The sequence below is a fragment of the Anser anser genome (assembly GCF_964211835.1).
Source record: "Anser anser genome assembly, chromosome: 3".
Lineage (NCBI taxonomy): Eukaryota > Metazoa > Chordata > Aves > Anseriformes > Anatidae > Anser > Anser anser.
In genome coordinates, this window is record NC_139722.1 from 62018650 (window position 1) to 62162828 (window position 144179).

Genomic DNA, 144179 nt, shown 5'->3' on the forward strand with positions numbered 1-144179 from the left:
TGGACATAATATGAGGCATAGCAATAGCATTGTAACTGCTTTATGTAATTCCCCAAACAAAAGAGATATAATGAGTCATTTATCTAAATGGCATCAGTATTCTGCCAAACATAAGATAACACTGAAGAGTGTGGATAGAAAGTTCGGAAACCCATTCAGATACGATGCAACATAGGATCATGTAAGCGCTCATCAGCTATCATGAAATGTGACTCATTTACAGCACAGTAAGACAAGGTTTATAGGGAGAGCAATATTTTTTATTAGACTACTTGATACAGCTTCTTAGACCAATAGTTGAACCAATGCAAATATACCACAGACTTTGTTTTTCTCTGTAGCAGATAGCAGAATCTCATCCATGTCCTTAAACAACCACAGCTACAAAAGCATTCATAAAGTACATGAGACACACGGGACAAAGTGGTGTCCCATGACTACATGTGAAACTAGCATTGCGAACTGAGTATTGACCAGACCCTCCTACACAAAGTTAAATGTGTCCTTAACACCACAGGTGAGAAAGTCCAAATATCATAGAACACATAGGAGCACACTGCCTAATAAACCTGATAAGATCCTTGGTTCAACTATTATTACCTCTTGCCTTGCACAGCAGATGGTGGTGCCTGCTGTGGTACAGACAGGTGAGATGGTGAGATCCATCTACAAACCAGCTCAGTACGCAGGGTACTGCAGGTCTTGACATGTGAGATTTTCTTAATCTTTCTTAATACCAAATGTTATTCTGTAGCCACCTACCCATGCTATGTACATAAACATACACTGCTTACAGGAAGATGAGCATGAGAAGGTCATTGTCAGCTCAAAATAAAATTAATATAAAAATAACATCAAGCCAACTACCTACTCTAGAGCCCTCACATATTTCATTGCAATATGCATGTGCGTTATTTTCAGCTGCTGTAACTTGCTGATCTCCATTTAGCAACTTCTGTATTTTTTTCCTCTTTATAAGGCACTTTGAAGGCGTGGGGCTATACAGCAGTGATGTAAAACAACTATCTTAGAAAACAACCTACATTAAACATCTGTTTGTATCATTAAATAAAAAGGGCAAAAAATCAGATGGCTTTTGTTTTTAATAGTATTTCCTAAGCCCACACAAACATTACATAGCTCTCTTACTTTTCCACTGGATATCTTTCTTCCCCCTGCTAAAGGTCCTTTCATAGAAGCTGTTATCCTAGCAAGTCTTACGCTTTCCTCACATAAATACCTCCACTCTTACTATGGCTGTTAAATTGTTGCTTATTGTTACCACAAGAGCAATTAAAATATCACGGAGAGACTTATTGTATGACACAATGTAACACAACCCCAGAAAATTCCCATTGTGCCAAGAAAATTTGCTGTTACCAGATTTATTTAAGAGTACTGTATTGTCAGGAGAATAGATCCAGCATCTATAAAGGGTCTCTGTGTTGTCCGCTGCTCTACTACTGGCGATGAAGGTGCCTTCAAGGGCAGATGAAACCATTTATTTTCATCCTACACCAGCACATTATGACATAAACCTATAGGGTCTCTGTGAGAACTTCTTTTCTGAGCACACATCAAGCCATACATTTAGTTCCCCCATGCAATCCTTTGCCTTGTATTGGATTATTGGAATAAATACAACAGCACTTGTGTCAAGGAAATGCACTAATGATATGGCATGGCATGTATTATAAAGTGGCTGCTTGTCCCTTCTGCATAATGTCGCTCAGTTTGGGATTCCTTTCGGGATTGTGTCTTCTAAAACAAAGACAGGGAAGTGAAGGGAAGGGAAGGGAAGGGAAAAATGAAAAGAAAAAGAGAAAAAGAAAAGAAAAAGAGAAAAAGGAAAAGGAAATAAAAAGTAAAAAGAAGAAGGAAAAAGAAAAGGAAAAAAAAAAGAGGGAGGAAAAATTCTCAAGCTATTTCTTCTGAGTTGAGAACTCCACACCGTGGCAAGGCACACAGAGCCTGCCGTCTGTTGTGTGCTTTGCCATGCTATGTGGCAATGCAATAACCTTGATCCCTGGGGAGGTGAAGCGGAAGTTGGTCTTCACCATTAAATTTTTTTATAGACAGCAAAGTCCATCCTTCCACCTGCATCCAAAGCACTGAGGCAGCTGGCAGAACAAAGCGCTAGAGAAAAATAGTTGACCAGAATCTATCTGAAATTGCCAGCATACAGGTGCAGTCTTGTTTTTCATCTCAGTCGCAGCAGTCCCTAGTGACTGTCAATGTTTTACTGAGACTAATTAACCCTTTTTTGCCTAGGGGGAACCAACTTAAAAACCAACACCAAAACAAAACAAAACAAAACAAAAAACACCACCCAAGCTTAAAATTATATGAGTAAAGAAAGCATATCTAGTCCAAAACAGTGCCACAAACTAAAAGGTTGCTACAAGGGTGAAAAAGAAACAGCCAATGTATGAGGAAAACTTTGCATCTTGGGATCGCCGAGGCTGTTCCAAGCCTGTTGCTTCTCACACCTGAATGAGGAGGTAAACAGAGAAATCACCCACTGCTGAAGCACAGCCAATGCTTGAGTGTAAAGGAGGAGTTGTTAGAAAGGAATAGTAAAACTAAACAATAAACTTGGATAAGTACTGTAGACAGGAAGTCAGGAAATGTAAACAACTGAGAAGATAAGAGAAAGATAAGAATTTGAGGATAGATAAGAATTCCCAAAACTCTAGCTTGGCTGAGACGTCAATATTAAACATTCCTTTGGATCTTCATGAAGAAGAAGTGGCCAAGGAGCTTTCCAATCTTTAACCTTCTTGCTCAGAGAAGCCAGGAGAAATACAAATGATCTGTGAAAAAGACAGGGCCATTCCTTGTGATGCAGTTTCTTGTGCTCCTTCTCGGCCCAGTTGTTCAGGTCCTAAACTATGGGTTTGCATTACTCCCCCAGGGAGATTATTCCACAATCCCAGTGTTAGGATTTTTCCATTTACGTGTAGTCTAAGTGATGCTTCTCATTTTCATCTTATTCCTGCTGCTTATAACTCTCCCCTGAAAACAAAATATCCATCATTACTTTTTACAAGTTTCAAATATGTACCTCATTTTCAATCACTGAAATAATTTCACTCACTTCACTCCAGCCATCCACTGCAGCCACAAGGAGGAGAGGTTCTCACCTCCTGCCACCATCACCTGCCACCACAGTGCAGTCATCTTGGCATGATGGTCTATTATTCCTCTTCTAATCACACAGTGAGCACGTCTGACTTCACTACCAGAGAACTTTTGTCCCTTGTGGAAAGTATATTTGGTCCAGGTAACTTTTTACCCCAACACGAGTTTTTCTACTTCAGCGTTATTTATGACCCGATCACACTTTTGATTTGTCACAAATAGAAATAAACTGACAGCTTCCCATCCACCGCCAAAAAAAAAAAGCTGAGCTAGACCACGACAGAAAGGCCAAACAGGTTAGCAGCCTCTGGGCTTACTTTCACCTTCTTCCTTTGGTATGACCACATTAGCAGGAGAGGCAGGCATATGCAGGAAAAATAAGGGAGACATTCACTGCCTTGCTCTGTTTTTCTGCCAAGCTTTCGTGATTTCTGTGCCTCAGTTTCCAGGGTGGAGATTACAGAAGAGTGCTCTGCAGCTGGTCTCCAGCTGTGACAAAACCCAAACTCAGACCTGCCAAAGTCTCCGTAGCCATAAATAAGGCTGTTTTGGTAAACAGAGTAATGCATAGTGCTGGGACTAAAAGGACAAAGCCTGGAAGGCAGGGCCGTGATGCGATTGCTTGACCACCTTTGGCTGGGCCACACTCAGACGTCTGCTGCTGTGCCCGTTGTACCTTCCGTACCCCTCACTTTGAAGGGTGCTATGCATGGACTCAGTTAAAGAAAAATCATTTTCCTTGCCAAAAACACTTCAACAGCAAGTGTTGAACATAGTATTGGTGACAAAAATAGAAAATACACTTGGAAGGCATCTCAAGAGGTCACTATGTTCATCCCCATGCTGATAGGCAGCGTGAAGCCTAAGAGACATTTCTACAATAGAGTTGTTTAACCTCCTCTTACATGTCTTCAGTGGGGGAGATGCCACAAGTTTCTTCAGGCCTCTTTGTTCTTAAAAAAGTGTTTTATTCTGAAAGTCTTACCTGCATCTTCATTGCTGCAGTTCAAGCCCATTCCTTCTTTTTCAATTGGCAAAACACGCAGAGAATAGTTTCTTATTTTTCTCTTTGCAGCAATGGTAACAGTTAAAATTAACAAATGATCATCCTCTAATGCAATGGAGTGCGATTTGGAAATATTAGTCTTTGGGAGCCTTCAGCTGAAATACCATGCAGCCGAGTAACGCAGTGTGACAGGATGTGTTCCCTGCCTGCAAAGGGCTCCCAAGTCCAGGGCTCAGGACCTGACTGGATTCACTGTTAGGCTGAAATTCCTCAGCAAGTGGAATTCTGAGCTCGCAGAACGACTTCCTCCCATTCATAAATCATATCACTTTGCATATATTTGAATGGTCAAGCCTCTATTTAGTCCCTGGAATGATTTGTTCTTTCATTAATGGAGACTAGATGAAAGCCGCAGATAACGGCTCATGGTGATTGAACATGAAGCACAACTCCTTTATTGTACAGGATCTGCAGCCTGAGCACCATGGCAATAATCTAATGATGCCAAAACTTGGATGCCCTTCAAATGCTTTGGAACAATAGGTGCTGTCAGCATGACCTACACGAGGTACCAGCAACTGAGCAGCTGGAGCCTGGGTTACCCGTTCCCTCTTTCCTTGTGGACGGTGGGTGAGCGCAGCACCTCCGGGGGCACCCCGAAAGCTGGCCGAGGACCAGCATCACCCAGACCCAGTGCATTTGGGCTCCTCCTTCTTACCCAGACCCCTAAAACCTGTCTGCCACTGGCACCATGGCTAAAACTCATGCAGAGGTGAATCAGGTCCTTACAGAGCAGTTGTGCCAAGCAGCTCCCACTGGCTTCACTGGGACTTGCCCGGCAATGAAGCGTGTAAATATTTACGCTTTCAGAACTTCCACGTTTTAAAGTCAACCCAAGGATCAGCCAGGGTAAGGGCTGTGGGGTGGAAGTTAATACCTAAAGCTGCTCCACTTTAAAGTAGATGGTGGAGGAACCTTTTCAGGGCCACGTGCGCCACTCGCTACAGACGGTAAGTCGATTGAGTGCGTTCAGCTGTGCATCAGGCCCTGTAGAAGAAATGTCCAGCTTCCACTGCTTGCCACCAAACCCCAAGTTATTTTAATGGCTGGTGGGATTACTCAACATAAATGCTATAAAGTCCATATGTACTCTGTTTAACATAAAATTAAATATGTTCAGCTGGAGTGAATACATTTTACTTGCAGGCAAAAAGTGATTTCTCAGCCTAATACACGGAGTAAATTTGGCGCTTTCAGGGCGTTTGTGGGAATTGGAAAGGGTGGGGAAAATAACCCAACCTAAACATGGTGTAGTTAATTTCCTGACTATTATTTCCCTCTTTTCTGCTAAATGGTTGCATTCACTGACTACATTATTTCCTGAATAGAGATGGTGTTAATTCTGAGCTGTGGAGAAAGAGTCCTCCATTGAGAAAAAATGTGAGATCATTACAAACCACTCACTGACTGAAATCACAAAAGAAGAAAAATGGACTTGAAAAAAGGCCCAGTTCTATAACAATGAAACATTTCCAGTTGGACTGTGGTATTTATTTTAGTTTAAACATATTGCTCAGTGAATTATTGAACTGGAGGTGCATAGGTCAGAACCCACGAGGAATCCCCTCCTTTCCTATCACAGTAGTAGGCTGTTTGTTTTCCAAAAGCCTAAGTGGTTGCAGCCCATATCAGTCCAGTTTCAACCTAAAGATACTTACAATCCTTAATGAGGGTGTGCTTACCATTGGGATGAACACTGGAATTGCAGCACGACCCTCTGATCTTTTGATGCTGCATTATTATTTCACATATTGTAAAACAGGCACTGTCTCCTCACTCGTTAACATATTTGTGTTTTGTTACCAAATCAGCACACCATCCTGTATGCTAGGCGTGCATTCCTGTTTGTGGGGGACAGCAACTTGTGTCCTTTCCGTGCCAGCTTATCCACCATTTATCTCCTCTGTCTGTTTTGATGGTAATTATTACTTATGAATGCAAGAAACCCGAGGGGAAAAGAACCTCTCTTTCCTTGCCATGGAACATACTTCAAGGCTTTGAGTTTTTCTGGCCAGACTCCCACCCCAGATTTTTGGAGCTCCAGTAGGGTTTGCTCTACAGTCTCTGATAGCTGCCAGGGGAGAATGTGTTGTCATAAGTAACAGTCGCCAAGTACAGCTGAACAATCCTCCCTTACAAAGACAGGCCTTTTACAGAGCTTTTTCATCTCATGTCTGCTATTGCCAGCCCCCCCCCCCAAAACAAAATCAATACAATTGCCTATCCAAGCCATAAGACTGAAAACCATCAGTTTACAAAACTATGTAAAAAAATCCTCAAAACTTAGTCCCATCGTAAGTATGGACTCTTTGCCAACTACTTACTGAGTCATACAGGTGCGTGACAGCTGAACCTTTGAGATTCTGCTAGACAAGGGCCTGAGGACTGTACATTGTCAAGGCATCCTTACACAGATTAGCTCTCCGGCTGTCTCCAGGAGAAATGTTAGTATCTTCAGCTAAAGGCAGGGAACTTGAGGTTGGGGTTCAATTTACCCAAGGCAATGCCATAAATCACTGGAACAGCACGATTAAAACTGAATAGCCATGGGCTCATGAGTTCTGTAGAGAGATTCAGGGTCAGGATTTTTGCTCCAGTTAAAGATTTATGACAGAGGAGGTAATGAATAAAACATTTTCACCGTCATTTTTTCTCACAGAGCAGTTAAGCACCAGCACTGATCTAGTGGGTCTTACAGATGATATTTTAGAGGACGAAAAAGGCAACTAATAATAGTACATGTAACACAGAGACGAAAGGAAATATATGACCATCTAATTTAAATGTTCCCAGAAATACTTCTTGCTCTGTCACACCGCTGTCAGATAAAACTAAGCTAGTCCACAAAAGAGAAAGAAATAATAATAACCATGCTATGTAAAAAAAAAAAAAATCACATAGACATAGATCATACCAAACATAGGGCTGCCTAACTTGTTGCTTTCTATAAAAACCTACACATGTTTAAGCATCGCTGTCATGCTTCCACTGCTGGGCCCGATTTGTCTACAGGTTTCAATATGTGTTGCCCCAAACTAGAGTAAAGTATTCCTGCTGATGCTTCACCAGCATAACTTGGAAAGAAAAAAGCATCTGATCTTACACATCTTAACCTTGCTAATACCAACACCCAGATGGCTTTCTTTAAAAAAAGGCATAGTGTATTGTTGATTCACTTACTTTGTTTGAGCCTACTGCCCCTAACATTTTTTTGTAATAAAACCAAAATACATTTCATATATTTACCTTTGGTTCCTTCTTCCTGTACTCTGCACAGACCTTACTGACTGTTATTTTAGTGATTTGCATCATTTGTTCCATTTTCCAAAATCATTTTTAATTATGATCACGCCCTACAGACAGCTTGCAAACTCCTGGTGTCACGCACAAGTTTTATAAATACTACTGCATCATCCAACTCATTAATGGAAATAGTGAATAGAAGTGACAGAGAACTGACCTCAGGGACCTCCCTTGCAATATCTCCCTGGTATGATAACTAAACTTGGGTAAGTCTTTTTTGAATACAGCTTTTCTTTTTTAATTAGTTATGCATCAACTCCTTATGATAGTTTCATCTAGACCATATTTCTCTTCTTTGTTTACTAAAAATATCATATGAGACAGTATCAAAAACCTTACCAAAATCAAAATTTTTCACAGTCGTATTGACTTAGATTAGTTATATTACTGAAAAAGCAAATTCATTAGAGTATTCAATGCCAGTGTTTTTCATACAAAGATTTTTCCTAAAAACAGTCTTTAAATTAGCACAGAAGTTCTCTCTAAAAAACTTTCAATACCTTCTACATTTCCTGTGACATTGTAATTACTATTTTTTAAAAATTACTGTAGAATTGCTGCTGATATTTTTATTAAATACTGATGAAACATAGGATAATAAAATAGGTCATTGAATATTTAGACAACAGTTAAAGATTAATCTGATTTAAGTTAAAAATATTATGAAAAAAGTCATGAAAACAGATGCAAATTAAATCCAACAAAATGGAAACAATCATTTCAACGTCTTCTGTGAAATCGTTTGCTTGGTTTTCAGGTAGCACTAAGATCCCAACAGCTTTAAACTCAATTTGGCCGAGTACTTTTCACCCTACAGCAGACACTTCAGCACGTTAGGACGGAGGCAGTAAAAACCAGTTCCATTCACACCTTTCCAGTCAAAGAAAATTACAAGGATAGAGGCAAACAACCAGCCAACCAACCTAAACAAGAAACCCCGAGCTTCAAAAAGGCCGGTACAAAATAAGGCAGCTCTATCAATATTTGCCCACATTTGCCCAGGAGTGAAAAAGTTCTTTGAGCTACACGAGGCACGAGCGCTTGAAGAAGTGAGTCACCCCGCGGATGGATGGCGGGGTGTCCGTCAGAGGGCTGCGTTGTGCTCCGTGCCCGGGCGGCTGGCACGCTGCCACCCCTCCCGTCTCTCCGTTTCAGCTGGAACGTTACAGAGGAGGCGGCAGGCCAGCAGGGAGCAGAGAGCGGCTGCGAGGGAGAATGGGAGCAGCACCGCCGATCCCATGTCCTGCCCGGAGCCCTTTATCTTGCGTCAAGTCACAATGGAAGCTCCAAGTCACAATGGAAGTCTGCAGGTGAGGTTAGCCACCACTCAGTGGATGTTTCGGGTAAAAATATATTCTTCAAATTTGGAACCTGTGTTAGCCTATTGTGAGGCCCTAAGAAAGGTCCTAAACTTGCCTGATTTTAGGTTTAGGAACAGATGGCAATGCTCCAGAAAAAGAACCAAGAGTTCAAACAAATTAGGAACAGGTTTCCTGGATGATACAGAGCTAAGTTTCCAATATGCGTTACCAAACATTCAAAAAAGGAACAAAAAAAGAAAAATCAAGCATTCACAGATGTTGTGGTGCTACTCTCAGCAGGGGAACCTGGCAGAGTTCAGATGACTCAGTGAAGCAACCTCAGCCTACAAAAAGACTGAATCTTGGCAGTGTCTGACCTGTGTGTCAACCCCGCTGTGCTACACCACTTACTCTTTCCTCTCCATGCAAAACTCGTTCCCGGAATTAGCAACCTGAGCTAAACATCAGGTTTATCATGTTTGGTGACAGGCCCAATCTAAATGCACTTATTGGTTAGGCTGAAAGGGATTTTAGTTTTACAGCATTTTCTTCCAAAGCTCACAGTTTTTCATAGCCTTAGGAGGAATCTTCATTGTTAGTGGTATGACCATCAGCATTACTGGTCCTGTATTGCATCCTGTTTTACTGGCATGAAAAAACACCAGTGAATGAATGCTAAGTATTGTTGTCCACCCCCTACTCCCTCCCCAAAAAAAAGCTCTCCCAATAAACCAAACTGAATCAAGCTGTTGCTTGACAGTCCGAACCAATCTGATGGGTGTTGGGAGGTGGATCTCAGTAACAGGTAGAGCAGGAGGCAGAAAACCTTAGACTATGTCTACACAGGTCTCTGCCCTTCATCACAGCATCTGACCAACAATTAGAACCCTGGCACTATCAGAATTCTTTTTCCCCCCATGAATTCAGGCTGTTCACAGACCTAATTTCGGGCACCGAGTCTGTATCTCTTGGCACACAAACCTGATGTCAAAAAACCGCCTTGAGTGATTCTCAGCAAACACCAGGTGCTCAAGTTTCCAAATGTGACCTGAAAACTTTTGGCTATTTTGTTGCCAAAGAGTACAAAGAGCTAAATTCCAGCAACGCTGAACAACTGGGGCACCTTGGGGTCCCAGGCAGGAGTTTCCTCCAGCAAATAGTGCCTGCAAGGCCGTGCCCTTCGCTGCACAGCAGGGCAGTGGAGGGCAACGTGCAGCTCCATGCCTTCTGCCAGCCTTTACAAGTCAATGCTGCGTCATCAAGGAAAGCCACCCCAAAATATTTATTGTGCCAGAGCATTCTGCCTCCATTAACTGAAAGACATTTTTAGTCACCCTCAGCTGTAACCTGGGCTCGTCAGTGCCGGCCATGCTGCTGGTTCAACAGGAGGAGTGGTGGGAGCCCTGCCGGTGCCCTTTGCCAAAATGCAGAGCGAGCACATTGACTGCCCCTTCTGCCCTCCTCCTGATGTCACTTTCTCATTATGACATTATACCAAGCCACAATAGGGATTAACCACCCCCCTATAAGCTTATTATAGGCTTATGCAGGCTGTTAAGAGCTTGGCTTTACATGGCATTTCTTTTAATGAGTCCAGGGATGATGTCACTCCTACAGCCATGACTGCATATCCCCGTTAAGCACTAAAATTAATGTAGAACGTAAAATTGAGTTGCTTTATACAGTGTCCACACAAAGGTGTCAAAAACCCTGATGAAGTGCAGAGAAAAAAAATGGCTGATGATGCAATGGCAAAATAAAAACTTCAAAGTGGAACTAAAGGAACATTTCCAGTCCATGAAAAATAACCACTGCCAAGTGAGTAACATGTGGCGATGACAACTAATTGCATTTACTACGCACCTCTCACCTGCAGCAGCGGATAAACCGACAAAGGCTTAATTTGTGCACATTAAAACAAGAAGTGCAAGCAAGGAAGCAAAACAACCTATTCTACTTACCAAAATTTAGGAAGGGAGAAAGAGGAATTTTCTTCTAGTTATACAGATGTGCAGTGCATGGAGGACCTATTCGAATCAACGTAAGAACGAAAATTTGATTTGTGAGAACTTTGTACTAATTCTCAACTCACAGAATTTCATTGCAACCTTCTCACTATTATTAAACAAAACTGAATGTCTTTAGCATGGGCAGAGAAACAACGATAAGGAGTGATCGAAAAATAGTTAAACCAGCACTGAGTGTTTCAGCTCCAACTCTGAATTTCATCACCAGAAAACATGGCTAGGGCCTGCACTGACTCACAAAGTGTATGAAAAAGAGGTTCCTTAGCTGAACATGCCCACAGAACATCATTAACTGCCTTTCTGACTCCCAGAAGAGTAGGATCTAAGCCAATATATTCTGCAATGATTTCCTTTCCAGCTAGTACCTCTGCCTGCACTGACTCTGCCACTGCCACTCCATGGTGTTAGTGAATGTGGCTCTGGGAAATATTTCTAAATTCAGAGAAATCATGGTAATATTGTGTGGCCTAATGCTTTATTATTATTATTATTATTTTTATTTTCCTTTCCAGCTATACCTGCATTTTATGTGACTACAGGGTTTTCAAACAGCTATATCATAACAGTCTGTCGCAAGCGTATTGGGTGTTTCAGTTTGCCAGACCTGTCATAATAAATTAATTACAGGATGTTGCAGAAATGGCTCGGTTCCAGCAGCATCTTGCACAGTTTAATATAGCCCTATTTCCCCATTTCGATGTATTTGTGGTTAGATAAATCCTCAGAAAATTTACAGCTGCTACACACTAGTTTATTATACTCCCTGCCTGTGCAGGCAATATAAGTGCAACAAGAATTTGATGTCTTCTCAGTGCATAGATTTTACTGATACTGCTTTACCAGTGTGGAAACATTTTTCCGCTAAAAGTGGCATCTGCAGTTTCTGAGTATTAGACCTTGTAAATTGTTTGCCACAACCAAACACAGTGCAAATTCATTGGCCTGACAAAGTCCTCACACACACACACACACACACACCCCAAAGCCATCAAACAGGTGGCTGGAGTTCTGGATGGAAACTCCACAGTAGAGCTATTTTCATTTATGAGTACAAGCTATTTTTGCAGTCATCCAAGTTAGTGCATGTTCATTGACAAACTACAGCCATGATGGGGCTACTGAAAGCCTTGCCAGCTTTGCTGAAACTTTGAGAAGAGGGGTTTATTTACCCTGAGCAGCTTGCAGGACTGGAACTCTCAACATACGTGTCACCGCTGGAGAACAGACCATCCTGAAGGGGAGGCAGCAACCAACCAGCACAGAACAGACAGCAGGAAGGATAAAACACTGTGAGTAAGGCACATCTATACATACAAAAAGGATCACATATTTAATTTTCAAACCAGCAGCTAGATGTTTGGTGTGAAAATCTCATTGCTGCTGTAGGTATTCTAAAGCGGATAAAGAGTCTGGAGGGGAATGGATCAAGGCAGAGGTGCGCACTGCAACAGACAACGACTAGAAAGGTGCCCTCTGAAGACCCGTGCCTGAAGCAGAATTAGGGAACCAAAGCCTCAGCTACCCCAGCAGCATGAGCTGGGATATAAGCCAGATACATGGAGCTTTCTGGACTGTAGCTCAGAGATAGGACAGTGCCAAGTTATGAATTGCTGTGAAGCCACAGGAGAATATTCTTCACGGGTTCTAAGAGTCCACTCAAAAAGCTCCTGTAAATAGCACAACATTTAAATGTATTAAAAGGTGAAGTGGTTAAATATCTTAACTTCTAAAGCCCAAGAAACATGACTGAAGCCACCAAAGCTCTGCTATAACACGCCTTCCCGCTATCTTCTGTTCCTTCTTCTAAAGTTCCAATTTCTAATTGCCACACTCTTGCAAGTCTCCCCCACACAGTAGTTTTCTTCTTAAGTTGGTTATTTCCCTCTCTCAGACCTCCGCTTGTTTCTATTCCTTACATGCAGCAGGTTTGCTCCTAATGCACATATTTATACTTCAAGCAGTAAAAGTCCTTGAACTGATGCAATATGTTTTTACAAGTGCAGGTGTACATCCATAAATTAGTTTGTCCAAAACATTCTGGGCAGCCATTGGACAGAATGCTAAGGAAAAACACCTCAGTACAAGCCTGTACCTGAACCTTTCCAGCCTGCCTTTACTATTCAGAAAATACTCCTATCTCCTCCCAGTTTCCACATCCACAAAATAGGCTATACTGCACACATACTAATTTCATATGTACTAGAAAAGGATCATTAAAACCCCCCACCACTCTTTGTGTTTACCAAACAAGTGTTTTTGCTTTAGTCTGCTCCCGCCTTAAATGAAGTATTTCCTATTCACCTTAGTAATTAGAGCAGAAGGATGTAGTGAATGAAGTGCCTCATTATCAAGTTTGTATCCACAGTCTCTGCAGAATGGCTACCATGCCGGCTATTTTTCATAGCTGTCTGCTTTCGCTTGTAATGGGCCATTGTTAACCCTAAATGATCCTGACATTCAATTCTCTGTCAGACAATTGGGTCCAGCCGGCAGATTTAGTTCACTAGTCAACAGAGACTTTCGGTTGTCATGTTCCTCTGTGTTCTCATTAGCCCTTGTTTGACTGCGATCCATCCCCTACTGCCTTCTGAATTAAGTGATGCTACAAATACAATTATTGTGTTTTATGATGTCTGTTCCTCAACTTATTTTAAGGAAAAAAAAAATAAATGCAATCTGATAGCTATTGGGAAACACAGGAAAAATGTGCCATCCCTTCTTTCCTATTTTCTTAATTTATACATTCATTCTTCACAGTACCTCTGACAAATTACAAAAATGTAATAGGAGCTGTATGTAGTAACCACACACACATAAAAACTAAAAACGCCAGAACAATGAAAGACCTACTGTGCTGTTATCACCAGGCAGTTATAAATATCTAATATTTACCCTTTTTTAAACCAGTTTTTATCTGTGTTGTTCTAGCAATGAATTAGTATCACCCTGTAAAAATTCCTCAAACAGATGTTTATAATTCTGGTATTTCAAGTCATGGTTTAGGGAGCAATTTTGCAGGGCACTCATGTTTTAGGGTACTTAATGTAGTTCTTCAGCTTAAAAAAAAAAAAAAAAAGAAAAATTTCAGGAGGTAATCTGAATCCTTCTTGAATTCTTTTCTTCTTCTGAATACTTGTACAGTTTTCAGAAAATGTATACAATGTTCATTTTGAAGTGATTTGAAAAATATGTAGGTTGCATTGACATAGAAACAAGAAGCATTATATGAAGTTAAATTTCAAAACTTTTTCTAAACTATTATTCTATTCCAAACTGTTTATGTTTTATTCTTTAAAAGAAAAGAAGAATGCTTTTTAGAAAGAAAAACTTTAAAATGCCAACAGCAACATCTGAAGAATGATTAAACTCTCAAGAAAAACTGTTTTTACAATGAATGCATTAGCCATATTTCTGAACAAAAGGTAAAAACTGTAATTTCTAGTGTGCCCTGTTAATAATTTGTTGAGAAGTGATAATAGTCTGAAGGTTCTAACTTAAATACTGAAAGAACACTTCAACTTTTTTTAATTGCAGGTCCTTATTTTTGTTCATTTTCTGGTAAATGAATGCAGAAACCTCCAATACCGCAGTGATTTGGTATAAAGCAATAGAAAAATCCAGCCAACCATGTGGTAGGGAGGAAAAAAAATATAAAAACAAAACAAAAGATATTGCAATTACAAGAAAACATTATGAAAAGTTTATTTTCAACTCCCTGCATTTTCATGTTTGGCTCTTATCTGATTTCTTCTGCTTAATTGTTATTTGGAACTGTGCCTTGGAAGACACTACTGCTGCCTCTCCTCTCAATTTGGAAAGTGTGGCAGAGCAGCTCTATTCAGCTTCAGAGCAGTGAACATAATTGGAGCCCTAGTTCGCAAGCATGAAAGGAGGTGCTGTGCCTTTGATTAGAACTACCATCTCTCTGTGGTGTTTATCTGAAGTGTTATTTCTGTCTTCAGCATCCACAATGCCAAATTAACATTTTACAATGCCTTCCAATGAGCTCCCAGAGCTTGGCTACTGCTCAGCTCTCCCTGACGTGGAGCCTGATGTCACGCTCTGCCCTTCTTTTAAGTGCAACCCTGGACATTTTAACGAAACCTAAGATGTTGAGATTTTTCTCTTTTCTAAAATCTTTAAAACCCGCATGTCATGCAGAATTATGAATTTGAATATATTGCAAAAGTAAAAGCTTAAGAAGCAAGTAGCCTTGCTGGAAGCAGGCAGTCCCTGGACTAAGATAATTTTACAGAACCTATGACTGGGAAAGAGATGTTCATAATGTTCCAGTACACTCACGCGTCCCATTTAGGAGAAAACTCCATACACATGCACTAGGCAAAGCCGAGCTAGGACTGCTGGCAAAGAACCATTACCAGTGGGGCCAAAAAGAACATTTGCTGCTCCTTTTTACTCAAAAGAAACAGGTTTACAGGTTTGTCCCGTTTAACATGTGCAGGGAAGGTATTAGAAAATATATAGCAACTAGTGCTCTGCATCTGGGTGCATTTCACACATCAGTGCCCAACATTGTTATTTTCACTTCTTTTTTTAATGGAATCAAGTGCCCTGTCTACTAAATAAGGGCTTTCTAATTTTATGTTATTTATTGCTTCAGAGGGGGAGGAGGAAGAATTTCCTAGCAGAGTAAAAATAAACTGGACATCATCAGCCAGAAAAAATACCAGCACTAACTGATAGAAAGTGTTTCATTTAATATAAAACAAATTATTTAGAATTGTAGATAATTAGCAAAGTTATTAGTAAAAGTTCACAACATAATACTCAAGCAAAAAAAAAGATTAATGACACGTACAGCTGAATAAAGACTACAAGAAAAAGTATAACAATACACAGTTTGATAATGAAATATTTCATTCAGAAGAACGAACACTTATTTGGCAAGACTGCTGCCAAAGCAGCCAGGAACTCTGACAAAACTGCAATGCACCTTTATTATACGCATAAAAATCTCATTTGAAAATATAAGTGCCTGGAATTTGCAACACTTATTTGGATTGGAAAGCATGAACAGTCCCACTGAAGTCTGACTAGTTGCATAGGTAGTTACTCAACAATTTGCTTAAGTGCTGCACTATGTAGTCCAAGTGAATATTTCATGTCAGAAAAAAAATAATAAATAAAAGCTCATGTTTTCAGGTACACTGTAATGTCAGCATTCCTTTGCAACTTCACCATCCTGAACACTGCTCTATTTTATATACAAAAAAATAAATAAAATGCTAATTCAAGAACTTTTGTTGTGGTTGGGTTTGTTTTGTTCTAGATTACACTTTTGGACTCAATTCTCTGCTCACAATAGACTGATCTGCAGTCCACAGAAATGCCTGCTTAGCCTAACTTAGGATATAACCAGATGGTTAACATTGTATTTGTCAGTGGGATTCTCACAAAATATGAAAGTGCATTTCAGATTTTACCAGTCTAGTGAAGAGCTGGACATTCAAGTTCTGTTAATTTCAAGGAACCCTGATCAAAATTATTTTGAACAGGGTTACACCACTGTTAAGTCACAACTGCCACCATTTTGTGTATTTTAGTTCTTTGTTGTTGTTTATTTCTTGTCAATCTTAGAAGCAAGATTGAAGTTGCATCATTCAAATACATTTCTGTGTGTATATTGAATGTCACATTGGTATTTGGAATTAAATTATGACTATACGTCATAGCATTCAGGCTCAAAGGCAATATTTGTCTTTCCACTTTTGCTCAAGTTCGAGCCTCTCGCTGCCCTTTTCTTCTTCTTCAATTCCACCCCATGGGCTGTAGGTTCATTTTCAACACCATTAGCTGTAACTGATGATACAGGAGAATCGAGACCCATTAAGTTGGTCTGATTTTCTGTCTCGTTCTTCTGTATCCTTTTCTTCTTTTTCTTTACACCTCTAGGGGAAAGTGGATATAAAAAGAGTAAAAGAAACACAAAGTTAGCTCAAATTTAGAGCTTTTTCCACACACAGCTGATGCATTAGAGCAATTGTCTGTCTGTCCTCCTTGAGTACAATGCTCAAACAGCTACAAAAACTACCATTCCACTGCAGAACAAAGACAGAAAAAACATGAGGACAAAATGAGACCACTCTATTAGTCTGCTTTTCAACATGTCATAGCACTGGTTTAAAAAGAACCGCTCATGATCTTAAAAATCAGCAAGTCTTGTTCAACAATCAACACATCATTAAAAATACAAATTACCAGTCTCCTCCAATCATAAAAGCCATTGCACTTTTATTCTTTTCTAAGCTCAAACACCAAAATACTTGCAATTTAAGAGAAATTCATGTTTTATTTATTTAACCATTGTATGGGAGACAGGCAGACAAAGTGCAAAAGATTAGTTTTTCCATTTGAACTTACCTAAACTATGATACGTTCATAGAATTAGTGATTTTTATGTCTATTTGTGCTTCTCAGACTTTGTACAATGACAAAAGAATCAAGGCAAGCTCCTGTGTTTTTACCAGTTAGTGCTTCAAACAAGGGAACCAGGCTTGTCTTGCAGATATTGCCAGTGACTATGCAGATGTTACACCACTTCTACCATGCATCCCCATTCTTGACAGAAGCTGTAAATTTATATATACACCATACTCATTTAAATGTAATCTATCAAGAGCAGGTACTGTCTTTGTTTAAAATTTGTATTGCATGTAGCATAAACTGATCTTTCTTTGTGACCAGAACTATTAATGCTGGATGCTGCTGAAATATGTAAACAAGCAGAGGAATCAAGACTGAAGAATGCAATGAGACAGTGTAGTTTCCCAAAAAACACTGCTGTAAGACCATTACTAATGGTGATATTGTGCTAATGTAATAATTTTTATAGATTAAAATGTTTACATATTGGCCTTCCTAATGGAATTAATACTATCTGCCTGTAAGTTTTATTTATTTCTTTTAAGCTGAACTGTTTATTCATGAAAATGTGAATTGCTGCAGCTCTAATACCAGAGCATCCTGAGGGAAAAGGTTCAGGAAGTTAATACCCCCTGCATTAGGATTCCTAGGACAAGCTGAAAAGTATTGCCACCTGAGGAAACCAGAGATCAGAATCATAATTAACCAGTAAGTACAATTTTCTACCAAACTGAGTGTTCATCTGGGTTTGATGTGTAATCATTGTAAATTTATGGAGAGAGCACTACCTTGTGCAGCTCAAGAAAACTGTAAAATGGGAATATATCTAGGGAGATACAAGTCTGTGCTGAGAGATTATATCTAATCACTAATATTCAAAGGGTGAGGCTACCATGCAGATTTTTGGCATAAATTTATTCTACTCAAATTTTTGAGAAGAGGAGTTCATCTTTTTATTATTTGAACATCACATCAGATGCAACAATGTAACTAATCTTTGAGATACTTGGATAAAAACCTTAGTTAACATCTATTATATAGACATTTCTGTTTCTTCTAGAGTCTGCAGAAGACAGGTTAACTGCTTGGCTAAGATAAAAATCAGCTGCCATCTTGGATAATTATTTTCATGTTGAAAATAATTGAAATAAAAAATAAATTCAATTTATTTATTTCAATTCAATAAGTGAATAAATTGTTGAAATTTATTTTCATGTTGAAAAATGGTATTTTCCATCTGGAAATTCTGAAAGATAGGTATTCCATCAAAACTTGCCCTTCAGTTTCTTTTGCAGCAGCTACTGTGGTCATAATGAATAGTGTTCTTTATTAGGCAAACCATCAAACAACCACTTGGAAGCTCAAAGAAAGATACTGTGAATTGTGGAGGTGCAAAGTTTCACTTTTCCATACAGAACCTGCATACTTGGTAATCACAAATGAACTGATTGCTACAAAATTTAGTTACTGATCGGTTCCTTTTATGTATTAGCATATGACATGGATGTTAAATATGTTTTCATAGAAAACAGGAAGAAAATGGAAACTTTTGAATTGAATATTTAATCACAGATTGGACTGGATCTCAAGTCATATTGAAATCGCTTTTAGATGCTACAATAGAAAACTTTTCCAGTTAAAATCTTAACTCTAGCCTGTGTGTCATTTTCTAGGTATTTCAACAAGCCAACTGCTGTGATACTGGAAAACTGCAGTTCTGTCACAGCCCCCATGGGTCATGGTTTCAGGTACAGAGAAGTGACAGTTTTAATGAAAAATATGCAGCCATGTTTCTGAGATGTTTTACTATCTAATGTGTACTACATGGGTAACCTCCAAACAGAAACATGGAGCTGTCTTTCAAAGTAGTGGCAAAGAGAAGAATATCCTCTTCTCTTCCAGCTATTAAAACACAGCAAGAACTTATAGTCTTTTCTGAAAAAAGAAAACAAAACCCAAACAAACAAACAAGCAAAAAACTGGTGTTTGCAGTCACTGCTATAATAAAAGACAACTGAATTACATTTCATTGTGTTCTAGTTCATGGAAAAGCTTGCAAAGTATATACTTTCAAGGCAGCAAATATATAACAAAACCTAGAATGTCTGGTCAAAGCGAAGCAAAATACAATACAACACCGTAGTACTGAAACATCTGTTCTTCTCCCTTTCATATTCTTCTCCCCTCATAAGGTATAGCATCAAACACTATCTCATGGCATCTTTCACTCTCCCTCACCAACAATCAGGTATAAATGGCTCAGTGCCTTGAGAGTTTGTGAAAGAGGCTCTGAAACACTGCTCTTTGTCCAGACGAGAGAGCAATGACATAAAGCACGACTTCAGATTGCCATCTCCATAACATTCCTACTCCAAAGCTTCAGGAGGAGGGAGTACATTCCAGCAACAAAGGCATGCAGGCAGCTTCCCTCAAATTTTTGAAATGCAACTGAAGAAGTTTGGGCTCTATTTCTTCAGCATGATACTTCAGCCTGAGCTCTTCTCAGGGTAGATTTAGCTTCCATTAAAATGAGTATTTCACATTTGACATGACTTGAAATTCTTGAATTTGATTAAATAATTTGTGATTCCACATTTTAAATCTGTGGTCCCTCGTTAATCAGTGTTTGCCTGGGAAAAGGCACTCAAACAAATTGTTTGCTGAAGCTCTACTAACACTGTCCAGTCATCAAATTTTTGATAATGGCTTCTGACAGACTGCATCAACTGTCACAGTAACTGTACTTTTAAGGCATTTCCTTCCTTAAGTCCTATCAGAATAGTCATGCTCAAAATTCAACCCTGAATTATACCAACTTATTACCAACTTATAGTCTTACAGTCCCTTTCTCATCAAACATGAGTGTTGAACTTTCCACTCACAATTTATATTCAAATCTAGATAGAGGTGGAGATGTAAAAAAAATCATTTAGGATTTACAGAAGTTAAAATTATATATGTAACTGCATCTGCAATGTTGAGGGAAGGTTATGGGACCAGTCTGGAAAATAATCAGTAAAATAACTTTGCTTAGATGACAGATACCTAAAGTGGTAGATAAAATACCTCAAGAAGTATTTTCAGATGATTTTTCCCAGGTACAAATGATTGCAATAGCTAAATCTATTGTAGCAGCTCCTGTTCAAAATCTTGAGATCTTATCTGCTTACAGCACACAACAAATGAACACAATTTTTAAGAAATGCAAGTGTCACAATCAAAGATGGTAGCTTGCACCTTCTCAGTACGTGACCTTTTCCAATTTGTACTACTTTTTAGAAGGTGTAAAAATATTTTTTTATTTGTATCAATAAAGTCTAATACATAACAAAGGAAAGCCATAGGACAATCCCGTGTTCCTTAGTTTTTATTCTGATGTACATTATGGTATATGTTTTTGTTTGTATATGTATATAGAAATTGTTATTTCCTTCACATTTTAAGTGTGAAGCACTCTTTTTGAATAAGTATCCTAAAGTTACCTTCTTGTTTTGCTTGCTAAGACAGCTTCCTAACAGTAGTTACAGATGTAACACTGCAAATCATTTCAAATATTTCTTGCTTACTGTGTTGCAGGTGAGTCCCTATCTGTGTCATGCCCTGAGATACATTTCAGGTCCCCCGTCTTACTGATGACTGGTGACATCTGTAAAAGAAAAAAAAAAGCAGGAAGGTAGAAAGAAGAAAGACAACGGGGCCAACACATGTACATTGAAAACCCACCAGCTTCCTGAATAAGGAGAGAATATACCTCGTTTGAAAAATAATGTCTATCAGCCATAAAATGTTAACTCCTATGTGGTTACAAACAAGGAAACAGTAGCCTGGTTTAAAAAAAAAAAAGCTACTTGCAAATAGAAGACAGTTCAGGTATGTGTAGAAACAAGAAGTTATGAATCTGCTAAGCTTAAAATACAAACAGTCTGTGAAAAGTAAGTTATGTCTGCTACTGGAGAATGCTAAAAAGCCATCTCATTGCATAGTTTTAACAAGAGATGCCTAGCCTTTAAAAAAAAAAAACACCACTCCAGGTTACTTTACTACTCAGGGCTCAAAAGAAAAAAAATGCAACTAGCCCTCTGTAAACACTCTTCTAATTCCATCAGGAAGACATCATGTCCCTTTTAGATTTTTTTTTTTTTTCAGTTAGTACGAGACCTGAGATTACTGTCTTCAGGGACACCTTATTTTCTCTACCTTCTGCCACCCAGACCATTCACAAATGTCTTATATAAACCATACAGCTTAATTTTCACAGAGGACAGAAGCCAACACTACTGACAGACTCATTCAAAATTTGCTCTTTCGGAACAGGGCATACACACACATCCAGCCATGGACTTCAGGCCTCCAGAGCACCACAAACAACAACTGTGGAAAGCAGGACAGCACACAATGCTATTGGTGAAAAACTGTTGTGGACTTCAGGTTGACAGGACTGCTACATTCTGTAAGTGTCTGGTACGGTATGCGTGAAAGAAAAACAGGAGTTATATCCAGGCAGCTGTTGTGACAGTAGCAACTGGTCCCTACAAAGAAACTGGAGAAAAAGTGTCATGTCGTAGAGCCCGAGGCCAGAGAAAGGAGGGACAGATTAGATCTGGTACTTTCCAAAAAGTAATATTTTTCAGGGACTAAAGAGAAGAATGAGCTTGAAACTAACTTGGCCCATGCTTATGATTTTTTTAGTTCAGCTTCAGATTCATAGCCTGCCTAAAGCAAAACCTACCACATTGTTCCTGAATTTCTCGGATGGCCCTAGTGTTAAAAAGATCAGCCCATTCAGTTCTGCCAAGCACAGATGTACTCATCTGCTTGTAAATAAGATGTTTAATGTTCTGGTATCAGCTTGGATTGCTCCAGGAAAGAGCTGGTTATTGACGTTACTGCGCTGGAAAGGCTTGGTAAAATATGAGCAGTATTAGGAAGGGAGTGCCATTCAGCAACTCTAGAGTGCCCGACAACAATACAGCATCTAAAAAAGTAGCTACAAAGTCAACAAGGATTTTTTGGAAGTAACAGAAAGGGGAAAAAAAGATAGTTCTTGACACTTCAATCTGCCAACTGTTTATTTCATTTTGTGCGACCTCATATGCAAGGTATCACTCTAGTGATAGTCACTCTACACAGAATGGAAACAGAAAACAATGGGTTGCTTCACAACCTTTTTTTTTTTTTAAATAAATAAAGCATTTGTTTCAGTATGTTGAAACAGAGTGAAAATACTCTGTTTTCAGACACTAAATTTATCCATCACAGATTTCAAAGCCCTAATAAAAAACACTTAAAATTTCTCTGTCAAGTGCTATTGTCCAATTTTAATTCTGGGTAAAGTGAGGCACAGATTAAAATTGTCTTGACACACAAATAAAGACTGTACTAGAAACAGAACTCATATTTCCCAAACCTCACTTTTAGGTCTTGAAGAGTTTAATTACTTTCTTAAACTCAAAATGGAATTAAATAAAATAAAATCTAGTCAACGCAAGTAGTTTAATGAAATTTGAACTTTTTTGTCTTGGTCTTGCTCCCTAGTATTATTTTGTTAGTTTAATATTTATTTTACTGCTGAGTTAGAAGAAACAGGATCAAGCTCCCATTGACTTACTGATCATATAAAGCACACTGCCCACAACAACCATGTGCAAACATTAGTCATTAGAATTAGTCTGCTGAAATAACATAGTTTACTAGATTAATTTAGACAAAAATCAGCATATTACAATGTACTAATGTAGCATTGGCTGGGCTAGGAAAAAAAATCTTCTGTTTCACAGACAAAATTCTTGTTAATACAGCAATAACTTTAGACTAAGTCAATGGTACAATTAAACATAAAGGAAGAAATATAATGCCATTCATATGAAAACACAAGTGACTGATGTAAAGGGAATGACTCTTAAATAACTAATACTTCCTACATCATTCGTAACCTTCTAGGTGCTTGCCATACACAATAAGGCACTCCCTTTACTTGCAGTCAGAACTAATTTTTTTCCTTGAAAACCCTATGTGAACAATGCTGAACTAGTTTTTTTTTTTTGATGTTCCATTTTTAAGCAAGTGTGACAATCTCTATATTGTACTAATACCATAATTAAGTATGGATCTTTCCAAAGTCCATTCTGCTAGAATTCCCTTAAATGACACTACAGAAGACTGACATCTCTTACATTTTAAAATACTTTCAAACACCAAAACACAGGAAATTATGCTTGTTTTACAGACAGGAGGTTAAAATACCCACTAAATTAAGCTTCTTAACTGAAAGTTCCTATGATCTTTCCTATGATCTGTTTTTAAAACTACTTGTTACATAGGCTTTTATACATTCAAGCACAGCATTTCAGCATGGGTACCAAGGAAAGAAGAGCACACAATTAGACTACCTTGGAAAAGCTGTGTTCAGCTGGCATGGTAATTAATGAGAATTCCTAGGGTACATAGGGACAGACTCCCAATTCTCCAGAGTACTGTTTGAATATGATAGCTTTCTTACCTCATTCCTACAAACTTTCAAGCACGTAATGAGGCAGGAACTGCACAGATACAAGATCTTTTTGAAGCAGATCTCACTGCCACTACCTTCTGTTCTTCGCTATCCCACTTATCTTTGCGTCCTTCTTAGCCCAGTCCTCGACCTACATTTCCCATCCCAGCGACGCAGCCAAGCAGTAACAGTACTGAAGGAATAGGTGAGGTGGGGGCAGATGCAAGAAGGCAGTGCATTAACTAGATGGTGCAACAAGAGGATGAAAGCAGCAGGAGGAGCACAGTGAATGAGGCAGTGGAGGGTAGGGGAGCAGGCAAGAGGTATACAGCTAATGAGGCTGTAGTAACGCTTGTATATGGAGAGTGCACCAGGGGCATGCTAATGTAAGCAGCAGGCAACAGAAGTCTAGAGTATGGCTGAGGAGACTGCTTATCTCCTTTTCCCATTTCTAAACCTCTTTGACCTCTTATTTTGCATGGGCACATCTGACGGGAAGCTCTGAACACCTCTCCACTATTGTCAGCGTGTCCATACTAAGATTCAGCAAACTCTGCATTGTAACAGATACAGTGTTAGCTATGAAGTTCATCCACAGTGCAGAGCTTAAACATTCAAACCAAATTACTAGGGCTGCGTTTGTTCTAAACAAAAAATACAGTAAATATGTCAGATAATTAATATTCATATCTTGAACTTTTCTGTTCACAAGAACAAATACTGAACACAGTACAACATATGAGCTCCGTGTGCAGTGCCACCAGTGGTGTTGTTTTGTTGCCTTATTCTAATTCTCCACCCTATGAAAAATACAGCACACCAGAAAGGCAGGAGACCATCAGTTCATCCTGAAGTTTCTTTTGCTTTGTTTACTACCACAAAACCAAAAATTGTAATAAAGCCTGACATGTTTACTGTATTACTTTCCTTTTCTAGAGGACATGCTTGCTTTACAGTTCATTAGGCCTTGATTCTTTGATCCTTAATACCGTTGGTGTTTCTACACAAGAAGTGACCAAGACAAAAAAATAAAATAAATGAAAGGCTAAGTACACAAAAACAGTTCAGTTCCTGATCCCTGTTGCAGAATCCAAAGAAGTAACTTAAGCAATAAACGCTCCCTGTACATTCATGGAAAGAATCCAATGCATCAGAACACACTTCACAGGAAAACCTGAAGCAGAGTGCATCTAAAGGAATTAACAAGGACAAAGTCTTATCCTATCTCTAGATTTTTTGCAGTACTTTCCTCTAGGCTGCATAGAGTTGTTTCTATAACCAAGGTCTGGAGAGGTAATCTAACAGGTTAAGAGGCAGATGGACAAGATGGAATGGTGCAGGCAATCTGAATTTATTTTCTTCCTCTATTTTGGTGATGCAAGCTATGAAAGTAAATGCTCTAAACTTTCCCATAGAAGCTGTTTCTACAGAACCTCATCTAATTAAAGATTCATTGGATCACAGACAACAAGAACAAACATGGCTGTGTATTTTAAATTAGTCTTTAGGACATTAAACTCTTTTTGTATTAAGTCTATATTTCGTTTTCTACTGCAGTCAATGGATGAAATGATGTATACCAACATACTTTACCACCCCAGTTGAAGCCTCCTGTCAAAATTTTTCTAATGAGTCAAGTTTGGGAGAAATGATTGTGACACCACACCACACTCCTTATTTCCCTCATCCTATTCTGTACCTACCCAAATATTTCCCCATTAAATCAACAACTGACAGGAAGCTTTGCTAGTGGAATTGCATAGATTTATTTTGCCCTGACCTTATTTAAAATGCAATAATTATATATATATATATATATGAAGTTCTCTAATATTAAGTACCAGCCTATCTAAACGAGATCACCATATTGTCAACCCTATGTCTAAAATTATTACCTCAGTTACAAGTATCTAACAAAACTGCAGTTCTGTGTACATCAAAGACATTGAAATGAATTTGTATCTTTCCCTTGAAAAGCAGCTAAATCACTGAAGTGTTCGGGACTATGCTAACATTCACTAGCTTCCGCATCTAGGAATGCTAGAGCAACAGGCACAGAGGACTTTGCCTTGTCCAGTCTTTGAAACTGCGAAATCCTGGGCCTGCTCACAGCTAGGAGAGACCTGCAGGAAATCTAGTGGACGAAAATCATAATTTTAAGTGTCACAGCTGAATACTGACAAATACTATCTCTCTGAAATCAAATCACTGGAAGACTGTTTGAGAGACAGCAAAATAAAGAGGAGTAAGAGTGGAGACAAGATGCTTCAGACTGAAGCACTATGGTTCAGAACAGGTGTTTTCGGTCTTGAAGTCTTGGCCTCTGGGAACTCATCTGTGGTTACAGCTTTGCATTAAAATTTGCATAAAAATAGTTCAATCCTCTTCAGAGAGAGGCTCTGAGGACCCGAGGAGAAAACAATGGGGAAGAGAGAAGTTAGCTTGTTTTTGAGAGCTATCTTAACATAAATGTCGCTCAATAGTATTTTTGGTTCTGCTTCGCCAGTTCAGTGTCTCAGCCTGATTCTTCCTATCTTTAAATAGACCACAGTCACTTACAGCAAATGGCTATGGATGTCATACCATCCTTGACTTTTTCCCAGTAGATACTAGTTTGCTTATTAAACGAATAACTTTTATTTCAATAACTCAAATAACACTATAGACACAGGCACAAACATTTATGAGACAGAACTCATAGGAACCACAGAGATGGTTTTGGACCTGAAAAAGAAAGAGCTACCAGCTTACAAATGAAGTAGCAAAACAAATGCTTAATACTATTCAACCTGAATAGTACAAGCTCCATTTTAAAGGGAAAACAGTATCTAAAAATAACAAACTACAGAACTAAAAAGATGAAATATGTTAAGGTCAGATTTTGCTCGAGGAAAATAGTCTATTCCTAGTAGATGGTACCATAGTAAATTTCTGTCAGAAGGAAGGTTTCTTCTAGAACAATCAAAACAGTTACCAGGATTTGCAAAGTTGTATCTATTTTATGCCTATTCAATGATTGCTGAGGAAGACTACACAGCAACCTTGCAGACTGATTCTAAAAATGCATGGTATCTTTCAGCCCAGAAGGTGTCAATGCCTTTAGAAGAAGAGATCTGTAATCACATTATACAAGAACGAAGCCCAGAATTATCAGCTTCACCATTCTAATTCAATTGAATATCACATTTTAGTGGGTTTGCAACCTCTCTGAATCTTCAAAATAGACACACATCTGATGTGTGAAAGTCTTCAGCTCTATTGATTGAAAAAAATTCTACCATGCTAATTTTTATAAATGTTTCTCAGATTCTCAGATCTTTCTAGTCCCTCCTTTTCCTAACAGTTGATCAGTCAATGAATTGTTTCCCAGTAACCTGAAAAAAGGCACAATTAGAGAACAAAGCAGAATCAGAACAAACTACAAAATTAACATTTTTGACGAAACTAGCAAAGTTTCTAGCTAGTATTTTTGGAGATATTGTGGAGTAAGTTTTAATTTTTAGTTATAATTAATGAATTGTGAGTCCACAAAACCAACCACACTGAAAGAGCTCAAGCCCAGAGGAAAAGCCTCAATAGCTTGGCAGGTTATTTTACAGATGCTACGCTGTCTTATAACCTACTCTGGGGAAGAAGAGTGAGAACATGAATTATTTATGTGAACACAGTGATAATCTCAAAATTTGTTTAAATATACATACAGTCAAATTTTGATGATCCCTAGTTAGATTATCCAAACCATGTAATAACAATGTAGTTCTAGGAAGTAAACAATTTCTTTTCATGCTTATGATCAATATTTTATACCTTGACTTAATTTTTCAAAGATAAATATACTAGGAAGAATATTTTCTTATGATTTTAACTGATATTTTAAATTACTGCTTTGTTTTGTCCATCACTCCTTCCCACTATTCCCATATAACCCAACTGAAATACTTAACATTCAGAATCTTTTTAGAGGCATTTCACATAAAAAAATGGTAGGCCAACCTAAATTATAAAACCTATTCACAAGGCTTTTAGACAGCAGTACATTTCTGACCAAAAAAAAAAAAGGTACTGTATTGAATTTGAAATGTCTCAGACTTGCCAAAATTTTACAAAACCCCAAATTCTGATTTCTAGCACAAACCTATCTGAATTCCTGTCTTTTCTGCATTCAGCTTAAGGCACCTGAAAACAGCAGATTTACTGGACCAGCCAGATGGTAGGTCTGTCCCCAGTACTTAGAATTCTTCAACAGCATAGTGAGATCTTCACTCCATGAAACTTCTATTGGCAGTTTAAATGTATGTTGTAATTAAACATGATTATGACCTAATTTTGTGGCTCAGGAGTTAAGTAACTCATAAGGCAGGAAAACAAGGTTTGCATAAAATTATTATGTTATGAATGCAAAGCTGATGGTAGAAATCATTTTGAAAGCTCTTTGAACTACAACAAAATGGCCTGTATTTGCAAACATTAATATTGGACCCTAAGTATTACACACTCTTCAAATGTTAATGATTCCATTTAATTCACTCATCGTAATTTCTGATGCTTAGCTAGATAGTTAGGTACTTATAATATCCGCAGTTGGAAAACTATTTTTAATAAGATTATCTGGTATTGTCAGTGATTCAAACTACCATATTCTTCATCTGCATTTCAGGTGCCCTTTTTAGACTAGTATGGTAGCAAAATCTCCTGAGTAGCTGCTATGATGATTTCCACAGTAATAATATTTTTGCAGTCTTAATTAAATATTTAAATATTCCTTAAAAATACATAAAGAACAAGAGATGTATCAAACCTCGATATAACTATTTCGGAAAGTATGCTTGTGGAAAAAAAAGGCAAAAAAAGAGCACAACAACAAAAAATATTGGTTATATTTTACAGTCTGTTTTAACAACTTAAGCAACAACTTAATTATTTAATACATTTTCTGGATTTTCAAAGAAAACATGCTTCCTTTTCTGTCAAGATAAAAATCATAGGGTATTACAGAAAAATGATTTTTCATATTTCTCATGTAAAAGAAATTGGTATTTCCTTTCAGCTCTACTAATGAAAAAACACGAAAGGAATAGGAAGAAAAGTTGCTGTGTCACTGCTGCAACACAGGAACTGCCATAACTGATCAGACCCCCAGTGGTCCTCTGAGCAGTTTTGTCTCAGAAGTATCTGGTATTGCCTAAAGTCAAAGCACTATAGAACTTTCCTTCACTATGACAAACAGCTCAGTGACATTTGTTTCGTCTATGCAGCAGTCAGAAGTTTTTGTAAAACCATTGCACTTGAAGGCATCTCATGCTTTCCAGAGAGATTTAATTCATTTGCTGTAACTTCAGCTCAGTATCTTTTTGGTGAATTATACAGCATATATGCAAGTATGCTAAATACTTATGTAACCTAAAAAAATAAAATAAAATAAAATAAAAACAGCAGCCAGATTTGTATTTCCTACTCATTTAGATGCTTCTGGAATCTCAGCCATTACATCAGCCTTACACTTTCTATTAAAAAAATTAATCCCTGAATGTCTAAGTTTTAATAGTGTCTTGTAGTAGCTAATTTGCCAGATAACTAAGCATGGCATAAACAAGAATTTCCATCTCTAAATACTGGATGTGTTCCATTTCAGCTTCATGTTCCCTGTTCTTGTTTAACAACAGGAGAGGGGGAAAAAAGATTGCATCCAATTTTCCTCTCTATGCCATGTATTATGGTGTACTCTCTCCTTCATTGCTCATTCTTTGACAGTATCTAACTTGTAACCATTATACCAATCTCTTATGCCATTTTCTCCAGCACTTGAAAATGTTTCATGATTTTTCTTGACCCCTGGTGATTCTGTGGTGTTGATCAATGCTACACAAGATGAAAAGCAACATATCTGCCTGCTTTTGGACTATTATTGTATACTTTATGCATTATACCATTTGAATATCTGTATGGACTGTATGTGCTTTACTACAGAATTCAAATTAATGATTAAAGATATGGTAAATTTAATTTAAAGTGCCAGCAGAATCACAGTGAAGAAAAATTTGATGAAATACTACTAAAACTGTTACTGGAAGAGCTACTAGTAATACAAAAATAGTATGTCAATAGTATGTCAACCACAGACACTTGACAAAATCTAGAGCTAATCAAAAATAACTTATAAAGTTGAATAATAAATATTGGTTGTAACTGACAAATGTAAGTTAGTGTGCACAAAAATTGTTTTGATCTAATTAAATTAGTTTTCTACTAAACTAAAACAAACAAAAAAGGATTAGGACAAAAAATGATCAAGTCTTAATGACAATAACTACCTCAGCTCTTCCCCCGTTTCTAATCTGGGTATGTGTGAAACAGGGTGAGTATAGCAACATATTCCCTCTGTGATACCTTTCTTGCCTCCAGCAACATAGATAACAGATAAAAGAAATCCTCCTGCTTTCTAGTAACGAAGTTATTTTTCCTGAATTTGTTCCACTCTGACTTTGGAAGAAAGCATGTATCTGGAAGTAATGCACCCTTGCCTTTCTGGGACAATGATATTTGACTTTTAGTTTCTCAGCCACAAAGTGGCAACAGATACTTCAGATTAATTATTACTACTCGATGTGGTGATTAATTTCATTTTTAAAGTATAGTTAGAAACATAACACTCATAACATTCAATTTACAGCAGCTGGCTTCAACAAGACGGTTGGCTTCAACAAGACTGCCAAGTGAGTAATCTGTACTAAATAATTTAATAAATGTTACCTCCCTATTCACATATATAAAAACAAAAGTTACACAAAGTAGGTTAATAGAAGTGGCTTTGAGTGTTTTAACCTTCAACATTACAATATATTACATAGCAAAGATACACCATCTGATAAAAGAAAAAAAAGTAACCAAGCCACTCTGCATACTTTGAGTCCTGTAAGTCAGGCAAAGTACTAAATTCAATTTTAGAGAAGTATATAGAAAAGTCAAATCACTTGAAAGGAATCTGAACAAAAATCCCCTTTAAATTAGTTATATTGGTAGTATTTGACTAAATGAGTAGCTGCTGAAAGCATACTTAAGAGGGCTACAAACACTTTGGAATAAAACAATTCTTAAATTCTAACAGTTGCTGAACTCATTTCTATTACTACTTTGCTGTTTTACAGTGTAAGACAATCATCATCTTTACTTCACAGAAGGGGAACATAAGCTACACAGAAAGTTAGTAAGTTTCTGATTCTCTGTCTAGAGAAGTGAAAATTGTTTGGCCTGCTTTGAACAGGGCAGTATTTCAAAAGATCTAGAGAAAACATACCACCTTAATATTTTTTTCCATCATGTACATTTTCTCTAACGTTACTAAAAACTGGTTGCTATTCCTTTGCTGTTTTGTGCATTCCAGCTTCTAACTAAAATCACAAAAATAGGAATGTTTCTGCATGGAATACAACATGTGATGCATAAACAACAACAATGCTGCAACCCAAAAGCTGTATACTATGGGAGTGGAGAGACTTTATATCTGATCAAGAGCTTTAACAGTTGGTAAAAACTCTTGTTTACTTACTTAAAATGTACTTTAGGGATAAAAATAACTAACCAAGGAGACAACCCCTAAAAGTACTATTTCAGTAGTACCTTACATATTACAGCAGAAAACAATTACGCCTGGAATTAAGAAAAATGGATGGAGTCAGAAAAACCAATATAATGCTCTGTTTAAGGTTTCTTGGTATTTCTTTCCTTTATTCCTCCAAACTATAAAGTCTCCTCCTGAGCAACCTACAGGATGAGAGCAATCATTCATATCAGAGGATCACCATCAGCTTTTAAATAGAAAGATCCACTGACAAATAAGTAGGTTTGTATGCAGGATATCGCACTGTCTGGTAATGAGGCTTTATGATCATACTGGGTATCTTAATTAGGGAAGTACTACATGGACTGGAAAATGCTTGAGAGAAAACATCACAGCTTTTGTTCTTTTAGCAACCTGATAGATATGGAAATCTCATAGCAGAAAATTTGAAGATTCTGTGGGCAGTACATATTCCAAGAATGACAATCAAGTGCCAGAAAATGCGTCAGCTTTTGACAAATCCATGTTGTTCCTTAAAAAGTTACTTCTATTTAGTAACTGTTAGACACTTCTATCAACCTTGGATTCAATGGCAGATCAGGCACTCATTATAATGGTTCAAGAATAGGTAGAATATTTAATTGACACAAGAAATGAACATTAGCCACCCGCTGAAAAAAAAATCTGCTGTACTGGAATGAGGTCTATGCATCAGATTTTTTATTTTTTTTTTTCCAAAAAGAAAGGAAAATTAATACAGTTCACCTGGCATACAAAGGATTTACTCTACCACTACTTATAGAACTTCCTTCTCAGTTATTACCTTTTGTAGTGTTGGAGAACCTTCCTTTGCTTCTGTGGGTCCTTCAGGCAAAAGAGGAGCAGAATCCGACACTAATCCTGAAGGCTGTTCTTCATATTCTTCTGAAAGCAGGATTCATAATTCATCATTTTGAGAGCCATGGAAGAATTATAGAAATATCTATTTTATGTGAACAACTATGACGTTATGATCTAACCAAAAATGGAATGTGAACTAATACTAGTCAAAAATGTTTGAAACTAAACTTGATTGAATTGATCAAAATTTGCCCATTAACTTTATGCTTAGATTTAAATTTGTAGGTAATAAAATAAAAATCAAACATTTACACGACTAGGAACAACAGCTATAGCAACAGCAATAAAATTCATACTTCTTTTGATTCATTATTAGAATGGTCAACAACTGAAACAAATTATACACTTCCCTGTGCTCCCAAGTTGGCCAACTACCTCAAAATACATTTGTTAAAACTTTCTCAAGAGCAACAGGACATTATTGAAGACTCTCCCTAGAGACTGCTCTCTGCCTTATTTTGCAAGGAAGAGAGCAAGGAGAAAATGCAGAAGATGCGTGAGGGGAGGACAAAGGGGAAGGACAGCAGTTCAACTTATTTTAAGTAGCATCATCTAGTTAGCACAGTAGCATGTCCAAGTTTTTTTTAAGGAATGGGCAGAAATATTAAAGTTCACTTGGAAGACAGTGGGAGGAACTAGAAAATGGGGGGAAAACATCTTGAGAAACGTTGGGTTGAAAGATTTCTAAACACCAGTATAACTGATAGCTAGATAGTTTAGGAAAGCAAATGTATTTCCTGTAGCATGTGACCACACAATATATACATAAATTGAATACTAACAACTGGTAGAATACTGAGCATCTTTACATCAGTTGACTCAGTCAGATGCTTCCAATATTATTTTTTCAGTTACATTTAGTTTTTGCTGTATTAGTTGAGTCAAAACCATTTTAACGACGAGGGCCTGGTAGCAAGTTCAATGTTCAGACATGAGATTTAACCATCACTGTTCTTTTATAGCTTTATACGGAAATCTACCTACTTGGGAACAGAGCAATCTGCATTAGAGTTGAAGGGGGGTATTATTATTATTATTATTTTTTTTTTTATAAATGGTAACCAGCTAGAGCTAAGCAATATTGCCTATAAAAGCCTAAAATGCCAGCAAAATGCTCAGATGTGTCCTAAAACATTGGCAAGGCAGGGCATGAACCAGGTGGCTATATGTAATAAAGAATGAGGAATCAATCCAGTTAACTGATAATCAAGGCAGTACTATATAAGCTGGAATGTTTAATTGTCAATACCTTTTAAAGTCAGGTATGCCAACTTGCTAAGTGGTTAGCTAACTTTATACAATTTCTGCATCACAATAAGTCATCATTATGCCAACTGTGTGCTACATAAATTCATATCTTCAGAATAATAAGCAGTACAGCATAGTAAAATCTTGGACCATCAGTTAAACCCACATTGGTATACCAGGAAGACAGCAGTAAACTTACTTTCACCAGCCACATAATTAGCTGGAAAATAGCCTTGCTGTCCATTTGCTAGGCTGCCAAACCACCAGTTATCATTATCTTTGTATAACACTTGGATAATGTCACTGCGATGGATGGTTAGCTCATCTGATCGATGCGCTGTGTAGTCATAAAGAGCCACTACCTAAAAGAGAGATAAGAGCACCACAGCTTTATCACAACCATGCCACAGAGAAAAAAGCGCAACATTCACTTCCTCTTGCAGAAAAGCAGCTGAAACCAAAGCTGCACTTTGGTAAAAGCTGAGGCTGTCTCAAGTTTTGCTAATGGGATCAGGGGTGGTGGGAAAGCAGCAGGAGAGGCAAGATAAAGGACTGTGGGATTGTAGAAATGGTTAAGAACATTCAATTCACTAAGATTAGCTTCAAAACAGCAGCTGTTAGTTTTATAAGCAATTTACTTGTGAAGCAAAAGGAAAAAAAACACTTCATACATTCACTTTCTCAGAATTGTTACACCACCTTCAGATCCCACTTTGTGTGCACGAAGCATATGTGTTCAAACAAATACTTCACCAGTGCTACAGTTTTACCAGAAGGAAAATTTTAGTGGAAAAATGTCATTGCAAAGTTTTGCTTTGATCGGTTCCTTTTTTTTTTTTTCCGCTTGTTTAGAAATAAGGATTTGCATATACGATTTAAAAAAATCTGCAAAAAATAGGTATATATTCCATTTCATATAACAAAGCCATTTGCCACTGAAAAACACAATACTTTTCAGGATAAAAGCGGTAACAGTGGTCAACATCATGCACACTACATATAATACATTACCAGAAGCCTGCTTTCTACTCTGTATATGAAGATATCAAGTATAATTTCTTGTTTATTTCCCCTGTTCTATGAACAAAAATCTGTCCTAACAAATTCAGAGTCAGAAAAAAATGAAAAGAAGTGAACTGAAAGAATAAGGGAATTGCTCACTTCCCTCATCATAAGTGGAAACCAGAATTACGACTTATTTTACACAGAGAACACTATTTCCCTACATATAATCCTCACCTCAGGTCCCCCTGTGAAATCATAAATAGACAGGTCAGAAACAGAGATTATTAGGGAGTGATAGAAAGAATAGAGGATTAAAGACAGCAAAGTCTTTATGAAAACAGGGATTTGGAGTAAACTTTTTTTTATTACCTATGAATGCATTTAAATCCTAAAATTGCTGATCTGTACAGTGCTTTTCATATTTGTATTTCTATTTTCAGTATGATCACCTACAAGTTATAGGTGTAAAAATGTAACCAATGTCATTTGTATGACATTGTATGAAAATACTTGCACATCACTGATGAATCACCTATGAATGGGAAAAGATGAAAATGTTTCTACCACTGAAAGTTGAATTGGTAATTTGTGAGCTGGTCAGCATCAAAGCATTAATACCAGCTTAGCTGTCAGTAGACAGGAAATACATCTAAATGTGTGAACAGTAATCATGAGCTTACATAAAGGAGCTAAACAATGACCATCCTTTGTCATAATTCTCCTCCCTGCGTTAACAAAGCTAATACAACTACAGGTGATGTTGACAGTATAGAAATATGAACTACGGAATAGAACAGAACCAAATTAAAACACACTACAGAGCACCATACAGAAGCAGTGCAGAACTGGAAGCTTAAATGATGATGTCCAGTAAGGGGTGCTATAACAGTGGCCACTTCAGCTCAATGGCAAAGGTTTCCTTAGTGATAGTACTATGAAAGGTCACTTAAGGTAAAAGGAATTTAGCACTAATTACTTAGCAGAATGAAACCCAATGAAAGGCAGAGTAATAAATACTTCTTTTTGCGGTGCCTTTTTGCAAGGCAGTTTTAGTGTAAATGTTTTGTCGTTTGGAAAAAATTACAAAAATTCAGTAACATGGAAACACTGCCAACAAACAGTTCAAACCAACCAAGCAAGCCCCGCAATCTGTCTCCCAGAAATAAAAAATTAAAATACCAATGTGTCCTGTACCACAACTGGTTTAGCAAGCCTGAAAATTTAAAAGAAATGTGGAAATTGCCGTTATATTCTCTGGAGACAAATGATCAGAAAATGAGCATGGGGGGGATACAGGAAATGCATCTCTGGACCAAAGAAGAATATAAAAGCCTCACAATTATGCCCAAAGCAATGGAATTTCTTCTGATGTGATATTCAGATACGTGTTAAATGCTGTCTGGGTCCAAATCAAGCAAAAAGAAGTTAAAAATCTACATCCATCAACATTTTACGAAATGACTTTTCAGGAGTGATATAAGAACAGCAGTAACATGGGTAATGGTGGTTATGAACATGTTGATAAGGATAGTCTAGGGGGCAAAAAAATCATTGGGATCATGCTAAAAAAGAAGTTTTCAAAAGCACAGATGCTGTGCAACAGGTAATGGAGATAATGCAAAAAGTTACATAATACTTACTGTCTCTTGCCTGAGTGGGCAACTGCTTCCTCCTCTTTCCCCCAGTGCAGCTAGGGAGTCATCATTCTAGAAGAAGAAATGATTTCAACTTTAATGTGAAGTATTTTAATAAACTAGAATTTTAAGTATTTTCCATATTTGTCACATCTGCTGCTGCAGCAAAAAGAAAACTACAATAAAAATACTTTTTTAAAAAAGAAAAAGCAGAAGTGATGTTGAGCAACCATGAGTAATATTGACTATATAGATGTTTAGAATATATTCACTAAGTTTTTGAAGTATGTACACTCTGCTAAAGACAACATGTGGGAGGACAGGATTGATGATTACACAGTCTAAGCTTGTCTGCACTGAAAATAATACAGCTGATGTTTAAGAAATTGTTGCAGTTAACTTTACCTCTGAACTGGTATGCAAAAGATGTCACTTTCATGTAATGGAGAATTTCAGGTTGGTCTTAATATAACTAATACTTTCACATTCAGTTCTAATTGCTCCATCTTTGGCACTTAACTCTTCAGACTTCTAATGAAGTCAAAGGAATAACATATATAAAATGTAATAATTAGGGTGTGCCAGTAGCTAAAAAATTTGATTTCTGTCAAAAAACAGAGCCTTTCATTTGCGAGATATAAAACAGAAATACAGTGAAAATTAGCAGAAGAGAAATCAGAACAATGGAAGAGATTGAACTTTGCTGGTTGCTTAAATTAACTTTTTCCAATGGCCTATTTTCACAATGTGGAAACCAGTTTCCCCTAGATTTTGCTTGCATCAAAGGATACCAACTACACTGTGGAATAGAAATACTACATAGCAATTAAAATATTTTAGAAGAATCAAATGTGAATATCGCGGAGTAAGCAACATTTCCAGCTATAACAGATTGTGCCATGTTATAAAAAACATTGATATTTGGGAATTTCTATCCAACATACTTCTTTTTCATATTTTAGAGCCCATTTAACTGTTTTTTGCATTAACTTTTCTCTTTTTTTTTTATAAATGTACTTAAAATATATTGCTCCCTTTATTATCTATTTATATTAGGATGATTCAAGAAACATCATTATTGCAATCTTCAACAGAATAAATGGCATTCTGTAGGACAGAGATTCTTGCCCTTACACGTTGTTTTCTTAACTTAGCTATGCTTATCCCATACAGGAAAGAAATCCTTTATACTCCTGCAAACCAAGGTTTCATATTGTCTCCAGATTGTTTAGGCAGCATCACAATAGTTACATACACACACAATGCATACTGATGAATGCAGTACAAAAGTGAACAGTTGCACTCAGTTATTATAATCTACCAGAACATCTAAGCTTACCACCTAGAGTTCTGAATAATTGTTGCATACACAGAGGACAAACAAAACAAAAAAGACCCAACAAAACAAAACAACAACAACAAAAAAAAACAAACCTGCCTGATTTGATAAGCAAATTTTGAACAAAGAATAGTGGAAGCGCAGTTCAGAGTAAGAGGTTTGATCAATTGTCTACCGGTAGCTAGCAGTGCCTTCCACATTTCAGCTAATTCTCATTTTTCATTCTCAAGGTTAAGAGAACTGTGCAGGCAATGTGCTTAGCCTGTGGGATGGGAGTGCCTCCTGTTGCTCAAAAATGATTCATCAGAATTATTAGTAGTATTATTTAGGTATCTAGCTCAGGTACTCACATTGCCCCATTTATTGTGTCTCAATCTGACTTTTTTTTTAATAAAGTATTTATGTGCTCTCAAACACTCGATGTAAGGAGACCTCGAAGGGAGCAAGTTGTTTGGAAATAACAAGCTAAAATCCATGAGTCATCCTGAGACTATGCTGAATGTTCTCAGATACAGCGTTAAACTTTTAAGGCAACACCAATCCAGAGAATCTCTTCTTAAAGAGGTACGGGCATAGGCTGCCCATACATCCCCCCTCCAGTCCCTGTGGCAGCTGAAACACGAATTGGGGAATTGCCTGCGGCTGCTTACCACAAGCGTGCTAACCCTGTATAGTACCGGAGCCGGCTCTGCCACGCTATGTGATTTTTCAAACATCCTAACTACCAGCTACTCTGGTAGTAAACCACCCAGCAAAAACAACTGGCTTTTCAGTCTAAAAACATTAGATTTTTTAATGCCATATCAAAAGATTAAGCCACATTTTCAGGATTACAAAAAAGCAACAGGTGTACTGAAGTGTACAAATACACTGTTCTTAATGTAATATTACATGTCTTCTTTTTTTAATGCAAGATGGAAGCCAGTTAATCCTCTTCTTGCATCCAAACAGACATGGGGTCTATAGTTATGCTCCAAGGAGCTGGTCTTACTGTGAGGCAAACCACCTGTGAGAAAACGGAATAAAATGCTTGCTGAAAAAGCCCACCATGTCACATTGATTTGGCTCAGACAAAACTGTGAGAAGCTTTTAGCGTAAGGAACATCCTCAGATGAAGACAAATGGATCCAGCAGTTGATTCAGAGCTCCACACCATGGAGCATTATATCAGTTATCCACAACAGGCCCACTTAAAGCTTTGGTTTTACTAACAAAAATGAACAAAAAATGTTTTAATCACTAATACGAGAGAGCACTGCAGGTAAGAATTACCTGGTAAGTAAGTTGCTGTGTCAAGTGTCACTGATTCCTACTAATAGCACTAATTAAAATATTTATGGCTTCTTCTTAACTGGGCATTTTCAGTGATTGTGGTAACAGAGGTTTTGCTTTTATATTCGGGCAGATTCAGGTGGCCAGCAAGATTTGGGCATCAGAGGGCATTCATGACCTTAAAAGAAGCAGCACTGAGTAAGAAGTGATATGTTTTTTATTGCCTTTTCTGAAAAATTTCAGCAGTTCATTTCCAGCACTGAATAAATATACTTCAAGTACCACAAGTATCTGCCCGTTTCCTGTCAGAGGGAGAGACTCAGTGACACAAAGAAGGACAAACGTCTCTTTCCTCGATGCTGCACAGTGCCACAGCTTCTCTCCAGCTCCCTGTACCTCTCTTTGCCAGAGTGGAAAAGGAACCGGGAGTATGACTTGTGCAGACACTCCAGCAAGGACACGGAGAATGTGTGTTACAGCTTCCCTTGTCTGGTCAACAGATCCGTGCCTCGGTGCTTAACACCTGAGGTTCTGAGACCAAGGTTTTTTGGTGGTGGTGGCTTTGCTTTTGCTTGTTTTTAAGAACAGAAAATTAGAAATGAACACACAACACTGGGAAAAAAAAAAACACAACAACATGACTGGCTTAAAAATGTGGTAATACTGAAAGCGTTTTTAAAATTCATGGAATCTGAGCTTCTACAGTTTCTCTGTTTTCATTTTTCCTTATGAAGCCAAGTGTTAGAAATTTACTTAATCCTCTCCTTCCCTAAGAACATCATGTAATCTCTTTACTCCAGGAACTGAAGTTTTAAACGAAACACAAAATAAGCTGAGAGTTAACATAAAGTAATGTAACATTGTTAGCACTGTCATATTTTTGTTCTTGCTCTCTGTTCCAATTAATTGTCAACACATGCTGAGCTCAGGACACTTAACTGCACAAATTTAGTCTACAGGAACAGAAGTACAAGGACAGTATTAACAGCTAAATTAAAATGATTCTAAAAGCATTAGCTGCTAAGAATAATATACTCTTCTTTGGTCTTAATTAATCTGTCTGCTATCACGAAACTAGTGTAAAGGTACTTCCTTAGGCTTCAGATGACTACAATCCTTATTTGATTACAGCCTTTCAATATTTAATGAGCATGGGAATCTATAATCTGCCTAGAGGAAATAAAACAAAAAACAAAAAAACAATAACCTGTGCCAGGCTGCACTTTATTGAAACCTACAATGTACAAACAGAAAACAGAAATGCAAACACAGCTGCTGCAGTAAAGCCCACAGGGATTAAAAAAAGAAAAAAAGAAAAAAGACAGGAAAGAAAAGAAAAAAAGGGAAAAAAAGATCAATTCAGATGTATGTGGAATACTCCAGCTCCTAAAATTATTCAAAACCTTTTCAACTGTTTTGTCATTTGTTACTATTTTCCTTTCTTGATATGATTTATCTGCACTAACAACATATACATATTTCGGCATATTATTATTTATATACCAGAAAATGTAACTAAAATATTCAAAACCTTAATCTAACCCTCAGGGAAAAAATATTTAGTATTTACCAAAACAGCTGATCATATAAATGCTTATAAAGCTTTCTGTGAAAGAGGACACTAAAATACTCGTTGAATAATTTATAATTTTTCCTAAAAATTAGACAGTGATGGCTTATAAGTCAAAAATGTATAAACAAGGACCAGTTAGACAAAAAAACAAATAGCAATGGAAAACTGAACTTTCAAAAATTTTTGGTGAATCCTATGCGCCTTACAAGCCTACTGTTAACTGATTCTATTAAATGATGCAGGTCCAAAAAAGACAACCCCAAACCTCAAACTGTAAAACAGCTATAAACAATCCATGTTAATTTATGTCATTTTCTAACATTTCTCTGAAAAATTGCAATCACTATACAATTAACACAGAATGTTAAATGCTGACATTCTGTACATGGGGGCAGGGAGGACTAACATGTCCTGTACAACAGGCCCAGCCTTCTAGAGCTCCCTACACTTTCAATGTCCAGACCGCCACTCACTCTTCCATCATCTGATGAGTCCCTCTATGCTTAATCCAGGTTTATCAAGTGTGTAGTTGGAATTAATGGCATTTACAGATCCTGCTGTTTTTTTATTACAGTGATCAGGAAACAAGAAATATAATAAAGGAAAAAATAACATTACCGTATGCTTCCAATCAATACTTACATATAAGGAATTAAATTAACAGAGGATAGCTGTGATGTCACTTGTTACAAAAAGATGAAATATGAGTAAATAGTAAAAACAGGATTAAATTTCAAGATACTGTCCCATGTTTCTCCCCCATCAATGCCCATATTCTTAATAAGAATCAATAATACTGGATTGTGATTTTGGCTTATTTATTTCTAGATAACAAAAAGTAAAACTTGAAAAAAATAAAGCTTTAATTTGCAGATATCTGATCTCTCTACCAGCTAGCAGTGGCAGAACCTTATTTGCCTTTGCAGACAATTTGCTTGAAGATATTTCTTTTGTGAATAAAGACAGGATAAAAAAAAACTCTCTACAATAAGAACTTGTGAATAATGACATTTTATAGTTAAACATCAATTTAAAAAAAATGCAAAGATAGAATTCCTTACCGTCTGTATTCTACCCAATAGTGTTCCGCTAAGAGGATTTCCTACTGGGCTGAAACACCCTGTGAAAAGAAAAGGCTGTGAATTTTTTGCTTGTTATCCTTTTCCACCGAATAAACCATTTTATTTTAAAATCATTATGTTAGCAGGATATGTTTGACAAAATTCTAATGAAAAGCAGCAGCATCTTTCAGTCGCAACTATGCATCCTTCAGTCAGGAACAGTTGGAGGATTTATTTAACTAACAGACCTGACACAAGGTTAACTAATCCAATATTTCCATTCAAATGATTTGGAGAAATAGCTCAAACTATGTCCACATGCCACCTCGTGCTCAGAGCTGACACTATTATCTAGCCTGTAATGCTTTTCTCTTCATTGAATTTCCAAGTAATGCATACAAAGTTTTCCAACAGAAACGATCACAAAAACTCTCAAAGGAATTACTTCCTTATTTTATCTGAAAGAATAACTATGCCTATTCAGTAGTTCCCTTTGATCATCTGAGTTCCTATCACAACACATCTTGCTGTTTATTTTATTCATTCTCAACATAGTGCATTTGAACAAGTACTTGTAAATTCTTTTATTTCCAAACTATTATGTTAACTACTAAGCCCAGGAAAATCCTTTCATCACTTATGGATTTACCTTTCTGTTATTTGCCTCCTCAGCTGTATACTTAAGAAAACATCTTAAAAAGATACAAAAATCTGAAAATTGTTGAACACGACAATGAAAAATGCCACTGCTTTGCTGGAGAATGGTTTTTCTTTTCTCAAGTATAGTGATGCCGGACAACACAGAGTTAAGCTCACTGGATTTTCTCTGTGAGACTCTAGATTTGAAACAAGCTTTGTTTTCAAACACCAATGAGTTCTGAAAACTCATTTTCATTTACCACTCCAAAAGCCTACTCTTAAGGAGCCCAGTATATGAATAAAGAGGATTTTTGAGATTCAGATTCCCATGTACTGGCACAGCTCCATAGGGAAGCTTGCACAATTCCACCTACAGTATACTTTCTAAAGCCTAGTGGTTTAGACTTTCACAGGAGATTTACTCATAAATGTTTAATCATTAAGATATTTAGATATTTCTAAATATAATAAAAGATGCAAGATCAAACAATCATAATTAAGCCATGCTCCTGCAGATCATTTGTATGTCAATATTTTTTTACTTGTGAGAAATCCAGATAAGTACAATAATTATTTTTTAAATCTAGTATATGAACTAAAAAATGTTATCTTAATCATTTCAAAAAAGTTGTATAAATTCTGAAATTCTTCATTTTGAAAGGCCTGCTTTGATTTTTATTTCATTAATTAATTTCCACTCTTTGTGGAAGAGGAAAAGAGATGAGAATAGAAATTGTGTTCTGAATTCAACTGACACTCAAAGATGGGAGACCTGAAGCTTACATTTCTTCAAGTATGTTATTCGCCAAAACATTTGTTCAGCACTAACACCAAAGATCAGTGTTCCTACTAACGTGGCTATCTGTGTAGTCATACATAGATACATATGGATATACTACTGCATACAGGTGTCATATCAACTATTTGATTAAAAACAATTCGAACTCAAGACCAATAAAATATCTGCATGATAAAAAAATATTTTTCCCTTTGGATAATTGTAGTGTCTATGCCAGTTCACATAAATCCATTCTAAGGTAAAAGTTGTAAAAAACATATCATGAAATCAATTCCTTATTTGAAAAAAAAAAAATCTTCCAAGTTTAATAAAAATGCCTTTTTTTTTTTTTTAAATCAGTAACACCAATTACTTTCTTGTTCTCCTGTGGAAAAAGATGTATTACCTCTGAGTACTTCAGGACTGTATTTATGTGAGTACTCCTGTGGGCCTCTATATGCAGCTGCTTGTCAAGTGAAGACTTAATTGGGGGAATATCAGTCTAACCATAAAACCTGAATAAAGGCAGTGCAGACCTGTTCTGCTGCAAGCACAGGAAAGAGACAGATTTGTAACTCAAAGACGTAAGGAATACTGTACTGAATTCTAGCATCTAGCACTGGTTAGCACTGGTTGTGACTTAGCATTTCCTGTCAGCAGAGCCTTCTTTCAAAGCAAGCAGGGAATTCCTATTACTTTACTTGAGGTGCAAATGCTGACCAGCACAGCACACACGGTTTCAAGTGTTCTGTGCTCCACAGAGCCAATGCTATTTGTTCATATTGATCGTGATCTGGTTACCCCTGACTGTTCTTTAGTGTTATCCTTAGTTGTTTTCACCTATCAAGCATTATCAGCCTTCACATTGATGACACTGACATTTAAAAACAAAACCACGGTTGAAACCTCCCTCATTCACAAAACAAGGTCCATTCAGCAAGCAAGGAAATCCATCCCTTCTTTCTCAAACCATGCACTAGATTTTTAAAGCAATGCTACACAGTTATTGGCTTGACATGGTTCCACGCTTGATGAAGCATGTAAATGACACCGAGCAGGTGTGAATAACAGCCTCAGCAGTGCTTGCTTCAATTCTCTCTGATCCAGGCTGGGCAAACTTTCCAACTACTGTACTGAGGTACTGAAATTGAGGATTGCAGAAGGACATTTCATCCAAAAATGATGTTTACAGAACACCATGACTTGTGGGGGCTTTTACTTAGCCTGATAAAGGTAATTAAATCTCCTGTAAGGTCAAACCTGAAAAAAAAACATTCCCCCAGGTCATTTTGGACTGCCTTATCTTAATGATGCTGCAGAATCACTACTGGGGAAGCGCTTCTATTGACTCAGAGGATTTATTTGAACTTTCCAACAATCATCTCTCTTAACAGCTTCTGATGTCACCTTCAACGCCCTGTACATCTCGAGAAGCTAATCTTTCCTGTGAAAGTATTAACATTTGAATTACTGTATTTCCTATTACTCTGCACTGATTTTTCAGAGGTCTCCTTCACAACGTATTTTATATGAGAAGAATAAATCACTTCTAGGAAAAACTACTGCTAGTGTCCAAATGTGATGTTAAATGTCTCAAAACAATAGGTGCTATTGCTTTTGCTTATATGACCAGAATTTCCCCATTGACACAATTTAACATCAGGACAGCTCTTATTATTTTGCGAGTCCAAGCATGCACTGAGTTTATGTAAATGACGACCAAATTGATATCTTGTGAGAAACAGGATAGCTGGCTGCCTTGATGGGGAGTCTCAAATTGTATTAGTTTCCTGTACAATTTGAACAGTGAACTGCAAATGCATCCTTTGTCCCCTGGCCATTTCTGGCGATATATTCTCTGCCAGTATAATCACAACTGAAGACGAAAGATAGAAACCAGGTAGTTGTTCTCCTGTCCAGAACACATGTCCGCATTACCAGGTTCCCAGTTTTATTGTGTGCTTTCACTGGAAGAAAAATATTACCCCCTACTCTAGACAAGCACGTTGCGTGAAGTGATCAAATTCCAAATAGTTGGGCTGAAATACACCGGATGCAGATGAGTTCAGTTCCACACAGATTAGATTTATACAGAAATTTAAATGAGGAAGTAGCTTCTGTTTCACAACAATGATAACAACAGTGCCCCCGAAATAGCACTAGCAATTAATTGAGAACACTTCCTATTAAACAGCAGCATCTTTAGTTATTGCATTTGTTCTAAAGTAATAGCAAGAGAGCCAGGACAGGGACAAAATGTCCTTCTAGGTAGTCACATGATTATACTATTATAATATTGGAGCACCTACGACCACCTAATATGAAATGTTTATGTGAAAAAATCCTCTTTTAACAGAGGCTGAGACAATTCTCATTTTTGTTTGTTTTTTTTTTTTAATAACTTTTCAAAAGAGTAGTTTTTCTCCCTTCATGAAATTCTCTTGATAAACTAATTCTGTAAATCAATAAAAGTATTTTTGCATCATAAATCTCTGGTAATTCCAAACTCATGGAATCTACAGTTAGTGAAATCACCCAAAGGTTTAGCATGGAAAGTCCTCAGAAAATCAATGAACAATACCACTGAACAAATAAATAACTACAAAAGAGAAAGAAGATAATATTCCAGCTTATTTCTGTGATGAACCCCTCTAAAGCATACAGAGAAAAAAAGAAATCTTATCTATTCCAGTTTCACATTATTAATTTTGTCTTTAAAAAGAAAAAAAGAAAAATGCCCTGAAAGACATGAAAATAAACTCTGCTTCTAAGAAACAGGATTTCTTATTGCAGACATACATCTTGTAATTTATATTGTGGCCTCTTGCAACATAGCATGGTTAAAATATACCCAAATAAACAATAAACATCGGAAAACAAAAAAAAGGCATCTGAAATATAAGATGAATACTTGTGTATCAGCTCATCCCCTTTTCCAATCACCTTTTGTGGCTTTACAACTATTTCTATTACATTTTCAGCAGAGTCACCTAATCAAACGTATGACTTTTGCAACAAGATCTTTAAGTACACAGTGTAATCTTTAACTCAGGTTTCAAGAAAAAGGTTTTTATTTGTTTGTTTTTAAAATAAAAGTTTTCAGAGCAGTATAACTCAGTTCTTTCTGGGACTTTGTTTTCCAAGCTAGGTATTGTATAAGAGAAAGAAGACCATTTTGTAATGATATAAATACATATTAAACTTCCCTCAAAGGCTTTATCCTCACAATAATTATGCTTTAACAGATCAAACAGAATTCATTAAATAAAAGAATTGTTTATATATTGGATAAGAAACTGTTTTCCTTTACTTAAGCACAAGATCACAAATACTTTCAAAACCCACCACAAACATCTTCAGATGCAGTTCACATAAAACTAAAGGAAAGGATGCGCTCATTGAACACACACGTACCTTTTCATTTTACCAGCAAAACAGACGTTATTACTAACGTCCAACACTGTAGGTGAGCACTCACTTCAAATTCTGTTACAAATTACGTAGTCTAGCTCCTATGGTTCTCAACGTATTCTAGACTGAATGGAAAATAGCTAGGACCAAAACGTATTGAAATTTGTTTAAACAAAGTTTAATCTGTATCGTCGCTCTTAAAACTACTTTGAAACACATTCAGCTGAAGTTGTAAAGCATTAAAACCTCTTTCAAAAGCTATTCCTTGCCTTACTCTGAATTGACTATTTTTAATCAGTCTTTCTAAAATATTGTTTTATTTCTAACTAGTCTGAGGCCAAAGGAAATGGTTAATTCTCTTCAGAGCCTGTATCTTCCATGTATATTCTCAAAACAGACTGTTCTGACATGCTATATATTTAAGTGTACATGCAAAGTGCTGTGATGGCATCACTACTGAATGCAGCCTTCTGCAAACACCCACATGGCTCTTGCAATATATTCTGCAGACTCACAGAACTCTACCCAATGACAGGTGAGCCCATGTTGTTACTAGCCTCTCCTCATCTTTTCCCCGCTTACGTTTTCTTTCAGAGCAACCAATTCATCACCTCAATCCAGGGATCATTTTCTAAATGGGGTTCCAATTTGCTACCTATATCTATCCATTTAAAAACAAAGCATAAAGGACAAATAAAATCCCTCTGTTTATTGTCTTACTTTCTACAATATAAATATATATATATATATAAACTTCATTTATTTTACCTGTTAGATATGAGAACTGTTTTCATTTTATATACTTAAAAAGTGTGTGTGTGTAAGTGAGAGAGAGAGAGAGAGAGAGAGAGAGAGAGAGAGAGAGAGAGAGAGAGAGAAACTCCAGCTTTACAGCTGCCAGATGTCACTGCTCCAGTTAGTGTAGAGGCTAATCTAGGTGGCAGTGACAAAAAAAAATCAATTAAGAGCTGTGCTGACAGGTGGGGAAAGGCATAACATCTTTTTGTTTCCTTTCCCCATTCCCATTAGTATTATGAAAACTCACAGACCAACAAAAGACAGAAAACTTAGAAACATATGTCAATAGATCAGACTGTGAATGACTCAAAATACTACACTATACAGAAAAATCTGCCCAGGAAGATATAAGCTTTCCATCAGGAAGTATGCAATATTTATCTTTTTTACCAATTGTTTACTAAATGCTGGTCTTAAAAACAGTTATCCAGAGAAATAACTTCAGAGAGTTACACAATTCAGTACCATGCAGTTCCACACATACTGCTGCTGCTTCTTCCACAACACCAAGTGATTTTCCAGCAGATGTGCCAGCTCCAGGTATTAGGAGAAAGTTGGCTTCGCAAACCAAGAGTTGGTCACGTTCTTCCTCAACTGAGCAAGACAAATGGTCTAATGTGCTTAAACACAGTAACTTTCCTATCCAAGGACTGACACAGTTATCTATGGCTACTGCATCTGGTTGTCTCTGATTCCCCAGCCCAAATGACCAAGTACACCCTTGCAGCAGAGCTAAGTGAATGCTACCAGTGGAATGGAGCAAGGCTTGAATTCACACCTGTAGATCCACAAAGAGATATCTTCACTGCAACACCAGCTAATTCCAATCCTCATATAAGAGATCTCAGAATCAGACAGCACCAACATGAAAAACACTGCGCTTCTGGCAGTGCCACATCCCACAATATAATTACACCTACCATCAGCCAAAGGAATGCACAGAGATACTCATGCAAGGTTAGCCATCATTTTAATTCCTAGTTCAAGATGCACATGGATACAAACATGAATGTGTTCTGCATCTTAGAATAATCCTCCTGAAGGAACTATAGGGACAGTCTGTCGCTGTCTTTGAGGAGAAGAGTGTTTCCATATACATACATTCACCCTGTACTTTGGCATAACAAACAGGCAGAATTTGGCCCCTATTTACAAAAGATATAATGAAGTAAAAGCTATTGCATCACAAAAACAATAAAAAAATCTAACTTTTTAATTAGAGATTAAAATCAAATACATTTAGCAGCCTACACACCCACCTAATTATTTCTGAGTAATCTTATCAAATCATCATCTCACATTTTTCTTGCAAATGTTAAGTTTCTACAGTACCATATATAAACAATGCAAGTAGTAGCACGTGTCCCGAGCATTCTTTTGAAGTAAAGAACATATATTGAATCCATGCTAATCAGGAACGTGCTAATTTATAACAACCTTACATCATAATGGCATTAGATACAATTGAAAAATGAACAGGGGTTATAGTACCCGGTTGTTTCTTTCTACAGTGTAGAGAACGGAAAGTGACTGTACAGCAAACATCAATAAGCCTCTATAGATAACATCAGCATTCTGAAATCAGATTGGCAATATTATTTACAAGTTCTAGATAGCAGATAAAGATGCAAGGAAAATGCAGACTGTGACACATACTTCGTATTAATAAGGGTTATTTTTCTTCTAGTGCTGCAGATAGCCTGAGAAAGTAATTACTATTTTTGCTAAGCTCATCAGAACTATTTAAAAGGAAAAAAAACAAAACTAAATTTAATTTGAAAAAGAAACTTGTGTTGTATTATATTTAATAAAAAATAAAGCTTAATAAATAAATAAAGCTTAAATAAAGCTTGTGATGTTACCCTGTAGAAAAACACATCCAAGGAATAGAGCAACTGCAGCACCTACACTTGTGGATGCACATCACTGAAGAAATAACCTTCACTTTTGGTTTTGGTAGCATTTTTGCTTCTGTTATGCTGTATTAATTTACTCTCCTGCAATGACAGGAAATAGCAGGATATATGCCTATCTTTTTCCTAAAACATGTTATGATAGTCATGATCCAACCACACCTGACTAGAGAGAAAAAAATATTCTTTAATGAAAATTAAGCAAACAAGAAAAATAAAAGTTATTTACTCTGAGTGGTTCCTCTCGCAACTGAAATTCAGCAATAACCAGTTAATTATATCACACATTCTCTTTTTTTCTAATGTCAGTTAAAATAACTTCTGACTATGGTTCATACTGCATCTCCGATAACTCCAAATCCATATAAAAGCAGCAACTACTAAGTTTTCATATTCATCAGTAAGAAAAAATACATTGAGGTCTGAATATTCAAGGACAGGAAATTCTTCTCCATACCTTACTACAAAAGCATCCCATTTTTATATATTATGCACTGTGAAAGATATCTGGGTTTCTTTAAAACTGACTTAGCACTGCTAACTGATACACAAACATTTGTTCCATTGGAAGGACCAAACCACCATAGAAAACACAGAAAAATGCCTACTACTGTCCTAAAAGTTTGGAGCTCTGCAAGCATATACCTTAAGCTTTTTCACATAAAAGAGCATAGCTGTTAGATCTTCCTAGATGGTTTTTGCACATTTGCACACGCCAAGTTATCAGCTCAAGCACTGGTGATACAGACAACTCCAGACACACCTTGTTCTCGTCGCAGAATTCTTGGAACTTACCCTGAAAAGGATTTGTTTTGGTACGAAGAAAAGCTGATTTACAGAAAGATCCTTAATTCAAACCACAATTTAAATTGCTGAAGATCCTTTATGTATATGAGTAGATAAAAATGACAGAACTGTCCCTTATGCTCCTCAGCACAAGGAAAACAACTTTCTGATAAAGTACTGCTGTCAAGGTACACATGATGTGGTATATTGTAGTCATGCATTATAGGTATGCACTGCACTTCAGGTTTTCCAAGAGCTGCACAAATGTGTCTTCTCCTGTTAGTTCTGTTTTTTACACAAAAGCAGTAAAATCTGAAGCAACAAGTTAGGCTGTAAAATCTTTTAAGACTGAGTGAATACACACAAAAGGGGAAAAGCTACCACAAACTGATCTATATGTAGCCTAAAACCAAGGTTCTGAATTGATTTCTAGAATGAAAAATTCCAAGAATTCGGTGTGACTTGGAGTCCTTAAGAGATAAAAGCTAAGTTGGTTTTAGCTTGCACCTGGTTCACAATAGGAGTTCTTCCAAATGGGACGTGTATAATCAAGAAGTTAGCATTGGTGGTTCAGTGGTAGAATTCTCGCCTGCCACGCGGGAGGCCCGGGTTCGATTCCCGGCCAATGCAATGTTCTTTTGCCCAGAATGGTGGTGGAGCCACCATCCCTGGAGGTGTTTAAGGAAAGGTTGGACTTGGTGCTTAGGGACATGGTTTAGTGGGTGACATTGGTGGTAGGGTGATGGTTGGACCAGATGGTCTTGAAGGCCTTTTCCAACCTTAATGATTCCATGATTCTATGGACAGATTCTCCTGAATAAACAGAAGTGACAGACCTCACTGCTCAAGACATCCTTAAAGAAGACACTTCAAGGGCAAGACCACAGTATTATTATGGTGAACTCTGCTTAAATGTAGTTATCCAAAATGAAAATTCAAAGATGCAAAGAGCAGGGAAACACAGCCTATTTACTCTCTTCACCTCCAGAACAACAGAAAATATGACACCTTACGAAGTGAAACTAAGCAGTTACAGTCCTTGCCAGAAAAAAAAAAAAGAAAACGGGAATTGCTTCTTATGCTTTACTGGTGGATAGGGACAAACAGAAGCTTGGTGAAAGAATTCTCAAAACATCTGCTAGTAGTCAATTTATCACACCAAAAGATGTTCAATATAAACTAAGTAGGCTACAGTTTTCTGTTTCATTCTTTGGCATATTAGCTGCAGTAGTCTCTTTCCTTCGGCTAGTCAGGCTCTACATGGATTCTGGAAAGACCTGTATCAATATACGTATCACTGCAACAGACCTCAACAAATCTAGAAAAAATAAAAAGCAGTGAGGTACCAGATGCTATTAGAGTCAGCTCAAGTAGAGACAGTGTCCCTCTTTTCAAAACAGGAGATGTGGACAGTATAGGGAATGGGGATGCCATATGCTACAACCAGCCTCCAGATGAGATATGCAACATTTCAAATACTATCTGTTACACAGGCTGAATAAGAGTCTTCTGCGGAAGGACTGCCTTGCACGTTGGAGCTAGGCCTGAGGTCTACCCAGGAAACACTAAATTGTTTGTTTGAGGAAAACTGTAAAGAACAGATTCCACAGGTTCTTTTCTTCACTTGAGTGTGCCTTAAGATTGCAGAAAACTCCCAAATGAAGAAGTGATATGCAGAGTTTTAAGAGTTTCTACCACCTCATTTGAGTCAACGAGCAAATGAGTCACTGTTCCTTAAAACTTCCAGTGAGCAAGAGAGCAAGCTAACAGCGAGGAGGCAGGCTCTGCTGAAACTCTGGATCAAAGCGGCATGTTGAGACCAGCTCTGTAAGTATTACCAGTCACAAAGCTGTGTGACAACACCAATGGGCAATGCGTAAGTTATGCACCCATACACACTTTCAATTATCTGTACATTTTCCTAATGCTTTCCCAGCCACCATCCCCTATGATCAGTTTTTATAGGACCAAAATAATCAGTACTAACCTACCATGAGCTATATTGGTACCACAGTCGATGAATAAATTGCAGACTGTAGTATGGTCTACAGATTCCCATAGTTAATTTAAAAGTCATTACTTTAAAAAAAAAAATGTGAGGGAAGATGGCTCTCACTGAACTTGGTGCTTCAACAATGAGAATAAAAGAAGTTATACCTGAATCCATAAAAATACATTTCTTTCACACAGATAAAAATACAACTACAAAACTAGCAAAGCATATTTAGAAAAGCTGAAAAAGTATGTATGCAAAGGATCGAAAATGTATCTTAAAAATAAGGCGATTTTTAAGTGTACTTGTTTTTTGCTCGCTTGCCAAAACACAGAATAAAATCAAAGGAGCTTGGCGCCCTCGGGGAGGAAAGGGAGATGCCTCCCTCCTGTACACCATGGCTGCCACAGGGTCCTTTGCATAGTCCTTACAACTGCTCTGGAAATGACTGGAACTGAAGTACTAGAGCAATACATACAAGGATGAATTTACTCACCTTATTCCTGCATGCTTATTGCTACACAGATAGCATCCTTGCTGACCTGAACTTTCTTCTGGACAGAGAGTTGATGTTTTACTGCACAGCCCTTTGACATGTGTGAGAAGTGTTTCCACCTCTAAAAACAGCTAGAATTTCATTTAAGCATGCACTTTGTCAATATTTGCTGTCTTGCATTTCCATAGCTCAGAAAAATACAGACAAGCTCAGACTGAAAACAGTTAACAAGAGGTCTCTACTTAGGAATTAATTAGATTTGGTTGGTTTAGGATCCACATAATTGAGAAAGTAAGGGCACACTCAGGCCAAATCACTTTTGGCAGAGTCTTTCCACAGTACTACGTCACACCCTGATTTTGCAATCTATACCCACTGCTGCCAAACAGAGAGTAATGCTTCATTTAATCCACACCCTTGTATAATTTGGCTGAAAGTACTTCCTTTACCCTGAAGGCACAGCAGTAATTACCCTAACATACACCAATTTCAAGTAAATATAAATGGTGTTCTTCTGATAAAGTTTTTGGAATCTTCAAAGATTACTGTTATTGTGCTCTGTATTTAGCGTAATTTTTAGAGAAATATTTTAATTAACTTGCCTAGAAGAAACATGAAAAAGAACATATAATAAAGGAACATGTGTATCTTTGATCTCAGTATAAACAATTCTTGCAAGTTTAACTAGAAAATACAAACTCTTCTGACATTTATAACATCTTATCAATCAGATAGAGGAAACTGGATAACCAGCCTTTTAAAATTGAAGAACTAGATTGTCATTAATGTTAATGGTTTTGTCTCTGTGTCTTTGCTATTCTGTTGGAACATTTTTGTGGTTAGATGTATCTATTTATACATCTTTTGTTTTCAAATTAAAAAATCATTTTTACTATTCATTTTGTAAATGTATACACTCAGCTCTTCTACCTTTAAATAAGGTCCTGTATTTGTGCCTTGGGCCAAAACTCTGACATTGGCAACTGATACTGGCAGCAAAGCATGGGGGGGCTGCAGAGCTCTGTGGAAGTTCCTTCCCCGCCAGAATTTCCTGAGCAGCCTGTGAGCTACAGTGAAGACATGGCTGTGTCCTGGTACTCTTGACTTTTGTTTACTGCCAAAGTCAGCTACGAAGTAAGGCAAAGTATCCTTAAATTGCTCTAGTGACTGAGCAGAAGGAATAAAATCTAGGAAGTATGTGCAAAGGTTGGCTGCAGTTGACAATTGAGTCTTCGTAATCTATTTGCACTGAAGAAACTGAGACACAATATTCAAGTATTTGGCCTTCAAAATGTAAATTGTATAGCAAAATAGCTTATAAAGGAAAAAAAGAGGCATAAGAAGAGTCTTGTGATAGATGTGTCTATTATTTAAAGAAGGAAATTGATTTTGACAAAATATTTTAGGTTAAATCTTTCAGTCCTTTTACACCTCTATGAGAAAATAATTAAAAAATATATATATTCTTACTCTGTTCTCTTTACTATTGTCCCTAAGGGAAAGGTTAGATATAAGAATACCTTAAAATGAATGACCATTTTGCCCAGGGGAGTTCCCATTCAAATTAACACACAGACATATACAATAAACATTTTAGACCTAATGTTTTGCTCTTGAAAAAAATACCTACAGTGAAGCCAGGTAAATAAGTCAGCTAACACTTGCTGAAATCCAATTTGTGTGTTTAGCTTGCACTTTGTCTCTATCCAGTTCTCTTGTACTCTTTTGAGAACAAAGAAATTCTAGCAACTGGATGCCATCATCATATAATCATTAGAGACTGGTTCAAGTTGGAAAGGACCTTAAAGACCATCCAGTTCTAACCCCGCTGCCATGGGCAGGGACACCTCCCACTAGACCAGGTTGCTCAAACCCCCATCCAATCTGGCCTTGAACGCTTCCAGGGGCACCTACAGCTTCTCTTGGCAACCTGTACCAATGCCTCACCACCCTCTAAGTAAAGAATTTTGTCCCTATATCTAATCTAAACCTACCCCCCCCCCTTTTTTTTTTTTTTAAGCTTAAAGCCATTACCCCTTGTCCTATAACTACATGCCTTTGTAAAAAGTCCCTCTCCAGATTTCCTGTAGGCCCCCCCTTAGGTACTCAAAGGCTGCCATAAGGTCTCCCCAAAGCCTTTTCTTCTCCAGGCTGAACAACCCCAACTCCCTCAGCCTGTCTTCACAGGAGAGGTGCTCCAGCCCTCTGATCATCTCCATGGCCCTGCTTTGGACTTGCTCCAACAGATCCATGTCTTTCTTACATTGGGGGCCCAAGAGCTGAATGCAGTAGTCCAAGTAGGGTGTCACAAGAGCAGAACAGAGGGAGAGAATCACCTCCCTATACCTGCCAGTCGGATTTCTTTTGATGCAGCCCAGGATACTGTTGGCTTTCTGGGCAAGTACACCTTGCAGCCCAGAAATACTCACGTTGAGCTATTCATCAACCAACAGACCGAGGTCCTTCTCATCAGGGTTGCTCTCAATCCATTCTCCATCTAGCCTGTATTTGTGCTTGGAATTGCCCTGACCCAGGTGCAGGACCCTGTGTTTGGCCTTTTTGAACTTCATTGGGTTTGCACAGGCCCACCTCTCAAGCCTGTCAAGGTCCCTCTGGATGGCATCCCATCCCTCCAGTGTGTCAACCATGTGACACAGATTGGTGTTGTCAGCAGACTTGTTGAGGGTGAACTCAATCCCACAGTTCATGCCACTAGCAAAGATGTTAAACAGCACCAGTCCCAATACTGACCCCTGAGGAACATCACTCATCACTAGTCTCCATTTGGACATTGAACCGTTGACTACAACTCTTTGAGTGCGATCACCCAGCCAATTCCTTATCCACTGACTGGGTCCATCCGTCAAATCCATGTCTCTCCAATTTAGAGACAAGGGGCAGTCATGTGGGACAGTGTCAAATGGTTTACACAGGTCCAGGTTGATGATGTCAGTTGCTCTTCCATTACCCAGCAACAGTGTAGCCCTGTCATAGAAGGCCACCAAATTTGTCAGGCATGATTTGCCCTTAGTGGAGCCATGTTGGCTGTCACCAATCACCTCCTTACTTTCTATGTGCCTTAGCACAGTTTCCAGGAGGGTCTGCTCCATGATCCTTCCAGGCACAGAAGTGAGACTGACTGGCCTGTAGTCCTTCCTTTTTCTCCCTTTTTAAAAACAGGGGTTGTTTCCCCTTTTCTAGTCAGTGGGAACTTCAGACTGCAATGGCTTCTCAAATAGGATAAACAGTGGCTTAGCAACTTCATCCACCAGTTCCCACAGGACCCACAGATGCATCTCATCAGGTTCCACAGACTTGTGCACTAGCACACTAGCATACATATGAGGGTTTAACTTCCAACAACATTTCTGCAGCATCTCTGCAAAAATGTGAATTTTGTTACTTGATGTACCCTTTTTACCTACTTCTAAAAACCAAAAAAAAACCAAACCCAAACATGAAGAGTATTTTAAGAGCATTTGGATAATGCATAAATATTTTTTGATAATTGGTGTAGAAACTTACTTTATGGACTGGTTGAGACAGAAAAGGTACGTTTTGAATAGTTTATCAAATATAATTGAGGACTTAAATGTGAAGTCAATTTTGCTAACATCTTCAGAGAGCAAGAAAGACTTCTTTGAAGCTTTTGCTTTATGCAGGTGGAAAACACCTTTGACTGTCAGTTGTGTTAGCAGAGAGAAAATTTCTAATTGTTCTCAACCCTGCCAAAGCATTATGTTTTTTTGGTTTTGAGACTTTAAGATACAAGAACCATCATGTTTCTAGAACATAACATAATTGATTTTTAAAAGCAAGTTTAATTAACTAGTTTTATTGAAGTCAAAATTTTACTCAAAAGATCTATGTAATATCTATAGTTGAGTTTCAATCTACCACATAGTTAACAATTAGGGTCACTGCTAATTACAATTACTTATAGCCTAAAATTCATCTTAGACAACATACCCTGAACACAGTGGGAGTTACTGAAGAGTCACTGCTGAACAAAGCCTAAAAACGCATTTAATTTCTTTCATGGTATGCCACAGATCTGCAAAACCATGCCTTTGAGTGCAGGAAGGTGATTTCTCTGTGCAAAGATGTTTAAAATCTTAAGGAGGGAAGGAAGTGAACCAAAAAAATGAGATTTTAATATCACTCAATAAATGGATAATTTAAAGATGTAGCTTTTGCTACTTCCTTATTTATTTAAGAAAATAACAACTAGATAATGGCTTATACTGTAAGAAGATACAAGGATGAGTACATGATAAGGAAAAGGCAGGAATTGCACTAGCACACTGTAGTGCTGCAGAGTAGCATTATAAGATAGGTATAATAAAGTTAGCACTGAAGCATGAATGTAAGCAGAGCTATACAGCACAAGGAGAGTAAAACCTCAATTGTAGATACCAAAGATTTTTAGTCTTAGATTTTTTTTTTATGGAGTAGGTGACAGCTTTGTCAAGAGCATACAGGTAAGAATTTTGAGGCTTTGAAGAAGGATATTTTGGGGGTACCTGCTATAGACTGCCTGATCAAGAAGAGCAACTGAATAAAGCTTTCTTTAAACAGCAGGAAGGGTCACAATCATAGACCCTGCGTCTCACAGAAAATTTTAACCATTTTATATCTGCTTAAAAGACAAAAACATAGGCTACAAGCAATTCAGACTTCTTCAAAATACGCCTGAAAGACAATGTGGCCACTGGTCACAGCCAACATAGGCTAACTGTATCCTGGGGTGCATCAGGCATGGCACTGCTAGCCAAGTCAAGGGAAGAAATTGTCCCTCTCTTCTCTGGTGCTGCCTCACCTCAAGTGCTCTGTGCAGTTTTGGGTGCCACAGTATAAGAATGTAAAACCACTAGAAGGTGCCCAAAGGAGGCTTATGAAGGTGGTGAAGGGTCTAGAGGGCAAGGCGTATGAGGAGCAGCTGAGGTGCCTTGGTTTGTTCAGCCCCGAGCAGAGCAGGCTGAGGGGAGGCCTCATGGCGGCCTGCAGCTCCCTCACGAGGGGAGCGGAGGGGCAGGCGCTGAGCTCTGCTCTCTGGGGACAGCGACAGGACCCGAGGGAACGGCATGGAGCTGGGACAGGGGAGGGTCAGGCTGGGTGTGAGGGAAAGGTTCTGCACCCAGAGGGTGGTCGGGCACTGGGACAGGCTCCCCAGGGCAGATGTCACAGCACCGATCAGAGTTTAAGAAATGTTTGGACAACGCTCTCATACACATGGTCTGATTTTTTGGGAGGTCCTGTGCGGAACCTGAGCTGGATTTGATGATCCCTGTGGGTGCCTTCCAACTCAGGATATTCTATGATTCTATAAATGTGCTGGGGACAACTTTTTGATACAGATGCTAGACAGGCTAAGGTGGGCTGCATCTCTGACCCTGATAACAATTAATAAAGCAGAACTGACTGGAGACAAAAGCAGTCCTACCTCAGTGACCATGAGATAACTGATCTTGGGGGAAGTGAGGAAGGCAAGAAGCAGAACAAAACAAGAACTATGGGTTTCATGAAAGCCTACATACAGTGAAAGTGTGCGCTTCAAGTAAAGCTAAAATATACTATATATTTGAAAGGGCGCAGAACCCATCTGTTAAATAAGCATGCATGTTTAATGACACAGTAATGAATGTTACTTTCAATTGAAATCCTATAAAATCATTTACAGCTATTTCTACAAATATATCTGGATACAGTAAGATTTAAAACTCAGGAAAGATTTGCAGTATTACTGCTATCACTAATAAATCACAAAAGTAGATCCTCATTCCTTCCACTATTTCTACCTATTGGAAGACCTAGACAATTAAATTGTCATGTTAAAAGAAGAAAGTGCTGCATGCATCCAAGCTACTACACTGTCCATATCGCAAGACATCAACTACAATGTTAAGTTAGTAGAGCAAGAACATACACCAGTTACATAGCTAAAAAGATTGCTAGTAGGATTACATGCTACCTTTATAGAGTTCACTGTAATTAAAATTCCGCATTTTGCTTTGAAAAGCATTAGATACACAGCAAAAAGTTGATGGGGAGCATGAGAAGGAAGACAGAATAACTGCCTACATAGCACTCAGGAATATGTAACCATTCACTGGACTAAAATTAAGGATCCTTGTATTAGAGGCAGTTGATAATGTATTATTTTATGATACAAAAAACATATACGGTGTATAAACGAAACCAACATACGAAAAAATTTTGTGCTTCCAGCAGACTCCATACACGAGTAGATCTGTTTTAGTACAGATTATATAGAAGATTATTATATATATTACATATATTATACATTTATATATATAGAAGTATATATATTACAGTTTTTATATTATTCAAAAGTAAAACTAAACTGACAGTTAACAGCTACAAACATGAGCACCTATCTTCACACTTAATAAGAAATGGGGAAAGATGAACTAAATAAGTAAAGCTTTCTCATACATTTCAATAAAAACAATTCTCTCGCAGCAGCAGAACTTGAAGGACACCAAAATGACAGAAAAATCATTTAGGATTTGTTAAGATTTTCTTACAGGAAGTTTATTTCAGTTGTGCTCCACTAGACTTTTCATGGTCTTTTTCCCCTAGGAATCTTCATTTTCTCACTGCTTTCACTGACTGGTGAAAGACCATTAAAATTTACCTCTTTTCTCTATACTTCTCTTCCATAATTAATACCCTATATCTGAGGATCGTGTTAAAGTATTAATCAGTTATTGGAAACAACCGTTCTGGAAGCATGCATAAACATCTAGAGCACATATCTACATTTGATCATGCTATTTAAGAAGTTGCCATCAACACATTTATCTGTGCTTCTGCAAGCTTCAAGACACTGGCTTGAGCAATATTACACACTAAGTTGTCAAATGGATATAATGTTAATGTCCTTCAAATGGCTAGTCCACTTATTTTAAATAGAATAGATAGAATAAGTGGTTAAAATATGTAGAAAATAGAATATGTATGCTCTTTCTATAAGATTTTCATATGCTGGAAACAATATCTATTTCACAGCAGATGCTTATTATGGATTTTTTCCTAAAGTAGAAAAATGGAAATGCACAAGTTCATTGGTAGCTGACCATTTGTGCCGTGGCTGAGAGTGACTGTGAAACTAGTGGTCAATCTAGTGGTCCATGCCAAGGACTCATTCTTAAAAAAAACACAAAATGTAATCATAACATGATTTGCAAATTATGTTCCGTTATGAGATAATTCTATATAATTAGAGACTATTATTGTCTGTACTATCAACATTTTAAATCTCTATTACCTGTTTCTAGTTCACTATATATTCCCTTGTTCCCCTAGACTTCTTTTCACTCTTCTGAAGGATACAAAACAAAAAAATAAACACTTGGAAACTAAGGTTCCAATTTCCTGTCTTCATAGGTTCCCAAAAAAAAAAAGCATATGGAATTATCTATTTTGTTGTTAAACATTATGATTAGCAATGCAACAAGATATTATCAAAGTAGTTACATATCACAAAAACGTGGAGGTTGATTGCTTACCCTTTTTCTCAAAATCTTTGAACACGTTGTTTTAGGAGAAATTAAATATAAATTAAATACAACTGTAAACAGACTACTGAGCACTACTGCTCGTAAGTAAAATGCTTTTCTTATTATTGTTTTCCTCTATTAATACATACGCTTTTTAAAAATATGATTTCATTGTTTTGCAGTGTCTGTGCTCAAGATACTTCAAAACAAAGTGTTAAATTAAGAAAAACTGGCAATCACACACTGTTCTGGGAACTTACAGCATTAATAAGTGTACATATAAAAGAAAATGAACATTATGAAGGAACAAATATCAGTATGGGACAGTATCACACTGCACTTCATAATAAACAATATCACATAACAACCTGGCCACTCCCTGAAAGAGCTACAAAGCGAAGTTTATACAGACAGAAGAACAATCCTAGCAGAAGTTATTACTCATTTGCTAGAGAGAGTGATCAAATAAAGAAAAACATACCACTTTTAGCTGTGAAAGCATACAGAGGATTCAGTGGAGTGCTCAGAGTGCTCGGCAGTCTTAGCTTGGAGTGTGGTGACAGTGATGATGGCGCAGGAAGCAAGAGATTTGAGCTTGCCTGTAATAGGAAAGACAAATCAGAAAATGAAGTGTAATTTCCTGGGTTACTTGCTGATGCAACAGCTAAGACAGAAATAATTACTTATTTCAAATAACTATTAAATTCTAGGAAAAAAAATAAGACAAGTGGATGGAAAATAGCAATTTAGATGGGACAGTTTTTTGTTGTTTTTCTTTTTAACATTTGGAGAGAGCGTTGTGGAAGAATTATTGACCGAGCTACAAACTGAACTGCATGTTTTTATACGGGCATAAACTCTCAAGCAGTGAGAAGTGTAAAGAACTGCTTGAATTAGCATCTTGTTGCATCTTAGTATATAAAAATATAATGTCATTTACATATGGTTATAAACTGTAATATATAAAATAACTTCCCATTTTTGAGTAGTCAAACCATGCTAAATCTAAGAAGAGATTACTCAATATTAGTCTGAGAAAGAAAAAATAAAAAAGTTAAACCAGTCCTAACTCCAAACTTATTTCTGCAAGCCAATACAGCACACTTAGTCCAAAACACCAGGCACTTCCTTTATGTAAGCTACAAAAAAAAAAATACCTGCAGTCATAATTTCCATAATAACAAAGATAATATAGTTAAAATTTGATTTGCTGTGGAGTTTCTTGGCATACGTGCTTCTAGTACAAAGCGTAAACGTTTCCCAAACTTTACTCTTGACATATTATCCCACAGAGCCTATATAAAAAAATATGAAATTCTGAGTTTTTCACATAATCAAATCGAAAATTTTACTATTTGTTAACTGTTTTTACTGTCTGCCTTTGGTAAAATGTCCAAAAGAGAGGGAAAATAGACCTTAAATAAAAGATTTGTAAATTTCTTCAAACAAAGTAGATAAGAATGCTAATTTTTTTGAGAGAGCGTTATTTACATAAAACATAATTTTTAAACTGTTCAAAAATAAAGCCACTTACACACTGTAGAACAATGTGCATAGTTGCTTAATCTAACTAAAAGCCTTCTCTCACTTCCTTGCACTTCAGCAAAGTTCAATCAGACCCTTAAACTTCACTTGGGGGCCAAAACATAACAATGACATTTTTCAAATTTTCAATTTACTGGCTTGCTTTATTTAAAGAAACAAAGACAGTAAAACAAAGAGAGGTTTATTCCCAGAAATGATATAATTTATATAAATACTACTTCTGTCATATAATAAATGTTAAATAATTCAACAGGTTTCATTAAAGCAGGGTATTTGGGCATTGGCTGGTGTCCTGGGATGAAGGCAATACAGAACTAAAAATGTGTGTTGAGTAACCTGACTGGGGCATGGAGGATATCTGCTATCATCTCCTCCTTATTACTCCACTAGACCTTCATCTTACTGTAAAGTCATCTATTGAAAGAAGCATATGTTAAAAACTGCCTTTTACTAGTGGAGTACTCTCTCAGCAACTACATGTGATTGTTACGACTATATTCCAAAAGTGAATAGAAAGAAAAGCAAGACAAAATCAGATCAGCCAGGGAACATGATATAAAAGCTTTAAAGCATCTAGATTTTAGTGCCTTTGACTGAATGTTAATAAATACCAATTGTGAGATGTAAGCATGTTGGCAAGGCCTGGTTTTGTGAACAACAACAAAATCAATCTGCTTTTGGTACATTTACATATGGAAGCAACTAAGTTTCATTAATATAAAGTTTTCTGTGATACACACAAATACGGAAAGCCATTAACTTATGTGTTTACTCAAACACAGAAAAGTAATCTTGTTACGCAAACATGTTGAGCCCGGTTTGCTGGTGCTTCATCTCCTTTTATCGACTGTTCACTCTAGTGGGAGCCCTTCTGCAGGAAGACTGCAATTAGATCCCTCCTCTGCATGAATTTTGTGCTGGGTGCACACTACTGGCTTTTTCCTCACAACCAATGAAACAAATGCATGTTTTGCAGTCAGGTATGCTCATGAAACATTTTGGAATTCTCTTTCAAATTTGACAGCAAACAAATGGATTCCAACCCTACTAGGGAATAAAGACAGGTTGAATGCATCAGTCTTTGGAAATCTAACTAAACACAGCAGAGCAAACTATTCCAAACTACCACTTACAGACACTTCTCTGGCTCATTTTGGGGGGAAAGGGGGAGAGCAAAAAAACCAGGAGAAACTTTTTTTTTGATCACGATGCTTGAATGAAATGATGAGAGAGATTTAAAACCAGAGTTTGTAAATATTCCTGTACAGTATTTAATTCACTTCTTTATTTTCCTGCTGTTACCCAAATACTTTCATTAAACATGCCACATAGCATGCTTTGAAATCAAATGCACTAGACACATATATTAGAAGTGAATATGCTCCCTAAGATTTAAGAAAATCAGGCATTTAAAATGCAAAGCCAGTTCTATCTTACAACTCTTCCTCTCCAAGTCCTTAAAAGCAAGATAAAAACAAAACAAGAACAACAAAACAAAAACAACAAACCCACGACCCCCATGCTTTTATAAAAGAGAAATTTAAAAGACAGTGATAAATTTAAGAAGTCTGCCAAGAGGGATTCATTCCTCCCCTTAAGCACAGGGAAGCTCATTGCAGATGAGCTATACAAGACTGCCCATCTGAAGTAAATGTAGAATCAGTTTCATGACCTTTGTGCCACTAGCTCCCAAGTATTACTTAAATCTCTTAAAAGGCCCAAGGGGAGGACAACAAAAACAACACACCACCACCACCATAGGAGAGGAAGGAACTATTCAGATATTAAATGAGGACTAATGATTCAACAGAATTGTTTCCAGGTAAAGTTTAGCGTTCTATGAAGAGTAATTAATTTTCCTACAACAGACATCAGGCTACCTACGGAATAGGGTGAAGCAATCTTTTTTTTTTGAAATGCCTGCTGTGGGAAGGCATTGCTAAATACCTTTACAACAACGAGCAAAGTTGGCTAAGATAACCAACCATCAATCTAGTTTTTTTTCACAACAGGCTTCACTTGCTTCATGCAAAAACCACAGCTTTATCAAAGACACAGTTTACTATCCTGAATTGAGTAAAACTAAGTTATAACATTCACGTAGTTTTTGTAGCAATAAAAAGATACCTACATATTTTTTGCCAAGTTTAAACAAACATGATTTGCATTTTCTTTTTTGTTAGGGCAGCTCTATGCAAATTATGCAAATATGTGTTTTCAGTGGAACTAGTTTTCACATTAAAAGTGAACTGCATGAGACAAAAAAACAGAATACTGCAAGACTTGACAGGCTGACAACAGCCATTTCTTTTTTTTTTTTCTTCCTGAGAATGGAATTTTATGACCTTTGCAACCAATATAATCAACATTTCCATATGTACTTGCAAGTCAAATCAAGCTGGCCGGCTCTATACTGCCTCTTACTCTTTTAGTTTTAGTCTTCCCTTCTGAAACTTCAGGGCTCTAGGATGCTGTTTTTAAAGACAATTTTAAAAATGTTAAATTCCTTAAGATCGTGGTTTAAATAAGAGTTAACAACTGAATCTGATACAAAACCAAAGCAAATTCTATTCTTCTAGCACTGAGAAAAATACGTAAGTGATAATGTTTAAATAGTACGATACAATTTTTAAATTTGCAATGTAAGTGTGAAGCAAGTTTATATCTAGGTAAAAGTGTATTTATTTCTATCACAATAGTTTTAGAAGATGTCCAGCAAAGGCTGGAATTTTGTTGTGGCAGGCATATTGCAATCACTCAGACAAATCTATTCTACTCATAAGTAACTTCTAGTCTAAATGTGAAATACCAAAATTGTGAAGTCAGTTATCACCCTCTTACACATAAGTAAAATTAAAACACACTGACTTTGTCAGAAGTAAGCTTGTTCCCCTGATGTTCCCTGCAGTCTTCCTACTCTGATTATTCCGATCAGGAACTCATCTAGATTATAACATAGCTCCCCTGTGACTTGTGTGCTTTATTGTTTTTCCCCATAGAAGCCCAGAAATGATTAGGGCATACATGTGGAAACTGAAGCTAGAAGGTGCTCAATCCTACAGTTTAGAGATAGCCATTGTACAGTGTAGATACAGCCATTGCCTACAGCTGATATATCTCAGCACACGGTAATTTTATATATATATTTTCAATTTCTGATTTCTGCCAGAGTTCCTGCATTTCAATTACAGGCTTACCACAAAGAAATATATTTTTTTAATTTTAAGACTTTTTTTTATTGTTAAGAATTACACATTTGAAGTAGTAGGCTATTATTTAAGCCACAAAGGAAACCAAATTCTTTGTACAAGGCACAAAACAGTTAAATACAGGTTACACTACACAGACTTACTCAATCATCAAGCACTGAGAGTATGACCTTTCCTGGATTGGACAAAACTGGCATTTCGGCATGAGAACATGCCTGGATATACAAGTTAGCAGAACTGGCTAATGTCATCAGCAATAGCAGTACAAACTAGGTTTGTTAGCTTAATAAAAGCCATATGTAAACTGTGGACTCTTCCAAGGTTGGTTTTGAATCTTGCTATCAAAGATGATATGACCAGGGGAAAAAAAAAAAAACATGACTTTTCTTTACTAGTTACAGGAAAAAAAAGGGTATAATTTTCTTGGAAATGGAGATGGATTTAACTTGTATCCCATTATCCCATTCAAAACACACCCAAAGATTATGTTACAATTTTATTTCTCTTCCTTCTAAGAAAAATAGACACCAGAAACTCTTCTCATTCACAGCTGCTCAAATACATACAGAAACCTATTCCTCTGCATTTGGTGATAAAAAGACATTAGGACATAACTCTAAACACAGCACACAGTTTCAGGTAATCGTGTAAATACTCAGACATTTGTAAGCCCCCTCCCCCTTTATTCACCTCAACTAAAGCATCTGGGTATACTCTAGGCTTTCCCAAGCATATGTAAAATCTGTTTTAGGTAGATTTTTCTGATTTGTTTTTCCAAGAAGATATTCAAAAGGTATATTTTCTGTGAAAACATCATTATCATTCCTATTATTCTAAAAAACAAAAGAGTAACTTTCTTTAAGCCAGCTTGAATTTCACTACATTGTTTTTAAAGCTATGTATTTTAAACCAAAAATGTAATTTAATTTCTTAAATTGACAAGCCCTCATTCGCTTGTTCCAGAGATTAATTGTAATGTAACTATAATGAGAGAAAGCAAAAAAAAAAAAAAAGAAGCAACCTGACGGATTTCCTCATAATAAAGCAGCACTTTTGAATGCAAATTTATACTTATTTTAAACTATTTTGTTTGGATGAGAAACAAATTGCTTACTCCAGCTAAGAGAATATAAAAGGAATTTGTGAAACTTTATTAAAAATCCTTTGAGGCTAATTCTTCTATAACTTTTTTTTTTTTTTTTTAAACTCTTGATTTACAGTATCTCAGTATCTGGGCCACAAGTAGTGTTCCTTCTCACTCAACATGTTGCAAGAAACTATCTCCACCCCAAAAAAAACACTAATAAAAAAATGGACAACAATGCTTTCAATTAAGTGAATTGAATCAATTCATCTTTATGGTACTTTCTTGCATAAAATGTCCTTGTTAACAAGAAGTGCTTTCTCCACACCTTGGTGACAATAAGCCAGCTGGCATGAGCAGATACAATCTATTCTCTTTTACAGTATGAGTGAGCCTAGCTTTCTTTGCTCTAAATATGATTTGAATATACGTAACACTGCTCAGATACCCCCATTTACTTTGTTCAGCAGGGAGAAAACAAACAGTGACTAACTTTTCCTTAATACTGTACAAACATTCACGGCAAGAAAACTAAGGTGACAAAACTGGAAATAAAATTAAAGAACCAATCAGCAAAATCCACATAAAAAGATGTAAACATACTGCTAATGATAAATAAAAGCTTAGAGAGAGGAAAGAGTCCTCAATATAACTAACTTAGGTATTCAGGGAACTCAGGGGAAGACTTCGCAATTCTGGTACCAGATCTTACTAGAGATCTCACTTTGGAAGAAGCTCACACTGCACAAAGCCAAGCTGGAATGCCTATTTAAAAAGAATTACTCATTTCTAAGGTAGCTACCCAGACAATGACATTTATTTAAAAGTAAAATACCTTGCTTTTACCAATTTTCTTTTATTTACTGCATAAGTGTGGAAAGACTAGCAATTACTGCAGAATAACTAACTAGTAAATCCATACAAAGTAGTATGAAAACAGGGTATGTGTAACCACTCGTCACATTCATGCCAAATTCCCTTTATTTACAAAATACAGTCAATAGTTTCACATCATCTGGCTGTATTATTTTAAATTTCATTTTATATTTATTAAAAAAAGAATGCCTAGAAAAAAAGTGTTACTAAGAGAAGTATATTCTAACAGAGGGAAATAATACAGATTTTAAGGATCTGACCTGCTTTGTAGTGTTTTCACAGAGAAGAAAACTAGGGGAAAAAAAAGTTTTGTTCAACTTTTCCTAACACAAGCAACGTAATCTAAAAGCAATTTATAATGGTGTCCAACTGCCTTATATTTAAAACTGGCATATTTAATGAATTTGCACGGAAAATTCTTAAAGATATACAAAGGGAAATTCTGGCAAAACATTCATTTGATATTAAGTATTTACCTATATAAATCCTCTAATAATACTTGAGTCACTTCATATTAACAATTGCTTTGCTATCACAACCATTCAACAGTATCCGCTTGACAAATGAAAAAAAAAAGTAGAATGCATAAGGTTACAGGGTTTTGGACCCCAAAGAGGTTTCGCCATGCGTTATAAAACACATCCTTATAAGTCTGCATCTTGGAGTAGCAAAAAAGTTATTTTAGTATTACTTTTATTATTAAAGTAATAACTGCAACAGAATTTCCTGGAACAAGAAAATTATTTCCTAGCTTCTGAAAACGAATATTGGGGGAAGAGGGAAGGGAAATAAAAAGAAAGAATACGGTAGTCTTCAAAAGCTCCTACTTCATTTAAGAGACCTTATTCCAGTGGAGTGTATTGCACAGGTCATCAGAAAAATGATTGCCTACGTTATAGCATCATGTTTTCCATGAATATGATAATTAAACAACTGTAACCCAAACCAACCATCATGTAGCAGTCCGTATCGATGTGACTTGTGTTTGCTATAGAAGTAATTTTGAGAAAAGTAGCCTTGATAAATATTTTAAAATTCAACTAAACTTAAATGGATTTTTAAAATTATTTACTAATCTGATGAAAAGAGTATTAGTAACTTTTCTGGAGAATTACCACACAACCCATTGGCAAATAACATGACAAAGCCACATATTTAACAGTATAACTTACATTTATATATACACACACATACACACTATTCATGATTTTATGTATTTCTATCACAACTTCCCTCTCATTCATCTCCACCTGATCCCCTTGCAAAGCTGAGAAGCTCTAGTCAGTTTTGTCACTGCATGCAAACTCTTCCATACCTCTTGGCAATTGTTTTACTCTTGCTTGAGCTTCTTCCAATTTTACTATATTCTTTTACAGAAGGGGTATCCAGAACAAATTTACATATACAATACACGGGCTCACCCAAGATTTCTTAAGTAAAAACACAAAAGCCTCCTCTCCATATTCAGTTTGGAATAGGATAGATCTTTAAATTTTTAAGGTCTTTTTAAATTTTTAAACCTTTAAAAAACAAACAACAACAAAAAAGCAACTATTCAGTGACAGTTTTGCTTCTAATAAGAAAGAAAACTAAGTTTTTTTCAAACTATAGGATGCACAATAGGGGAAAAATGGCTTCCTATCTATTTGCAAGTTTTGTTTGGGAGAAAATTACAATAATTCTATGAACTTACTGAGAGTGAAAAAGAAGTTTTAAAAATACTGCGTATTTCTTATGTATAAGATAGATAAGATTACAGAATGTCAGTAGCTCCTCTGAAAACTTGCAGGAAAAAAAAAAGTTGTATTGAAGGCAAGATCAAGTAAAAAAAAAAAAAACTATTTTAGCCAGCAGAGACATTACAGCATCTCCCTGTACTTGGCCAAAAACATTCACATAACTGGCAGTATATTAAAATGAATCCTCAGTACGTACTATGTTGTGACCTTCTGGTTTTCCATCTTCAAGTAGAAGTTAAGTTACTATAGAGCACTTGTCTTCCCGACCTACACTAAAACCCAGAAGTCAGGCATGGTATCTTGGAATCTGCCAAATACAGGACAACCTGGAAGGCAGATTCTGACAACAGCAGCATAAAAAGAGACGCCACTTCAACATCTGGATCTGGCTCTCGGTCTTTGTTGCATACAAAGTGACAAGTTTCCAGCTTCTTCCACGTGATGGCTTAGATAGCATCAGTGTCATGTTTATGTATTCACTACAAAGGCTGAACAGCAGTGGCTTTAAATTCTATAGATGAGTTCTGTTTTGGATCCCAACTAAATTCTAAAAGGAGGCCATCACAGAGAACTACATATCATAGGGTTTGACATATACTGTATCAAAGCATCATATATGACAACGTAGTCATACAGCTTAGCGATCAACGTGCACTACATTCAGTGCAATCTGAGGTAGAAAGCTTCTGGATGCTCTCCCAGTACCTACTCTCTAAATGAATTCTGGTGTAGTAATACACTTAAGGAACAAAAAAAAAAGCCACAACAATTGTAGGGAGTTCTGTGTATAGGGAAAAATTCTTCTACATTCTACTCATGTAACATTATACTGAAAACCCTCTGAGTAACAGAATTTTGGTAATCTCTTCAATAACCTTTTAATAACTTTTTTGTTTGTTTGTTTCAGAAATATGCCATGAAGATGACTGGAAAAAGCCAAGCATTTTTAATTAATTTAGAATTATTCACATATTAAGAGAGAAGGCAGCCAATATATAATTGATTCTAGCAATCTGCAGAGCATAAATAGATGCTGTCCTGAAGTTTTTTTCTCTTTCAAGTTATAGCATGCAAAGTTTTGACGTTAAAAAAAAAAAATCACAATCTCACAGCTAGGATATTATACCTTTAAAAGAAGTCCTTCTTTCCATATCTACGTAACATGTATTACCCTCTTGCTTTGCAAAGTTATAAACAGGTATTTTGATTGCTAGACGGAAATGAAATTTTAAGTACATAAGTAGTAACACTGAAAAAAATGCATTTGAGTTCTTTTAATGACCAGAGACGGATTAAGTGTTTTCCTATCAAAAACTTCTGTGAATAGAAACATACATTAGCATTAGTTCCCTAAGGCACATATAAATAATAATTGCTGCCAAGATTCACTACAGTGCTATTTCCCTGTGAGGTAAAGAAGCCAGCTCCGCATTCTGGATTTATAAAGAAATTCATACTTACATTTCCAATTGAAAATGATACAGAAACATTTTTATCACACATGCTGTAATGTAGCTAAACAATCCAGCTTTTGTGAATTCCTAAATCCTTGTAGTCCAATATTCAACTCTTGGTTCTAATTACATTTTCTGGGCTAACAAGAATGGTAATGGTGTAGAGGAGAAGGAAAGAAACGTCTATCATTCATTAAGGTTCATGTTTAGGTACTGAAGAAGAAAAACAACCAAAAACATTGATCTATAGGGACCTAGAAAGGAGACACTGGTCACAACACCAAAAACACAGCTCATACAGGACCAGAATTTTTTCAATTTCTGTCTAGCTTAAACTGAATTTTCACATATTCGCATTACATCTCCAAATCATACAGCTAAGTTGCAGATCTCCAAACTCTGCATTTACAAGTTAATTTTATATCCATCAGTTACTGCTGTTACACACTTGCAGGTGTCACCCAGAGATCTCTGGGCTGGCACATTTGTTGTCTGGAAACTCCAACACCTTTGTCTCATAAAGCATGACCCCAGGCCTGATCTCAGGCCAGGTTTACTGCCTACAAGGCATGCCGCTAACATGTTTTTTCCAACATGGTACTCCCTATATGTCTGCGACAAGGCGCTGGTGTGCAAACATGATCTGTAGACCAGTACAAAGTTTGCATAGTTTCCAGTCCTACATAGCATCAGACAAATACATACAAGACAACACCTGCATTCTCATTTGGATTTTCACATTCCAGCCCCATCATGCGGCAGCCTGCCACCATACGTATGGCTTCATAGACTCCTGCCTTCATTTTTGGCAGACTGAGCATCTTGTACCCAGACACTTTGACATATTTTCTCATATAATCAGCTGAGATGCAGCTTTTATTAGGCTTACTCTGAGTAACACGTTAGCAAAGCATTGATGGGAGTACACCCTTTGACAAAGGTTCCAGCAAAACCTACACTTAATTTTTTCCAAGCATCATTTTTCACATGAGAAAGAGAGCTGTATGTGCATATATGTATATACATCCAAAGCTATAAATCCAGATTACAAGGGAGTAGATACTTTAAGTTTTAATGTTAACATTACCAAGATCTACATAAATTCTACCATTTAGTCATGGATGTTATCAAGTCATGTAGAACACAAGCCCAGAAGACTATGTAAAACTGCTGCTCATGGGTAAATAAGCATTATTTCATATTGAAATATATAATTCTGCAAAGATAATGATAATTACTAAATTGAGATAAGTCAAGAGAAATTAAAACTTTCTATCTGGATGTATTATTTTGTATTTTTTAAAAAACAACAACTGATTTTTTAAATTAAAGACACTTTAATTGGAAAAAAATTGAAAGATGAAACTGTTTCTTAAAAACCAGCAAACATATTTTGAAATAGTATTTGTGATGAAAGCTGCTAGTGTCTTCACAGACGAGTAATAATAAGAGACCACATGTCAAACACGCAACTTATCAACAGGCTGATTAAGGCCAAAAACTGTACTTGCAATGCTTAGTAAAATTGATTCTGAAGTAAGTACTACATTTAGTTCTGAAAGTAATGTTGATGGCAATAAGTATATATATATTTATTATGTCTGCAATTACTTCACAGTCAACATTCATCCCAGATTTCCTAACAAAAAATAGGCTTATCTACTTACACTGATAATCAGTCCATCAGTTTTCTTAATCCCCTGCAAATTTTAAACCTCCTCCAATCAAATTTCAGTCAAACTGGACAGAGGAATAGAGGTCTCAGAAATACTATGTCCTTAAAGTTTGATTAAAGCAAATGGTAGACCAGAAAACAAAACCCCAAATAAGTCTACACGTTAACAGAAAGGTTGGCAAAAGCTGGCAAAACCAAACTGTATCAGATGCTATAAAGTCCACATAGGAAAGAGACAAATGAAAATCATAGGAAACCGTGCTTCATGTGTTGTGCTACTCAAGGAACTACGTGGTTTACCTTGTTTCTTATACCAGTTTCATAATCTGAGTGGTGCTGTTGCACCACTGTCTAAAGACACCGCCACAGTAGCTGTGCAGCTCTTGAAAAGCAACAGCCATTTCATTATTCTTGCTTAACTACTCCAAGTTGTGCAGAGTGGACTACTTTAACTAAACTGTAAGTGGAAGATCAATTACTAGAAACTGTAAAGCCATCTACTACAATGACATAGGAAACCTTTCACGAAATTCCACTGGAAAAGAAAGACGTTATGTTTATTTTGTGCTTGCAAGGCAGGGCAGAAGCATTAGCTGTGATTCACTGAAAAGTCATACAAAATGTTCCCACCTATAGCAGAACTGGGCAGTCTTTTAATTCATGTGCATAGCTGCAAGGCATTACCCTTTCTAGGAATGTGAAACTAGACTGCATCCACGTAAGTATTTTTAACTTGAAGAAGTAGCACATCTTCTGAGTGTCTCCCAGAGTCATTCTCACCTACAGTGCACTGCTCTGCATTGCAGTGTGGTTCTGGTCTGCAGGAACAGGATTTGTCTTGCTTAGTATCCTTTCTTCCTCTTTACAAGTCCTGCCTCCTGTTGACTTCCCCCATGCTAAGGCTATTCTCTCTTGTACTACTCTTTCCTAACTGCTGTTCCACCTAGTGGCAACATATTTCTTCAGTCACCCAGTGTGATGCTACCCAAGACCAGCAGGAAACAACACTACTCAACAAACCATGCTGAGCAGCTAGAGCTTCTCTGGCAGCAGGATGATCTTATGTTAGTGGTATTAGGAAGCTGCAGATTTCATGATTTTCACTGAATATAAGGGGACCAATGATCAGTGTTGCATGAAGTTCAAAAGATGGAGGCTGTCTTTTGAAGACTTAGGGAGACAGCTAGCTGTTTGTGGCAGCACAACAGCTGTGTCCTCACTACAGAGGTTCTGTGTTGCTGTACAGATCCTGTTTTCACAACTTAAAAAGACCCCTGTGAGGGAGCATCAGCATTCACAGACTTCTCTTCTGCATGCTTACAGCTGCAACCCTTATCAACAACTCCCTGTGACAGTACTCATGATTTCAACTAAAGTAAGCATACTGCCCTCTTACACACGAAGGGAAGAGGTGAACTTACAAAACTTCAGGTGGAACCACAGAATTGGTCCCTGGTCTGCAAAGAGGTACTGAACTTCTTTGGTTTGACCACAAGGGCTATTAATGACTTCAACAATACTGCAAAGACCAATGATATGATAACAGCATCATGTAAAGCAAGTTTGTATTCAAGTATGCAAGATTGTATTCACAGTCCCAAGAACATTAGTGCTGACAAGTACAGGTTGGACTGATTCCTACTTATTTGAGACTTTAAGCATGAAAAGGCTGAAGCTGTTTGTCACAGCGGTGATCTCCCCACCTCTGCATTCTATTGAGCACAAAACGCTGCAGAAGCTGCAGGCCTCCCTGCCTGCCATCAGCCACTATCGGCGAACACTGACTGCGCACTCCTAACCCTTCAGTCTTGGACCTTTCTCCACTGATAGCCTACAGAGCATCACAGTCAGTTTGGCTTTGGGGAGGAAAGGTCTTGCAGGAAGGGTGTGAGGTACAGAGTTCCTTTTATTCCTTGTTTCAGTGGATCAGTACAGAGGATACTAGTTGTGGGCAACGTACCCCACAAGGAGGAGGGAGAAGGATGCTCTGGTATATATGTCAGCATGACATGAGTCTACAGCACATATGGTGAACAGTGTCAGATAAGAACACAGATAAATGCTCCACTGAGTGGATGCTGGAAAAACAAAGCATGAGATAGACATCACTGTGGGAGACACCATATGCTCTCTTTTGTTTTCCTAACACCAACCTTCCCTCTACTCCCCCCATCCAAAGGTCAGCAGATCATAGGACAGACCCTCATAGAGCACATGACCAGTCATGACATAAGGTAGCTTGCCAGTGTTGGGCACAGAGGTAACTGTTCAAAGTTCTATTTCATCTGTTCTCCGTTTTTCATCTATTCTCCGTTCTCCTATTTCATCTGTTCTCAGAAGCTAGAGCACCAGTACACACCCCAACACATCCAGTATCTTGCAAAACAATTACATCCTTGGGAACCTGGGGCTAGAGAGAATGGGCACAGGTAACAAATCAGTGAATTGTGTTCTTATTCAAGCCAAGAACTTACAGGAGTGCTGGCCCAGAAAGCCATCCTACAGCAAGGACGGACAGATGGAGGGAAGGAAGCAAACACTGGCTTAAGTTCCACTTTTGCCCAGGTAGAGCTTCCTGACTTAGCAGCCTGGAATTTCTGATAAGGCAGACAGGCACCTCACCCACATACAAGAAGTGACCCTGTCCCTCACTGGAAAGGAGATCCCGTTGATTCTATGTCTGACTGCTGAAATTGAGTATCACAAGTCCTATCAATGAAAAGAAGTCTCCACCCAAGACCTCAGTGGTTCATAAACTTCTTTGCAGAGCTTTTCGAAGTTTTTATAATCATCACTGCTCTGGGACAGACATCAGACTGAATATGGACTCTTTCAACTGCCATCCTGTACTATTTGGAAATCCATACAGCCAAAAGGCTCAGATGACCTTTCCAACATCTCCCTTATATATGGTTCAAGGGTAGAGGTTTTGGAGGATGCTGTCCAAGACCTTGATCATGGTTCTGCTCATAGTGGACTTGCCCATCCCAAACTGGTCAGTCCTGAACAGTGGGAGTTTGGGGTTACAAAACTTCAGTGGCTGAACGTAATTCTCTTGAACACTGTTACAGAATCATAGAATGCTTTGGGTTGGAAAGGACCTTAAAGACCACTTTATTCCAACCCCACTGCCATGGGCAGGGACACCTCCCACCAGACCAGATTGTTCAAAGCCCCATCCAGCCTGGCCTTAAACACTTCCAGGGATGAGGCATCCACAGCTTCTCTGGGCAACCTGTTCCTGTGCCTCACCATCTTCAGAGTAAAGAAGTTCTTCCCTTTACCTAATTTACCGTCTTTTAGCTTAAAACCTTTACACCTTGTCCTGTCAATACACTCCATGACAAACAGTCCCTTCTCCAGCTTTCCTGTAGGAAAGGAAGCTTTTCTTTAGGTACTGGAAGGCTGGTATAAGGTCTCCCTAGAGCTTTCACTTCTCCAGGCTGACACCATAGGCTTACACCATCTCATCTAACTACAGAAACAGTGCAAATTCTTGTCAAAAGGCTTCAGTGTACTCTACAATGACATAAAATGAATGCCCACTGCTGCCATCCTATAGCCTAGGCATTACATGGTTCTGCTAAACCAGATTTGTCTCCCAGAACCCCAAATCCCTGGCTAATCAGGGACCAAGCAGCTGGAATGGTAAAAACTCACAAATTTATTATCCCAGTCTTCTTCTTTAAACAAGAAGACATCTAGAAGAGAAAGAAAATAAATTTCTTCTAGAGCGTCTTCCTGAAAATAAATGTCTCAGATGCAAGGTTATATGCTCCATTCCCTCCACAGTATATACAACTCTTTGGCTCATAATCAACTTCAAGGCACCAGGGCTCACTTGTAGATGAGGAGGGACAATGAGAAGAAACATAAAAAAAGGCTTCCTTCCTTATGTGAGCCATACATAATGGTACAGGCAGCAGCAACACGCTACCATTTCACTCAGAGTGGTGAGGCACTGGAACAGATTGCCCAGAGAAATTGTGGATGCCCCATCCCTGGAGGTGTTCAAGGCCAGGCTGGATGGGGCCTTGACCAACTTGATCTAGTGGGTGGCATCCATGCCCATGGCAGGGGGGTTGGAACTATATGATCTCTGAGGTCCCTTCCAACCCAAGCCATTCTAGGATTCTACAATTATCCATGCAAGCTATAGTATGGTATTTTATAAAGGGGTCCACTAGGAGCTCCACAGCCCAGAAGGCACAAGGTTGTGGGATAGGTTTTCTTTGGATAGTTTCAAAGTACAGGCATAATGGGAATGTAAGGAACCACACTACATCTAAACCAAATCAAAACCCCTAGAACTTGAGGAGAGTAGCTACAGTATCCTCAGCAATAAGTACTTTCATCTAATCGTCTGCATCTTTTGTGCTTCACTAATTAACGAAGACAAAGGTGAAAGATACATAAAATCAACATGCACTCGAAAATACTTAAAATGAAAAATAATATGCAAAACCAAATACAGATCATGTCATTGTGTACGGCGATCATAACTGCACGGTTCTGGAATATTCTGCATTCTTGTCACAAGCAAAATAGTCTCAAGTCTTTACTTAACTTAAAAACCTTTTGTAATTGGCAATAATTACTGATTCAAATACTGAGAAATAAGCACGACAAACAGTCAAAAAATACTTAGAAATACATTTCCTCCCTCTTTGACTGTCTCAACTTTACTCCAAACATCTCTCCTTTCCCCTTCCAAATCTCTAGTTCCTTTGCTTTTGCTACTGCATTATACACAGTCCCTTTGGTAAAGCAATGGGTGGTGCAGGAGACTGGGATTAGCACACAGTGGTTTCTTCTTTAGGCCTCTCCTGGTTTCTTACTCTTTTCAGCTGCTTTAATGCGAGTCCTCCACAGACCAAAGTACCCCCTTAGGGGCTGTATCTTCTCCAGCATGGATTCCTCCATGGGTTGCAGTTGTTCAGAGGTGTACCTCCTCCAGTCTTTTCCTTTGTGCGCCCTCACACATCTCCTCCTGTGTTTCCTTTTGTGCCTTTTCCATTATCTCCCCCTTTAACTCCATTTGTATAGTTATGTGTCTCCTCTATGTCTTCTTAAATCCTCCCTCCTGTATCTCCAATTCTGTCTCCTCACATGCTTCCCTTTGCCACCCCTCCACTCTGGTGTCTCTTGCCCCTCGCAAACATATCCTTCCTTAAATATGTTTTTGCAGAGGTACCACATGCTCTTCTGATTATTTCCAATTTCAGTGTGCAGTGGGTCAATACTGTCCTTTGCAGAGCTTGCTAGAAACGTCTGTGCCCAGCACAGGGCAGTTCATCTCCTGTCACACAGGTCAGCCCTGCAGCCCCCCACCATGAAACTTCTGCCAAATACAATTCTAGAGGTGTATAAACAAACGCAACCACCTCTAAAACCTTTCTAAAGCTCAGCCATAATGATCATATTAATCCAGGGAGTAAATTGTATGAATGGCAATAAGCATTAACATAAAGCATTCCTTGTCATCAATGCTTGATAAACAAGAGTAACCAGGCTTTAAATGATTAATCTCTTCTGAAGAGATACTTATAGATGCATTTGTATTCATTTCTGATGGGATTCAAAGACTACATAAATATGTTTTGTTACATACACCATTCACAGAATATGAACTCTGCCTGAGGAAGATATATATTCCTGGAAAGTAATGGAAGTTGACTTACCATAACAGAATCAAGTTTTTGTTTCAGCTTTTGCATTCTCATTGATGTTCTTGCAACGCTGACAAAATGATCTGCTGGAGACATCACTGAACTTTTTTGCAAAGGTATTTCAGAAAAACTGCTAAAAATCTGTGGCCCTCTTGGTGCAGCTGAGGTAAGTGATGAGCTGAGATCTTTTACAAGTTCAGCTTCCTGTTGTGCAACTGTAGAAATAGCCAATATTAATATGTCAGGTGAAGCCTTACATTATCATGGGAGAAAAAATTTCAACGCCCACTGTCATTTTACCAGCCACGTCCTCAGTGAAACACCATAACAATTTGTAAATAGTGCAATGGGGAAAACCTGAAAAAGAAATGAAATTTTCCCCATAGTCCCGTACTTCTCCCTAAAGCCTCCTGATCACAATGGCTCCCCTTCTATTATTTGTGTTCGGTAGCCTCTCACATTGAACTGGCATTATGGTATTGCTGATAAAGAGTGGCGCTCTCCATGAAGAAATGGGGGGGGGGGGGGGGGGGGGGGGGGGCGCGGGGAATGAAAGATGTTTTCAAAGGCTAGGAAGCATAGCTTGCCATGAGTTCAAGTCAGCTATTTTACTGTGTATATCTCCTCAAGGCTTTTTCAAATTAGTTCAAGTGAGCTTATTATACTTGAGGAAAATTTCAGAAGCTGCTAGACATATATATGGGCACAGGAGTCATTCCTAGGAGGTAGCAGACTCTTCTAGAACAGGACACTTTCATTAAAAGTTATGCCCACTCTCATTTAAACACGTCATTTGGCTTGTGTCATTTTTATACTGAGGTCTCAAGCCAACAAAGGTTAACAGAATTCTTCATGTAACTTCTGTCCAGGATATTTATAAAAGTTCTTGTGCATGTAAAACACCTACTGTTGGAGTCTGAAAAACTGTGTCAGTGACTAAAATTAGTATTACTATATGATTAACTCTTTCAATACTAAAGCAGTAAGACTATCTTCTGAAAGCAAACTGTATGCTTTCAACCAAAAAAGGAACAAAAAGTTACTAACAGACAATATAGAAAATACCACAACCTATGCAAAATCTTACTGTCACCAGTGACTTAGTTAAACAGTCAGATGATACAAATAACTACCAGTGTGATATCAGTGTGATCTCTAAATATACACACATTAAACTACCTTATTAGCTTTTTAAAGACTGTCTACTAAACAGTCCATTTTATTTTCAACTGACACATTTTCCATTGTTCTCTAGAATGCAGATATCTTACTGGGTTGAAGTTTAGTACTGAATACTGATAGTAAAGTCATTCCACTTTATTTTCCTGTAAAAGTCAACCAGTTCAATAGACAAATAACCTGAGCTGTGAGATTTGATATGAGTAATCTCATTAGTACATGCTATTTAAAAAGTAAATGTATAAAGACAGGATTAGCTTTATAAACCTATGTTCACTGCAAATATAATTCAAACTAAAATCTGTTAAAGATATGCAAAAATTAATGCATAATTCGCATTAACATTATCTACTGTCAAGATGTAACATGACATCTGAAACTATGTGCTTAATTGAAACAATGACACTGCTAAAGCTAACCACAAAAACACAAAACCAGAGAAGACTGCAAAAGACAGTCTGGATTTTGTTTTGCAGATCACAAATTCAAAGCTAGCATTTCTCACCAAATTCTCTTTAACATGCAGATAACATGGAGAATAAATATATCTGCCACAGATACTTAACACCCATTAATAAAACAACCTATACACTCTCATATGAATTAGTTTCTGCAGAGCTCTTCATCATTACTTTTTAACTTAACACAAAATACTGACTTTTTTTAAGCTATTCAATAATTTTCAGAATGATGGTATTTTCTGGCTTCATAATCCACCCTGATTCTGAAATGAGGATTCTAAATATTTACATGACGCTTCCTATATGCCATAAAGTGCTGACAGACTCACACAGAACAATACAGTAATACATCTAAAACTGAAGCAGCAAAGACCTCTAGTTATTGCCTAGTTCAACCACCCTGTTCAGAGTAAAGTCCAGTCAGGTTTTCATAGAATGGTTTGGATTAGAAGGGACCTTAAAAACCACCTAACTCCAGCCCTCCTGCCATTGGCAGGGACACATCCCACCAGACCAGGTTGCCCAAAACCCCATCCAGCCTGGCCTTGAACATCTCCAGGGATGGGACATCCACAGCTTCTCTGGGCAACCTGTTCCAGCACCTCAGAACCTTCTGTGTGTAGAATTTCTTCCTTATATCTAATCTAAATCTACCCTTTTTTAGTTTAAAGCCATTACTCCTTGTCCTCTCACTACACTCCCTGACAAAGAGTCCCTCTCCAGCTTTCTTGTAGGCCCCTTTTGGTACTGGAAGGCTGCAATGAGGTCTCCCTGAAGCCTCTTGGTATCTCCCAGGATATAGATAGATACTATCACCAAATACAGTTTTCTTTTTCCTTCAAAAGCACAAACACTAGCAAATCACTTTGAAAAATAAAACATTTACAAGCATATGTAGAAAAAAGATTTTGTACTGTACCTTTATAATCATAAATATATACAAGTATGGGTTGGTTTTGACCAAAGGCACAAAATGACACCATGTGTTCATGTGGATGAAAGGCAACATCACGAAGCGGAGATGTGAAAGAAAGTTCAGAATATATTGCCACCTGATCTCCTACAAAAGTGAAATATGGTTATCAGTACCATGGAAACGTATTTGATACAGTTGACTAACTGCAGTATTTTGTAAAGTGCCAAAGCACTGTAAGTCTTTGTTTAGCTTTCTGAAGTAGTCAGTGATTCTGAAGCTATAAACTAATTCATTTTTATACTGTTAAGATAAAGAGGTTCTCATCTTAAAAAGCTAAACACACAGCTTAACAACTTAAACGATATATTACTGTAGTATGGCAAATGCAAGTACTTCGCATATCACTGTTTGAGTTGTTTAAAGCCTGTATTACTGCAACGTAGTGACTGCTGCTGTAAATATTCTTCGGACATTTTCCTTATTGAAAAATATTATTTGGCCTTTTTTTTTTTAAAAAGTTTTTAAGTTATTCAAGAAGTCAGAAAATACCTACAGCTGTGTAGCTACAGGAAACCTCAGAGGATGCATCAGGTTAACTGAGTTGTGTTTTTCTGATAAGCAAGTTCTGGAAAGGTGGCGTTCCACAGTATTTGTTTGTGCTTGCATTTCACCAGAGATAGCTATCTTAGTTGTAGATTTCAATTATTTAATATTGACAGTGGGAGTGAAAGTTGACCAAAACACACAAGCACACAGAAAAAGTTGACTTAAAACACTGTTGTGCATTTTGTTTTAAGATGTACATCTGCATATTGCGGAATTGCAGCTGAGTTTAAGGTGCTCCATTCCCGCTAAATACCACAAATGCAACCTCTGCCTATTTATTTCCTCTAGAGGATTAGATCTTGAAAATCAGTAACAGCTATTTAAAAAGTAGAGCTAAGACTTCAAGATTTAAGAACATCTTACTGAAGTTTTATTTCATACCAAAAGGGTGTTTCAATAAAACTTAAAGAACCCTTTCCTCACCATCTTGACAAACTGGCTTAAAAACCATAAAATTACCTGTTTCTGGATTCCAAACATACGCCTTCCCATCTTCACTTCCAGAAAAAAGGAATGTGCCACATGGTGTTAAGGTGCTGTGAATCTTTTCCCTGTAATTTGTGGCACCTATATACTTCTTTGTAGCCAAACTGAAGATAAAGAACAATTTGTAAACATAGCAGATACTTCCACATTTGTAAACCCACTTCTTGCTGAGTGTAGTGTTTACCCTTCATTTTCCCTGTTTTTTAATGAACCTGAAATTATAGATAATTTAGTAGATGTCTTTGTCTTTCATTTGAAAAGGCATATACTCAGATCTAGAGAATGAATATGGCTATAGCTATTTGAGTTTTCTTGATTCTGGGATTCAAAGAATATTGGGAAATTAGCACTATTATTCCAAGCTCTGCCAATATTTTCATTATGTTTCCTGAGTTTGATTACATCCCAGTAGTGCTTGTATTTATCCAGCAGGTCTCAAACTTTTCAGGCTAATGTCTCGCTGGCTACAAAAACAGCAGTAGAATCAACAAATTTCAAACATCAACATTAATTATTTTACCATTAATATTAATAGTTTTAATACTATTTTGCTACTTAGGTATCCATTTTTTTTTTTCAGTGAGACACTGCTGGTCAGCATAGTTATAATGACCTACTAATTAACTACTTTTAAATAGTTTGTTAACATCATGTAACAGAGAATTTGCAGAAGGGTTTAAAGAAGCATAACCCAGCTTGTAAGAGGCCATCTCAAACATGAGGTACAGCTGGGAAAGAGGTATGGAAGTTCGAAGTGGAGACTAATATATGAGTAATAGTGTGATGCAGATTTTGAGGCCAGAACGGCAGTAGACCATGACAGCCCTCAAAGAATGAAGACATTAATATTTAAAACATGTTACTGAAGAGACAATGGACATATGCTGGGAAAAGTGTAATGCAGTTAATATGACTGGATGGTAGAATTACTTTTAACAATATTCTGGATAAATATACCTGAGATACAATTCTATTTGACAAGAAGGGGAAAAGTATGCTATAATGAGCACAGTGCAAGACCATATTCGCCCAAACAAGAGCTTCTGGTGTGTGAACAGAAAGACAATCTCTCTGAGCTGTCATGTAGAATAGCTCTGCAAAATGTGAAACTAACCTGCAGAAGAAAGAAACCCCAAGGTCTGAACCAAAACCCTGATCACATACCTGAGTGACAGGACAGTAGCATTATCCAGTAAGATCAAAAAAAAAGTTGAAAGAGGACAGTTCAGAACAACTATCTGTCAAAGTGAATTGTGTTGATCTGTGACCTCCACCCCCTCTTTTCTCATACAGGGAATGAACAGTTAATGATGACGTGTAAAATTATCACTACTGGGTATCTGACCCTGTGGTTTATTGATAGACTTAAGCCAATGTAACTTTGCGTTGTGGTCAAAGCGGCAGTCCTGCTGCTACCCTCTCCACCCTTATTTTCCCAGGCTCTCCCTCACTTCTCTAGTGTTTTGGCAGCTATTGGATGAGTTAGATCAGATAGTTGATTAAAATGAAAATTAATCATTTGTTTTTTGTAGGCTGATTTTTAGTCGGATCAGTTCACTGATCTGACTTATCCTGCATCCAAAGATCTGTAGAGCTGATGCAGAGAAAATACTAGGAATACATGGCCAAAGGTGGGGGAGACGGGGAGATGCTGTATCCTAGTGATAAACTGACTTAAAATAATTGTGCAATTGCATACCATGTTAACCCTTTCTAAGAGGTTTAATATGCACATTCAGTTTTCTTTCTCAAACTACAACTCTGCACTTTTCTGGAATGGTATTGATAGGAGATCATCACCAGCTTTAAATAAGCTCTACAAGTTACCTCAGTTAATCTACTGATTTCATGCTTTTGTTACATGGATAGCTCAGCCTTCTAGCATGGTTGTTATAGTTTAATATTTGCAGTTATAAACGAAGAGAGACACTTTAAAACTAGAAAGTCTTCAGCTAGCTCAAACACCCAATCCAATATTATTAAAGAGTGAGATTTCCAGGGGGTGGGGAGGGTACTTCCCTCAGTTAATTTCATGTAGAACACCAGAGACCTTTGATTTTCTGCATGGTGAGGGTCACCCTTTGGCTCCTTTCATGGATAGGGAGCCCATGAAATTAAAGATGGGATGAATCATTTACAAAGAGCGTTCATATCTGTAGTGTGACTTTCCAGAAGAGAATGTTCAGGTGCATCTTATCAATGTGTGCAACTGATGAGAGTGAGACTCTTCTCAGTTTTGCATAGTTAAAGGATAAGAAGCAGTGGGAACCAACTGAAATACAGGATATTCCAATTAAACCTACGAAGAAGCTTCCTTTACTTTGCAGGCGAACAAACGCTAGACCATATTGCTCACAGAAGTTGTGGAGTCTTCATCCTTGGAGACATTCAGCTGGACAAAGCTCTGAGCAACCTACTCTCACCTACTCTTAGAGGGGGGTGGACAAGACACTCTCCACAGGTTGCATCCAACCACAACAACTTGAGTGATTCTGTCAACCCCTTGTTTTCTACTGTAATTTATTATTAAAGCATTATGTTCACAACTAGTAAAAGTAAGAAAATAAAAAAATTGGGTTAAGATATTTTACCACTTGTTCAATATAACCATTATATACATCATTGCGTTATTCTGTACATATGATGATGATCTCCATTCCATTTTTATCATGAAAACACTCTTCCACAGTCTTTCTAATGTAAAACTAAAGCACAAATATATGAATATTATAATTTCAAAGTTATTCTCAGGCCTAGATTCCATTTTTAAAAGTGAATGCAATCTTTAGGAGATTATGGTATTTTCTTTCATGCTGCCTTCAGTAAGTAATCCAGTCATTTTTAGATACTCTGTTCTAAAAGACTTACCCAACATCACACAAAAGGTATGCAACACAACAGTGTTTTGAAACCATTTCCTAGCCCTAATATTGCTATCCTTAGTTATTGGACATCTGTTCTTCTTCACAGCCATAATATATTTAGTAGCTTTATGGCACCTTACTTCCCTGCTAAATAAGTTTTAAAAACAAAGGAAAATATGCACTAATACCAAAATCTACTTACAGTCTGAGATCCATAACTCTCAGGGTACTGTCTTTGGCATGTATTAATAAACGCCTTCCATTTGGATGCACCTCCAAATGATTTACTGGAGTTCCTCTAATATCATTTTCTTTTATTTCCTACAGAAAAAGGTGTTTTAGAACTGATGTTTGTAAACATTATTATTCATTTTTCTCTTGCATTACTCTTTTCATGCTCTCTTCACTCTATTCAAGTACTGAAAATGTCTGTTCCTAGATTAAGGCACTGTATCCCAAGCAATCAGCTTTTCATAACCAAAAAAACAGATTATATTATGACTCTAAACTTCTGAAACACACTTGATGACAGAAATGCTGATTGAACACTACATCTCAAAAGTATGAACAAAGTTGATTTGTAAAACCTGTGGTCTATTTTATTGTTGCCTCTAGAGAATAAGTTTAATGAATAAGCATATATCTGTTAATAACATCATTAAACCTCAAGCATTTTCATGTTTTATACATTTAAAATAAAAAATGCAAAGTAATTCCGAAGTGCTAAGTCAATGAAACATAGCATGTTCTATCAGCTGCTTCATACTGTTAACAAGTTGTTTAAAGAAAATACACCTTTCCAGTTAAACAAATGTTAATGTATTAAAAAAATGAATTCAAATCAAATGACTAGATTTGGAACAGTTCACATAAATATTACAATGCTTGTTTAAGAAATCTGTATACCTTATTAATTCTCCAGTGTTGAAATAGGTGTTGAGAACTTCCTTTCACAGATGTATCCCAAACTATTATCAGTCCTGAACTATCTCCCGAGAACATGTGGAGCCCTGTGAAATAAAGACTTCATATAAGAATACCATGCAAAAGAACAAATAAAGAGGATTTACGAACAACGAACAACTTTTTCTATTCTTTTTGTGAATAGGCAAACACCAATGCCTTCCTCTCTTTTGCTATGATATACTCAGTGCAAATACACTGACACAGTTTAATGGCGGACTTGGCAGTGCTAGGTTAAAGGCTGAACCAGATCATCTCAGAGGCCTTTTCCAACCTAAAGGATTCTATGATTCTGCTCAAACTTGCGTGCTGAAAGCTGAAACCACAAATATGCATTTAGCAAATAAGTTAGACACAGGGATGCTGAAAATGTTATTAAATGTATTCTTTTTCTACTCATATTCCAGGGAGCCATCAAAAAAGAACATTTATAGCTTAATAAGTGTTACATAATCATCTACTGTTTACCGATACATTCTCTGGAAACACCTTGAACAAATTCCAATAGTTGTTCTTGAGCACAATTTACTTATCTATTTTTACAAAAATGCATCTTTCCTCTTCTTAGTACGTACTCCCATGATCATCCCCAAAAATGAAACACACAACTACTAATGATGTCACTAATACCAGAAATCAAACGCTTTCAAGTACCTTATTCATTCATCTATCTTCAACTTTTCCCAACATCCAGTAGTACATCTCTCACACCCACTTTCAGCTATTAATCTACCCGTTAACATTCCTCACAATGTTATAACTAATCTCTGTCCTTCTCTCGCTTCTCAGCATTAGCAGAGAAAGTGGAAAAGTTCATCACCTTCCCACTTCTTCAGTGTAGCATTAAAATTCTCACAATCTAATTACTGCTACCTTATTTTCCTCTATCTTTGTATTTAGTTGACAGCTTTGAACAATATAGAGGAGCTGTCTTCACTACTGTTCTGATCATGAAATCTTCTGAAGTGCTAGGATAGTTCTCTAGAAGCTGGTTTCAAATACCTACTTCTGCTTTTAAGTTACTGCATAATTCTTCCACTTACTTCTTTATCTCAACTTACTTTATTCAAACTTACCTCTCTACATTAGCTACTAGGCTTTTCACCTGCATCCTGATGCATTTGCATCTTCTGAAAAGCAGCTTCTGTGCTCTATTTTCTGCTAATTTTTACTGCGATAGATACAAAACATTAGCTAACAATAGCTAGCTACAGGAACAAAGCAAACTAAACTACTATAAAAATTTGCCCAGTCATGATTTCTGGATCGCTACATATTTCTTTGCTTGTCTTTTCTATGCTTACCTTTTCTGATTACTCTTCAGTTATAACAGGGACTACACGCTCCTTTCTGTTTGCCCAAAATAGTACCAAATAATGCACAATACTGATATATTAATTGCTAACACAGCTAAAATAATTCTATTATAGCATTTCATATTGTTGCTATGAAATGAGGCTCAAGTAACACTCAAACTGATCTTCGATTGAAATGAGTAATATTTGAAGAAGTAATACTATGTATATACCTTCTGCATCAAAACAAAGTGTGTTGATGAAACTTTTGTGACCATCAAGCTCCTGTAGCAGTTGCCCATGGATTTCTTTCACATTTGCATTCCAGATTCTAATCACAGAGTCATAACATCCTGTCACCACCAAAGAGTCAGCAACTGGGTGGTACTTTGCAGTGTAAACAAATGAAGGATGAGGGAAAACTCTCACTGCGGATGCAGCCTGTGTTTCAATTTTCCACATTCTAAAAGGAAAGGATATCTATTGAATAAAGCAATCACATACACATGTATAATTGACGTATTTTGTGCTAGTGGTTCTAAAGTCAAACGCTTGCAAATACTTAACAGCATTTGTTTATCTTACTAATTTGTTTCACCTATATTTAATCCTTCAATATCATTTTCTCACACAAGAATTAAGATATGTTTAATACCTCACAAAGTACTCCGTCTTCCAGGTAATTTCATGACTACATACTCATTTAATGGATATTTTGCACATTTTTGAATACACAAAGCAATGCATGGAATGGTTTGGTTTCTTTTTCTTTCAGTAATTATAAACACATTATTTTAGATGTTCTAGCATTAATGAGGAAAAAAAGTAGAATAACAAAAAAAACAAACCAACCAACCAGGTAACCAAACACCAAAAAAAAAAAACCACAAAGGAACATTCAGGACCACTAAATATAACTAGAACTCCAGAAAATTTTAAAACAACAGTTACCTACCACACCATGATGATCATGATTCTCAAGGACCTTTTCTTCATGTAAACTCAGTTTTTACTATGGCTCTATTTCCTATCCTTCACCACCCACACCTGTAAGATCAGATCTTTCTTAGGAATTTTTTTTTTTTTGCGTGCACCTATGTTGAGCCTTCTCCCAAGATGAGGTTAAAGAATGGAATAGTACCTTAACCATAAAATACAGGTGGGTAGCATTTTCAGAGAGCACAGTTACAACACAGAATTTAATTGTTTGAGTGCTGTCCTTTCAGGTTTTGTTTCTGGTGACTGCTGAAGAATTCTAAGCTTACTCTGAGGTAAATCCATTACAAAATTACAATCTTTAAGAGTATACCATTTAACTTGCAACTTACCATGCAAAGGTCACAAACCTATCTTTTAGAATGGCTTTACTCTAACAACAGAAAAGTTTATTTATTGCTCAGAAATAATGAGGGACTAAAGCCTGGGTATCCTCAGGAGCAGCAATGCCAATATGAAACAATATATATAGAAGAATTCACCTAAGTTCTCAAACTTCGCTTTAAGATGCCTTAGAACTCAAGTCTGAGAGATGATCCAGGTAATAAACGGATATGACTTTACAATTACAGGGTATCTTTTGGTCCTCATCCTTTAATTCTACCATGTTTCTCAGGCCAAATGTTCCCAACATGAAAGCAAAAAAGAACTACTCCTTTCCTAAACTGAGGCACTTTTAAGGAGCTTACGGCAACGGACAATAAATACAGGAAATAACTCATACAGTGACTATGTGTAGTACACAGAAAAGGAGGCAGATTACTACGGTTTCATCATGCTGCCACAAATTCAAGAATTGAGGAACAGCTGGACTGTTTAAATATAAATGACTGAAATCAATATTTACTTTAATATCAAAATTTTTTCTTTAATCTGCATCCAAACAAAAAAAGGAAAGAAAAACATGGAACAAGCACTCAAAATATTCTCTTCATTCCTACGCAGAAAAGGGGAGAAGGGGTGGGTGGGGAGGGGGCAAGAAGGCTCCACATATACAATGCATCGTTTAACAATTCTTCTGGCATTTTAATTATGCAACTCCCTGTAGCATTACTGAGTTGCACAACAGAAACAACAGATAGGAATCTGAAGAGCTTAAAAACAAAAAAAGTCTATAAAAACCTATGAAGTTGCTTGTAGTAAAATTCTGCAGTGTCATAGCCATATTTTCAAGTTCTTTCTGTAGTTTTGAGAGTTTTGCTTTGAAACCTCAAACAGATCATGATTTTAACATTTTAACAGTTAACACTGCATTGAAGCACATTTTTTAATTGTTGAGGAAAACGTTTTCATCTTCAGACTCAAATAATATCGAATTATAATTACAGTAATTAAAGGTGAAGTATTTAACTATATCTCCAGAAACTCAAAAGCTTATATATGTGCAACATGGCAACTATAAATCTCCTGCCTCAAGTTCAAATTTTTAACCTTAATACTGCATTCAGAATATGACAATTCTCTAAGGATAGAGTACTCCAATTGTCTCAGTGATTTCTTGAAATACGCCTTTTTTTCCTGCTGTACATTTAGATACACTTTTTTTTGCAAAAGCTTTGCTCTCAAATTTATATACACAAAATTGCACCACTCTCTCTCTCACACTTCTGAAGCTGTCTGCCAGAACATTTCTATCACACGTACCTGACAGTACCATCAGAGGATGCAGTAAGAAGGTATTGATTGTCCTTTGACCAACAAAGATCATACACAATGTTAAGGTGACCATAAAATTCTCTCAGGAATTGTCCAGAAGGAATTTCATACACTAATGGAAGTTCAAACAGGAAAATAAAATTTTTGTAAGTGTTTACAATCCATTATACACAATTACTAGTGCAAAGTTTAGTCTAGTCTCATGCTGAGTTTTTGCTAGCATAAGTCAATTCATGCTCTTTACCTTTTCATTTTCAGAAAACAGTATCAAATAGTTGCTAGGTATACATGGACAGCAAGCATATACTTCCATCTAGTGGTTCATGGATGCCACAAATGCCTTAATGCTTAAGAAGTTGGGCCCACAAGGTTTAAATTATTAGAACCACATTAGGATTATTATTTCTTTTTTAATTTCTGAAACTGTGGCTGCAGATGACCAATGTTAGATAAATATTAAGATAGAGATCATTTTTCTGCAGATGTACAATAAAGGAATCTAGACTTACAGTTCCTTGCATTTAAACATTTACTTTGTACACTTAAAATACTACTCTCTGTAAATCTAAAAATTCTTATGCAGAAAAGTACTATGCAGTTGATGCTTGTGAACAAGCAGCCCTAAATCTGAGTAATAAGGAATATTTGTAGTTCCATCTGAACTGGACTATGGAAGACAGCAGCCTCCAGTCTGGAGATGACAGTTTTCCAGACGTGACGATAGATTAGAGGAAAAAAAAAGTGGGGGGTGAGGGTTCAAAAAGTTATTTCACTTAAAACCTTATTATCAGAAAACATGTTCTTTATGTAAACTGATTTAGTACTTCCATTAGGATTCTATGCAGAAACACTGTTATTTCACGTCATTGACTTGTATATATATTACCATGTATGAAAAGCCAGTTCCAGCCCTATTAACTCAGACAGATCATTTCCTCAAGTCTTTAATGCACAGAAAATTTACAAGATACACTATAAAACAAAACCTCTTAAAAAATTAAATATGCACTTTTTCCTTTAATGCCAAACTAATTCGATTATAGGGAAAAAAAATTAACTTACAAGCAATAGGGTATCCATTCCTTCCAGCACATGCTGCTGCCAGGGTTTTCCCATCATGTGAGAAACGAATACAGAAACAACCCATATCTCCACCTCTCAGTGAAAACAGATGTTTGTTTGGTATGCGACAAGCCTAGCTTTTCAGGCAAGAATTGGGATTACAGAGTTATAAATATCAACTAATCAATGCTTAAAAAAAAAAACATTCTCAACTATGTCATGCACAAGTCTTCAAAAGCTATTAATATCCAAAGTGAATTTAAAAGAAAAATTCAACCTTATAAAGAGGCACAGTTCTGCAGCATAACCGAGATCGCATTTACTTTGTATGTTCATTTCTGCACATTATAACAGACAAATAAAAAGTCCTTAAAACCCAAGAAAATCTAAAATTAACATTTCCTTCAGTTTAAAATATGCTTAATCATGACTATCCTCAGTAATATAAGCTATGAAATTAGTAAGTCAAACTTGTTTAAGGAGTCTAAGCACAACTTCTACTAACTTAATGACATGAACTCATAAGAGTAACTACAGGAACTCAGAAGTTTGGTCTACCAAATCACCTTCATCATTCCTCATCTGTATTTCAATTTTCCATTTTTTATTTTTATTTTTTCAGAGTCTAACTGGAGATGAAATATTTCAAAAAATTATACAGGTAGTATAGCATCTCTTTCTCTCAAAATATTTCCTCTGTTTTATCCATGGGCTTTTTCCCCAGAACTAAATTAAAAATTTAAGAGAAATTAAAATATCCAGAGTAGTTATATGAATATTTAATCTAAACTTGATTTTTAAGAGTGACAAATGTGTATGAACAGATTCCTATGCATTTAAAACATACAAATAGATCTGGTTATTAAATAATTATGTATCCACTCTTCACTCAAGAATAAAGGTAAACACATTTTTTAGAAACTAAACATGTTTTAATGCTTTTTAACCTCTCTAAAATAAATCATTACAATGTTGAATCTATAAATTTCAGCTTAGAACAAACTTCTTAGAGTTCACAAAGCTGCAATTCACGTACAATTTATTTCATAAGTAATTCATAATTACATGGAGGATTTTTAAAAATAACATCGCCTATCAATCTATATCTCTGGAGACATACAAATATATTGTGGTTCTTTAAAAGGTAATTTAGCTTTAAAGATGAGTCATTTTTATGTATATAAAGGAAATAATAATTTGGAGTGATTATTATCTCTTTTAAAAGAAATATCTGTTTTAATATTCTTTGGAGCAAGGACATGCATCATGATAATCTTACTGAAATTCTTTCACAAGACACCACGACATAAAAGAGATGATCACTGCTAATAAGGGTTCTTCATTATGTGTATGGACTAGTCTAAGAATCAAAGAGCTGCCTTGTTTGTTTGTTTTTGGATGTCAAGCAAATATTCTTAGGATTATATTTCACTTGGTTTTGAATACACACTCATTTGCAGAACTGCAATTTTCTGCAATTAACTAACATAAATATGCATTTTATGTATCCTGCTATTTGTAGTAAGAAAATTTGCATTGTAAAACAGACTTGACTGTTCTTTACTATTATAATTAGCAAACATTACTGGGAAATAAAATGAAGTTCAGGTATATTTAAGTGTTCTCTTTGAAAGGACTTGTACAACTGAGCTGAAATCTAGAAACTGTCTTACTTCCACTACCTGAAGAGCCCTACTCTTTCAGATCCTTGAGAATTCTGGAGATTAAAAACACCTGACTGTTCTGGGAAAAAATGATTAGATCAACCATATTTGGTTAGATGTTATGCCTCCACTACTATTTCTAAAGTTTCCTTGTGTTTTGTATTTTGTTTAGTAGTTTTCTTGTTATTGTTTTAATGTTTCAATGAATGACTTGCTTCATAACATATCATAAAAATAAAGCTATTAAAAGGCAGTAGAATTTTAAACTATTTTTCTTCAAAAAGCAAAAAAAAAAAAAATACTTCACCTGTCCAGGCAATCTTGTCCATTTAAGTTGCTCCTTTTTCTCCTCTGGAGAAGTGATTTCACATGATTTTTTAGATCCCTCTCTCTGGAGTTCACACAGTGTTGCACTACTTTGTTCCTGCTGAACAGCTACCATAGAACGGAAAGAAGGAGCAACCTTAAGGCAAACAAATTAATTATCAGGAAAAATGTTTTAAAATGAACAGTGTGATATCTGAAAAGATTAAAAAAGTACTTAACTTTAAATGCATTACATTTTTACATCTGAAAAATGAAGAGACTGGAAGAAACCTCATACATGAAAATCGAATAGCAAAAATTTAAAGCAATTCAGAGTTAAGTCACTTACTGTCCCTCTCACTTACAGAATTTACACACCTGCATAAGCCCCGTGACTTAAAATAGTGTTTCTCCTAATGAGAAGGAATACCTGTTTTCCAGAACATGCCCTGAAAGTTTTCTGACTGTCAATGGCAGAATATGCAAAGTTGCACACGGGAGACAATGTCTTTTTTTTTTTTTAAAGATAGCTGTGAAGTTCTGAGTTTGGAACATGAATCTTAAGATGCAAAGTTCTTACTATGACTAGTTACATACTAACCATTTTATATCCTACATATAAGTACAGCTTTTATATGCACGCTTACAGATGCATCATACATACACTCCAGTTAGTTACTAACTCCTACAGAAAAGTCTGTGTATCTGTAAATATATTTAATTTAACTCACGTGATCTGGAAGCTTTATGCCTCTTATGGTTACATATAAAGTTGATGGGTAACGATTTCTAGGACAGCTTGCCCACCAGTCATAAACCTCAACAACATTTGAATGTGACCTGGTCTTTGGAGGTGGGTAATACAATTGCAGACGGAGTTTTCCACCAATATTTAGAATTCCATTTGCACCAACAAGCTGGGAGAGCAGTTAAAAAGAGAAGAAGCATTACATTAACATAAAATTAATAGAAGTCTTAGACTATTTCTAATATTGTAAACAACTACAGGATAAACTCTAAAATCCACTTCCCATCGGGGAAGTTTATTCCTAAAAGCTGTAATGAAATAAGCATGTATTAAATATCCCCTTCATCAAATCACTAAGATTAAAGCTTAGATGGCAGTCTAGTTCTTAAATATACTTCATGTGCACAGTGACAACATCCAGTAGGTGGGATGCCCTCTGCAGTCCCACTGACTTTTTTTTTTTTTTTTAAATACCACTTGCTGGAATCACCCAAATCTCAAATGACTGTAAATCCACGAAAAGCCTCTTCCTGCCTCCTCACCCACGTAAGTTTGAATGCTACAGCAAAGGGCATAGGTAAGGCTTTGACTCAGAGCAGACTTTCTTCCCATTCTGTCTCATTTGACTCAGAGCAGAAGATACATGAAAGCATTAACTCTTCCAGTTTCTGAGAGAAGAGTTCTCTTTATTGATCTAAATAGAGTTAGAAAAATGAATTCCTATTACTGATTAAAAATCAATACATGCTGTTAGAACAAATCAGAAATTAATGCTTGTGTTTTCCTTTTTGTGTACCTACTGCCATTAACACTGACCACTGTTTATCCAGACGCTTCTACTCTGACTGATAGATGAAAGGACAGATGTAATAAAGAATAAGTAGTAAGAACAGGTTGTAATTTTATTTGTATTTATTAGCTTGAAATTCATCCTTCCATTTGCTCAGAAGTAGGCTGTGTTGAATGCCCAGACATACACCCAGACAGGGAATACCACACCCCTGATTTCTGCAGGTTCACGTTGGGAAGTGTCGAGAAGAGAATCAGTACAGAATGACCTGGAGGTCCCTGTGCTTTCCCCTAAGCTTGCAGTCCATTTATCCTCTCCTGTATGTCTCATGCTATGGACTGCTCAATGACTGTCAAGATCTACCATCCAAAGGGGTTTGTCAAAATGTACAATCCTCAGGCAAGTTAGAGCACATAATACCTTGTTAGCTCTCAGAAGTCCCATTTGGCACACTAAAGTCTCTCTAAAAAGGAGAAAAAGGTACATGACATGTGGGCTAAACTACCTATATCTCATTTCAGGCTTTGCATCTAAAAATGACAGACGTTTTATCATCAGGCTAGGGAGTCTTTCCAAAGACCAGAAAACTAAAAATGCCATTAAAATACAGCACAGCCGAGGTACATAAATCAGCAGATTGGTTCTTTCCGTTGCAAAGACAATCTCATGAAAATTTAAAAAAAATAAATCTACTCTTGACAAATAAGCAAAATTCTTACACATCCTATAGTTTTTTGAAAAAAAAATAAAGTTTTCACTGATAAATGTATTCCTACGGATTTTATGTGGGGGAAAGGAGAGGGAAAGGAGGGAACAGACAGGCGAGAAAAGATTTGTTTTTCATCTCTGTTGTCTGGAAATATTCAGAAATGTTTCACCACTTCATAAAAAGCGAGTTTCTTTTAGATAACTTAATAAAAAATGTTTATAATTTTTGCTTCTTCCTTGAAATATTTACGATACCTTTAGAAATGCCCAACAGATTTTTCGGAAACCACATTCCTGAGTTTGTGTATCAGAGTTGGCTCTCACTTCATCCATACTTAGAAAATCAAGGATCTGCAAGCATTAACAAGGAATATAAGTGTACTTCTAATGAATATATACTTAGTATTAATAGAAAATACTGCTGAAAATATGCTAGAGGTGATTCATTAAATTAAAGAGATTTCAATTTTAGGCAAGTACAAAAACAGTACTTCTTCCACACAAGTACACCATTAGAGGTAACAGAACCTTTTGCATTTGCCTCATAACTATATACGACGTATTTTAAAAAAGAACATAAATCTGATCTTAAAAAAAAATTTTCTTCCTTTCTGTCTCATTAGAAAATAAAAAAAGTTCATGTGTAATTTTCGTAAATCCTATATAGTTCACAAATCATACATACAGATAATAAATCCTACAGCCAGAACCAGCTGTAAATTAATCTAGCTGGAAATGGTTGGTCAAAAATGGTTAGGTCCTTTCCTAACTTCATCAGTTATGCCCACAAGATTCTTCATTTTTCTTATCAGACCAGAATCTTCTTGTATTTAGCAACTCCTGTAATTCTTCCAGTATATCATTCTATCTTGAAATTTTTACTTCAAAACCTACACTGAAATCAAACAGTAGGCTTTCAGTGTAGTCATACTTTGGCTCTCCGTTGTTAATGTGATTCCGATGAAGAATCTTTACACTCAGCTGTAATTACTTTTGTCCTACGTAACCAGGGACTCTTAATTCTATAAATGTGTTCATTTATGAGCATCACAGAACACAAAGAAACATACGGGAATATTGTATATACAATGTATTTGAGATTTTTTAAAATGAAAAAGTATTTATTGCATTAGCTTTTTGTTTTCTATTTAATACTGCAGAATCTCATATATATACATTCTTATAAATACTGTAATACTTGAGCTGAAAATTATGTTGAATATATACTCCACAATTTTTTTTTCCTATAAATACAACCAGATTGGGGGCTGAACTAATAATTACTTTATAAAGAATGAGAGAGAAGCAGATATCTAAAAAAATTAATGGAAAACAAGGCAACAGCTTGTTCATTGGTACAAGAGAAAAGGTGTTGCTACAAGCGGACAGACTCCATCTTTGAGTTTCTCATGCTTAAACTTTGTTTCATATTTCAAGAATGTGGGAAAGAAATTGATATCTTCTTTATGTGGTGCCACCCCTCCTGATCTAGAACAATCTTATAAATCACATATTATAAATCACATATTATAAAGTTCACAAGTTTCATGAGTTCATAAGAAAGCTTTCTTCCCCTTGCTGCTTCCAGAACATGTTTTTTAGCTTATAAATAACATTAGCAATCACCAATACTGCTTTTTGATATCTCCACTTAATGCTGTATCTTAAAGCTTTGCTATTAATTCAATATAACTGAAATAAGACATCTGAATAAGAGAAATTTATACCGTTGAAGAAACACAAATGTAACACAAAATCATAACAAGCAAAAATTTTAAATATTTAATCTTACCTCAAAAAACAGAATTACCCGAGGGCTTTCTTCAGTATTTTGAATAAAGTAACTAAAGCGCTCATTAAATATTACTTGCTCCTCCCATTCTGGAACTGTTGATTTAAACCGTCTGAAGTCATATGGTTGTGTCATAATAGGAAGAACATGCTCTATTTGTTCTTCTTCATAATAAGATGAAACTTTCCTCTCGCTGTTTGAAAATTTCCAAACAGTTATAATTGTTATAATGCCTTAAAAAAAGGAATCTCAAATGAAACAGTAATTTAAGTTAGTGAAAGCAAATACAAGATACCATTTATTTGATTTTAAAAGAAAAATAAAAATCTAAAGCCACACAAAGCTTAAGGCAATTGACAACGTATGTAGAAATGCAACAGGCTGAATTGCAAAACCCTAGCAATCAAATTACTATGACCAACTTTATTCCATAGACTCTTTCAGGATCACTATGCATAAGCAGGGTTGAAATCTGTTTTTTGGGATACGTATCAATAATGACAGTAGAAAGAGGCAACTGAAGTGATTAGAAATACAAAGAACTAAACTTCATTTCAGGATTTTACAAGTCCTTTTATGAAAATGAAAAGCCAAGTGCTACTTATGCTACAAGAATTTTGCTTACTTATTCTAATCTTGGCTTCTACATATTTTTGAGATTTGAGAAATTTTCTCTCTGGAAAGAATATAGAATAAACCATGCTGTAAATGCATGAACCTTGACAGCATTAGTAGTAGTGCAGAGTGTTTAAAACTCAAAAAGAAAGGAATACCACCCAAATTTACAGTATGTATATCTGCATTATCCGAGATGTAGAAGCGAACAAATGACCTTGCAGGCTGTGGGCTGGCCTCATTGTGGCTTTTCAGTATTTAAAGAGGACTTATAAAAAGATGGGGAGAGACTCTTTACTCAATCAGATAATGACAGGAGGAGGGAGAATAGTTTTAAACTAAAGGAGGGGAGATTTAGATTAGAGGTTAGGAGGAAATTCTTCACTCCGAGGGAGGTGAGGCACTGGAACAGATTACTCAGAGAGGTTGTGGATGCCCTATCTCTGGAGGTGTTCAAGATCAGGTTGGATGAGGCCCTGGGCAACCTGATCTAGTGGGTGGCATCCCTGCCTCTGGCAGCGGGGTTGGAACTACATGATCTTTAAGGTCCCTTCCAATCCAAGCCATTCTGTGGTTACTTCCATATTACATTTTCTAGGGATTAAAAAAAAAGCATTTATCACAGACAACAGATAGTTTATTAAAAAAAGTCACCTATGATCCTTCTTGACATATAAGCCACTTCTTTCATCAACAACGTGGATTTTAACCATAGGATGAGATACCAGGAGATCAGTTTTAAGTCGATCAGATCGATGGATATGAACTCCCAATACAAGATCATCATCAAAACCAAATTTAGACTGAACTGAAACTTCTGAATCCTTCATTTCCTCATCATTTTCTGCAGTAACTCCTGTGTTATCTTCTAGAAATAGTAATAAAACAACAACAACAACCAGAAGTTACTATGTTCTGCTAGTGGCAGTTTAAAGGAACAAAAACACTGCATTCCTTTAGCAATAAATGGTAAAGTAATAGTATTTCATATGTTCTTTTTGTAATAGGTTAAATAAAATCATAAAATTTGAATGACTGAATGCATAGTATATATAAATTCATACAATCTATTCCTATTAACAAACATTTTTATTTAAAGGCAGAGGTCTTTCTCTTAACTGACGGAAGTTCTTTGCCACAAGGACTTAAAATTCATGCAGTTCAGTATCCTGCTCAGCCTACAGCTTTTTTGTAAAGAGAAAAAAAAAAGCCTGAATCTATCAAACATTGGCTAAAGAACATCCTGATTTAGAAGTTAAAGTAAGACTGCCACCCTTAATAGTTATCAAAAGACCTATTCCTCGTGAATTTGTGTAATGTCCCTTTTAAAAAAAATCACTTATTTTGGTCTCTGCAACATCTGAAGAAATGAGTTCTCCAACTCTCTAGTATATGTTGTGTGAAAAAGTATTTCTTATGTTTAAATAGAGCACCACATTAAAACAGTGGTGATACAGCCTTTACAATGCAAATAAGAAGTGATGAAATAACAAAAAGGCAATTAGAATATGCACCTAAGTAATGAACTGTAAAGTTGGTAGATACATAAAATATTATTCTTAAAAGACACTTGTTAACTACTTCACAATTCTAAAGTTATCTCCAGTAAAAGAATTCTCAAGATTTTGGATAGATACATCAAATTAACTTCCTTTAAAAAAAAAGTATTAGAATTGGAAGCACAAAAATACAAGTAACTAAATAAACTTCAATAACTTCAACATCAGTCTCAGTCACTTTCATTAGTACTACAGGCAAAATACTTTAAAAAACAAACAAAACAGAGGCTTAGATAAAGCAGCACACCATTCTAACATTTTGCTGGCATACCTTTTTTGGTTTTCTTTTTAACCTTCTTTGCTTTTGGTTTCTGTTTTTCCATGCTTTCCTCCAGGTTCTGTCCTCCTGATACAAATTGCCTTTCCAATGAATGATTTTCATTGCTATCTTCTGCTGGGTGATGCTGTAGCTCAGAAAGGGACATTGCACTGAAACGTTACGGATTACTGTCAGCAATTGCAATCTATTGCAAATATGAATACAACTGTTTGTTAACATCATTAATCCACCTGAAACTTCATCTTCAGTTCTCTAACTTATCATCTGTGGATCTTGAAAATACAACATTCTCGCCCCCCTCCCCCCACCCCGGGCTCCCCAGAATTCGTCTCTTTCCTTTTTCCATTCCAAACACTTTCCTGTGTGTGTGCAGAACCATTCATTTGAATAAAGCTAAGTATATAGTTTTTTTGCTGAATTAGGGCCATCACTCATTACCAAAAGAACATACTAAATGGTTAAGAGTGGGTTCCACATAAAACAGACATCAAATGGTATTTTTTAAAAAGTTATACAAAATATGTAAATTTAATATTAATCTCAGCATTATGAAACACTATTTAGTAATTATTTCCGTAACAGAATTATCCATTTGTTCATCACTTAGAAAAAAATGTACAGGTAAAAGCTCTCTGACAAACTATACTACGTGTGTATGAACTTTCAGCAAAGGTTTTCATATTGTTGTAAGGTAGTTTATCACAGTACCTTGTTTCAGCTTCACAAAATACTGTGATTTCTTTCTTCTTTTTCTTCTTTTTGCCCACTTCATCATTCAGTGCAACTTTGTGGCTTTGAACAGTGGAAGTAAATTCAGACATCTGTTCTTTAAGTTTCATTCTTATTTTCTTTTTAATTGCATTTACCTCTTCCTCAGCCACATGCAGCTGATAGGCTTGAATTAGTTCTTCTTCCTCTTCTAATTCAGTTACATTTCTCACTTCAGTCAAGGAATTTTTAATCTTTCTATCACCTTGTTGATGAGGCACATCTGTTTGTGATTTACTTTTTGTTTTTTTCTTTGGAAAATCATTTATCTTTTTTTCAAAACTCTCCAGTTTAGCTTCATATAAATTTTCCTCCTCATTAAATTGTTCTTGTAACAGTGATTTCTTTTTCTTCTTGTTAGACTTTGGTTGCTTGTTTGCCTCACCACTAACAATATCATTATTTATCTTCTCTGCAATTGATGCTTTCTCTCTGAGTTTATTTTTTGTAAATCGGGGACTCTCTTCTTCAGGTTTATATGTGTTGTGTATAATTGCTTCATCATTCCCACTTTCTTTAGTTAGATCAATATTAGTTCTAAAGGTGTCAAGCTATAAAGGAAAAGAATATAAAACATACTTGTAATAAAAATCACATTCTAAGGATGAACATGCTACTTTGTTATTTTTTAAGCAAAATTACACAAAGAAAAAAGCAAAATGAAATCAAGGATCTAAGTTTTCTTAAAATTAACAAGTGACAAATTGAAAGACAACAGATAATTTGCACTGAAAACAAAGCAAACAAACAAACAGAAAATTATGTTTGGACACTTCACCTTCAGTTTATTTTCACTATGTTTTTAAATGACTCTTATGTATATCCAGGAAAAAAGAAATCCGCAAGTCCACTCCATAAGTATACGTGAATGCTTTACACTATGAAACCCTTAAAGAAAACGCGTAGCATGAAAACATTTGTTTAAATGTTTAAGAACATTTAAAATCCAAGCTAGAGACAAACTTTTTGATAATGAAATTATATTAGAAAGTGTTAAAACTGAAAAACTGATTCCAAAAACTTATTCCAAGAGTATATATAAAGATAAAAAATCCATATTAGTCTTAGTTAAATGACAAATAATTAATCTAAAGACCAGCCTAGTAAAACTAGCAGAGATTAATCTCAGTTAATACATTTGTCTTTGTACTCCTTCTGACCACTTTTAGTGTTTTTTAGAGAACATGTAGTAAACTTTCCTTCCTCCTTCAGGTGTCTTTTCCTGATTTACTAACCAGCATAACTACAAACAACACAGCAAGTAACTTATGCCCAGTTCTGTAAGAAGCTTGACACACAGATTGCTGTTCCTCGATAGAGCTTCTATAAAGTCACCGTGGTTCATTTACTCTATCTTCTTAAATAAAACTCTGGAGTTTCCATACGAAACATTACGAAAGGACTTTAAAACACAAAGAATGTGCTTACATACACACAGAATGTATCCAATCTTTTCTTTGCTGAGACCTTCCTCCCTCAACAAACACGGCCAGCTTCCACTTCTAGCTAGGATTCTTCTCTCAGTTACAAAATCACATTTGTCTCAAACATTTTTAGGAAGGGACAGTATGTGTAAAAGAATGTATGATCACCAAAATGTATAAACTTACAAGAAGAGAAGAAAATACTTGACATGGACAGAGAGTGAAGTTGCAGTGGCAATCACATTTTGGAGGATCATGATTTTAAAACGCTAGCCTGTGGGTATAATAATATTCAATGACTAGGAAGAGTATACTCATTATGCAAGTCAACTGCCTCCACACTGTATGGCCAGAATTACGTGAGCCTGCAAACCTTCATCACTATCTTGTTTTACTCACATCTGACATTCAAAGAGAGAGCATGGAGAGCAAGGAAAGTATTATACCCACTGACAAACGAATAGGCAGAAGAAAGAAAAAGTTGGAATTACATGAGTAAAAACACAGGAGGGAAAGATCACAGAAGTTTATTATTTGTATAGGAAAATCATCAAATAAAAGCAGTGCTACAAAAAAAAAGTTTAACAGCTGAAGTCTGAAACTAGAAAGTTGTAAAACGCACTAACTAGAATTACGCTACATATTAAACAACACTATCCTAATAAAATATAAAGAGACAATGGGCCCAAACTGAAACATGGGAAGTTCCAGCTGAGGATGGGGAAACATTTCGTTACTGTGGCAGTGACAGAGCAGGGGAACAGGTTGCCCAGAGAGGTTGTGGAGTCTCCTTCTTTGGAGATATTCAAAACCCGCCTGAGTGCGATCCTGGGCAATGTGCCCAGGAGGCAAGGTGATCCTGCTCTGCAGGGGGGTTGGACTAGATGATCTTCAGAGGTCCCTTCCAACCTCAACCATTCTCTGCTTCTGTGAAATGAATAAGTATCTAGAACCTAATTTAAGAATACTTATCAAATATATCAGAAAAATCAAAACCCATCCACGTAACTTTTCAGTAGGTGTCTTTATTTTTAGCTCCCCACGTCTAAAAATAGTTTAAATTATCTCAACATGAAATCATGAAAAGGCCTGTCTTGTACCGTCACCTTTTTTTGCTTAAATAGACCACTAACATCCTTTTTATTCATAAGTCAATGATTTATCTGGAAGAACACATAAATAACTTGAAAAAGAGAAAGTAAGGGAAAGAAAATAGTATTTAAAGCAATGAGCTCTGCAAAAACTGAAAAAAATAAAGTAATGCTAATAGATCATCCACCTCCGCTTCTGATAGGCTTTAACTGCAGAGCATGTGGAATCTAGGTTAAAACACACCAACAGTTGTTAAGACACATCAGTGACCATAACTAAGGTTATGCTAATTTTTGATCATTAATGCGTTAAGCCCTGTACTGGGCTTACATGGCAAGGTTTTGGTAGCAGGAGGGCTCTGTAGGGGGATGGGGGGGGGGGGGGCTCTGCACAGGCAGCCTCTGTGAGCAGAGCCCAGCAGCTGCCCCATGTCAGGTAAGGGCCAGTTCCAGCTGGCTCCAAAGGGGACCTACCGCTGGCCAGAGCCGAGCCAGGGAGCAATGCTGAGTGCGCCTCTGGGAGAGCAGATTTAAGGAAGGGAAAAAACTGCTGCACAACAACAGCTCGGAGAGAGGAGTGAGAAAATGTCGGAGAAACAGCCCTACCTGCAGACGCAAAGGTCAGTGCAGGAGGTGCTCCAGGCAGGCAGCAGCAGTTCCCCTGCGGGCTGTGGAGAGGCCCCTGGTGGAGCAGGCTGTCCCCCTGCAGCCCATGGGTCCCACACGGAGCAGATCTCCACACTGCAGCCCGTGGAGGAGCCCCCCGGTGGAGCAGGTGGACCTGACCTGGAAGCTGTGGCCTCCTGAGAGGATGCCCACTAGAACAGACACCAGGATGGAGCTGCAGCCCATGGAGAGGGGACCACACAGGGGCAGGTGACCTGGCAGGAGCTGCTGCCCATGGGGGATCCATGTTGGAGCAGTTTGATCCTGACGGATGGACCCCATGGTACGGAGCCGTGTGGGAGCAGTTCTTGGAGAGCTGCTGCCTGTGGGCAGCCCCCGCAGGCTCAGTTCGGGAAGGACGGCATCCCGTGGGAGGGACCCTGCGTGGAGCAGGAGCAGAGAGGGACCGTGAAGGAGCGGTGGAGACGAAGCGTTAGGGAGCCCCCATTTCCCTGTGCATCTTGGTGGGTGGGAAGTAGAAGAGGGTGGAAGTTGTTTGTAGTTTGCTTTTGCTTCTCACCGCTCTAGTCTGTTATCAGTTGCCAATAAATTACATTAATCTCACAAGCTGAATCTGTTTTGTCCGTGACAGTAATTCATGAATTATCTCCTTGTCCTCATCTGAACCCATAAGCTTTTTTTTTTCCCCTATTGTATTTTTCTCCCCATCCTGTTGAGGAGTTGGAGTGAGAGAGCATCTGTGTGGTGACTGGCTACCTATTGGTGTTAAACCACAAGCACATAAAGTGGAATTCTTTGAGAAACCCCAAACAAACAATAACAAAAACTCATATCTGACCTGTTTGAGAGTTTCTAAAATAACTTTGGCATGCAAGAGTCATTTCCTAAAACAAACCTAGTTTTTGCAAAATCCTGCTTGAAATATTTACTAGAACCTGTTATTTATTATGTCTACAAACAAAAACATTTGTCCACAAAAATACAGTACACAGTCACTTGATTATAGGAAATTTATCCTTCAGAAAAAAAGAAAAAAACACAAACAAAAAACAGAATATCCTCATAATCAAGGAAAACACAATCACAAACTGCCGCAAATTCCAGGAACATTAAAAGATACTGCAAGCAACACAAAGCTGTTGCAGGATTTGTAGCTGAAACAAATTTTTCAGACACAGTGTGATCTTAATTCAGGCCACATTTTCTACACATACCATTTAATTAAATATAATAATTAAAACATTATTTGCATCAGGTTAGGTCTTAGGCAGAGACATGGATACTGGTACAGACCCTCCATCTGAAATGAAGGAGGAAAGAACTAAAAGCAATTACCTGTATGTAACACACTTGAACTGAGTTAGAAGAAACAGTTCAGCAGCAAAAGCTGAATGACAAAGCAGGCCTTTCACTGGCCATAGCTGACATCTCTATCTCCATTACTTGCCCTTCATTTCGATCAGTTGTGGCTTGGAACTCATCCTACCCTACTGTCATGGCCTTTCCCCTTCTAGTCATTCTGCTTCTTTTCTCTCCAGACAATGGGCACACAGAGCACAGCAGACAAGAGGTCTCTTTACCCTCACTTCTGACATTTAAAATCACAGCAGCCTCCTGCAGTTCCAAACTCAGGTTTCAAGGAAACAGTGGCCTATGACAGGAAAGGTTTTATTACTTCAAGAAAAGCAAGGTTCAGTAAGGACAAAAGCAACAGCCTGGAACATTTCCATTGGAAACACACTCTCAGCCATGACCTGTTTCTGATCAAACCTGGGAAACCATTTATGGCAATTATGTGACACAAAGACAACCGTTGCTGACAAATTCCATGTTATTTCAAGACACACAAAACACTACACAGTTAAGTTATATGAAGTGAACAAAACTGCAACAGAACCAAACAACCCCCTCCATCTCCTCTTCTCCCACACACATTTCTTACTAAGAAAAGAAAGCTGAAGCTTTTACAGAAATTTCTACGAGAATGCAACCAGCATGGAAAATATCAACCTGAGCTCTTACATCTTTGCCACACATTAAGGAAATACTCAAAATGGTCTTTGCAGTATTTCAATACATGTTCTTCAAGTTCTTCAGTACTTCGACAGGTTTAAGTTTACAGCTTCAACAAAACCATAAAGTTCGACTTTCACACTGATACTAAAAATGCTTCTTAATTTGCTTCTGTACCATTAGCTTTTGCTTCAGCTCACCATGACTATACTGCAAGTGTTTCTAGCCAACTCCAAAATAGTAGTGTTTTACGTGAGAATCTTCAGGAATAAAGACCAGTTTTAAAACCAAAGTAAGCTTAAAATATTTATGAGAGTAAATAGATAGTTGCATTCTGTATGACAACAAATTTTATATGTAAGTATATTCAGAATAGTTACATAATAAATACATGTACAATTTTGGTATTCAAGAAAATATCATTTCTTTGTCTTAACTAAGTTATAAAAAAATGAACATTCACTTCCAACATGTGGTATGGATGCAATTGTAAGAAAAAAGATTGACAGCATAAAGTCTAACAGGAAAAAAAATAAAATAAAAAATGAACATTTGCCTTTTAATCAATTTTCTTTCTTTTGAAATTCCAAACATTAAAAGTCAATAATTGGGATATATAGGACACAAACATTTATTTTTCTGCTTAGAAAAAAAGTTACAATATGAACCATAACTTACAGGAATCTCACAGGCTCTTTTAATGGAAGATACACCACAAATGAAGATGTCATCTAACCATAAAGACAGGTTGATAGAAGCATTCCTAACCTTCAAGTCACAAGCTAAGGCAAATATCTTAAAAACAGGTGGACTGCAATGATACATGTAATGAAAGTTCAGCACATGTAGAAATATGCTGATTACAGAGAACAAAATGAAAATAGTACATTTCAAATGTTATTTGATATTGTTTCTAAATACTTATACCAGTAACTTTAGGGAATGTAATAAAGTTGCTGATTATCTAAACTCTCATTGATTCTCAACTCACAGATGTATTATTACTCTCAAGACCAAATAACGTTATGGCCATGATCCTACAAGTCCATCATTCACACTCCCACTGAAGTCAACACTGAATATGAAAATCTTAAATCTTTTCTGAAAAAATGGAATGGAAAAAAAGTATTGACATACTTTAAATGAGTCCGTACCTGTGTACACCACTTACTCTTTACCAATGTTACACTCCAAATAATTTTGGAGTGCCTCTGAATTACAAGGATCAATTTATGGTACATAAACAATAAATAAAAGCCACATCAAAACCAAAAGATACAGGCAGAAATACTCTTTATATTTAAAAAAAAAAGTTTATATCTCCTTTCTACAATACATTTTTGTGGTCTTTTTCCACTAAGAAAGGCAACCAAACAAAGCATGGCTGTGTTCAAACTTACCACAATATTCTCTTGAGAGTGGAACTTCTTTTTCTTTGATTTCTTGTTGTCTGTTAGGCCAGCATGACGTCTGAAGATTTCCTCAAAGCGAACTTTGGTTTTTGCCTTTGCCTCACTTTCAACTGAAAAAAGAAAGTTGGACTATGATTCAATAATCACCATTGCTATAAGAGTGCCTAATCATACTTTACAATTTCAGTAGAGAGGAATTATTTTAATCAGGAAAAATTTACCAAGAAATTTGCTTAGTATTCAGTTAAGAATTTCCACTGACTATATAAACTGCAGGAGGATAACTCGGCAACACTGTACAAACATGCCACACTGCTACTTGTTGCTGAAACTGGCACTGTTTACTGTTTCGTGAAGAAAGGAGATTTTCGAACAGCACACACATCAAGATCAAGCATCAAGTAAACCTTGGGTCAGCCAAAGCAGACAGATTATTCCCTTCATTGTTTATGAGCAGTAGTACACTGACAATGGAGATGACAAACTGTCCCCAGGAGAAGGGGCAGCTCTGGGTTCTTACTGAGCCTAGAAGCCAGAAGAGCACCACCCTGGGCAGATCTGCAAGAGGCGGGAGTGCCCATGGATTTGAAATCAGCTATAGCCCTGAGAGCCCCTGACTTCCATGACAGTGCTATCAGCAGCATTTCAATCCTTGAAGCAGTAGGTGTTCTAGCCCCCTGCCCCCCCACCTAAGTAATGGTTAACTTGCAGTGAGAGTATTAAAAATGCATTGTGTCACACCACTAAAAAAGGCTACTGAATCCTTAGCTTTAGCATACGTCATTGAAACGAAAACATTTACAGAGGCCCTCAAATTTAAAACAAAAAATAATAGCAAAAACAATACTTTGAAAATCAGCTATAAGCATGGACTCAAAATAGAAACAATGCAGGATGAAAAATTTATGGACAGAAGTAACACATATCATATAATTCTGACTATAAAATACACATTAGAAATGAAACACAAAGGGTTCTTACCTGCTGGCATTTTCAGTCCTCAGTTAAAAGCGGCTCAGCACACCAGATGCTTCTTCCTCAGAATTCACCATTCTGTTTAAAGTAATTAACAACTTTAATTAACATAACTGGTCCATAGACTTGAAACTACAAATTGAATGCATACTAATTAATATCAAGGATGAGTACAGGCCTTTTAGACAAACGGTCTAGAAATAAGTATTTCTCTAAATTATAAGAAGTTCTCTCAGATCTCAGCTCAGAATGCTCAGCATATGAGATACTTAGTTACCTGAGAGCAAATAAAAAACTGCTATGACAATAAAAATAGGTATTTTTCTAGATAATAGCCAGTATTTCAGTACTGCAGTTCTCCAATCTTAAAACAAAAGACAATCAAACAGCAACACCACAAACACAAAAACAACTGTACAGTGTATTTAAATAGCGAACAATGAAGCCATTTATATTGAAGTTTTTCTAATCAGTTTCCTGTCTGATAGCATCATAAACGAAGTCACATTTTAGCCAACTGATCGCCTACAATGAAAAGATTCACAGCTGCCAGCAAATCTAACTTTATTGCAAATCCCTAAATATTTACATTTACATAAAGCAGTTGTATTTTATATAAAGCAGACAAGCAATCACATGAAACTCATTTCTTTAAAGAAAAAATGTTAGGCCCTCCTGGTTGTGAAGAAAAGCTTACAAATGTAATTCAAACCAAAGCTGGAAGGCAAATAAAACTATTACACAGCTTTATCTTCTCATCAAAAACAAAAAAATCATGATGTTTCACAAAAAACCTTTAATACAAAAAGCTGTTTTGTAAACAGTGGAACTAATGAAACCTAGCTTTCTATGAATATGTTATGTTCCCCTGAGCCTTCCATGCAGCACACTCCCATACCCACCTGCCCTTCCAACAGCACATCAGGCAGCAGCTCCAAGTCCTCCCTGCAGAACACCGTCTGTTAGACGTCACTCGCACATCCACCGGACACCCACACTACACCAGTCCTAGTAAATTAAGACATACCAGTAAATATTGTTAAATCATCCTTGTCACAGGTTTAGTACAACCCATCTAGCACTCTCCCAACAACTCCTGCAATACGGTTTAGGAGTTAGTATAGATGATAGATTGTTATTAACAGGCAGTTTGCATGTGGACCCTCTGATTTGGAGCTAAGGAAGTTTAACAGCATGAAAGCAGGCCATGCATACCACTTAGCCTCAACACTATAAATCACTCCCAGGCAAATGTATTTTACGAGTACACACTTACGTGCCCCAGAATCTGCACTACAGTACCCTCAGATCCCTCTCATTTCTCTTTCACAGTGTTATTTGCTTCTTCCTTGTCCCCCGCAGGCTACAAAATTTCAGGTCATTTCATATTTCTTACTCACAGTAGTTTGGCCCACCTGCTTGCAAAACCAAACCAAAAAAAAAAAAAAAAGCGAAGCACAGGGGTTGGTTTGGGATTAAAGAAGTGCTGCTTAGTCAGTTTCCTGGTGTCATTAGTTTATTTTGTGTACTAAGCAAAGCATTTATACTAAGTATCCAACAGCGCCTAAGGATGTTTGAAATTTACAAGGATGACCAGAAGTGACTTCACAGGAAATGTTTTGTTGTGTAATTTCATGCTTTCACCCACAGGGTAGGAATATTTTCCCTTACTAAAAATGTTTTGACTGGTAAAGCAAAGCTTTACTGCCACAACTGAACAATAACTGTTAAAAATAACACAAATGCCTAATTCTTACAGGAAATGAAAAACAGAAAATATTACTGAAAGTAAATCTACCCTTGAAATTTAACCTGTTATACAAAAGGACCATTTTAAAAGTAATAGTCATTAAGTGCTACTTTTCAAGTAGTTGATTCACAATCAGCTAGAAAACATTTATAATTTGAAAGAGTTAAAAGATAAAATATAGCACATTCAATCACTTTAATCATTCATGGTGAATGACAAGAACACACAAGATTCTGTTATGATTGGTTTAGTGACTTCGACCACCTCTCCAAAAAAACTAATTACAAACAACAAATGAAATGATTAAGCACTCTCAAGTTTAAAAAAAAAAGAGGTAATACATAACAAAACAGCACAACTAAAGCGCATACGTGTTTCAACTATTGAAATAACTTTATAGCCAATGGATAAACAAACCATACCACAAAAACAAACAAACAAACCTGCAGCTAAATTAATTTTGAAGATCCTTTTGCTTATAACGGATCCAACACCTTTCGAAAGGCTTGGCTCAACTTGTATGTACCAGTGTTCTCTGTAAAATGCATAGATTCACCAAGTTCACCAGTGACTGCATCATTTTCTATTTACCTCTATATATTCAGTAAATAATCTATCCTCTTGCGACAATGAAATTGAGGTGAAGTCCTACAATGATAGTCCTTGTATTTCATACACACTTGCAATTTAGAATTACATGACATTTGACATGGTGCATTAAAGCAACTATTAGCTTTGTGTAAATATAGATCATTAATCAACAGGGTAAGAACAAGAGTGTTTACTCAGTTTAATCTCACCTTAAAATAGTAGAGATTTAATCTTACATTGGAGTTCAGCAACCACAGCGCCCCAATCTGTATAAACTCAGTTATCATAGAGATTAATCTGGCAAAATGCACTTATGCCTGGCCATATTTGATCTTTTCCATGTTAGTTAACATAAAGCAATCCAGGAGTGACAAAAGTATGTATTTGGGAACAGTGGTATATTCCAGCCATCAGGAATAGCCAGGAAAACTATATCATGAAATCTTCCAAGAATTACTAGACACCTCCCTGAAATTAATGTAACTTGCTCTTTAATATTTCACCCATGTTTCTAAACAATTCTCCATCAATTTTTTTGTTGTTTTCACAGTGTTTTACAACAGAATAAGTAGCTACATTCTGCATCTGTAACATGGGCATTCTCAATGTCATAAGGCATGTCATGAGCCACACCTTTCAGGAAAAAAAGACTTCAATTAATCACCATAACAGGACAATCCCAAAAGCAACGTATGAATGAATCAATGAAGCAGAACACACATAATTTGTACTAAACAGCGGGAACTGAGAAGTTCCCTACCACACTTGGACCACTTTGGAAGCTGAGCTGACAGAATATAACTGCACATTTGAGGATTTCCATGAATTAAAAACACTTTTTTTTTTCCTTCTATTGCAACGAGCGAGTGCCACCTAGGGTGGCTATCAGGCTTTGTTTACTTTCCGTCTTTTAGACAAAATCAGTCGTCCGGTAGCGGGACCCCTCGGATTTAAGAATTAGGCATTTTTTAACGCGCCTGACAACATTTTTATTTAAGAAACGGGCGTTCGCGCTACCTTTAAAGCTAACTTCGTTATCATCACCCCGTAAGCACCCAAGCACCCAGGGGACGCGCGGCGCCTGACGCGCCGGCAGGGGCTGGCAGAGCCCTCACAGGCCGGGCACGGCGCTGGGCGCCGCCGCGCGCTGCAGCCCGCCCCAGCCGGGTACGGATGCAACGGCCGCCGGGGCGCACCGCTCCCCCCGCCCCCCGAGCCCCGACTCACGTGCTGCTGCTGCTCCTAGTACTAGTAGTGCTGGTGCTGCTGCTGCTGCTGCTGCGGCCACCCCTGTCTCACTCCTCCAATGGTCTCGCCCTCCCCCCTCCGCAGCGCCACGCAGGTGGTTCGGCCGAAAACAATCCCAGCTGCCAGGGAAACGGCGCGCATGCACCCAGCGTCCTGCCCTTTGCGCATGCGCGGCGCGCGCCCCTCACGGCCCCGTTTAAATACGGCAGCCGCGGGTGGTTTCCCGCCATAAAGGCGCGCATGCGCGTTAAGCCGCGGCGGCGGGCGGGGGATGGGGCAAGGGGCGTGCGCACGCGCATGCGCGGTGCCTCCCTCCCCGCCTGGGCTTTTGCCTGTCGTGGTGCTCCCCTTCTCTGCTCAGCCATGGGGCCGCTGCGGGCTGAGGTGGCCCGAGGAGGAGCTCAGAGGAGTGGCCGTTTCGGGGAATTTGCCCTTTTTTAAATTGGAAATTTGAAAACAAAACTTGTGAAAAGCTTTAGTAACAAAAGCCATTTACATCATCCACTTCAAAAATGTCAGAAGTAGCTCTGTTGAGGTCCGCCTAACGATGAAAGCTGGTTACAGAAGGATGAAACACCTGGGTGATGCTCTTTGTTGAACTCAGGAGGTTTTCTATGAGCTGAATGGCATAGACATCAGCTTTTGAAAATACTACAAATAGATGTACTGAAGCTATGCAGATTCTTGAGCTATGTAGATACTTAATTTCTTGTGTTTATTTAGTAGATAACTTACGCAATGGTTTGTTCTCCAGCAGTAAGAAATGATTTATTGTTATTGTTGAGGAAGAACTGTTTGTTCATTTGCAATTTGTTAATAATAAAAAAGTAAATAAATTGTTGATGTCCAAGTTATTTCGAACACTGGGAGGGTCACGTTTTAGACCCAGAAACGCATGTAGGTTTTGGACGAATATGGCCGTATCTGTTCAGAAGTGAAGTCAAGTAAAATCAGCCTTCAGCTGCCCATGTGCCATTGGTACAACCTAGAGGTGGGTTAATGCTTGGGATAGATACTGTAGAATCATCGAATCATTAAGGTCGGAAAAGAGCTTCAAGGTCATCTAGTCCAACCATCACCATGCTACCAATGTCACCCACTAAACCATGTCCCTAAGCACCAGTCCAACCTTACCAGGATAATGATATACAGTTCCCAAGAGTACTATGCCTAGAATTCTGTCAAAGAGTTAGACCTTCTGTCAGAATATACATATTGAAATCATTTGCTTGTTTCTCAAATATTATGTCAGATGCTGTTTTTTTCTCCCCCTAATTACCTGCTCTGCCTGTCCTCAAATGCTTATGTGCACCTATCTGATTGGTAGGGGAATGAGATACTAGTGGAAAAACTATTGCCTGTAAACAATTAAGTGCGTTTTTCATATTCCTAATTACTAATGTGCAGGAATCTTTGCAATACCAGGCTTCTTGCTGACAATGTATTGCAGTTTTCCCCATGGTGAAAGTTAAAATGATGCAAACCCTACTGAATTAGAAGTCCAAATATGGAAGCTAGTGCTTTTTATATCTAGAGTTGTGAGAAACTGGTTCTTTGAAATTCTTTTTATTATTTTTTTTCCTAGCAACTGTTACCTATATATGGTTATGCAAGTAAGATAAGGTGAAAAAATGTTCATGCGTGGCATCTGCAAATGTAACTTTCTAGTTCTAATGTCTAATGTGTCTAATGTTTGTAGTAAGAAACGTTCACTTACAGAAACATAATTGTCAGAGGAGCTGAGTTCAGTTGCAGTAGTATACTGTAGTCCTTAAGCGAGTAGTTTTAGTGAACAATAAAAGATTATGTTGAGATATTTAGAGGAAAATACATAAAACTTAAAGCTAACTAGAACTACTGAATTGTTAACAGTTTCATTTGAGGTCAGTCCCAAGTTTACATGTATATTTTTGTTCCCCTCACTCTTTGTATTTTCATGCATTACTCTTATACGGTCATCTCTAAATACAAAGAATGAGAATTTGTGTGGGAATGCATGCAAAACATTTCCACCAAAAGATGCTTAGGGTTGTCATCCATGACAATGTTCTGCAATTCTAAAGTAAATTTGGTGCCAGACATATGAGAATTTCAAATCTAGACTAGTCTGGGTAGAAGAGCGTTTATCTTCACTCAAATTTGCAAAGTCTGCAGTGTGTCAACTGGAGATAGATACTTTACGCATTGTTCCTTCATATTTATGAGTTTTCTGGGTGTAGCTATGATTGGGTTTAGGTTAGGGTTTATGTTTGCAGAAGCTATTGCTCCCGGGCTAAGATAAGGCAAACCCCCAAAGGGACTGTGACCCATGAACAGCCCATGCCAGAGCAGTTACTTCCCTGCAGGGTTTGTGACCTGTGGGTAAGCCTGTGGAGCAAGCACTTCCCCGATGGGACTGCAACCACTTGGGGTACCCATGCCAACACAGAACCTCTGAAGGAAGGTGGATAAGCCCATGCCATAGCAGGTAATTGCCCGAAGGGACTGCAGCTGTGGGTGAGCCGACATTTGGATCACGTACACCCCAAAAAGGACTACAGTCTGCAGAGGACCCACACTGGAGCGTACTAAAAGAGTGAAAAGGAAGGAACAGCAGAGAGAAACCTTTATGTATTGACCTCAAATCCCTGTACTGATCACTGCCTCATCGAAGGGACTGAGCATAACCTGTGGCAATAATGAGGACAGAGGAGAGTGTAGTGGGTTTATGTGGCCAAGTTTTGGTAGCAAGGGGTTGCAGGGGTGTCTTCTAAGAGAAGAATCCAGAAGCTGCCTCATGTTAGATAAGGGCCAGAGTCTGACGGCTACAAAGGGACCCGCCAGCAGTTCCCCTGCGGCCTGTGGAGAGGCCCCTGGTGGAGCAGGCTGTCCCCCTGCAGCCCATGGGTCCCACACGGAGCAGATCTCCACGCTGCAGCCCGTGGAGGAGCCCCCGGTGGAGCAGGTGGATGTGGCCTGGAGGAGGCTGCGGCCCATGGAGAGCCCCCGCAGGAGCAGGCCCCGGGCCGGAGCTGCAGCCCGTGGAGAGGAGCCCACGCAGGAGCAGGGGGCCTGGGGGGAGCTGCCGCCCGTGGGGGACCCATGCTGGAGCCGTTTGCTCTGGGGGGATGGACCCCATGGTACGGAGCCGTGTGGGAGCAGTTCTTGAAGAGCTGCTGCCTTTTGCCAGCCTCCCCAGTATCAGTTCGGGAAGAACAGCATCCCCCACACTGAAGCAGGGGCAGAGAGTGACCATGAAGGAGCGGCGTAGGGAAAGCCTATATAGTATAGACTGACTGCAGCCCCCATTCCCCATTCCCCTGTGCTGCTTGGGGGGGAGGAGGTAGAAGAGGGTGGGTGAGGGAAAGGTGGTTTTAGTTTGTTTTCTTTGTTTCTCACTTCTCTAGTTTGTTAGTAATAGGCAATAAACTTAATTAATCTCCCTAAGCTGAGTCTGTTTTGCCCATGATAATAATTGTTAAGTGATCTCCCTGTCCTTATCTCCACCCTTGAGCCCTTTTCATCACATTTTCTCCCCTTTCCCTTTGAGGAGGGGGAGTGAGAGAGTGGTTGTGGTGGAGCTCAGCTGCCCACTTGAGTAAAACCACCACAGAGAGATGTTTGAGGTGAAATGAGCCTGGAAGTGAAGATGAGCCTGGGAAAGGTGGAGGACAGATATTCTAAATGTTTGTCTATTTTGTTTTGTTTTGTTTTGTTTCCCAAGACATGAATCAGTCATTAAATATTTATGTTAATTGCCAAGAAGTTAAGTTAAATTTCCCAAGTTGAGTCTGCTACCCTATTTGCACATTGTATCATGGGATTCTTGATGGCTGGGGAGAATGTTTACTTGTATTCTTATCTGAACGGCTTCCCCAGAGACCTTCAATTGTAGAAGAACATGCCTGTGGTAGGGATATTCCTCTGGTAAAAGGCTACACAAACTTAGGTCATTGAGAATCTGTAGGACTGAAAGGTAAACTAGGATATATTACTAAGGACAACAGAACATTCTGTCCCTTCACATTTGACAGTAACTGCTGCTTTACTGGCTATTTTTATAGACGGTACTAAATAAAACAGCCTGAAATCCATTTTTTGGCCCAGAGGCCACAGCTTCCATAAAGATAAACTCTATTACCAACCAATGCCTGCTTGGAATAATCTGTGACTTTCACTAAACCCTGGCTAACCACAATGTTGTTACATGAGTGCTTCTTGGCACAGTTCGAAACTGCATCAAGAACCATGCTATCTGGGCTGTTAATATAACAGATGTCATACTCATGCCCTGACCCCATTTATTTTATTGGCATCCTTGTAGCTATTAATCCCAATGTGTGATTAGAGAATTTGAGTATGGGGTCTACATCCTCCAAACTTCTTAAAGTACCTCTACTTCTGCCCATTAGACTTCAGCTTCTGGAATACTGCAGTATGATTCCCTTAATTTTTGGAATATTATTGTTCCTCCTGACCAGTTTTGAAACATGTCGAATGATTATTCTGTCATCCCTATGAAGTTTTAGATATCTTAGTTGCTGTTATCTCAGAATCTCTCCTTGGGATCAGTGTTGGTGTCTGATGCAATTTAAAATAACCCTTGATACCCTGATTGACTTCCAGATTCACAAAGATCTGTAAGACCTCCAGAAGAACACAGATATGCCACATCTGCGTATATGTCTTAAGCACCTTAGGGCCATTTCAAATGGCAAAGGAGGCTTGTGCTAACAACTCTAGTTAGTACAGCATGGAGAGCAACTGCATTCGTTACCTGCTGTATGTGTACTTCCGGATGGGCAGAATCACTATTAACTGCCTTTGAGTCTGTCTTTGGTCCTCTCATGGAAGTTTCACTCTCTGCATGTAGGGCTCTCTGGGGAAGACTCATAGCTAATTAAAAGGGTGATGGAGTTCTCTTCACTGTATTAAAGCTTTTAGATTATGATTAAAGTTCTCCTAATAGTTGGAATGGAACAAACTATAATATATATTGCTGGATTTGGCAAACCAACAGGCCTGTGGAAATTGAGACAGGTTGAAATGAAAAGTGATTAATCTTTTATGGTGAACACTGAAGGGTGCTGTCAGTCTTGAATTTATGCTTCCTGTAGAGATTAGGGTTGAGGTTAAATGAGTGCCTGAGTGGCTCAGAGGACTAAGGTGAGGATTGGTGCCTACCATGTAAAGTCCCTTCCAGGATATGCAGGGGTGTCATTCGTAGAATGGTAGCTGCTGGGACTTTTGTCAGATAGATCTTCTTACAGCAAGACTGAAGAAAGATCTTTCTTTTCAAATCTGTTGAATAGTAAGATTATGCAAAGCCCTAGGGCTTGGATGAAAGCTGGGCCTGGCAGAGTGAGTGACATATGAAAGTTAGGAGGCTTGGTTATGCTTAATTCAAGAACAGTCATTTTTAATCTTTGACTTTGAAGCTAGATTTGATGTTGTCAAAGATTTGGCTTGTCAGGAGTAAAAATGGGCTACAGGGCCTTCTAAGTAAACTGTCACCAGACATCAACAAGTTTTCCTATTAGTAGTACAAACTTGGGTGAAGTCTCCAGTAATAATTCTTTTATAAAAGCATCTTATAGATTTCTGTGGCCATTACATCTATGAAAGACGCCTATTTCAGCAGTCTGAGTGGTCCTGCAGTCCGCAGTCTTCTAAACAAAAAGCTGTTAAGACAGCTTTCCATGTTGGAGGAAAATGCCATCACACCTCTTCAGTTGACTTGTTTAGTCAGATGTTTTTTGGGAATAGGCAGAAAGATGTAGTGTACTCTGTGATAAAGCCAAGAATATACGTTAATGTTAAATTTGGTACCTTCAAGCTGGGATGGTTAGAAATCTCCATTCTGCCATTAAGAATATTCTAGATACAAATCTACTGTAAGCCAAGATTTGACATGCTCATCTAAAGAAGGTTTTTTTCCATGTTTCTTCCAATGAAGTCCTATATCTTGTAGTTCTTCCTATGTACTTTTCATAGTGCATAACATGATCTGCTGATACTAAGTAGTTCTTACCTTTACAAGTGACACTTGCACTGCAGCTCAGAATGTTGCAATATATTTTCCAAAGTCAGGGCCACAGATACACTTTTTCCATTTCCTGATAGTGAAATGTGTTTGGAAAACATTGCAAAGGCAATGGAAATGAGGGGCTACATCTAAGAGATCCAGCCTGGGAAGTTCATCAGCCCAAAAAATCATGGGATGATTTTTGTCTGTACTTCGGTGACCACACCAAAGAAAAGTATGTATATTCCAAACAAAATGCATCCTGCACAAAAGCATACACAAGTAAACAAATCTTGTTCTGCTGTACAGAGGAAAAGAAGACTCTTGAAAAACAAAGGTTACATGGCTGTATGGAATTTTATTCTTCAATGAACTGTAAAACCTGTGATCACTTTATTCACCTTCTAGGTGAAGGGGCTTGTATTTGGAAAGCTTCACATTACTTACCTTACATTTGCTGTGTGGGGGAAAATAGAAAGCAATATGTACAATGATGACGTATTGTAGTCTACAATAAAGTTTGCAGATATCATGGGTATTCTGAAAGTCTTGCAGCAATTCTAGGATGGTGTAGAATGGTGCAAGGTTCTTGTCAGAGCCTAACAAAAAAAAAAAAAAAAGTAAAATTGGTCACATTCAGGGAACGACCTCTAGGTGTCACTTGAAGTTATAAAATAAAACGGGATTTGAGCTGGGTAATTCACACAGCTCTAAAGATGCGGTGGTATTTTAGCAGGTGTTGTTTAACTGATTAGTGGGTTATTTTCTCTTGATAGTGAAATATAAATTAGTTTCTATTATTGAGTATTCTGAGCAAACGATCTGACGGTTTCACGTAAATTGAAGCTAGTGTAACTTACAGGGCAACTCAGCAGAATTTTAATGATATTCACAAGAAAAAGAAATGACACAAAAATGACTAATGTTAATTACCAACTTCTTTAATAAACCTAGAAACCGGTCGTGCAAGATGCTTAGTATTCTGAGCTCAGTGTATCTTACATGCCAAATTTCTAGTGCTTTGAAAGCAATTCGTAAGGTCTTAACTATTTTGGAAATCTGATTTTAACTAAATATGCAGATACTGGCACTATAAATGTCTGTACATGCTTATTTGACAGTGTAAATGTTTATGGCCTTTTCTCAGAACTTCAGCTCTTTGAGGTGAAATGTTTTCATCTCAGTCTTGAAGATCTTGAATGTAAAGATCTTGAATCTTTAGCTCAATCCTTGATACATCCCCTATTCCTAAAGTTTGTGTCTTTATTTCAGGGGGATACAGAAGCATGTAATGTACTCAGTCCTTTCTTAGAAAAGATTTTTTGCATGTGCTTAAGAATGTCCTTTACCCTCATCCGCTTGTTGAGCTGTAATTATCATCTTAAATGTAAGTATTTTCCTGAGTAAGGACAAGAAACAATTGTGGCAATAGGTGTTTGTTTGTTTGTTTGCTTTCTCTTCCATTTTATCACCTTATTGGTGCTGAGAGTTCTCCCAAAGCTCAGATTTCTGTAATGCAGAAGATTTATTTCACAGTTTACTACATTTTTTACTTGTAGATTGCTAACAGGAAATTCACATATTAATACTCAGAGAAACATCTAAATAAATCTACTTTTGTCTATTTGAAGATGTCTTCAGTTTAGGAATATTTTAAATATTGTAAGAAATTCCAACCTTAATTGTCATATGAATAGAGAGACTTGGACGAACGCTGAAACTAAAAGGTAGCATGGTCTTAGGATCTGGTATTAAGGGGAAATGTAAGATTTACTGTTATAACAGGAGGAAAAGAATGAAATAAACTCTTTTTGTTTAGGAACCAGAAAACTAGGATTCAGAAGCCGCATATTCAAATTGTCTTTCCAGAGAATGAGGTCATGAGCCTTCTGCAGCAAAATTTTGATACCAATTTCAGTAGGGTTAAAGTTTCTCCAGCAATATCTCCTGAAGTATAGCTAAATCGCTACTGATTTTGTTCACATCTTCAGAATAAGAATATTTAGATAGTCCTGTCTTTCTGAAAGTAAGTTATCAGTAACAGTTTTATGTTCACATAAAGCTGCAGGTACCTTGCCACAGGATGGCAGTATAGCAGCATGTGTCATTAAATCTAATTTTTCCAAAGTATTTTGAAAACACTGGTCATTGGAGATAAAATCTGCCTGCAACTAAGTGCAGCATTATTTCTTTTTAACTTTTCAATATGTCATTGTTCCCTTTGTATGGTTACTGCATCTTTGCACACATTTTAATTACATTGTTTTTCTTTTGGGCTGTTTTTAGCCATACAATATGCTTTAATTAAGAATGATTATGAGAGCTTGTCTCTCCTGAATTTCCCTATTGTGCCCTATGATTAATAGTTTTCTATTTGTATACTACTTGTCACCATCCTTTTTGAGAAAAGTAATTTATTCTTTAAAATGTATTTCTTGATTTGTTTCATCTGATATATTTTCTTTCCCTTAAAGTCTTTTTTTTTTTTTTCAAATAAAACTGCTTTCACTGCAGTTTTGCAAGACTTATTTATCAAAAACACTATTGTTGCTTGCACTTTCTGGCTTTTATATCAAAGCCAGTAAAACTTTTCATCCTTTTGTTATTAGAAATGGGATAATGAAATTCTGAACTTACTGAAGTCTGTATTTCTAGGTAGACCTAGTCTACCCAGGCTCCAAACCTGTTGCACATGGCTAATACACATGAAAGACCTGATTTTGGTAGAGAGCAGATGGGGCTTGAGCATGTCTAAATAGCAGTCAGAAGTGAGATTGCTTGCAGTGTCTTTTCAACTTAATCTAACTCCAGGAAAGATTGGATAAGTTTTGACTGGGTTTTATTTTGTTGTGCAGTGCAGCAAATCAGGTGAGAAGTCTCATAACTTTGTACTGAAATTCTTCATTCAGCCAAATGTGCAGTTTATTTCTGCAGTGATGGGCACTGAGTAACTAGGTAACTTTGCCCTTATTAGGGTGGTGCATTGATACTATGGTGTAGTCAGATTTTGGTATCTGCACAGAAAAAGTGAAGACTTTACCTTTAATTTGTCTTTCTTAAAGACACCATTCTGTCCAAGTCGTAATGAGGATAAAGATACTTTAGAAATCAGTCTAAGTTGACATTTCAAATTTATTTTGAAGTAAAAGGATTGCAGAATGAAATTTGGTGAAGAAAATGACTAATTGAACATCCAAATGGCTTGATGATAGAGCGTAGAAATGAACACCACATTTTTTTTCATGGAATATTCCTCCTTAAATAATGTGCAAAGCAATAACAAAAAATTCTTGTAAAGATGCTTATAGTTTAAAAAAAATCAGTTAGTAATTCAGATACTCGGCACAGACATGATCTAAATCTCTGTTCTCCCATTTCTGCATCTTCTGTTGAGCTAGAAACTGAAAACTGATTGAAGATGCTTTTCTATCTTTTCACTTTTCAGTGTTGACTAGGTCTACATTGTTCTTTCCCCATCTCTAGCGATCTTTAAGAATCTGCCCTTCGCAGGTTTCTTTATATATCTTTACCCTGTTAGAACTCATAATGAGTATATATTTTAGCCATTATCTATTTAGCTAATATGCAATTCTGCATTTTTTAAATCCCACTTATATTCTGTTATCCCCTGAGCACAGGCATAACTTCATTTAGACTGACGTTATTATCAAAAAGTTTTTTTATTTTCCCTGTATCTGATTTCAATACACTTTTATTAACTCAGTTCCTAACTTTTGCTTCTAAATCCAGAAATCTAGGAATTGCCCTTGATCCTCTCTCTTACCCTTCTACAAGCTTTTTTATTATTATTATTATTTATTTATTTTTGTCTTTTATAATGCTGTTTGTGCTTAACATGGTATTGCCAACTCTTTCCGTGCTTGTGCCATTTTTTTCCTTGACTAATACAGCTTCTTGTGTTATAGGCTTTCTATATCCTCTTTCCGTTAAACTAGATAATCTGAAGACAGCTCTTATTTCTTGTTGCTGCAAGAGGATAGTGATAAGTCCTCTTTTTCTTCAGGAAGTAGAATACCCATGTGTTTTGCCACTGGTTTCAAGTCTTGTAAAACAAGGACATAGGAACCTGACCACATCGGAAGCAAAGCCATCACACACACATACACAGATCAAATGGAAAACCTACCTTGTATAAAACCAATGTATTGGAAAATAACAGTATCCATGTTTCCTCCTGAAATATTTTTTAGATATGTTTACTACTTGCATCTCCTTGGTGTTTTGATGGGCAAAATTTCTCTCTATGCATTTTTACAATTTTGCAAACTCTGTTTCTTGCCCACAGTCATTTTGTACTAGCAATCTTTTCCTAAGATTTTAGATACTCAGATTCTGCTTATCAGATACAGTAATTTTTCATCATCCTCCATTTCAGAATTATACCTCTGGGTTCAGTCACTTTACTTCTACATGTCTCTGGTCCCTTTATCATTTCTCTGACTTGGGCCTGCAGATCCCCATAGGATTAAAAGATTATGTTTGAACTACACCAACTCTCTGAAGATTTCACACAGTGCTTATTGAATTACCTTCTCTCATCTAAATGGTTTTGCTTTTCCATTTCCACAGTACAGCCCAGTATTTCTCTGCATTATTGGATAAAGCTGAAAAACATTTCAGTCCTCATTCCTATGTAACATATATAAGTTCAGCTACTAGTGAATGGGTATGAAATTGTTTTCATTACTCACTATGCTTTTTTGTGTATTTCGTGTTACTATGCATTTTTCACATCACAGAGCTCTCACTTTTTGTTTGCATTGTCTGAACTCGAATATTTTATGACTTGATAGAGCCGGTCTATCCCAGGCTAGTTCACTGAATTAGCTCTACTTCCTAGTTTTAGTAGTTGCAATGACCAGTACCGATCAAATGAGTTGGGGAGAGAAGAGACTGATATACTTGCCCTCAAAACATAGAATACAGAACTCCAAAATGACCTGCAGTCTATTTGTCCTTTTTAAGGCAAGGAGAGCTATACCTATATCATTGCAGGCGGTTCTTGAAATCTTCCAGAGATGGAGATTCCACAGCCTCTTCACCCATGGGGTTCTGAGGAGCTGTTACCCTTTCTCTTAGGAAGTTATTCTCCCTTTTGCTACCATTTAGGTCTATTAATCCTGTTCACCACAGAGAGACTAGATTATTGCCTTTCTCTTTGTGTCAGTGAAGGGGAGCTCTCTCCTCTGGAACTGGTCCAAATCTTTCTGAAAGTGTGGTGCCTACATGAAAGGCAGTACTACAGCTAGTGTCTTAGTGTTGAAAATGCAAAATAACTGCTTTACAGGTCTTTCGGATCGTAGTCATAAATGCTTTTTCCAATGACATTGGTATTACTGACTCACAACTCTTGATCCCTCCAGTTTTGGATCCTGTTCAGCAGAACTCCTAGCTAAACATTTGCCAAGCTGTATACATGCTTATTGTTTTGCATGTCATCCTGCACATGTCCTTACTGAATTGCATTCTCTTTTTTCAGATTTATTTCCTGTTTGTCAAGATTACTTTGAATTATAGCACTCTTGTCTAAAATGCTTGCAGTTCCTCACAGATTGGTGTAACTGACAGTTTAAAAATCTTCCTCTTTATTATACCATACAGTTAATAGCTAGTACATCAAATAGTATCAGACCCAGGGCACACTCCTGCAAATCTCATCGATACAGCCTTCCATGTTCACAGTGAATTAATGATAGCTACTTCTGAATTGTTTTTCAACCATTTTTATATCATCCATATGCTTATTTTCTCAATGCTAGGTATCTCATGACTTGCTTGTGCAAGTCTTATGTGAGGCTACCAAAAATTTACAAGAGATGGACGTGTGCCATCTGTTGTCTTTAGCTAATACCCAAAGCTTTTTACCCTCTCACAGAAAGTTTTGTATGATCTGAAACAATTTATTTTCAACACAGCCATGATGGTTGCTACTTCAGTCATTTAGGGGGTTGATTATTCATTTCATTACTTTTTTTTTTTTTTTTTAATAGGAACTGCAGTTAAACTGATTGTTATATAATTTCCTGTGTATAACCTTTAATCTTTTCTCTGCTCTTCAATAGGTGCCCTTATCCAGCTTTTGAAGTTCTTAGAGACAGTCCAGAGTAGGATAACAAAACCAGATCTGTAAAAGTATTACAATGTAGGACTAACTCTCTTTATTAGAATGAAAAGTGAGGTGACTCTATTGAGGTGACTGTCTTGAGGTACTTAGGAATGGAAGGTGCATCTGAAAGGAAGAGAAACTAGGGGGCTATGACAGGTCATGGTCACTATGGAAAATTTGCCTCTGAAAATCCATTTGTTCATCCTTCTTGGACATTCTAGGGAGAAAATTGTAATTACATTATCTACAGCACACTCTTAATAGTTGCAACTCAGCATCACCAGTTATTCCACTTCAGTTATTATGCTGAAGATAGTTGACAGTGCCTGCAGAATTCAGAATACAAAGATCAGTACTCAACAAAATATTCTATTTTTTCCTCCAATCTGCCTGTGAAGTATCAGACTTAAGCATTGCTAGACATCAGAATAGCTTTGAGGTGGAGCAATTTTTTTTTGCTGCTAAATCAGAGATTTTGTTCTTTTTCTCAGGCTCATATTAATCCTTATCTTTGGAGGTGGGAACATTTTCTCTGGCTTCTTTGGCAGAGCTTTTTATTCTTTTAGTAGCTTCAGGCATGGTTTGCTTGCTAATATTCATCTCAGCTTAGCCAGTGTCATAACTGTTGAGAGCCAAACCACTGTCTTTGCTTGGGTCATATAGCTTAATCTTCTAGGAACGGGGAAACATTTTACAAGAGTTCCAACCCCCCTGCCATGGGCAGGAACACTTACTGCTAGAACCCGTTGCTCAAATCCCCATCCAACCTGGCCTTGAACACTTCCAGGGATGGGGCAACCACAACTGTGATATGAACGCTTCTAGATAACAAGACCCCTGTTAAAGGCAAATAATTTAGATTGATTTCTGCTGCTTCAAGTCAACTGAGAGACTTTCTTGCTTGTTTTAGAGAATTAGTCTTATATTTTCAGTCTTCTTTCTATTAAAAAATAAAATAAAAATGAATCAGTGCATACTTAAAATATCATTATGTGTCTCAGCCAGAAAGTAGGAACAAGTTGTCCTCTAGTGTGTCCCATTGTTCCCATGAGCCATGTAAGAGGTAGAAGTTTATCATCACTCAAGTTGCTTACAGCTGACATTTGCTTGTTTCAGGATTAAGGTTTTGATTAAAAAAAAAAAAAAAAAAAGAAAAAAACCTCGAGTAAATGCACTGACTACTTTTTTAGTAACAAAAAATATTGAGTAGTAGGGTTTTTTTTTGGCACTGAGAATTACCTTGTTCTTTTAGACTTTGTATGGTTACATATTAAGATCTTTCCAATTAAGACTTTAAAGAATGTCTTTCTTATGCTTTTCAAGTTTTACCGAACTACAATATAAGGCAATTTGATAACAAAGACATTGATGTCTTGTATCCTTGTATCAGACTGGTTTAATTGGTAATCTCGCATTTGGTCAGGCAATTCTGAGGCTGTTGAGCTTGATGATTCAAGCTTCACACTGATACAAGGCTAGACAGAGATGGCACTTTAATCTAAAGTCATCTACACTGACAACTGTCATGATGCTTTCATGAATTAGTAGATTTTAGCTGGAACTGTAGTTACAATTGCAGTCTTCCAGGGCTGCTTGAACAACCATCCTTAGTTCCCCAATAGCCTTCTCTAGGCCATCTCTGTGGTAGCAGAACTGTCTTGTGAGACAGGCCATGCTTTGTCCTTAAGATTTCAGGAGTCTGGATTGTTCTCAGAACCAAAAAGGGAGAAGTAGAAAGTCCAGCTGCTTGAGGGAATTCTGCTTTTTTTTTTTTTTTTAACTTGTGACTGTCAGAGTAATTCTCTTCATCTTCCTTTACTTTTGCATCTTTGTGTAGGAGTTGGAAGTGCTCTGAGTTGGTGACTTAGAGAAAACAGATGAGTTCATTTTGTTCTTCTCAGTCTCATGGGACAAGTTCGGTTTGGAGGCCAGGGATCTGATAAATGCAGAATTGTGAACTCCTGTAGCAGAAGATGAAGTTCTCTTTTTTGCTATGGTGACATGTTTCAACGGAGACTAGCTGTGATTCAGATGCACCTGATAAAAGCATACCATTATCTCTGTCATTTTCTCATTAATGAGCATGTGTTATTATTACAAAGAGCTGACAGAAAACTGCATAAATTATCATGCAATTATATAATAATTGGCCCTCAAATGTATATTTTATAGAAAAATTAAGTAGTCAGATGAGCTTTTGTGCACAAGTCCAAAAAAAATATTATCTACCACACTAAGTTTACACTTAAAAGCCAGTATAAAAATGTGTTTTTGTTGATAAATGAAGCTCTCTAGATGCATCCAGCAAGTGACTACTTTTTAGGCAACAAACTGCATTTCATTAGCAGAGAAGTTAAAATTTGTTATCTCTGTTGAAATAACTGCCAAGATTAAAGATCATAGGAAATATGCAAGGGTATGTTTATACTCCGGGAGGTTTCCTTACTCCTACTCCAAATGGTAGTTCTTAACTCTGAGAGGCTGTGCCTGGGGGTGCAGTCCTTCCAAGAACTGGGTCACATTTCTAGCCATTGCAAAAATTTTCCACTATTTTCAATTCTTAGTTCTGCCAACCATGCAAAAGAAGAGACATTCCAAACAGAGTATCCAACAGACAGTATGTATGTTTTTTTGACATTTCTATTTTTCACCAGATGTAGTAATATGTTCTTTGTAATGTAACTTTTGTACTATATTGAAACAAACTTATTTTTACTTTTCTCCTACATCTTTTCTGCTAGGAAGTTCAATTTCATGGAGGCAAGTAAGAGATGTTCCATTCCCCTGTGGGTGAGAACACTTCCTGACTCCTCTTGGAGTGTCATGTCATTATAGATTGGGAAGTACCAAAGAATCTGGTGGGAACATCTCAACTAAATTGAAATGGCGTTGGCTTGCAGCTTGGATGCCAGATTTGGGGAAAGAAAGAAGCCTCTTTTAATGAGCATTTGTAAAAGCCTTTCTCTGTGGGGAGAGGATCTGATGGTCGGGGATTGCCTTGAACTGTCCTATTCATACTCCAGGCAAAGCTGGCAAGTTAACAAACTGTTACATGCATACATTCTTCAGGGATGAGAGAACTGAGAAAAAATAATAATCAAAGACAGATCCAAAAATCAGAACACTGGATGTTCTTTATAAAAAAAAAAATAACTCATTCTTAGAATATTGTAACATTTCTACTTTAAGTAAGCTTCTGAAAACATTCTTGGTGAAAATAATGATCATGGTCAAATCATCAAGTTAAGAACCATTTATGTATCTGGATAACATATATAAAAGATTGAGACTGCGTACTTGATAGAAAGTATATACATGCTTTTTCTTGGGAATGATGACAGTTTACAGAGTGGAAAACAGACTTTCCCAAGCAAACAGGGAAGGAATTGTTACTTTCTGAAAGGAAGAGTAAGGGTATGTAGATATGAGACTAGGAAAGGTCTAGAAATTAGCTGTGTGTGTGTTATAGCTGCATTATATTTGTTTGAGAATCTCAGGATCTCCTTAAGAGCTAAGAGAGGACTAATATGAGGAAGAATAATTTTCATTTGGCACTAGTTTCAATGTCCACCTGGAACTGAAGAGAAAGGGAGTTTCTTCCTGAACCCTCATAATATCTCCTTATTTAAGATGTTTTTTTTTTTGTTGTTGTTTGTTTGTTTTTTCTATTCTGAAGGATATTTTGCTGGTAGTTCATTGTCCCTCTATACATGAGGACCACTCAGACTTAAATCTTTCACCTGTTTTGCAGAAACCTTGCTTTTCAGATTTGGCACAAAGCAAACATAGGGATGTAAACTGGGTTGCACATTCACAAAAAATATTAAAGACATAAAGATACCAAGTTCCCTCTTGGGTGAGAAGAACACAAAGCCAACGTTTATGTCATTTGCATTCAAAACTAACAGTTTTGAACAGAAACAGAATGAGATATGCTTACATTTACTGTTTGTAGAGCTTTGTTCTCACCTATACTTTGTCTCGTCTGTGTATTATTTTTCTCAGGGCAATGAAGTCAAATACAGAGTTTTATTTTGACTTTGACAGGTTTGTACAGCTCTATCCAGTACTGAAATAAGTGATGCACTAGTAAAATAGCATATCTGTTTTAAAACAAACAGATTATCTGATTGTTATACTCTAAATGAAGGCTAAAAGTCTCAAAAGGTTCCTTTTCAAAAGGAGTATGGAATAGTCTAAGTTAAGAAAACAACTTTACCTCTCGTGTACCTAGAGTTCTGTATAAGCAAAGCTTAAAAAAAGAAGCTAGCAGAGATATTACAAGGGGATGAAAGCCAGCTGATTTTCTGGTTCCCACTCCATTCTGTGTTTTTGCTTTTTTCTTTTTCCTGAGGAAACCCAAGGAAACCTAGCAACTTGGGGAAAGCATTGCTTTTTTTTTTTTTTTTTTTTTTAATGGATCAAATATTTTCAGCTTAAAAATAGTCACAACTGTTTCTGCACATTTTGAATATGAAGTGGCATTGTGTCTTAATTGATGCTGAAGACTAATGAGCAGTGTTGAATCAATCCAATATCATCCTACCTGCTGCAAATATTCATTAGATTTATATCAGTTTTGTCACCTTGTTTGTTTTTGTTTTTGTTTTAAAGAGGTCACATGCAAGGTCATAGCTTATGAGAAGCTGTTGAGGAATTTAAACTTTCTGTAAGCTTATTTAACAGAGGCAATTATTACATAAAGAACATTTGAAGTTTGCAATCCCTGTTAAGTATCTTATAACGTTTATTAAAAAAATTAAAGTTTCAATTTCATGCTGAAATTTTCCACATTACATTGAAAATTACTCTTGGCACACTAATAAATTCACTAGTAATCGCCTTGCTATACAACTAGATATCTAAGTTAAATTCATGGTAGATTGTTAAAGAGTACATCCTCAGATGTATTAGTGTATGCCCAAGCTTGAATGGGAGCAAATACAACTTAATAGTCCTTCTGAGTGAACGACTAAAACTCCATTGGTTTTTTTTTCCTTTATTCAAAGAAAACCAAAGAACTACAGAGACCTAAAATCATTTTTTTGACTAAGATATGAAATATTTAGTATTTTCATAGATCAATAATACTACACCTCTTGCATGCAAACAGAAAACTATCCTCAGAAACATCTTCTTGCAATAGCAGTCAGGTGTTCTAAATTAGAAAAATAGGGAAGTGATGCCATAATATTTGTCTGGCTTCATCAACCACTTTTTCCCCCAGGGTGTATGAGATATTACAAGAACAAAGACATTAATAATTAGATGGCAATATTAATATCTGGACACACTGATTAAAGAAGTTAGATGATCTGCATGGGATTAACATGTACCATAGTGTTTTGCCACTCAAAGCTCACTGCCATAGAAAAATGGCCTTCTGTATTATCTCACAGATGTTAACTGACTTCTTGAAGACATTCAGCTTCTGAGATAAAGGGTAGGAAGTTGAGAAGGAGGAGGAGGACAGTGATGGCACAATTACTGTGTGCTGTATACCAACATTTAAGTGGAAAAATTTATAATTCATTTTCACCACCAGACCAAATATGTGTGTCAAACATGATTACTGAAACATATTTTTATGCTAGAATCCCTTAACATATTTTTCCTAGTTAGTAATAGCCAAGTAGTCCATAATTGCCCTAACATAAGCTATTGTTTTGCCCAGCGTTAGCTATTTTCTACTGCTTTAAGTCTCGCAGAATCAGCACTAAAGCTGAATACTTTCCCAACATAAGTGCACACAAATGACATCTCCCTGTGAGACAGGAATGAGACCCCAGTACACAACACTGTTTAAACTTCAATTCCAATTTTAGAATTGACCAAAGTTGCAAGATCCACACTTCCCTAGAAGCCTCCATAAGCAACTCAGCATTTCCAACGTTCCCAGCATCAGATCTCACCCTAGGCCTTAGAGGATCCATTGTTAAGACTAACTTTCAGCCCATATTCTACCAAGCCATAACCTTAAACCTATTTGAAAGCAGTTATAGTCCCTGCCAAGTGACTCTGACGAAACACTTAGCTGGTCCCATTCACCCTTGCCACTATTAGTTCTTATACTACGTCTGTTAAGTGCGGCAGCAAAGCAAAATCTTACAGCCCTGGTGTCATAAGTCCTAAGCATAACACTAATCTTAGCTAACTACAGCCCAGTGACCACCAGATGCCCAGTCATCTGCCATGAATCTTTCTGTGCTGCTTGCATCAGCACCAGTCTTGGCAGTTTCCAGGATAAACATAAGTCTTCAGTCTTGACTGCCCTAAATGCAAAATCTGACACAATCAGACCTGAACCCTGGCCTTAACTGCAGGCCAACAACCCCAGCATTGGCCAGATGAACTATGAGACAAATACCATTTGTCGGGCCCAGCCTCCTTCCTTGCTTTGCAGGCCTTACAATATCTAACAGCAAGTCTCATTCTTCAGCCCTGAGTTTCACTGGGAACCATGTCTAAAAAGTCAGATTTAGAACATGGCTGAAAATAATTTTTTCTTGTAATGTCTGAGAGTTGTTGTTCCCCAGGACTTATCTACTGATTTGGGTGAGCAGTTCAATCAACTCTTAACTGCCAAAATACAATTGTCATTTTAAGGAACTTTCTGTCCACTTTTTCTCTAAGTAAGATAAAGCACTTTTCAACAACTGAAGCATCCAAGAAGTACTGGAATAAAACAGTTGTTAAAAAGGAGCAATATGTAAGCCCTAAAACTCTCTACCCAAGGTTTCTGAAGAATTTAACGACGAAGTGTCTGAGATGCTAAGAAAAACAGGTAGTTTCTTCAAAATCAACTGCTGTAGGAAGGTAGAAAATGTGAATCTGTTCCCACAATCAGGTGATGACTTCTCCAGGAATCTTGTTGGCAATACCTGTAGCAGCAGCACATGATGGCAACCACAGTCACGAGCTGAGTCCCACTCAGAGGGCACTGGGGAAGTCCCATATTCTCCTGAAAAGAGATTGATGTGGGGAGATCTGGCAGGGGAGCAGCAGTGCAGGGTATGTGCAGGGGCACATGCAGGGGAGCAGCAGCACACCTTGTGCTGCTTTTTTCTGTCAGTACTAGCTGTTTGCTGAGCAGTTCTGGACTTTGCTTCTAGATCTTCTGGGAGCTTTTCTGTCATTCCCATATTCAGCCTTTGTTGTCAGGAAAGGAGAAACCTGGTTAAGCAGAGTCAACACTAGTTCAGCAAGTGTTAGGGGATTCAGCCAGTGTTAGGGGACAGCCACATAATTGGTAGTCCCTGAGCAAATGTCCCAAGGTATAGCTCTCAGAAGCAGCTCTTTGCCCAGAAGGGCACACAGAAGGGAGCCAGAAATTAGCTGAAGACCATATGGGACTCATTAACAATAGTGTTGCACCACTGGGCACAGTTCCAAGTACCAAATGGAGCAACTACCCCAGGCACAGCAGAGGCCTCTACTCAAGTCACAGCTCCGGTGGGAAGAGGGAGCACCCCAGATTTTAGGCTGCAGAGAGTGCCTCTCCCAAAGTCTGGAACAGGGAAAAATAGTGTCCTTGCCTGCAGAAGGCGTGTGATAGAGCTATTTTGCCAAGGTGAGGATCTGTGAGAACAAGAGAAAAAAATGCATGGCATAACAGGAGACACTGCAGGAGCAAGAGCCTGAACCTCAAACTGCACAGAGGGAGGGGCAGCTAGAGACTGTGGTCAGCTGTGGGTTTAATGGAGGGCTTCGGGCTGGGAAGGGCAGGAAGCTTGTGGCTTCTGGTAAGAGGAGGATGACTTCTCCACCTGCGGATCTGCAGTTGCAATACTGGTTCAGTGTGCTGGTAGCAGACAAAGGGAAGAAAGCCATCCCTAGGGATGCATTAGAGCCACTTGATGAACCACACATTAGCACTAAGAGGAGGCCCAGACTGATAGCAGTGGGGGACTCCCTTCTGCAAGGTACAGATGCCCTAGTTTGCTGACCTGACTTCCTGTCTAGGGAGATCTGTTGCTTGCTGGGAACTCAGATCTAGCATGTTGCAAAGAAACTGCCAAGGCTTGTCTGGCCTTTGTACTATTTTTCTTGCTGCTGAATTACATTGGCAGTATTAATACTTTTGGGAGGACCTTGAGCATATCAAGAGTGACTAGACAGCTTTGGGAGTAAGGGTCAAAGGTATAGAGGCCCAGGTGGTGGTCTCTTCGATCTTGTTGGTGCAGAGGAAAGGCAGACAGGAGGAGAGGAGACAGATTCTGTGGATAAACATCTGGTTGCATGGCAGATGTTGTTGACAGCAATTTGGCTTTTATGAGCACAGGATTCATTTTGTGCGTTAGGGACTGTTAGAGACGGTGAAAGGGCCCTGCAGAAAAGGGCAAGGGAGTCTTGGCAGGCAGCAAGCTGAACGTGAGCCAGCAGCATGCCCTGGCAACAAAGACAGCCAACAGCATCCTGATCTATACTAACAGGAGCACAGCCAGTAGGTGAAGGGAAGGAATTATCCCCCTTTACTAAGCACTCAGAAGATCCCTACTCGTGAAACAATATCTGGAATGCTTTATCCAGTGTCAAGCCCCTCCAGTTTAGGAAAGACATTGATAAACCTGGGTCAGTTCCACAGGGGGCAACCAAGATGGTCAGGACCTGGAGTACTCACTTTGTGAGGGAAGGCTGAAGAACTGGTCTTGTACAGCCTGGAAGAGAGAAAGTTTTGGGGAGAGTTAACAGTAGTCTTGTCCTAGCCATGAGGAAGTTAACAAGAAAATGGAACCAGACTTTTCAGAACACTGTATGGTAGAGGACAAGAGACAGCAGGTATAAAGCAAGATATACATATATACATATCTTATACCTGACTGTCCACAGAGAAAAACTTTTTTACCATGGGGACAATCAACCACTGGAAAAATTTGCCCAGTGGGTCTGTACATTCTCCATACTTGTAGGTTTTTGTGACGTGGATAGATAAAGCCCTGAGCAACATTGTCTGACCCCGCAGGTGACCCTGCTTTGAGCAGAAGGTTGGAGTAGAAATCTCTAGAGGTCTATTCTGGCCTGCATTGTCCTGTGATAGGATGAATATCCTATGATCCAATTAATTTTAAAAATGATGAACCAGTAAACTCACTGATGAATACCAGAGTATTTACATGTTGTGCCTCAGCCGTACTGCCTATTTTCCCTGAACTTCTTGTTTCCAAATTCACAAAACAAGACATAAAGGCTTCTGAGTTTCAGTCTGGAGTCTTGGCTTTAACAACCGGGAAAGGAAACTTGCTCTGATCTGGTGGATTGCGCACTGTAGTAGTTGAAAAGTGCATGCCTGTTCCAATTTACCAATTCTACTAGGTTTCCAGCAGGGGTTAGCGTCTTAATGGCATGTTCTAACTGCATCAGTATTTTTCTGTTAGACCCCTTCCTTCTGTGTGAGGGAAACTACTTTAAAAGAAGATTAAATTGAGAAATACAGAATACTTGAAAAATAATGATAGGGGAGAGCAGCCTCACTTGATAGGGGAGAGCAGCCTCACTTTGCATCATTCAGATGTTTAAAAAAGTTACCAGAAAGACAACTGTGGTAACTTACAAGAATCTATTCATTAAATTAAGAAATTGGGTTAAAATACGTATACATTTACACAAAAATAATGAGGTTAATGACATTAACATGCCAAGCAGTACATTCAAATAAACATACACAGGTAATGAATAATTTCTAGTGCTTTGATCAGTTACTTCAAAAATGATTTGCTAGGAGTTACAAGTATTATGCTGTATTTAATTTGTAGAGAATTGTGGCACAGTGAAGTGATTTGTTGAAGGTCGCTTGGCAGACTCTGGAAAAGAATTCTGCTCTTCTGAGCCCAAAATGTGTGTTCTGTTAAACTGTAGGGAAAATTAGACAGAATCTCTTTGACCTGAACTGGTCACAAAGCCAGTAGTTGGATATTGTAATATATTAAGCTGTTTTCATTTTCTGATACTGGCACCAGTTAAACATATAAGTTGAGTAATAACTACATTACCGCTTTATACTTTGTCTTAAAATGAGTTATCCATTCATATGATGAGTGTTATGCTGACTTGTTTACATATTTCTCACATAACTATATTCTCCCTGATATACAACAGCTTAAAAAATAATGAAATTTTGGACAAATATCCCTAAAGAAAACCAGGTCTTTAGCAGGCCATTTTACAAAACCATATTTTCCTTCATATTCTCCCTCACACATCGACATTCACACTATCCCTGTATATACGGCCAAACATTTGCCACGAGAGAGCTTACTGTTTGATAAGCCATGCCCACAAGCTGTTCCCTGCTTTCCACTCTAGAGCAAAGGTGCAAATACTCCATACTTTTGACTCCCCTAAACCTTTTAAATCTGCTTTGTTTTAGGTGAAAGTTCTGTGAGACCTCTTTGAAGTTATCTGATTCCCCTTTTACTATTTGGCCTCAAGAATCTCTTTTTAACAGTACCTAATATTCTTTGTTATGGACAACCCACGTGTCTGTATCCACTGAAGTGGCTTTCAGGTATTGTCGGAGCAGCTTTCACTAGTGCCAAACCCAGATTTTCTTGGGCCCAGAATGACTTTCTCCTATGTTTCTGTAACTGGCTCTGTGCTTCCATTTGTCATGGTAGGGCAGAGCTCCACAGAAACAGTGCTTCCTGAGTCTGAAATACTCTTGCTTGAGCATGATTTACATTACAGAAACATCACCAAAGAACTCAGTCTTGGCAATGCACTTGTTGGCATCAGTCTAATACTCTTGATTCTTCTTGTTGGCATTGGTGTAGCTATGCTTTATCATCTGGCATTGTTTATGGGGATGCAGCTGTACAAATTTCACCAAGATATTATTTTGCTGTTGGCAAAGGCTGTCCCCTTCAACACTTAGAACTTCACTGAACATTTCAGTGAAGTGTTTGAAGTGATGCTTGGAAGTGTCTCTTGGCTCCAACCTTTGGACTTTCCAGGACAGGTCCAGGAAGCTTCACTATGAGGGGAGAGACCTCACTGTGAGAGCAGTTTCTTATTCGTTCTTTCAGCTGTTGATGATGACACCTGCCAAAGGCCTCAGTAAGGTATGCTGTCCCTCATGCAGATCTCTATTGATATATTTTTCAGGACAAAGGCACAGTTCAGACCCATTCTAAGTTTCTTCCTGGGGTTGTGTTCAATTCCACTTCAGTCAGAACTTTAATCACAGTAATTATTTTCTAAGCCACAGATTATCATCACCAAGATTTTCCTCTATAACTTGGTTGATAGGCAAGCTGTCGACATTTTATGTTGATAGGCCAAGACTTCTACAAAGTATCTCACCTCTTCTCTTCAGTGACAAAAAGACAGGCTAGGTGTATCAGCGCAAAAACATATTGATGAGTAGTTAGTTGTATTATAGTATGCCTGCAAATATCAAGGCTTTGGACTTGAAGTGACATCAGTGACCTCATCAGTGACCATCAGTCACTTGAAGTAACTTAGACTTGAAGTGATATCAGTGACCTTTCTGCAAAATGCCTCCATTCCTGAGTTTTGCATCCCTGAGTTTTGCATAGGCACCTTCTGAGCACTGGTTGCTTTACAGAAGTCCTTTTCAACCCTCTGTCTTTGGAAGACATGCTGTTCAGCTTCAGAGTCCAGGATCATTCTCCAGGTCAATAAGTTTTTAGGTGTCTTTCATGTAGTCATGAAAGTAGTGCTGTGTGAAAATGCATATAAGTACTCAAGGGAGAAAGATGGCCGTATATGGTTCTTCTTTAAAATATTTTGTCTATTTGTACGTTCACAAATACCCTTCTGCCCCTCTCCCCTTGTTTCTTTGGAATTTTTCTACTTCTGTGCTGAGAAGCACAGCAGGTACCTCTTCTGTTTATATCAGCTCCTACAGCACGCTGAGAAGGTCAGGTTGCCTGCACACCTTGTGAATAGTGTTGAGGAAAAAAATCTGACCTTGGAAACAAATGTGTATATTTATTGATATACAAATCTGTAACTGAGCAAGGTATTTTTAAGAGGAATAATTTCAGTTCGATACCATGTCTATCACTTTATCTAACTGTGGTAACTGTCTCACCCATGGTATTATTCTTATCATGTCAGTTACACAAAATTAAGTTAGAGTGTGAAAGACTAAGTGAAAATACTCAGTGTTATGTACTTTTCAATTCACAGCTGTTAATTTCAAAAGTGGTTTCTTCTTTAATTTAAACAAATCATATACGCTTTCTTCATACAATAAAACAATAATCTCCCAATACTGAAATGGCCGAAGAAATAAAATGTAAGTATTACAGCCAAAATTACACATTCTTATGATCTCAGCTAGAGAGTATTGTTGGACTACAGGACTGACTTTACTTATTTTCCAACTTTACTTACATCAAAGTGACTAACAGTCAGAATTGACAATAGACAGTTAGTCAAACCTCTGCACTAAACTGAAGTAGTTCATGCTGTCAGCAAAGCACCAGAGAGTCATCTTCCTGTATTTTTTAATCCAGTTAGTACATGCTTAAACAAATTGGGGAAGAAAAAAGGATTGCAAAGCTATAAAGACATTGAAGACTTGTGCTTTTGACATAACTTTTCAGTTGTCATTTCAGGGCATGTTGATTTTCTGTTTCATTGTGCATTGACTTAGAAGCTTTGGTTTCAAGTTTCTCCCTTGGTCACTTAGTTTAGTTTCTATGAAGACAGGCAGAAGGGAGTTCACATAGTAAATATTTTTGCAAACTCTCCTTTCCAAGTTTCTCCGACTGTCATAATGGCATACTTCAGGGCCCTTCAGCTGCTTTTAAGGAGGCCTGAAAGGACAGAATTTGTGAACCAGAGAAACTCTCTGAGATGGCTTAATGAGGTACAAAAGGGACCTGGGAAAATAGCAACTTTGTAACTCCTGACTCAGTGTAGCAGTGGAGAAAAGAGGATCTCCCTAGAGATGTAGCTCCCACTTGGATGAGACAAGGGTGCTCTTTGGCACATAGATCCAATGGAAATGCCATTGGGTACCACTGCTCATCCTTCTTCTTCTGTTCTTCTTCTCCTCTTCCCCATGCTGGAGGTCGACACCCAGGGGGTGCTGGTACAGTCTATGTGGCTTGAGCTGCGGTCAAACTGCTCTTTAGTGTTCCTCTGTACCTCAGTCCTTCCCTCCTAACACTCGAGCTAGCAGAGTCAGGATACCTTAAAGCTCAGGGTATGTGCCACAGCCCTGAAACCACAGAGCTACTCCAGCTCAGTTTTCTGGCTCACTTGTACTCACCAGATCCTCAGTGTGCCTCTTCCAGCTGTGTGGCAGACCCCACCAGCTGTGTTAACACTTCATGATGTTTTCAGAAGCTCCCAGTTCCAGGGCTGAGGAGTCCTGAGAGAGTGAGAGAGATGGAAACTTCTACAATAGGTGTTGACCAAAATCAAGACTCCTTTGTTTTTCACAATTATGCTTTAAAAGGGATTATAATTATAATAATAATAGTCTAATATTTTTATTAAAATTTTGCACTTCTGAAAGATTAAATCATAACCTCCCTGCACAGAATCTGATGTTTTACTTTAAAATGCAGATCAAACATAGTAAACTGAGTCAAGTGATATGTTTCTCTTTAATCCACATGATCTAATGGAACCAGGCTTATAATACTCTTGAAACCAGCCTTATATACTCTTGAAAGTATACCTTTCAATCAGGTTGACATACAATGCTTTGTGTTAATACTAACACATGGGAGAGGGTACAAGGAGGGAAGGCTCTTGGGATGAGAAGGAGCATTGTATGTTTGATATGATACAGTGGTCAGTTTTTTTGCTTCGCTGGGGTGATACCGCATACCCCCCATGATGTTATGCTCATTACTAAAGGAGTCACTCCTGCATTGTAGGATCTTTTCGGATGTGTCAAGTCGATACTGCAGCTCTCTTGACCTTCCCTTCCATTTTCTGGGCAGGCAACAGCATCGTATCTGTTTGTCCTCATGAGGAACAAGGCAAGATAAAGAAGATGCAGGTAAGCAGTTATCACATTCTGCTGGAAGGGACCACATACTTCCAGAAAATAGAACTAGAGTATATGACCGTAACATGCTTTTTGCTGGATGGACATGTTACTTAGAAGTTGGATTACTGTTCTTTGCCAGTTTTTGCTTTGATAGGCATTCCTGGACTCATTGTATGATCTCTAGAATTTCAGCTCCCACTTCTGAAATATGGTATATTATCAGAACAACCTCAAGGATAATCATTCTACTTTACTAAAGTATTCGAGATTTCAAAATCTGACTTCATTTCAAATTGGGCAACAGCCAAATATTTTTAAAATTCTCAGAAAAAAAAAAAAGTCAAATAGATTGATCAAAACATTTTAGCTGTAACGTTTACCTTGAGTGACATTTTAATACTTTAACAAAAATTTGGTCAAATTTATAATTTCTAAATAAAAAAAAAAATAAAATCCATGTTTCATTTCATAAACATCTTAATGTTTAAGGCCATTGGAACTATTTTCATTTTTTTCTTAAAGGAAGTTCACTTAAAGCAAATGTGATTTTGAAAGCATACTATTTCCTCTTATATCCCTGTTAAGATTTCAGTCATTTATTCACTTTGTTTATTTGCTAGGCCTGCTATGAACTATCACAAAACTTAAAAAAATTATAAGGCTTAGTTGTTTAAGTTTGGACAGAAAATGTGCCGCAAATTGTTATTAGCTTTGTTGAAGTCTGCCCTCAGATTTGCAGTAGTTCCTGCTTGGCCCTTTCAGGTATATAGGAACAGGTATAGCGAGAAGCTTCATGCACTACCTTTTCCTCATTTCTAAAGTGCTCAATTAGATAGGCATTTTCATTAGCTAGTTATGTATGTATATGCAATGTATGTAATAAAATGCAATGTTGATTTCTGCTGTATGTGCACTCCAGACGCTATAAATATATTATAAAGTATGTGTGCTTTAAACAGAGCATCTAAAGTATCTTGTGCTTAGTATTGGAAATGACCAGATAAAACGCTCAAGCTTATTCAGGAGGTTGGACTTTTTTTCTGCCTTTTTGTGTTTGTTTTTTTTTTTTTCATTTCCAAGTAGCTAATTAAAGCCATAACTAAAATAATCTCTTACATCTTAAAGTCAAAATTTTCCTGCACACCACAGGGAATATGCAGTGGGTCAAGATGCTTTTACTAAAAAATCAGAGGAATTGAAGGGATGCAAGGTATCTTGATTCCTAGAAATACAAACACTTTTACAAATGTATATACAACTTTTTGGAACCCTTAAAAATACTTGGCGTGCACTTTTTTTGTGCTACATGGACATTTTCCTCATTATCTGAATTTAAAGCTGGTTTACATCAAACTGATAATCTGCCTCTCTTAGCTGCCTCCAGTAATTTTTTTTTCATTGGGTTGTGTGTGGTGTGTGCTTAAGAAAACAATGTTAGGTTGTGCTATCTGATCTTAACATGCTGTACTGTTGTGGTGAATTTCTTAATGCACCAGGGTGTCCATCAGGCCCCAGATACAACCACAAAGCCAAGCCAGTGACGCAAATCAGCAGCTGATATAAACAAGTTGACACAAACCAGAAACTAAGCTAGCAGTGAACCTCCGGAGATGCTTCTTTTTTATTTTATTTTATTTTTTGTATATTTTTTTTCATTTTCTTTCCCTCTCTCTGTCTCTATTTTTTTTTTAAATGAGGAGAAACATTTCTCAGCAACTGAAATGCTTTTGCATTTCAAGTCATTGCCTCCAACTTCCCAATTAGCTGAAATTTGTCTCTGCAATGTGCAATTTTGGGAGGAGAAAATATGACACTTATAGTGTGTTTAAAAGTACAGTGGACACAGAGACTGTGCGTCCTAGACCTGGCATGTTTGTTTATCATTGAAGGTGCCGTGATGAACTCTTTTCCTATTTATCTGCCATTTAATAATAGGAATACTTGACAGAAGGCACTGTAATGCTTGATTGAAGTGCTGTAATTTTTTCTTCATCTCTTCACCATTACATGATTAAGTGGATATAATCACATTCTCTAAAGGTCTTTTATTTTATTTATTTCCAGGTTTTGGTTTGTCTTTCAAAGACAAACAGAACAAGAGATACAACCTGATCCTAAAGCTTGACAGTATTTAAAGTTATGGCAGCATCAGATAGATAAAGAATCCCCAATCTATTTCTGACTGACACTCCATTTTAAATCATGTCAGTTATTTGATTAACCTTCGCTTACAAACTAGAATAAATGTATTTACAAAACTTAAAGGCTGTACATAGATCAAGTAGCTAACTTTCCTTAACAAAAATGCTTTTGAAGAGTAGAAACAGTAGCTGTTACATATGTATTTGCAGTAGAAAATAGTATTTGTCTTTTGCTAGGGAAATACATGTATCACCATGCTCATACTCCTTCTCATCATGCTACAAATCTGTTTCTATTACAGAGATAACAAATAGGATGTAAAAGCCCTGTTCCTCAGAGCTTTCATACCATGCATCTAGGCCTGCTAGAAAATACAAGATTTGTCAGTCAGGGCACCTTGAAGCTAATGTCTTCTTTTTAATAGTCCGTATAATACCATACCAAGAAATTACTTCCACACGTATGTGAAATTGTATGAAGAAATGTACGTGTTATGAAGAGCAGGACATTTTTTGTATCTATAAATAGAGAAATGTCATCTACTGGATATTATAATTAACTGAAGAGTAGGTTAGTTAGGAAATGCTAGCAGTTGTTGCAATTATGACCTTTTGCAAAAATGCTTTTAATGCACTTTCCACAGAAAGTGGGCTGATAATACAAGATAAGGAAACTGCAGGTCATATGACTTTTTTTTTTCTGATTATCTTTTATCCACCAAATAAAATGCAGATAATATTGCCTGCTAAACTGTAGACTATAAAGTAGACTATAGTCTTCTGTCATTATCATCCCCCATCTCAATGCAGTATAGAAGATGATGATAAATAGATATTTTTAGAGGCATGTTGAGAGGCCAGTAGAGTGAAACTGATATTTTTCTTTGCCATCCAACTTTTATTGTTTTTTTATCAACTTTAAAACAAAACAAAACAAACAAACTGGGGCCACTATGCTTAGCTCCATTCAGTTTTAGGAAAGGTTTCCAGGGATTAAAGTTCAGTTTTGAAGATTATGTATTTAAATTACAGAGCCTACTTTATTACTGCCTAGGCACATATTCTGCCCACTGCTTTTTTCAATGCAGTATTAATGATACACAATGCAGTACCATCTATGTAAAGCATAAAATAAAATTGTTATCCTCCTTATCTTGATGTTCTTAGCTCTGGATTATACATTTTATTCTCTGTAAGAAATACTGCTGCACTTTGGGGAACTACCATACATGTACAAGGGAACATTTACATGTGTATCTAGTCAGACAGACGCTGTCAAGCTTCTGTGTCCAACGTAGACAGCACAGGATCACTGGGCTTCGGTCTCTCTCATGCGGATGGGAGGACCATGAAGCTATCTGGATATCAGCATGGTCACACTAGGGTTGGTGCCTGCAGAGAGATAGAGAGAAGTGGACAAATCTTGTCTTTAAATAAGGCTGAGAAGAATTCTTTTCTTCTTCAGTCACAATGCAGCTCCAAAACCGGGCTGCTTGTAACCTGCTGTTACCAGCAGCAGGGCAGTTCTTGTAGACAAGGTTTTCAGTGAGCATCTCACGTAAAATCCATATTAATGAGTGCTGGCAGCCCTGCTATGTGCCGGCTCAGCCCTGCTATGTGCCGGCTCAGCCCTGCTCTGCACAGTCCCCATGTGCACTCCTTGCAGCTGAAAGGAGAGGTTGTGTGGCCAGTGGACCAACAGAGAGGTGACTGGGTGGGGTATGGAGCACAGGCCAGTTGCTCTGCCGCCTCTATGTTTGATTTTGCCTACAGCGACGAAAAAACTTGAGTGGGCCTGATTGATAACAATGAGATAGATACATCCTTCATGAAGTCAGTTTTCTCCAACAGCTCTACTGGAGATGGTGGTTTGAATATGGAAATCCTCCAGAAAGGAAGACAAAGAAATGACAGCCTAATGCTGAGTTTTAAAAACTGCACTTCTGGCAAGTTTCAGGAGATGGGTGGAGGGAAGACTAAAAGGTTATATCTGTGCTATCTTTTGACAGTTGCCCTCAAGTCAGTATGTTTGGACATATTAAGGATGGCAGCCCTGCATATACTATCCTAAATTCAGTAGAGGTATAGGAGTTACTAGATGTCTTCCTGTATTAACTGGCACAAGCAGCAGACCACCTGCAAGCACCTGTGTAAGGAGGTAGACATGCTGCAGAGCATATCATGACTTAGGCCATAATTGCAGAAGCAACACTTGGTGTTGACTTGTCCAGTGAAGCTCTCAGGCAGGAAGCTTTGGACAGGCAGAAAAACAGACAGTATTTTTATTATAATGAGGACTGGTTCCATAGTGGAGCCAGCCAAGAAAGAGGAAAGCATGCTGCACGGACGACAGATCTCGTGATTTGGAGGAGAAGACCTTGGCAGAATGTGGGATGGGTTTGGACTGGATTTCTTTTTTCCTGAGAGCCCTATGACCTCACCTGAAAGAAAAAAAAATATTTAAAAAATTTATTTAAAACCCATCCAAACCAGGCAGATGCATGCAAACAATGCCTCAGTCCCGCATGTTCTTCAGGGATGACTTCTAACCCCCGAGTCCCCAGAGGGTGAAGGGAGGATGGGTGTAGAGTCAGCCCTTGTCTGGAAGGCCCAGGAAAACAGACCTGGGGGCCATATAGAAAATCAATATACAGGAAACACCCTAGAGTAGGCAGGGAAAGCCTGCTCACAGCTCAGCAGCCTGCCGGGGCCAGGGAAAATATGACAGCTTGCAGGCCTAGTATGGTTATGTCTAAATACAGTCTGAATAGTCTCTAGCTGGAAAGGCCTTATCGGGACTGTCTGACGGGATTTGTTACAGGCCGCAATGCACTCTGCTGCGGTCTTGCACCAGGGTCAGTATTGTGATGACAAATGAGGCTATTAAAATGGGAGCCTGTAACAGTGTTATAAAAAGGCTTTTAAAGTTGTATTTTTATCTAGTACTTTTACAAAATGAGAGAAAAAAGTATGTTGTAAGAATCTGAATGCATGCTTATGGAGTGAAAACAATGTCAGACATGAACATGAACAAGAGAGAAATGAAAGAAGTGGACCAGTGAGAAGGTACACAGAAGAGGAAAGGTACTAAAATGAAACAGAGGTGAATATTTCGGATATCTAATTTGAAAGTCATCCAGAGCTCATATTTTTCTAAATCTGGTCAAAAATAAGTGAAACTGTGGACCCTAAAACCTCAAGGTAGAAGTGTTTAGGTGCCTTCTTATAATCTGTACTTAGAATTTCTGGGGAATACAAGTTGCTATAGAACAACCTTTCTGCTGTATTGACATAGCTTGTTCTGTCCAGAACTGAAAAGTAGAGTGGAGGGAAATTAAAAATTGTATGAAATATATAATAACTGATTTAAATTTAGGGTGACAAATCATTAGATTTAAGACAAGTTTAGATAAAAAGTGGTGAGATAATTATATATTTGCTTATCTTCTCCCAAAATACAAACCCTAGGCTATGCTAATGGAATTTTAAGATAATACATTTAAAATAGATTTAAAATAATTACACAATTGATATTTAATATGTGGAATTGATCTTACACAGGACAGAAGAGTCTAGAAATATTGAGGATTCAGTATGAGATGAGAGTATTCCCCCCAAAAAACACAAACCCAAACTAGATGAGATTTAGAAAGTTAAGAACAGATATAATGTTGTACTTCATTATAATCTTTAACTGAATCTGTAGCAGATCTACTGAGATCTACTGCAAATATGATAGTAATCACAGATCCTAATCTGACCCCCCTCTCTGATTCAGTTTTTCAATTCCTGTGTTTTATGTTCCTCCTCCAGAATCTCTCTATGGCTTAAAAAAAATTATATCAAATTGCTTGAACATTAGGCACGATGACAAAGCTCTTAAGATCTTTCAGGATCTGCCCCAGCTAAAGCTTGATATTCCTTTAAAACTGTATGTCTGGCAGGGCTGTACATCCTTAGCTATTCTTTTGCTTCCAGAGGGATGTAGACAGGACAGAAGCTTTTGCAGGCACTTGCTACTTCCCCATAGCTGTCCACAGCCTATGCTAGCTTCTTTAGTCAGTGATTCAAGTTCAGCTTAGTCTTTTTCTCAGGTACATGCACTTCTCTTAAAACTAGCCTGGCTGCTTTTCTCAGAGATTTCATGTTCATATTTTACAGTCTTACTGAGCTGCTATAAGAAATCCAGTCTCTAGCATAGCTGCAGTCAGGCAGCAATGCAGTTCCCTAGAAGAATACTACAGGTATCTGTAGGATTACACAGGAAAACTGTAGAATATATGTAGCTTCATGTTACAGCCAGTCTCAAATATTGCAGTTCTTATAAAGAGACAACAGCATGTGGATGAGGGTGGTCTAGTGAGTAATGCATTCTTGGATTTCCAAAAAACTTTTCACAAAGGCCTTCACAATGATTTCTGAAGAGACCAAACTTCTGCTGGAGAAAAGAAAAAAAATATCTTTTCAGGGATATATTACTGGTTAAAAGATGGGTAAGTTCTCACAGTGGTGGGAGGTTTCCATTGGAGTCTCATGAGGTTATGTGCTGGGAAATGTGCTGTTCAGCTATTCATAAGGAGGCGGAAAAATGTGGTGGAACAAGGATATGAAGAAATTTTCCAATAATCAAAAATTGTTCAGGACAGCCAAAACTGGGGCTAGCTACAAATGGATTTTGTAGTCTTTACTAACTGGGTAAAAAGAGTCTTGAGTCTTAATACTGATAATGTAAAGGGAGGGTGGGGTGGAGGAATGATACTTAATTATGTCTACAAAGCAATGGACTTTAAATGAGTTATGAGCTGTTACTTTTAAGGAAAGACATCTTATACTCTCTGTGTAGGCCTCTGAAAACATCAGCTGACATATTACCAGTCAAAAACGTGAAAAGAATGAGGAAAGGAAGAGAGAAAAATAAACAGTGTCATTACACCACTAAATAATCCAGGATATGCCCACATCTTGAATATTAAGTGCAGTTCTGGTTGGCTAGTTCCAGAAAGTAAATATTAAGATATAAAGAAGTATGGGGGGAAAAATGGTCAGGAGTATGGCACAGGGAGAGTTAATAGATTAAGAAAGACCCTTTTGGTGTGGAAAAAGAGCAGAGATCGGTTGAAAGTCAAAAGCATAATAAAATCATGGAGAAGGTAAGGAATGATTATGCACTTCATAACACAGGAACCGTAAAAGCAGCTTAAAAGCAAAACAAAGGAAGTACTTTTCCACACAGTGCATAGTTAAATTGTTGGATTCATTGTCCCAAGATCTTGAGGCCAATGGTATGATGGTTTTCAAAATGAAGTTAAAACAAACAAGCAACAACAAAAACAAACAAACACAAGATAGGATATATTCACATTGCCAGATTGACAGTAAACATAATGGCCCAAATATGCCTTCCGTCTAAGGCATGTAAGACACTCTGTATGCCCTACTTTTGTACTCTTTCTCTAAGCATCTGCTCTTGGCTGTCATCAGCATTAATTCTGGGACCAGTGTAGCCATTCTGTTTATGTACTCACTTGTTGTTCATCAAAATTGAAAACTTTTGGGTTTGACTCTTAAAACATTTTATCAATGATTTCAAAACTACAGTTCAGAGTGGTTGAGGTTTTGTGTACTTAGTGTTAAATCTTGAAGGATTCTGCTCATCAGAAAAAGTGACCTTGCACCCTGTAAAAATCCAGTCCCTTTAAGCTGTAACAAAGACAGGAACCTCTGTTTGAAAATGTTTACTTTCATCTGTTTGTTAAAGGAGGTTTTAAATGTACGGATCTCTGCATAGAGTTGGCAAGGTTTCCGATTCAATATTTATCAAGAGTTAATTCTTTTTGTAGAGACATCAGACAAACAGTATTGTTTCACCTCATATTTACGGGTGTCTTCAAATGATGAGGCTACTACATTCTGCTATGCTTTTTGTATCCCACTTAGAAATAGGCCAATTTCAGAAGACTTTCAGGCTCAGATGGATTTGTGTAATCATCCTAATTTGAGCTGGAGATCTTCAGAAAACAGGCATTCTCATGAGACTGCTGGTATTTCCTGTTTCTCATCAGAGCTGAAATACAGTAGCAGAGGAAGAGCTTTTCTCTCATACTGTATGGTATCTGTGTTTTTGGCTGAAGCCAGGGAGTGCCATGGTGCATAAAAATGAAAGAAAACAAAGCAAATTTTGTGTAATCTTTTCAAACCCC

General features: G+C 37.4%; 1 protein-coding gene across 5 annotated transcripts; it reads right to left on the reverse strand.

The window, feature by feature from the left end:
• Positions 1-14136: 14136 nt before the first annotated feature.
• Positions 14137-112196, reverse strand: AHI1 (Abelson helper integration site 1). 5 transcript variants are annotated; one of them, XM_083829364.1, is made up of 27 exons: positions 109715-112193; positions 107423-107561; positions 107049-107154; positions 106153-106224; positions 105160-105281; positions 98545-99155; positions 97828-97985; positions 96652-96865; positions 95383-95575; positions 93846-93941; positions 92076-92261; positions 91346-91501; positions 89375-89507; positions 88301-88424; positions 85894-86123; positions 84309-84412; positions 83605-83723; positions 80512-80642; positions 79450-79590; positions 76903-77105; positions 60121-60238; positions 41303-41361; positions 36064-36129; positions 33618-33780; positions 32094-32194; positions 20789-20868; positions 14137-16747 (listed from the first exon to the last, which is right to left on the reverse strand). In XM_083829364.1, the coding sequence occupies exons 4-27, from the start codon at positions 106160-106162 to the stop codon at positions 16519-16521; spliced, it is 3747 nt and encodes a 1248-aa protein (XP_083685490.1). In that variant the 5' UTR covers positions 106163-106224; positions 107049-107154; positions 107423-107561; positions 109715-112193; the 3' UTR covers positions 14137-16518. The 5 variants fall into 5 exon arrangements, with proteins under 5 accessions (XP_083685490.1, XP_083685492.1, XP_083685493.1 ...); XM_083829366.1 differs by lacking the exon at positions 107423-107561 and adding an exon at positions 108340-108431; XM_083829367.1 differs by lacking the exon at positions 107423-107561 and having other exon boundaries at positions 32094-32191; positions 109715-112196.
• Between the last annotated feature and the right edge of the window lie 31983 nt (positions 112197-144179).

What these genes read in the sequence shown, in the direction of transcription:
- AHI1 (XM_083829363.1), bottom strand. An exon ending in TTTTGTGAAGCTGAAACAAG is followed by an intron (nt 97,986 to 98,544) that starts GTACTGTGATAA and finishes GTAACGTTTCAG; the next exon opens with TGCAATGTCCCTTTCTGAGC. An exon ending in TATTGGGTAGAATACAGACG is followed by an intron (nt 36,130 to 41,302) that starts GTAAGGAATTCT and finishes TTCTTCTTCTAG; the next exon opens with AATGATGACTCCCTAGCTGC.